This window comes from Capra hircus, chromosome 6 (assembly GCF_001704415.2).
Source record: "Capra hircus breed San Clemente chromosome 6, ASM170441v1, whole genome shotgun sequence".
Classification (NCBI taxonomy): domain Eukaryota; kingdom Metazoa; phylum Chordata; class Mammalia; order Artiodactyla; family Bovidae; genus Capra; species Capra hircus.
Genome location: NC_030813.1, coordinates 59,330,321 through 59,433,302, shown reverse-complemented (window position 1 = coordinate 59,433,302; position 102,982 = coordinate 59,330,321). Strand labels below are relative to the sequence as shown.

Sequence of the window (102,982 nt, the reverse complement as noted above, 5' to 3'; positions counted from 1 at the left end):
TGCTAAACACTAAAGTAGCATGTTTTTTCCATGGTTTTAGCTTAGCTCAAAAGAATTTTTACACTATTAAGTAAGAAAAAAATTAAAGTATTTCCCCTTTTTAAATTTACACAGACGTTTAATTAGCTTTATTTACAGAGCAGGGATTTTTTTCAGTCTCCAATGGTGCCTAGATAACATCATTAGGCAAGAATGCCAGTTTAAAAGAAATCTATGCAGAATCCTAAAAATAACAGATGTTGATGCTCCTCCAAGAAGGGGCAAGCTTGACTATATCAGCATCTCTCTTTATGTTTCAGTTACTCAGAAGCAATTCTGTTGCAGTCTCTACATCCCATGATTTTGAAGACAAGGCCACTATTACCGCATTCTGTAGAAAAGAAAAGGGGACAAAATAAAATCTCAAGGAAATATTGTTAAAATACGGTATCACTCACTGTCTTTATATTAAAGAAACCACACCTTGTTTTTTCATTTTTAAGTTACCCTGCACTTGTAGTGCATTAAAAACTCTAAAACCAATGGCTAGAGCTTTGGTGGCTCAGAAGTAAAGAATCCGCCTGCCAATGCAGAAGACACAGGTTTGATTCCTGGTCGGGGAAGATCCCACATGCAGTGAAGCAACTGAGCCCACGTGCCACCATTACTGAACCTGTGCTCTACAACTCAGGAGTCACAACGACATGTGCCACAACAAGAGAAGCCATCACAATAAGCAGCCCGCATGCCACAACTAGGGAGTGGCCCCAGCTCGCCATAACTAGAGCAAAAGCCCAAGCAACAGTGGAGACCCAGCACAGCCAAAAATAAGCAAATAAAATTACTTTTTAAAATAAAAAATTAATGACTGGAACCAGCCAAAGTAAAAAAAAAAATCACTAGTTTTAATAACAAAGTTTGCTTATCAAAATTAGATTTAGAGTACCACTGAACCATTTTTGTCAGCCAAGGATTTGCAACAATAATTTAACAAATAAATAAAAACCAACATGCCTGTATGTACTTACCCTATCAAAGCCCATAGCACATAGGTTTTCTATTTTTTTGGTGTACTCTGGACTAGAAACTGGTGCTCCAGCATACACATGTGCCCAAAGTCGAGCTGTCTGTTTGAACATTTCAGGATTTTGTTTGTACTATATGGAGGAAAAATTGTTTGATATGACAATGCAGTTATAGTATTCAAAATAGGAACTCATCTCTTAACTGCCTAAAAACCTGATTTTTCTAAATAAATATAGATTAGATTTGTTAAATGTGACTGATTCACTTTCCATAGCAAACTATGTCACTGAAGAAAAGACTGTTTAACGTGAACTTGCAATTCACAAGTTGCACTGATGAAAGAAAAACAAAGATATAATATTTATCAACTTTAATCTCCAATTTCAACAAAGGAGTAGAAAACTAACAATAAACGGAGTTATTAGAGATGCCTCTAATCATCGTGCAGTGGGAAACATTACACAGATAAACAGAATTACTAGCTTCTAAAATTAAGTGGACAGTAACTAATAAATGTGACCAATTTTTGTATTAATCACAGCTTGGGCTAGAATACAAACAGAGTTGGCTGTTTTGTTAAGAGTCGTATTACTGTAGTGATTTAAGGAAACCCCTTGTGCAGTCCTAACTTATAGCACATGTTTTAAGGTGATTATGAACTCATGACAGAGCACTTTTTAAAATGTAAGATTCTTCATATGCATTGGAAGAGGTAAATTTATTCTCAAGTATTCTGAGAATACCATTACTTAATAAAGCAAATTATAAATTTAAAATAGTAAATTCACTTTACTATTTCTTAAGATGTTTTATACACACTGCGTATTTCTATACATTAAAATAATAAATCTAGTTTCTACCATTATTAACAAGGAAATAAGTGAGAAGACCCAACAGAGTCAAAAGAAAAACTGAGTCCAATCTCAACCTCTGAGGCTCAGAAGTCAACAGGAAATCAAAGCTGAGGCCCAAGCCATGCTTCTATCAAAACTGAAATCAATAGGACATATATAACATGTTAAACCATAATTCTAAACACTCTACGGCAAATAATAGTAGGACATATTAACAAGAATATACATAAAATAAGGAGTGAACAGTTTTTCAAAGGAAAGGAAGAAGTTTGCAAGAGAAAAAGTTTTCTTAGGCAGGAGGCATGACAGACTAGGTGAAATGACATGTAGGAATGATCATCTTGAATAGCGTGAGTTTGAGGAACAGTAAGAATTTAGAACTGTGGTGTTGGAGAAGACTCTTGAGAGTCCCTTGGACTGCAAGGAGATCCAACCAGTCCATCCTAAAGGAGATCAGTCCTGGGTGTTCATTGGAAGGAATGATGCTAAAGCTAAAACTCCAATACTTTGGTCACCTGATGAGAAGAGCTGACTCTTTGGAAAAGACCCTGATCCTAGGAAAGACTGAGGGCAGGAGAAGGGGACAACAAAGGATGAGATGGTTGGATGGCATCATCAACTCAATGGACATGGGTTTGGGTGGACTCTGGGAGTTACTGATGGACAGGGAGGCCTGGCATGCTGCTGTTCATGGGGTTGCAAAGAGTCGGACATGACTGAGCGACCGAACTGAACTGAAGAATTTAGGAGTTAGTTCAAATCATGGAGGAACTTTTCAAACTAAATAATTTGGATTTACCAAGCAGGTGACAGCAGAGGTATTAATAGGTTTTTAATAGTAAAACGAAATAGGATTTGAACTTTATAAAGCTAACTGCTATCAGTGTAGAAGGTAAAGAGAAGAGGCTGAGGTAGGAAATTCCATCAGAGCAGTCAAGTGAGAATTTTTAAATATGTGAACTAAAGCAGTTAGAGAAGTATTATGACAGAGATACTGAGATATGAGAGAAAAAGAGACACAGAGAAGTACTCCGTATCTGTGACTTGGATATATAAACAAGCTGTCTATAGAAGGATGGACAGGTTCACAGGGTTTAAGAGTCTGCCTTCAGTTATGGGAATGTTGTACTAAGGTACCCATGGGATATTCATATAGAGCTCTCTGGTTCCAAACACGTTTTTGGGTTTAGGAGAAAGGTCAAGCCTGACTATTGTTATCAACATACAGGTGACAACATCAGTGTGGATATGATCATCCAAATGAGCGTATAAAACAGAAAGTAAAAGAAAAGATGTAGTAAGAACTGAGGAAGTGTATTTAAAAGGGAGGAGAGGGAATTCCCTGGCAGCTCAATGATTAGGACTCCACACTTCCACTGCAGGGGCGAGGGTTCCATTCCTGGTTGGGGAACTAAAATTTTAGAGGGCGGGCAACATGGCCAAAAAAAAGGGGGCGAGGGAGTAATGGTAGGAACTAAGAGGGAACAACTACAACTACAAAGATAGGAAGAGAAGTCAAGAGATGAAAAAAACTTCTGGGTTAAAAAAAAAAAATCCTACAAGGCTCAATAAATCCTAATGGTTTAGAGAGTAGGAGCTGGCAAACTTTCTTACAATAATTATTCAGGCTTTCAGACCGTGTGGTCCCTGTCATAATTATTCAATTCTGCCACCTTCTGCTGTAAACAAATGGGGGTGTTCCAATAAAACGTTATTTACACACCAGTCTGGTTGTAATTTGCTAACCTCTGCCTTGGAAATCAAAGATCAGAACTGAAAAATATTGATTCCATTTGGCAACTACAAGGTCCTAGATAACTTTCACCATGCCACGTCAGTGCCACAGCTGGAGCTGATTAACAGTATCATCAGGGAAAGATCATCACGGAATTAAAAGACAAATGGACACACATGAAGTAAACTGTTAATCATAGAATCAAGACAGTAGGCAGATAAATGGGTGTTCACTGTGTAATTCTTAAAAACGGCACATTAGGAAAAAGCAACTGACTGTACTGGGTTTATTTAATACACCCAATTAAACTACTATGTTAAAAAAAATCACTAAATTAGGTTTTCACTATTATATGTAATATAATAATCTCACAGCAAGAAAGGAAACCATTTCCAGATTTAGTTTCAATAGACATATGCTTATGTCCTAACATTGCAAACCACGAGGTAAGGAAGTCTTTCAAAAGGAACCATCTTACCTGATTCGCCACCACTGCATCTTGTGGGTCGTCTGGTTCTGCAGCTGCCAGCAGAGCTTGTAATGACAACAATACCGTGCGCAGAGTCATTGCTGCCGCCCTAAAATTCAAAACCGGCAGATACCCCAGTTGAAAACAGTTTGCATGACAAAGTAGATGTTTTCTGAATAAATATGGAAACTACTGGAGCTAAAAAAGACTTTTATCTCAATCATATAATTAAGTCTTAGAAATGTATAATTATATATCTGCCTACCATACATATATATTTTTAAAAACAATATATATAATATACAAATATATATATTTTAAAACAAGTAAATCTTTTCATTTCTTAAGATAACTCAAATTGCCTTAGCTTCCCCCCTGCCCCCATTACTGTTGCCAACATTCTGGTCAGCTTTATCTACTGACTTAACTTTCTATCCATTTCTCTAGACATAAACTTAAAGGGACAAAGTAACATGTGAAACTTCCTTTCTGTGTAACTCTAAAAACAAGATACCATCAAGCAAATATCCTTTACTTTCAAGAAAGTATAAAATTACTTGGAGGGCATTATGCTTAAGTGATATGTCACACACAAAAAATATAGTAACATTTAAATGTGTAATCTAAAAAATAAAACAAACTAGTGCCTATAACAAAAAAGTAAACACTAGTGGTTAGCAGTGGGAGAGAGGAGAAGGGAGGGGCAATATAGGAGTAGGGATGCGTTAGGGTTAGTTATTCAGTTGTGTCTGACTCTTTGTGACCCCATAAACTGCAGCCCAGTAGGCTCCTCTGTCCATGGAATTCTCCAGGCAAGAATACTGGAATTAGTAGTCATACCCTTCTGCAGGGTATCTTCCTGACGCCAGGATTAAACCTGGTCTCCTGCACTGCACAATACTTGATCATCTGAGCCACCAGGGAAGCCCAGGGATGTAAGAAGTACAAATTATTAAGTATAAAATAAGCTGCATGGATAAATAGTACAACAAATTCCACGGACAGAGGAGCCTGGCAGGCTAAAGTCCATGGGGTTGCAAAGCATTGGGCACAACTAAGCACTCAACAGTAACATAGCCAATCTTTTATAACTACAAATGGAATACAACCTTTAAAACTTGAAAATCACTATACTGTACACCAGTAACTTAGCAACTACCATAAAAAATTTTTAATGAAGAATGAAGGAAAATAAATCACTCCATAACATTCTGAAAAAAGAAAACATTTTGCTTAATATTCATGCTTCTAAATGTTTATAAAGCAAATATTTATCTAGAAAATGCTGCCTACCTAACTAGTAAGGATTCTGAGCATTTCTGTTAAAAAATTATTTGACCAGTTACTATAAAAATATTTATGAATACAACAGTGAAATAACATAATAGTGAACTATTTTAAATGTAGATTATTAAACATGTCCATTTTCACACGTTCAGTTCAGTTGCTCAGTTCAGTGTCTGACTCTTTGTGACCCCATGAATCGCAGCACGCCAGGCCTCCCTGTCCATCACCAATTCCCGGAGTCTACCCAAATCCATGTCCATCGAGTCGGTGATGCCATCCAGCCATCTCATCTTCTGTCGTCCCCTTCTCCTCCTGCCCTGAATCCTTCCCAGCATTAGGGTCTTTTCCAATGAGTCAACTCTTTGCATGAGGTGGCCTAAGTATTGGAGTTTCAGCTTCAACATCAGTCCTCCCAAAGAACACCCAGGACTGATCTCCTTTAAGATGGACTGGTTGGATCTCCTTGCAGTACAAGGGACTCTCAAGAGTCTTCTCCAACACCACAGTTCAAAAGCATCAATTCTTTGGCGCTCAGCTTTCTTCATAGTCCAACTCTCACATCCATACATGACTACTGGAAAAACCATTGCCTTGACTAGATGGACTTTGTTGGCAAAGTAATGTCTCTGCTTTTCAATATGCTATTTAGGTTGGTCACAACTTTCCTTCCAAGGAGTAAGCGTCTTTTTTTTTTTGGAGTAAGCATCTTTTAATTTCATGGCTGCAATCACCATCTGCAGTGATTTTGGAGCCCCCAAAAATAAAGTTTGACACAGATAATTCCAAACCAGTCTTTTTCAACTGGGTTCCCCATTTTAATAAGAGAAGAGAGAAAATTAAGTATTGTCTCGATTTCCCTAAGAATGGTTATCTAAATAGTACCGTCTCATGCTTAGGAAAGTTAATTTATAATCAGCAACAAATTTCTTGATGAACTGTGTCTCATACAGTTTCTTCAAACAGTAGCGTCAGTATCACCTGGGAACTTGTAAGAAATGAAAATTCTTAGCCTCATCCCAGATCTACTGAATTAGAACGTCTTGGGTGGTTTAACAGATATTCCAAGTGATTCTGATGTAAGTTAATTTCTGAGAAATACTGCTCCAGTGCATACAACTTAAAGCTAATTGAGAAAGGCTGTTCTAAACTGAAATAAAATCAGTGCCACAAACATAGGACTATATTTTATCTATTAGAGAAAAATTATAATACAAATAGTTTTTTATCTAAATGCTGTTAGAACTGTCATTTATATTAAACTCCATAAAATGCAAATTAATCTGTAGTGATAGCAGATAAGTGGTTGCTGGGAGATGGGGGAGCAGGAAGTCTGGAAGAAGCAATTACAAAGGAACCCACTAGAAAACTCTGGAGTATGTTGATTGTGTTCACTATCTTGATTTGTGAGTTTCATGGATGTATATGTGTCTAAACTTATCAAACTGTATATTTTTAATGTGTGTAATTTAAGGTCAATTAAACTTCAATAAAGTTTTTGAAAGTTGTGTTTTAAAAACCCCTACCTTGCCTTGTATCCCATATAAAAACAGAACTATGCTCAGTATCTTGTAATGATCTACAATGGAAAAGAATCAGAAAAAGAATATGTGTGTACAACTGAATCACTTCACATGTGAAATTAACAACATGTTAACCATTCTTCAATTTTTGAAAAATCAGAAAAAAAAAAGAAAAAAATCAGTTCAAAATGGATCAAAGTCCTAAACCTAAAACTATTTTTGGCTACTGTGCCTGGCTTGTGGGATCTTAATTCCCCAACCGGGGATCAAACCCCACAGCCTGCAGTAAAAACAGTGAGTTCTGACTAGTGGACTGCCAGGGAATTCCCAAGACTAAAACTTCTTATAAAACTCTTAGAAGTTGAAACTAGGGTGAAAGCTCCATGACAGTGCAGCATGCCATGACTTCCAGCATATCAAAGGACAGGCAGAAGCACAGTTAACAGAGTAAAAACTAGAAAAATCGGCCTACAACTGTATCAAAATTAAGAACTCCTATGTAAAGAAAAAAAAGTTTTAATATAAATCTTCCTATGCAGTGAGTATAATCAATAGTGAAAGGCAACTCACACAATGGGGAGAAAATATTTACAAAATCATACATCTGACAAGGGAATTACATACAAGAACTATATATACAACTATGTAAGAATTATATATATGTATATATAAGAACTCCTACAACTTGTTAACAACAAAAAAAATAAACTTCACAGACTACCTTATATCCATTTGGCTGGCTTTATTAAAAAATAGAAAATAACATTTGTTGGCAAGGATGTGGAGCAATTGGAATCCTGTACATTGTTGGTGGGAATGCAAAGGGACAGTTTGTTCTGAAAACTGAAGGAAAATCTAGAGTTGTAACTGGGTTTAATTCATAACAATCTCGATGAGAAAAGTCTTAAGTCTCCTGTATGCTTGAAAACTTTCATAATAAATGTTGGAGAGGTATTCATAAACCATTAAGAATTAATTGGTTTAAAAAGAAATTTAAATGCAAAGTTCTTACAAGTTGAACACAAAATCAATGTAAACAACAATTTTTTCAAAATTAGTTGTAACACAATTAACATTAAAACAAAACTTATTCTTCTGGCCCTAAATACAATAGAAACTATAACATCTTTGATGGTATAAAGATATGTGTACATTTTTTGCCTGCTCTACATGAAATTTTGAATCTAAACTTGGCAATGTGAAAAAAAAGACAACTAAACATACAATCTTCAGTTTTCATTTATTTTTCTTTTCACAAAGTACTGATTAAATTCATACTACTAAAAATAAATAAATAAATTCATACTACTGATAACTTCGAGATTTTTAGCATACAATGTGTAACATTAGCATAAATCTATTAAAAACAAATCCTAACAGCCAAGAAGGAGTATGAGATTTCGAAATGTGTTAGCTAATTTTAATCAGCGGATATTAGTGAGCTGAAACTCCAATACTTTGGTCACCTGATGCAAAGAACTGATTCACTGCAAAAGACCAGATGCTGGGAAAGACTGAAGGCAGAAGTAGGGGATGACAGAGGATGAGATGGTTGAATGGCATCACTGACTCAATGGACATGAGTTTGAGCAAGCTTTGGGAATTGGTGATGGACAGGGAAGCCTGGTGTGCTGCAGTCCATGGGGTCGAAAAGAGTCAGACACGCTGAGCAAATGAACTGATGACTGATGACTGAGTACTTTATAAACTATCTTCAGTAAATTAACTTTGCTCAGATCTCAAACTTGAATAAGCACAGTTAATATGGCTACTTATATATTCATTCATATGGACTGCCGCCGCTGCTGCTGCTAAGTCGCTTCTGTCCTGTCCAACTCTGTGTGACCCCCATAGATGACAGCCTACCAGGCTCCCCTGTCCCTGGGATTCTCCAGGCAGAACACTGGAGTGGGTTGGTATTTCCTTCTCCTTTGCGTGAAAGTGAAGTCGCTCAGTCGTGGCGACTTGTCGCGATCTCATGGACTACAGCCTACCAGGCTCCTCCATCCATGGGATTTTCCAGGCAAGAGTACTGGAGTGGGTTGCCATTGCCTTCTTCATCATATGGACTAGGTGGGGCCTTTAATATGTACAATAAAAAGCACTGAATTGTTTGTATTATAGACTAACTTGTCTGTCAAGGATCTTTCAGAAGACCATCAATAAATAATCTATTTTCATTCAAACACTGAATGCTACCTAAAGAGCATCTACTTAAAGAGAATGGCAGTTTTTTTGGTTATAATTTTTTGTTAAGGTATACTAAGAGTAAACTGCCGGACAGCTAGATGAATTTTTATATATGTATATATTCATAGCAATCACCATCTAGATAAAAATATAGAGTACTTCCAGCACTCAAAAAGCCTCCCTCTTGAACCTCTTTTTCACGACCCTTACCTATCCCCAATGCTGTCATAGTTTCTATCACCCAAAATTAGTTTTGACTCATCTTGAATTTCATAAAATGAAATCATAGAGTATGTACTTCTTTGTGTCTAGCTTTTGTCACTGAACATGTCTATGAGAATTATTCATGTTATTGTATCAACATGAACATGACTTTTTTTCTTACTGCCATGTAGTGTTTCGGTGTACAATTAATCCATTATATAGCCATTCTCTTGCTTATAGACATAGGGTTACTTGCAGTTTGAATAAATCTGCTATGAATATTCTTGAACAAGTCTTCTGGTGGCCATATGCACTCATTTCTCTCAGATTTCTCTGACATATAATACTGAGGAGTAGAACTGTTGTGCCACATTGAAGGTATATGCTTTGGCAGAACAGCTGGTTGAGTGTCTGAAACACATTATTACCAGCAACGCCTGAGGACCATTTACAAGTGTGTAGTGGCATCATGGGCTTCTTTGGTGGCTCAGTCCATCAAGAATCCACCTGCAATGCAGGAGATCGTCTGCAGCACAGGAGACCTGGGTTTGATCCCTGGGTCTGGAAGTTCCTCTGGAGGAAATGGTAATTCACTCCAGTATTCTTGCCTGGAAAATCCCGTGGACAGAGAAGCCAGGTGGACTATAGAGTCCACGGGCTTGCAAAGAGTTAGATGCAACTTAGTGACTAAACCGCCACCACTACAGTGGTATTTATGATTTTAATTTGCAATTCCCTGATGACTAATGGTGCTGAGCACAACTTATCAACCATCCAAATGTTCTCTGCCTGTTCATGTCTTTTGAAAGAGCAGTATCAATGAGTGCTATTTTTACGTGTTGTCATTTTCTTCCCCAGTAAACAGACACCTTTAGTCATAAGAGGTGTCAGGGGAAAAACACTAGAAAATAGTTTGCATGTAGGGTTATGCTATGAAGTAAAGAAATAAACCATACTAACATATAAGCCATCAAATATTAAAGGTAAATCACCATCCACATGTACTAATAAAAGATTTAGATTAACAAACTGTTTTCCAACATAATGATTCCAAATTAGCCTAAAAATTGACGTTTACAAATACACTGAATTTCTATTACCTCAACAAAGCTGGTGGGCCAGGGGGAGGGCCAGTAAACCCATGGATATCCAATCTCAACTATTTTATCTGATGTCTCTGATACCTTTTATTATTTGAACGACAGAGATATGAAAAAAAAAATTCAGCTATATGATCCGCCTTTGAAAATAGCTGACAATAGTGATCTGATACAAAAATTCAAGTTTTCTGTCTCTATATACACCATAATCTTTAAACTATTTATAGGAAGGTAATCAGAAGTGGTAGTACTGCTGGCTAACTCAGCAAAAAGAGAAGACAGTGAAAAATTTTAGTGTGGAGTTTTGTTTTCAGAGAGGCAGAGGTTTTATTCTGTCTGCTAAGAATAGCCTGACTGAAGTTAAAAGCAGAGGGACAGGCTACTGCAATCATCCAGGCAAGAGGCAATGCAACTTGGACCAGGGTAGTAGTAACAGACTACCAACAAAACACTGTTGGTTTCAATAACAGGATTTGCCGATGGAGTATAACGGTACCAAAGAAAGAAAGAAGCATCACAGTGAGGTCTGGCCTCAGCAACTCTAAGGATGTTGCTGCCAAAACTTAAGATGGAGCAGAAATAAGTTTGGGGTTGGGGAAATATTACCAACAGTTTAGTTTCAACATGTTTTAAGTTTGAGATGTCTATTACATAGTCAACTATAGGTGCTGTGCCTGGAGTTCAGAAAAGATAAATCTGTGAGTTGCTAGTATATAAAAGCTGAAGTTATGAAATAGATGAGCTCACCAAGAAAGTGAGTATAGATGGAAAGAAGCAGAGGTCATGACTTAGCCCTGAGGTATTATCATGTGCAAAAGCTCAGGAGATCAGGGAGGAAAGTCTGAGAGTGAGAAAAGGAAGGGGAAAAAAGAAGAAATGATGTCCTGGCAACCAACTAAAAAAAATGACAATGTCTCTAACACTGCAAATTTTCATTAATATCACTGAACAATAAGAGCTACAAGGGACTTTTGAGATGACTTTAAAGATAAAAACATGGAGGCATAGAAATTCAACAAATTATAAAGTCACAAATCAAAAGAATCACAGAAAATAGTTAGGTCTGTTCCATAATGTTCAACGTTTAAGAGTATGGAAACACAGATCAAGGAACTGGATCTCAAGAGATGATCTACTGAGGAAGAGGCTTTACTCAATGTGCTATCAGAATGGAAAAACAAAACCAGGAACTCTTGTCTGTTCATCCAGTTTCTAAATATACCAACTGACCCATATGCTAAATGTTGTCATTCCTGTTCTATCTTATTCAGCTTCCATTCTTTCCCTTTCTTGACAAATCAAACACATAACTTGTTTTCTTCCACTCCAATGACTTTTTATCTCTTGTCTGAATTTTTCAATCTGTATTTCCAGGCTTTACTCAAAGAGAAACACATAAAACAACTCATTTAAGCTTCTCAATAGCCCTATGGAACAGATAGTAACCTCATTTTTTTTTTTCAGATAAGGAAATAAAGGCATAAAGACCAGGTTTACTTAAGACCACACAAGTAAGTAAATGGCAGAGCCACAATTTTAACCTAATGGTTAAACACAATGCTGCTAGGAAATCAAGACAAAATATGTGAAAGCACTGTACAAATGAAGACACCACCTATAGAGGCGGTGCTTCATAGAATCTTAGAACCTTAATCGTGTTCAATTAGCACAACTTCTAACATTTTGGTGCCTACACTCCACCCAAGTCAGAGGTGATTACTTCAATACTTCAGTTTTGTCTCTCATAAAAATCTTCCAAAGATAGCAAAAAATTAAAATTACCAAAACAACAAACAAAATCCAAGACTTTTCAAGATGTCAAGTTAGCATCTGACATTTCCTAATAAATCACTATTTAAATACAGATTCCAATTTCAATTATAACATATTTTCTCTAATGTACTTGAGAGATTTCATCAAGTTTTAAAATTACTTCCCAAATAAGAGAAAGTATAATATGCTTATGCTTTGAGGGCAAGTACATATTTAACACTCTAACAGACTTAGAATCATATGAGGCTTGAACATGAATTCAAAATCTCTTACCATTGATCTTTCAGGATATCCAAACAAATAGCCCCTGTGACGGAACTAATATTAGGATGCCATATTTTAGTGATAAACCGGACCTAGAATATAAAGCACATTTGAGTTTTTAAGTAACAGGAAAAAAAAACAACCATATAATTTAAGTAAAACTTCAAAAAAAAGAAATCCTCAAGTTTGTTTTTTTTTAAAAAGCCCATACTTAACATTACATCATTTTGCCTAGGTCAAGGGATGGGTGTAGAAGACAAAGCATTCGGTAAGTTGAATGCTGTCAATGACGTACGTTAATAAATGCTCAAAAAAACCCACCAATTAACTATAACTAAAGGTGTTTATAATTTACCTAGCATAGTGTTAGATGTTATAAGAAATTTAACATGAATTAAGATCTATTTCGGTAGTACATAAAGTCAATATAGATAGCAAATGATGATTTTTTTTAGTGTGACAAAGGGTGTAGACTAGGTTTGAAGGAAAAAGCAAAATCAATACATGAAAACAGATGTAGTAAGTGATGGCAAGATTGCTTCTGATTTTTCTGTAGTATTTTTTCCTCAAATACTTTAGAAAAATGTAATACTTAAAGGTCTACTATTATTTGCCAGGCATTGAGGCTTCTAAGAAATTTATTCAGTATCAAATAACTAGCTAGCAATAGAAAATACAAACTCACACAATCTAATCTCAGATTCTAAATGTACCTGTTTGTCTTAGCATGAAAGAGCAAGAAATTAACAAGTGAAAATGCTAACTCTGAAATGAAATTAGGTTCATCAGCTCTTACTTATAAGCTTCTGGAGGAGGAATAGGAGAAGATGAAGGAGGGTTTTATCTGACATGTATATGATAGTCACCTAAGTCAAAATTCTTTAACACTTAACAGATTACTACAAGCCAAACTAAAAGTACCTTGCAACAATTAATTCATCAATGTATGCTCCAATCTAAGCTATAAATAGAAAGTAGCTAAAATATTTACGTTTCTGCTTCTCGTGATTTGTCTATGCTGCTGCTGCTAAATCACTTCAGTTGTGTCCGAATCTGTGCGACCCCACAGACAGCAGCCCACCAGGCTCCTCTGTCCACAGGATTCTCCAGGCAAGAATACTGGAGTGGGTTGCCATTTCCTTCTCCAATGCATATATGCATGCTAACTAGCTTCAATCGTGTCCGACTCTGTGCGACCCCATGGACAGCAGCCCACCAGGTTCCTCTGTCCACAGGATTCTCCAGGCAAGAGTACTGGTGGGTTGCCATTTCCTTCTCCAATGCATATATGCATGCTAACTCGCTTCAATCATGTCCAACTCTGTGCGACCCCATGGACAGCAGCCCACCAGGCTCCTCTGTCCACAGGATCCTCCAGGCAAGAGTACTGGTGGGTTGCCATTTCCTTCTCCTTGTCTATGCTATCTGTCCCTAATTCCCCACAAACTCACTAACATATTTACCATCTGAAAAAGCACTTTAAGTCACCAATGACTTCAAAATACCTAAAACTAATGGAGACTTTCCACTCCTAGTTCTTTCATAATTCTTAAAAAATTACACTTACTGCTTTCACTGATACCTACTTCTTTCCATCCACAGAACACCATTTCCTTAAAGGAGACTATCATTATGCTCCTGGCTTACTCAACAGTTTACTGACTTTACTGTTTTCAGTTTTGTTCCCTCTAATCCATTTTCTACAGTGAAACCAGAGAGCTCTTTAAAACAAACCAGATTCATGACACCACTCACTTAAGGCCCCTTAAGGACTTCTCATTTCCTTTATGTAAGCCCACACTCTTAAACTGGCTCTAGCCTACCTTTCAAACCTCACTATCACCCCACATTCAAAGCAAGTACTCAATAAATCCTATTTGCCTCAGGGCCTTCATACATTTCTTCCAATAACACACCTTAATATCCTCTTCTGGCTAACTCACACTGATTCTCCAAGTTTCAACTTCCACAACCACTCTCCCCGACCTGATCCCATAGCATCCTGCACTTTTCTTTTTCACAGTACTGATCACACTTCTATAATCTCTTCCACATTTGCCTAGTCTTCCCTAAAATGCATGGTGTCTATTTGCTTAGTAGAGCACTCCAAGCATCTGAAGTGCCTCACACTGAATAAATATACAATTAAAATTAACATTATGACAAACTTGTTATTAAAAGGCTAAACATTATCCTTTCAAATATAGTGAAGATCAAATAAGACAGGCATATAGGGCTCATGTACGAAAAACATTTCTGGTAACAGATATAACCATGATATTCACATCGTAATTTTTACCATTTGAGTTCCAAGCTTTACAATGATATAATAGTAAGCCACAATTTCAGTGACACAAGGATAGCAAAGCATTTTGACTTTCAATATTTTCAACAAGATTAGAAAAAAAAGAAAATTTCTTCTCCTTTTTGGCCACACCCACAAGGCATGCAGGATCTTACTTCCCCTAACCAGGGAACAAACCTGTGCCCCAGGCAGTGGGAGCTCAGAGTCTTAAGCACTGGGCCACCAGGGAAGTCCCAAGGAAAACAATTTTAAACACTGACTACTGAAGATGTCAAAAGGTTTATGATTTAGGCTGATGATCTAAGGATATGTGGATTGTGTACTGCTGTTTAAAGAAGCTGCAGTACACGATTCTCAGTAGACTCTACATGAAAACTAATATGCATATTATTATTATTAATATGTGAAATTATTAAACTTTGTTTCTTTGTACTACAATCTACAATTAGGAACAAGTAACTCTGAATTTGGAGATAATAATAAAGAGAATAATTTTAAAAGTCGCTCCATTATCTACTAGTACAGATATAACTGTCCTGTAAGTAGTTCTTTGTGTGGTCTTCCACACATTTTTTTTTTAATTGGAGGATAATTGCTTTACAATGTTGTGTTGATTTCTGCTATACAACAACGTGAATCAGCCATAAGTATACACATATCCTTTCCCTCTTGACTCACCCTCCCTCCCACCCCACCCATCCTTCTAGGTCTTTACAGAGCACCAGGCAGAGCTCCCTGTGTCTGCAGCCACAAAATTAAAAGACTCTTGTTCCTTGGAAGAAAAGCTATGACAAACCTAGACATCGTATTAAAAAGCAACGACGTTATTTTTCTGACAAAGGTCCATATAATCAAAGCTATGGAGTAGCTTTGTAGTCATGTAGGAACGTTAGAGCTGGACCATGTGCTGAAGGCTAAGCGCTGAAGAACTGATTGATGGCTTTGAATTGTGGTGCTAGAGAAGACTTTCAAGAGTGCCATGGACAGCAAGGAGATCAAACCAGTCAATCCTAAAGGAAATTAATCCTGAATATTCATTGAAAGAACTGATGCTGAAGCTCCAATACTTTGGCCATCTGATGCAAAGAGCCTGATGCTGGGAAAGATTGAGGGCAGGAGGAGAAGAGGGCAAGAGAAGATGGTTGGATGGTATCACCAACTCAATGGGCATGAGTCTGAGCAAACTCCAGGAGATAGTGAAGGACAGGGAAGTGTGACATGGTATAGTCCATGGGGCTGCCAAGTCTGACATGAATGAACAACTGAACAACAACAAAAACAAATAGTACTAAAATACTTATACAAATAACAAGCCAAGCTTCCTTATTTTCACAAATGAAACCAATAATAGCACCATCTGGGTAACTTGACAACAATCATTAATTCTGAGGAGCTCTTAAAGAATTTAGAAACAAAAATCTTAATACCATGTACATAATGTGACCAGACTGAAGTGAAGGAAGGGGACTATTTTTCATTCTCTATATTAGTGCACCATCATCAGTAATCTTATCTCCTCCTACAGGATGTATCCTATTATTTTTACACTCTTTAATTCAATAAAAATTTCACCTTCTACCTAATGGCAGATATGAACTCTCAGGAATTTCCAGTTTCAAGCTTGGAACTCATGGAAGTTACAATATTAAACTTGCTTTAACTAACTTGTACAAAAGAAAGTGCTATTTTAAATATGCATATGCAGAAGAGAAGACTCACTAAAGGTTATTATCATTGGTATTTAAACTCATTTCACATATAAGAATATATTTGTAACACCAAGGATAAAGAAGAAAATTCACAATCTAATCTCCAACAATCAGCTGGACAAATCACTGAGCTAGTTTTCCTAATTTAACGAGTTTTTCATTAATAGAGTGTATATTACAATTTACTTTTAAGTATGCATTGAATCAAATTCCTTCTACACTATATTCAGCTGACTCAAAGATTTATCTTCTCTGTCCAGAAGTAACCCTTCTGCTCTTGAGGTCAATAGTTTATTGCAAAAAAAAAACGAGCAGAAAATTCTCTGTGACCATGTTAAAATAAATCAATGTAAGCTTTCAATCTGGTGCAACTTCAGCTGCATAGCATTGAGAATTTAACAGTTAAACTTCAATACTTTAATCTCATAAAGTTTAAAATTAAATCTGAGGGGCTTGCTTGGTGGTGCAGAGGATAAGAATCTACCTACTAATGTAGTGGACACGGGTTCAATCCCTGGTCCAGGGAGATTCCACATGCCTGGAGCAAATAAGCCCACAAGCAGCAGCTACCAAGCACCACATGCTAAACCTACTGAGCTTGCGTGCCACAACTACTGAAGCCTGAGCTCCACAAGAGACGCCACCACAGTGAGAAGCCCCCTGTCACCAACTAGAGAAAGGCCTTGCAAAGCAACAAAGACCCAGCACAACCAAAAATCAATTATTTTAAAAAAAGACTTCTGGAGAACAGTTTGGCAAGAATCCAAGACATATAAGATGATTATTTGAAAAAAAAATGAAACCTGAGGCTACATATTAAACATGTGTGAACATAATTATGCAAGAAATTTACACAATTATTCCCCACTCTTTCCATTACATTTACCAAGCAGTAAAAATTCAAGTTTAATATAGGAAATATCCAAAACGTATTTATCATACATTAATTAGCATTTACTGCAAAAGCTTAGTACCATAAATTAGAGGAGGACCATCTTTAAAATGATACTAAATTCCAACTACAACTAACTGGTTGAAGTCAAAGGAAAGCAAATTTGGGCTGACTGAAGGAAGACTTTTCTAAATCTTGACGCTACCTCAATATGGAATGACTGGAATTAAGACAGTAGTGGCCTGAAAAGCAACATGAGCTATCAACAGTAGCAAAAACATCAGACAGACCTCAGTTCTTATGTTTTTAGTCTATTTTTCTAAAACCGGTGGAAAGAGGAAGGGTTAAAATAGTGATTTCAAAGATTAAATGAAATAATGTATCAAGTGCCTAAAACAGAGCTAGGACTATGACATCACTCTGGATTTATATTTATACACTATACATGGACATCACCAGATGGTCAATACCGAAACCAGATTGATTATATTCTTTGCAGTCAAAGATGGAGAAGCTCTACACAGTTAGCAAAAACAATCCCTGGAGCTGAATGTGGCTCAGATCACGAGCTTCTTATTGCAAAATTCAGATTTAAATTGAAGAACATAGGGAAGCCACTAGGCCATTCAGGTATGATCTAAATCGAATCTCTTATGGTTACACACTGGAAGTGACAAATAGATTCAAGGAATAAGATCTGTAGACAGAAGGCCTGAAGAACTATGGACAGAAGTTTGTAATACTGCTCAGGAGGCAGTGACTAAAACCATCCCAAAGAAAAAGAAAGGCAAAAACCCAAAATAGTTGTCTGAGGAGGCCTTACAAATAGCTGAGAAAAGAGAAGTGAAAGGCAAAGGAGAAAGAAAAAGATATATTCAACTGAATGCAGAGTTTCAGAGAATGGCAAAAAGAGATTCTTAACTGAACAATGCAAAGAAATATATGAAACAGAATGGGAAAGACTAGAGATCCCTTCAAGAAACTTAGAGATACCAAGGGAACATTTCATGCAAATATAGGCACAATAATAAAGGACAAAAATGACAAGGACCTAACAAGCAGAAGAGATTAAAAAAAAGGTGGCAAGAATCACAGAACTACACAAAAAAGGTCTTAATGACCTAGATAAACACTATGATCACTCACCTATAGCCAGACATCCTGGAGTGTGAAGTCAATTGGGCCTTAGGAAGCGTTACTACGAACAAAGCTAGTGGAGGTAATGAAATTCCAGCTGAACTATTTCAAATGTGAAGAGATGATGCTATTAAAGTGCTGCACTCAATATACCAGCAAATTTGGAAAACTCAGCAATGGCCACAGGACTGGAAAAAATCAATTTTCATTTCAATCCCAAAGAAAGGCAATGCCAAAGAATGTTCAAACTACTGTACAACTAGACTCCTTTCACATGCTAGCAAGGTAATTCTCAAAATCCTTCAAGCTAAGCTTCAACAATACATGAACTGAGAACTTCCAGATGCACAAGGTGGATGTAGAAAAGGCAGAGTAACTGGAGATCAAACTGCCAGCATTTGTTGGATCACAGAGAAAGGGAATTCCAGAAAAACACCTATCTCTGCTTAACTGACTATGCTAAAGCCTTTGACTTTTACTGTGGAAAATTCTTAAAGACATGGGAATATCAGACCACATTACCTGCCTCCCGAGAAACCTGCATGCAGCTCAAGCAGCAGCAGAACCGCACATGGAATAATGGACTGGTTCAAAATTGGGAAAGGAGTTTGTCAAGGCTTTAGATTGCCACCCTGCTTATTTAACTTTCATGCAAAGCACATCATGCAAAATGCCGGACTTGATGAATCAAGCTGGAATCAAGACTGCCAGAAGAAATATCAACAACCTCAGATACGCAGATAATTCGACTCTACTGGCAGATAGCAAAAAGGAACTAGAGAGCGTCTTAATGAGGGTGAAAGAGGAGAGTGAGAAAGCTGGCTTAAAACTCACCATTCAGAGAACTAAGATCATGGCATCTGGTCCCATCACTTGATGTAAACATATGTGGAAAGAGGGGAAAGAGTGGCAGATTTTATCTTTGTGAGCTCCAAAATCACTGCACATGTTGACTGCAGCCATGAAATTGAAAGATTCTTGCTCGTTGGAAGAAAAGCTAGGACAAGCCTAGACAGAGTATCAAAAAGCAGACAGAATACTTTGCCAATAAAGGTCCATATCCATATAGTCAAAGCTATGGTTTTTCCAGTAATCATGCACGGATGTGAGAGTTGGACCATAAAGAAGGCTGAGTGCTTAAGAATCAATGTTTTTGAATTGTGGTGCTGGAGAAGACTCTTCAGAGTCCCCTGGACAGCACGGAGAACAAACCCGTTAATCCTAAAGGAAACCCAACACTGAATATGCATCAGAAGGACTGATGCTGAAGCTGAAGCTCCAATATTTGGCCACCTGATGCAAAGAACTGACTCATGGAAAAGACCCTGACACTCAGAAAGATTGAGGGCAGGAGAAGAGGACAGCAGAGGATGAGATGGTTGGAGGGTATCATCAGCTCAATTGACCTGAGTTTGAGCAAACTCCAAACTCTAGGAGATAGTGAAGGACAGGGAAGCCTGGCACGCTGCAGTCCACGGGGTTGCAAAGAGTCAGACACGACTTAGCAACTGAATGAAAACAGAGGGAAATAAACACTTTTATTGAGACAATAATCCATCCTCATTTAAAACACACAACTTCTTGGTGGTAAGTATATTCAGAGTTGTACAACCGCCACCAAAATATAATTTTTGACCATTTCAACACCTCAAAAAGAATTATGTAACCACCAGGAGTCACTCCCCATTCCTTCATACTCCTCCAGCCATAAGCAACCAACAAATTACCTTTTTTTCTCTATGATTTTCCTCTTCTAATGTTCATGTAAACGACATTATACAATGTGTGGCTTTTTATGCCTGGCTTTTTCATTTAGGATGATGTTTTCAAAGTTCATCTATTTTATAGAACATATCAGCACGTTCATCATCATAAACAGAAGTGGTAAATACACCACATTTAATTTTTCCATTAAGTTGACAGACATTTAGAGAGCTTCCACTTTTTGGCAGTTATGAACTAGTGCTGGTATGAACACTTGTGTACAAGTTGTTGTATGGACACATTTTCATTTCTCTTGAGTAGATATCTAGAATTGCTATGTGTTATATGAAAGGAAAGGTTAGCACTCCCCTTGATAAAGACAGAAGAGACTCTAGAGCCTGACAACATGCATATGGTTAAGGCACCGCCATCTACCTCACTGCATCTAACCATCATGTTTTTCGGTAAAAAATAATGCTCGCTAATATTTACAGCATGCTGTTCTAAGTACTGTATTTTACTGAACCACAGGTACCATCAACTACTCAATACACCATTATTTTATATACCATGAGAAAGAAAAAAACTGGGCCAATTAAATTATCTCATCCACTAAAAGATATACCCTGATTTGAGAAATATTAAAAATGTGAAAAAAAAGTTTCATAGCATAATTGAGATACAATTTTTTTAATGGACTTACTCCTTCAAAAGGATTTTACAAATGAAGAAACACCTTAGACAACTTGCCTAAGATCAAAGTTTGTCAAATGCTGTAAGATCTGAACTGTGGGTGATTATTCTTGTTCTTGGCAGGTCCACATTCACTGTTTCAGAGATTCGGCCCTTACCCCTTCCTCATTAGGGTCAAGGAAGTAGAGCACGGTAGGCCTTACAAATCAAGTTTCTATTGGACCTCTAACCCTCAGTTCCCTCACTCATTAAGACTATCTTAGGAAGGCATATAAAATTCTCAGCACAATGCAAGTGACATCTTAATAGTAAAAATATAGTGGGTGTTTTTTTTTTAACTTAATAGTAAAAATACAGTGTTTGAAAGCAGTCTCTCTTGAGATCTTTTCTTTCTTCCCTCGTTTCCATTAGAAAAATTATTGTTTAGGCTTAGAGGTCATCCTTATCTCAAAACATTTAAAAATCTTTTCTTAAATTTACAGTATTCTACAATTAATATAAACTAAAGAGAATACTACTTATTTTAATGATAATATTGACAATCAAGATTACCTAGTAGAGGGTAACTAAGATGAGGATGAATATTATGTCACAGATATAAAATGAAAGTTTTATAGTGGTCACCTCTAAGTGGTCATACTGAAAAGATGTTCTTTTTAAAGAAATACATCACCATTCAAATTTCTACAACAAATACAAACTACTTTATAACAGCAGGGGGGGAAAAAAAAAATCAACCAGGCTTGAAAGGTAGGAATAACCAAAATGCCCACCAATGGATAAATAAAATGCAGTGTTTATGGAATACTATTAAGACTTAAAAAAGAAAGAAGTTCCAATACAAACTATTACATAGATGAGCCTTAAAGACATTAAGTTAAGTGAAATAAACCAGGTATAAAAGAATACAAACTGAGTGATTCCACTCAAATGAGGTACCTAGAGTAGACCAAAATTCATAAAGTATACCTGGTTACCAGCATGGGGAAACAGGGAGTTGTTATTTAGTAGATGAAAAAAGGTTCTGAAGATGGATGGCAGTGACAGATGCAAAGCAAACGGAATCTGCTCTAACGCCACTGCGCTGTGCATGTACAGCTGGTGAAGGTAGCAAGTTTTATGTTTGCTTACCACAATTTAGAAAATCAACCAGGTTTATCAGAAAATAGATGAACACAAATAACAGAGCATCAGGCACTTCACAATGGTAGGTGACACTTTACCCTGGAACTTCCATTACCCTGTCTATTCTTAAACAGGGGACAACCAGCAGGTTGAGTGAATGAATTCTGGAAAGACTAATATATGCTCAAGGGACACTGTACTTTTAGGAATCAGAGAAAATACAAAGGTGTATTAAGACATGGTCTTTGACCTCAGGAACACAAAAGCTAGTAAAAGATACATATCCCCAAATAATACATACATTAATTCATACTATAACTGTGTTAGCCCTATATAAGTTATATAAAATGCTATTGAGAGTAAAGGGAGAAACATTTTGACAGGCACAGCTTAATGGAGAAAGTAATACTTTACCCAGACCTCAAAAGAAAACCAGCATTGTCAATGACAGGGATAATGATTCAAGTGAAAATGACAGGAAAGTGTGAAAGAATAAGCATTATACAAACAGCAAATAATCTAGGTCGGAAAATGAAACCGATTTTGTAGGTGAAAGTGGGAAAGACCACAGAGGCACGTTATAGGAGATTTTAAATGCCCATCGCTATAAGGAGTTTAGACTATTAACAAGGAAAGAGAAGAAACGAAACATGATCAAAAACTCACTTTAGGAAGATTTACAGTACAGCACTACAAAGAATGAACAGTAGTGGCAAATATGAAATGGGGATTAAGTAACAGGCAAAACAGGGGAAGTAACAAGGCTGAAAGCCTAAACTAAAATGGTGAGGACAGTAAAAGGAAAGACGGAAAGTAAGCAGTTCAGTCAAAATGTAAGTTTAGGCTAGTTCCACTTGTTATACACAATCCTAGGTTATTCTGTTTCCTCTTTAACATTTATCACTATTGCAGTGATTTGTTCATTTTTTTCACCCCACTAGAACATGAGCTCTATGACAGCAAGGACAGTAAAAGCTTTATTTACTGCTATACTGCTATATATTTATTCAAAGAAATGCTGAATAAATCCAGAATACACTATTCCCTTAAAAAAATACACACACACACACACACACATATATATATATATTTCTTTGAGGCAAATAAAAATGTTTACGATTCTCTAAATGTGGGACACTGCAAGTTTTTCCAGACCTAGAATTTAAGCCACTGTCAGATACAGATCTTATTCCTGTCTAAATACATTACTAGCTGCCTCTAAGTAAGCTTGCTTTTCATTCTAATTCCAGAAGCAAACTGTTTGCCATTACCTGAAACCTTGTCCACACCAAACTTACAAAGCAAACACACACACACACAAAATCTGTAATTTTAATAAATACTAAAGTATGTATTAATTAAATGAACCAAGAAATATAGTTCATGCATAAAAATGGGCTTACAATACCTTAGGGGGATTAAATGGATATGTTTCTGGGATTTTAATCTCTAGTTGATATCTTCCTCCTAAAAAATGGGGAAAACAGAAAGTTAAGAATGTTGCTTGCCTCAAATATGTGAAGCCAAATACAGTGATAGAACTTTTCAAAACATATACTATTTTATATTCAATTACAACAGATTCATTTTAAAGTTGAAACCCAAAAAGGAAACAGACAAAATATTACTAGTTTTTAATTTAAAAGTCACTTAAAGCATACAGAATACCCATTTTATACAACTGATATTAGCTTATCAGTGAATAATCAGACTAGAGATGGATGAATATATTAAATCTATAGACAATCCAACGCCAAAGACTTCACTGGAACAATTACGGAGTACAGGTTCTATCTGCTTTTGCTTCCTTTAGTCCACACTGATAAAAGCTGCTAAATAAGACAAAAAAAAGGAAAGAAAAAAGGAAAGAAGGTAGGGAAGTATAAAGGCGCAGAAGGTACAGAGAATAAAGATACACAGATTATGCCATAAACTGAAAAAATCTATATAGAGCTGGTTCTCTCAAATGTGAAACTGTCCCAAACTTTTATTTGGGACATAAAATGCCAATACTTCTTGTTAAAATTTAAAAATCAAAATTCAACAATAAGACAAGAGGTAGGCACAAAGACAAAAACCTACTCTCTTTCTCTAAATAGGTATATAAAATGCAAAACTTTACAAAAAGATTGTTCTAACCAGTAATATATACACAGTAGGCAACATACTGGTATGAAGTTATCTTGAGCAACTAGCAGCTAACAGGGTATTTTTTTAAAAAAGTTTATCTAGCTTTCCATACTAAGATATTAAAAGGGAGGTAACTGCCCCTCAGGAAACTCTGAAGTGGGGGAGTCTTGCACTGGACTTCAGACTGGATTTTAGTCCTAACTCTAAAGAAACTTCTAATTCTAAAATTTTATGTTCTATTAACATAGAGTATTTACCATTCCAAAATACAACAAACAAAACTGTGCCAGTGAAATAGTTATATATAAAACTACGTCTTGAATTTGCTTCAAAATAATCAAGCAAATTAGATCAAAGACTGGCCATGAATTGATAGTTATTAACGCTGGCTGATGAGTACATGGAAGTTTCATTATACTATTTGCCTTCTGTATGTATCTGAAATTTTCCATAATAAAAAGTAACAGAATACAAATAGTAACTGTGCACTAGGAACACTATCGATTTCAAAATTCTATACACTCAATCCTCAGTATATCCTTCACTTCTTTCACTGTTAGGAATAAATGAATGCGGATCTGAGAATGAAAAAAGTAATTCACTTGGTACCACTTTCTTCGCCCCTTTTTGGTTCCAATTCTTCTTTTCTTGCTTATTCTTTTTAATAGACTCTCAGACTGACTGGTATACAAGTAGAACTAGATGCCTGAAGCACAGAGCACGTGACAGCAGTGAAACAGGAAGTCAAGAAGCCAAAAAGAAACAAAAGAAAAAGAGCCAAGAGAAGAGGATCTCAGGAAATTTTTGTGTATACAGAGATAACTTTATGTTCAGAGTTATAAATGTTAGCTTCAAATGTAGGTATAATAAATTTGGCCTGAGTAATATGTACAGTCTTCTTTTTCCCTCCTATGAACTTTACTTTTTTCCATTAAATTTCAAATTACTGTCTCTATAACCTTTCATATAAGGTTCTTCCTTCTTGAATGTCCAAAACAATCTCTTAGGAGCAGTATGAGAGCCCTGAAATACTATAGAAATAATGCTGGACCCTGCTGCTGCTGCTAAGCCGCTTCAGTCGTGTCCGACTCTGTGCGACCCCATAGACGGCAGCCCACCAGGCTCCCCCGTCCCTGGGATTCTCCAGGCAAGAACACTGGAGTGGGTTGCCATTTCCTTCTCCAATGCCATGAAAGTGAGAAGTAAAAGTGAAGTCGCTCAGTCGCGTCCGACTCTTAGCGACCCCATGGACTGCAGCCCACCAGGCTCCTCCATCCATGGGACTTTCCGGACCCGAGAGTCCCCCAAATCCTATTTCTACTCCATATGCTGTTAGTATGCTCTGTCTTGCATTATTTGACAACTTCAATATATAATCAATACAGCATTAACCGCAACATTATTTGACATGTATCAGAACAACACAACTAAGAAAGCTTTATAATATTCAATAACTACATTACTATCATAACAGCTTTCACTATAAAATATTTACTTCTTGAAGAACAGCTTTTAATATTAAACATCTATAATCTTTAAATTTAACTTAGTCCAAAGGGAAGCTGGGGTAGCAGTGAGATTTTATTTTTTAAACATCAAGAATGACTCCGTAAATTTAAAACAGCTCTTAGGGAGAAAGGCTCAAGAACTGAATTGTTCCTTTGCCACTGAGCCATTAAGGCAAAAGAAGAAAATTGAGGTAACATATACAATAACATGGTCATTTTAACTCAATCTGATTATTCTACACTATATAAAATAGCTGCCTGATTTCTTAATGATGGCTATTAACAATTTAACATTCCCATGTAAACTTTTGCCTTAGCTATTGAGATTTAAAAAAAAAAAACCCTCAAAATTTATCAAGAGCCCTGAGATACACATTATCAAAATATTTTATTCCATTCATGTCGCAATTGACCTCAAATGATGCTTTTCTTAAACAAAATGAACTTATCTTTAATAGTTTTATGAGAATACAATTTAAATTAATCTACTTCAAATACATATCCAAGAAGCATATTAAAACTATAAAGTTATAAAACATTAATGTCTCAGTGGCAGCAGCAGAAGAAATAAGCACTTAAAAATGATCAAGCTTGTTTCTAACTAGTGAATGTGGTATAGTTATAACTTAATCATCCGGCAAGTAAGTATGTATTGTCCAATTTTTAAAAACTTCATGTACCTTTATTAAGAGTTGCTAAGAAGGTAACAAACTCTCTGTCTAGTTCAGGAGCTCTCTTGTTTATAAATACCAATTTACTGGAAGAGCTGCAGTGTGATAATGCCCTACTATCTTTTAAAAACACATCTAAACAACCTAAAAAAAAGTAACTCAAGAATATTTATAATGTATGCCTTCAGAAGAAGCTAGTATATCATAAGTAACATATGCTACTAAGGAGGAACTTGATTTTTGCAAGATAACTCAAGATCTCTTCTCCAACTAACAACTGTCAAAAGGACTTCATGAATAGTCATTCATGAAAGAATCCAGATGAGGCCTGGCATATAGGAGGTACTATAAAAAATTAAGTAAGTCTAGAAATGGCTCATATGAACTATAGAACAAAAAATAAAATTATATCATTTCAGATTTGGTAGAATGTGCTAAGGATATTTTAGGGCCTTTAAAAATTCAAATGAAAACAGAAAAATAGTCTAGGACACTTAATTCTTCTGAAAAACTTTAAGTTATTGTTCATTACAGAATTATAGAACCACTACATTCAAAAGAGACATCATTGCCACTTCCAACAATCAATCAATCCTGTTTTATTCAAGAGCAGAAAGAGACTAGAAAAAAAGGCTTTAGAGTCAAAGGCTATTAGAGACTCAAATCCCAGCTGTGCAGCTTAGATGACTTAAACAGTTACTTAACTTTCTTGAGCTTAAGTTTCTTCATCTGTGAAACAGTGATAACCGTACTTACCTCATAAGACATGTTTTAAGGACTGAATGAGAAAAGACACATAAACCTCAAAATAAGAACTCAATAAATGCTACTACAAACAATATTACATGACTTCTATCAAATATGTGAATGCCTATTATATGCAAGAATCTTGGCTATACCATATAAACTCAAATATATAATAATATTCACTACTGAAGATCTGCCTAATGAGTGAATAAAAAGCTTACAAAGCTTCTTTCTGTATCTTACCACCCCAATTCCATGGTCTAAAGTATAAAGACTTAGTATGTCAACAGAGTTCAGGAAAGCTGCCTCCTTTCTTTTCTATATGCCTTGAAATGATCACTTAAAGCTTTCCTGAATAAAGAAAATTAAATATTTGGAATACAGCCTGTATAAAGACATATGAGTGAATTACACGCTAAATGACAAACTGGAAAGAGGAACTTTGCTTTAAAAAATAAACATAAGTCAGAAATTTAAGACAAAGTTTGTTACAGATACCATATGAAGGGTAACTGAGAGTTCGTGTAAGTTAAATGTTTAACATGCTAGTTGTAAATTTAATTTTACACTGTTAAATTCTAACATAATATTACCTGTAGCTAAGCTCTACTAAATCTGTTTTGGGAAAAGAAAAAAGTTAGCTAAAATTCAGTAAGAAAAATCAGTCTAGGTAAGTATCTAAATTTATTATTTAAAAACTGCTGTATATATCCTTAAGCCAAATGAAGTTACCTTCCACGTAGTTTATAAATGCTTAAGATTATCCTGATTTAGTGTTTCAGATAAGTTCTAATACGCACAATATTTTGATACAGAAAAAAGTACTTGCCTTCATATGGTGTGTCTGGAGGTCCTGCTATTTCTCCTCTTAATTCTGTAAAATTCTCATCTACAAGATCTACTTTAATTTGATTTTTGCTCGTCTTAAAAATAAACAGAAAATAAATGTTAGTTATATCAGCAAGGAAAAAACCTATTTTTATTAAAGTATTACCTATAAAAAATTTTTGAAACCCATTCTTTCATAAGCTTATCTACTCTAGTAAAAATAATATTCTGTAATTTTCAAGACTGTAATGAGCCAATCTGAAGAATACTTAAAACAAAAACACTAACAAAATTTAACTTCAATGTTTTTAACGACATTACGCCATTGTGAATAATAGTACAATGTCCTGTTGACTTTATTATAGGAATGTTTAGAGAAAACTAGCTAACACCTATTTTATACCTGCCAAATTCATGGGTATTAGATCCAAAGTGAAAATTCTATTCATCTATAGACGAACACTGCCATTTGATACCCTGGGCTACATGGGTTAGAGATAAACAGAAAATTCAGGGTCATTATAACTCATTTAGGCTATACACTCTCGTTTAAATTTCTAGATGCATAGGTTACTGAAAATATTATACCATCAAGCAGGATGATGAAAGCCATGTCTAGTTAATCCCTTTCCAAACAATTTCCTGAAGCCTAAATGCCCACTAGAATCTTTCAATGCCTTCCTCAATCTGTTTTTTTTGCTTAGTTTACTTCAATGGCAATTACTTACTTTTCAAAACAGATTTTTGTATTGTATTTATCTACATCTACTATATTTTGTACATTTCTCAAAGTACTGTCATATCAATCTTATCACTTCAATCTCTCAATGATCTTTAACAATCCATTTTCATAGAGTTATTTTCTGATTGTGATTCAGAAAACCCTCCAGTGGGATTCACTTCAGTGGTCACATGTACTTGCTTGCAAATGGGCTCTCTACTTAGATTTTGTAACCTTCACTAGTATTTGACTGGTCTATTCACCTAACACAACAATCCTCCCCTTTTCTCAATTTTTAAAACCATAATTCCTCAAAATACAGGTTTTGTTTTCATTTTTTGGTTACGATTTAAATATTTACCTACATTTAATTATTCTGTGGGGCTTCCCATATGGTAAAGAATCCACCTGCCAAGCAGGAGACTCGAGTTCAGTCCCTGGGTCGGGAAGAGTCCCTGGAGAAGGAAACAGCAACCCACTCCAGTATTCTTGCCTGGGAAATCTCATGGACAGAGGAGCCTGACGGGCTACAATCCCTGGAGTCGCTAAGAGTCAGGTACAACTTAGCAACTAAACAACAACTTACTTTGTACTTTACACTTTATTACCTAAGTGACACATGTACTCTTACAAAAGAGAGCCCCATAAGATTTCAAAAGAAAATTTTTGCTTTTGAACATACCTCTTAATGTTGCTTACTAGATGGAAAAATGTAAGATTATTTTAAAGTCCTTATCTGCCACCATCCCAAAAGAAGATACCATCATTTTCACTTTTTCTAAACAATTTAGTATCGAATGTTAAGTACAGAAAAAATATAACTTTAAAACCCAAATTTTAAAGATTTTATGTGACTTTTATCTTATTTTTAATAAGAATATAGGATTAAAAATCTTAGTTTATGCATTTTAACTAAAATTAGATTCACAACCATTTCTGCATTTGAGATTAAAGTATTTCATATTTTTCTGACGATAATTTTACCCCCAAATTAGATTTAATTATAAATATGCATAATAGGGAACTTCTTCCTATGCCCTAAAGAAAAAAAAAGTCATTTTCATCTTTAATATCTGCAGAAGAGGATGAAATGTACAGCTGTAGTAATGGTAAAATACTTTGTTGAGTAAGCACAGGAATGAAGAATGTTAAAATGAAAATCAGCGGTATTAGATGTTCACTAACCAATTTAAGAAGCCAAAAGTGTAACTTACAGAATCTATTTTTCTCCCCTAAGACTTCTAAGGAAAACAAAAGAGTAAATGGATCTCGCAAATCATGAATGCTTTCAAAGTTCTCTATAGCACCCCACAATATCTGCTTCCCCCAAAGAAGTAAGTAACCTTAAAACCGCAGGATACTAAAGGACACTATTACACTAAAGTTCAGGGGAGGGTAGAAAGCAGTAACAAATTAGAAAAGTTGCCCTGCAAATTGCCCCAATTGTCTGATCAGTAAAATGCTAAAGAATTATTAATTGTCATAGCTCTGTCCTTATTTCTGTCATTTCCCCCCAAATAATAACTCAGAGAAAAATGGGTCTTTTTTCACTCCAGGGAAAGAAAACTTTGTGTATAAAAATTTACTACAAAAGCTTAAGAAAATACATCACCATGATGAATCCCATTATAAAGAAGTATTCTGTTCTAGAGTCGGTTTTTCTGGAAAGTTAAAGATGAAGATTTTTCACAGCTTAATTTTTATATCATGCCAATTATTCTTTATTACATTCATACTCTAATGCAAACATCCAGTATTTCACAATCCAAAACTCCAAGACCACTGCCCACACAAACTAACTTAAAATCCCACCTTAAGACTCAGAACTATATGGGAGAAAGAAAATAGCAAAATGACAGACAATATTTTTAAAAATCATAGCTTTTGGATTCAGACAGAAAGGAGTTAATTTCCAGTTCTGCCAGTTACTTATGATGCTAATTCAGGTAAGTCACTTACCCTCTAACTCTCAATTTTATTATAAAATGAGAATATACTTCAGAATTAAATGAAAATTTCCTGGATAGAAGTAGCACACATACCCTTCCCCTAAAAATATTAATACCAAAAACCTTTGATTTCAAGCCCTGTATTATAAAATTTATTTCACAGGCCTGTTTTAAAACTAAGAATGGAAACTGTAATTTCTAAAAATAAAATTACGTGTTTCTAAATTTTAATGACCAAAACAACCAGAGAGGCTGAGGCTTTTGGATAAAACCTTAAAGAATGCTGCTATCATTATATATTTTTTCTGAGGACAGCTGGAAGGTGCTTTACTATACTTTCTTCTCCTAACTCATCTAAACATACAGTGGAGCCTCTAGTTGTCTTGATTTTTCTGACATTTCCTTGTGGCTCCAATACATTGCCAACACATAGAAGGAAAAGAGATGAAAAGAAGCCACAGCTCCTAATAAACAATTTTTAAATAAACTATTTTATTGATATAACATGCATGAAGTATGCAAAACAGTACATAATACTGAAGTTAATCTGATATATGAATGAACATTACTGATAATAAGCAACAGTGCAGAATTTAAAGGAATTCTGGTAGATTCTCAAAACCAAGTCTCTTGACGAACTGACATCATCAAAATCACAAAATTCTTTCAAATACTTCCTGGGATCTACTACATATTATATCTTAAATGTCAGTGAAACAACTAAGTAACAAAACCAAGCTCTTGCCCACTTGGAGCTTACATTCTCCTGTGAAAACCTAAAAATCGAAATATTTTATCACAAAAGCACAAAGTATAAAGCTACTTTTGTTTAACCTGTTTAAAACTCATTAGCTACCTGACTCTGAGCCAAGTTAAATAACCACTCTGTACCTCAGTTTCATCCTCAGTCAACTGCAGATCATAATAGGACCTACCATATACAGTCATGGGGGAATTTAATGAATACAGCACTAATAATGCCAGCAAAACAGTAAATGCTTCAATGTACAGTAGTCACTTAACACTGCAATATGTTGACTTTTGATGATGATGCTGGAGCAGAAAACTTTGAAACTGTACTTTAAAGGGATAACTTATCACATTAGCCTCTCTTCTATTTATTCTGAGGAAAGTTTTCTAAAATACAATTTAAATCCAAATTTCAGATAAGCAAATATAATTCTAAATGACCCCTGAAGTTACCGATAATTCTCATATGCTATTTAAAAAAGTTAGTTTGTTCCCTAGACAAATCACAATTACCAAATTCAGGAACACTGCTTATTACTATCATGTAAATAAATGTAAAATTCAATGCTTCCTTATTTGTTGGAAATGAGGCTTAAAAGATTTAACAGTTGCCATTATTTTCTCATAATTTAATATAAATGACTTATGTTTTCCCTACTGTTCCAGGGCTCAAGAAAAAAGATTTCTACCTTCTAAGCAATTAAAAACCTGAAGCTTAGGACATGTCATATTTCCAAAGCAGGGCTGATATGAAAACTGAGAGACTAGAAAAACTAAGAAACTAAGAAAAATGGGAAATTGAGGCCATGGGGATGCATTAGCGGTACTTAAAAAAACAAATTCTAGACTAGGGCTGTCCAACAGAAATAGAACATAAACCACAAATGTGGTTTTTCCAGTTTTTTTAAGTGACTGCATATTTTTAAATTGAGGTATATAGTTGGTTTACAATGTTGTGCTAGCTTCTGGTATACAGCAAAATCATCCAGCTATTCATATATATTCTTTTTCATATTCTGTCCCATTGTGGCTTATTACAGGATATTTAACATAGTTATTACCTGTGTTAAATGGTAGGACTTTGTTTTATCTTTTTATATGCAGCAGCTTGTATCTACTAATCCCAAACTCCCAATTTATCCACCCCCAATTTTGATAATGGTAAGTTTGTATACTATGTCTGTAAGTCTGTTTTTATTTTGTAAATAAGTTCATTTGCTTTTTTTTTCTGGCCACGCCATGCATGTTGTGGGATCTTAAGTTTCCCAATCAGGGACTAAACTTGGGTCTCCTCAATGAAAGCACAGAGTCCTAACCACTTGACCACTAGGGAATTCAGTATTTGTAACTTTTTTTTTTTAGGTCCCACCTGTAAGCGGTATCAAATGATATTTCTCTGACTTCATTTAGTATGATTATCTCTAGGCCTATCCATGTTGCTGCAAATGGCACTGTTTCTTTTAATGGCTGAGTAGTATTCCATCATGTGTGTGTATGTACACATATATGTATCTCACATCTCTTTTATCCATTCATCTGTTGATGGACATCAAGGGCACTTTCAGGTCTTGCCTACTGTAAATACTGGGTTGGCTAAAAAGTTCCTTCAGTTTTCAAGTAAAAATAAAAGACATTTTTCATCTTCACCAAGAACTTTATTGAACAACGCATTCACCATTTTGTTTCACTACCTTCCACCATTTTTCAGGCACCTTCATAATACCATCTTCCCAAAACTTTTTATCTTTTTGAACAAAAACTTCCAGGTGCTTTTTACAGTCTCAGGGAACTGTAACATTTATTAAGAGAATTTTGTAAAGACCAAAATAAATGGAGATCTGAAGGTGAAAGGTCTGGTGAAAATAACAGTTGAATCAGAACTTTCCAGCCAAGCTGTAACAGTCTTTGCCTGGTCAACAAAGAAACGGACAGTCTTGAGTTAGTCTGATAAAAGATTATGCATTTTCTGTTAACTAATTTCAGACACTTCTGCGGGGTGCTGGTTTCAGTTGGTCTCAATGGGATAAGTACATGTTGGAATTAATCATTTGGTTTTCCAGAAGGAGCTCATAATAGAAGACTCCCTTTCCAATCCTACCATATATATCACCTTTGGATGAAGACTGGCCTTTAATGTGGTTGGTGGTGGTTCATTTCACCTTCCCCACAATCTATTTATGCTTCACATTATTGTACTGTATCCCCTTTTCACTACCCATCACAATTTGTTTCAAAAACGGAATGTTTTTCTCACAAGTAGAAAACTGCACGTGGAAATATGGTCAAGAAATTTTTTTTTTGCCTAACTTATGCTATACCCCAAACCAAAGTGATTAATACCATAACCAAGCTGTTGCTAATGATTTTTAATGCTTGATTTGGGTATTTTGAATATACTGGCTATCTCCAGCCTGGCATAATGTTGGTTATTCTCAATTAATACCTTGATTTGATTGCTATCAACTTCAACTGCTCTACCTGACCACTGAGCATTGGCCAGCAAGAAATCTCCGGCCAGAATCTTCACAAGCCACTTTTGACACACTTGATTAGCCACAGCACCTTCTCCATACACTGAACAAATCTTTTTTTCTTTCAGTTGCATTTTTACCTTTCTTGAAATAATAAAGCACAATATATTAAAAATGTTACTTTTTTCTTCCATCTTCAATATTAAAATGGCTACACAAAAATTCACCAATTTTGATTTTTTTAAATGCACACTGATATGACAACTGTCACAATACAATCTAAAATGTTTCAAATTAGTCATATAAGGGAGGGTTCCTTTTTCTCCACACCCTCTCCTACAAATTTATAATTTGTAGATTTTTAAATGATGGCCAGTTCTAACTGGTGTGAGGTTATACTTCAGTGTAGTTTTGGTTCGTATTTCTCTTAATAATTAACAATGCTGACCACTTCATGCGCCCACTGGTAATCTGTATGTTTTCTTTAGAGGAATGGCTACTTTAGGTTTTCTATCCATTTTTCAAAATTGGGTTTTTGTTGTTGTTGTTAGTGAGCTGTTTGTATATTTTGGAAATTAAGCCCTTGTCAGCTCCATCATTTGCAAATATTTCCTCGTAATCCATAGGTGGTTTTTTTGCTTTCTTTATGGTTTTCTTTGCTATGTAACCTTATAAATTTGATCAGTTCCCACTTGTTTATTCTTGCTCTTATTTCTTTTGCCTTTGGGAGACTGACCTAAGAAAACACTGATATGATTTATGTCAGAGAATGTTTTACCAATGTTCTCTTCTAGTTCTATAGTATTGTGTCTTATATTTAAGTCTTTAAGCCATTTTGAGTTTATTTTCATGTATGGTATGAGAGTGTTCCATAAACCATTTTAAAATTTTGTAGTAATCACATTAACAAGAGTAAAAGTAAACAGGAGAAATTAACTTTAATATTTTCTTCCAACATATTAAAAATTATCATTTTTAACATGTCATTAAAATTTCGGAGACATTTCACATTTTATACTACTAAGTCTTCAAGATCCAGCGTCTAATTTACAATTACAAAACATTTTGATTTGGAACGGCCATACTTCAAGTGTTCCAAAGCCACAGGTGACAGGCAGATTGACAGAAACAAGAAGCAAAATATTGGTTTCTGGGGAAGGACAGGGAAATGAGAAGAAACTATTAATGGGTAACGATTCTTTTGGGGGTGATGAGAATGTTCTGGAATTAGATACTGGTAATAGTTGCACAACTCTGTGAATATATTAAAAATCACTGAATTATTCAAAAGAGTAGTTTTTTTTTTAATTTGAAGGAAAAATTGTCACACATAGCTAGTGGGTGCAGTATTGGACAGTGCAGCTCCAGAGAACCAGGAAGTAGTAGCCTCTCCAATTACAACAACAGCGTGCCATTAAAATTTTACTTTCTGGACTGCTGTCATCACACTTGACACAATCTAGATGCAGAATAATTAAGGTTCTGAACCTACTAGTTTCATGAATATTTACTGAGTACCCACTATCTGCAAAGCAAATAGGTACTGGTGGTAAAAGCATCAACAGCAATGTTCTCTAACATAACCTAAAGCCATAAACAAATTTTCATTCTAAGGTATTACACAGCAATTTAATTTTTTTAATATAATCAGAACAATAAAAGATGTTCATCAATTTTCACAATCCACAGTCAAAAAATAAATTATATAATTTTTAAAAGAAGTGTAGGATACCAAGAGAGTCATGAAGAAGATTCCCTGAGGAAACCATCATTAAAGATTAACTTAGGTAAGGCCAATGATACCATTTCAGGCAGAAAGTTCATCCTGTAGAAAGAAAACAGAGGCAAAGAAGGACTTGGCATGTTTAGGAACTGAAAAGCCACCAATGTGACTAAAATACACAGAATAAAAAAGCAAGGGAAAAAAAGAGCAGAAATGAGAAAGGAAAAGTAGGCAATAGCCAGATTATGCAGGGTCATGAAGAACAGTGAGAAACATATGTTTGTGGCATGACAAACAGGTTTGAGTCTTTTAAAACAACTTGTCTGTATTGGGAGGGAAATGCCTGGAGACAGATTAAAGTAGATACACAGAAAAAGGTTAGGAATCCAGTGAGAATTATTAGAAAGTTCACTGAGATGAAGAGAAGTAGCTGAATTAAGAGAGGCAGGAGATAAAATATATAGGATTTAGCTATTACATACTGCAAGTGTATGATCTTAAGGAAGGAAACAAGGATCGCTCTTATGGTTTTGATTTTCCACTGAGTGGATGGTAAAACAACTAAGATGAGGAAACATGAAATTGAGGGGTCAGAGAGAAAATTAAAAAGGGAAAGAGAGAAGAGAAAATAAAAGAAGAGAGGAAAAGAGAAAATAAAAAATTCCATTTTAAACATGTTGAAAAAAGATGTCTACAAAAATCCAAAATGTCAAGTAGACAGCTGAAAATTCAGAGTGATCTGTGCTGATGATATGGTGAGCAAGAGGAAAATTCAGGATCATCTGTTATCACTGGCACCAAAGAAAGAAAAATGTTTCAAAGAATAGTTAACATTGCAGAGAGACTAATAATAATAATAACTACTATACCTTATATACTGTATCCTGATTTATATGTAATAATTCATTTAATCCTCATAATAATTTCATGTGTCTACCAATAAGGAAACTAAGACACAAAGAGATCACACAAAGCTAATAATCAGCAAAGCCTGGTTCCAAAAGTGACGTAGGAGCCACGGCATATACTTTCTATTTCATTATCATCAATTACAGGATGCCCTGCTGTTTGCCAATTAAAAAAAAAAAATTACACTATGACACAGTTTTTATCATTTAGAATTTTTATTTTACACAAATTCAAAGAGACTTTAGATTCTATATACATCACTCTTAAGACTACATAAGGAAAAATAAGCAAACATTATTTTCTTTGCAGTGAAAGCCCTAAACATGTACACACACAATTCTGAAAACACACACAAGAAACTGGCAATGGGGGGTAGGAATCCCTTAGAGTAGGAAAACAAAGAACTATGAATCTGAGATAAATGAGAGGCTATGGTGCTGTTTGAAAACTATTTTAAAGACACATACATACAACTTTTGTTACAGAACACTTTTAAAAGCCTGATGGACAGCAACAGGAAGGTCTTTGCAAAGTGAAAAGATAAAAACACCCATTATACCTGGTCATACATGAAAGGTGAGGGAGTGAAGGGCAATGATTAGAGAGAACTCTTCCAAACACTGACCATAAAGAGGGGAATGAGAAACAAAGTAGTTTGGACAGAGAAAGAGGGCAGAAGGTTGATTTTCTTCACAACACAGCCATTAGGCAGTATGTTTAAATGCTCATGGGATAGCTACGGTAGAGGGCTGAGAAATTAAAAATAAGGATGACAGGTAATGTAACGAAGAAGGTGGAATTGGCTAGAATGGGTGAAATCCTGAATGAGAATAATAAATATCCAAACTGAAAATCAACTACTCTTAAATCCAGAGACTGGAAGTTACAGGCTCAACCACTGGCCCCAAAACAGAGACAAATGGGCAAAAAAAGAGAATCAAACCAGAACAAAAGATCACAAGCATCTCTGCTTGAACCATTACCAAAGAATGAAAACCTAAATTATAGTTGACATTGCTGGCGGCACAGTGGGGCTAAGTTTGAGAGTGAAAAACTTCTAGAAGACACTTTTTTGAAGTTTTTACCTCCAGGATTCCTATAAGGTTTTCTGAGAGAAGATCAGAGAAAACTCCTTTCAAGATTCTGGCAAGGGAAGGGAGAAAGAAGCCATTTTTCTCATTTAGAAATAAACCCAGAGTATTCGGTTCTTCCTAACAAGGCCTGCCCTCCTCAAGAGAAACTATTTTGCCAGCGTGTAACATCAACTGGGGTTTTAACAGATCCAACCCATCTGAGAGAGGGGCAATATCCTCCAGCCCCCTCTAGCCTGACACCTATAGCTACTACAGATAGTAAATACAGCCTAATTGCTAGCCAGATAAACATAAAAGCTCAGACTAAAGGCCTGCTTACATAGTTCCTTTTATCAGATACACGTGCCTCACTTTCAAGAAGAAAATTACAAGGTATACTAAAACACAAAAAAGAGTTTAAAAAGGCTGAGCAAGCATCAGAATCAGACTCAGATATGGCAGAAGTGTGGGAATTAGACTTGAAATTTAAAACTATGATTAACATGCTAAGTGCTCTAAGAGAAAGAGCTGCTGCCGCTAAGTTACTTCAGTCGTGTCTGACTCTGTGTGACCCCATAGACGGCAGCCCATCAGGCGCCCCCGTCCCTGGGATTCTCCAGGCAAGAACACTGGAATGGGTTGCCATTTCCTTCTCCAATGCATTAAAGTGAAAAGTGAAAGTGAAATCGTTCAGTCATGTCCGACCCTTAGTGACCCCATGGACTGCAGCCTAGCAGGCTCCTCTGTCCATGGTATTTTCCAGGCAAGAGTACTGGAGTGGGTTGCCATTGCCTTCTCTGAGAAAGATCTGACAACATCCAAAACAGATAGATAATGTAAAGAGACAGATGGAAACTCTAAGGATCAAAAGTAAATGCTAGAAATCAAAAACATTGTCTAACCAATAAAAAAATGCTTTTGATAAACTCGTTAGTACCTAAACATGGAGAAAGAATCAGTGAGCTAGAAGAAATGTCAATAAATCTCCAAAACCGAAATAAGAATTTTGGGAATACCAGATGGAGAAAAAAAGGAGAAATATTTGAAGCAATAATAACTGAGAATTCCCCTAAATTAATGACAGATACCAAATCACAGATTCAAACCAAGCTAAATCTCCCCAAAATCGATACCGAAGTGTATTGTTGTTGTTGTTCAGTCGCTAAGTCGTGTCCAACTCTTTGAGACCCCATGGACTGTAGCCCACCAGGCTCCTCTGTCCATGGGATTTCCAAGGCAAGAATAACATTCAAACTGAAGAAAATCAAAACAAAGAAAACATCTTGAAAGAATCAAAAGGAAAAAAGGCACCTTGCCTACAGAGGACTGCTCTACATTAGACTTCTCTTTAGAATTCATGAAAACTACATGAAAACACTGATATATTTCAAATGTTAAAAAAAAGCCCCCTAAAATTCAGCACCCATTTATGATAAAAACTCTTCAAAAAATGGGCATAGAAGAAACCTGCCTCAACATAATAAAGGCCCTATACAACATACCCACAGCAAGCAAACATTATTCTCAACAGTGAAAAACTAAAAGCATTCCCTCTAAGATCAGGAACAAGACAAGGGTGTTGACTCTCACCACTATTATTCAACACAGGTTTGGAAGTCCTAGCTATGGCAATCAGAGAAGAAAAAGAATTAAAAAGAATCCAGATTGGAAAAGAACAAGTAAAATTCTCACTGTACACAGATGACATGATACTATACACAGAACACCCTAAAGATACTATCACAAATTTATTAGAGAGCTAATCAGTGACTTCAGTAAAGTCACAGGTTACAAAATCAATACACAGAAAGCACTTGCATTTCTATACATTAACAATAAAAAAATCAGAAAGAGAAATTAAGGAATAAATCCCATTTACCATCACAACAAAATGAACAAAATACCTAGGAATAAACCTACCTAATGAGACAAAAAAGTGCTGTATACAGAAAACTATAAGACACTGATGAAAGAAATCAAAGATAACTTTAACAGGTGGAGATATTCCATGTTCCTGGGTAGGAAGAATCAATACTGTAAACATGACTATACTACCAAATGTAACCTACAGTTTAATGCAATCCCTATCAAACTACCAATAGCATTTTTCACAGAACCAGAACGAAAAATTTCACAATTTGTATGGAAACACAAAAGACCCTAAATAGCCAAGGAAATCTTGAGAAAGAAGAATGGAACTGGAGGAATCAACTTTCCTAACTTCAGACTATACTACAAAGCTATAGTCATCCAAGCAGTATGGTGCTGGCACAAAAACAGAAATACAGACCAATGGAACAAGAGAGAAAGCCCTGAGATAAACCCATTCACTTATGGGCACCGTATCTTTGATAAAGGAGGCAAGAATATACGATGGCGAAAAGATGGGCTCTTCAGTAAGTGGTGCTGGGAGAACTGGACAGTTACATGTAAAAGAATGAAACTAGACACTTCCTAACACCATACACAAAGATAAACTCAAAATGGACTAAAGACCTAAATGTAAGACCAGAAACTATAGACCTCTTAGAGAAAACATAGACACAACACTCAATGACATAAACCACAGCAAGATCCTCTATGACCCACCTAACAGAGTACTGGAAATAAAAACAAAAATAAACAAGTGGGACAGAATTAAACATAAAAGCTTTTGCATAGCAAAGCAAGCTATAAACAAGGTGAAAAGACAACCCTCAGACTGGGAGAAAATAATAGCAAATGAAACAACTGACAAAGGATTAATTTCCAAAGTATACAAGCAGCTCATACAACTCAATACCAGATAAACAAACAACCCAATCAAAAATCAGACAAAAGGCCTAAACAGATATTTCTCCAAAGACATACACATGGCTAATAGACACATGAAAAGATACTCAACATCGCTCATCACTCAGAGAAATGCAAATCAAAACTACAATGAGATATTATTACCTCACCCTGGTCAGAATGTCCGTCACCAAAAAATTCACCAACAATAAAGGCTGCAAAGAGTGTGGAAAAAAGGGAACCCTCTTACACTGTTGGTGGGCATGTAAATTGATGCAGCCACCATGGAAGACAGCATGTAGATTCCTCATAAACTGGGAGCAGAACTACCGTATGCCCCAGCAAGCCCACCACCAGGCATATACCTTGAGGAAGCCAAAATCCAAAAAGGCACATGTACCCCAGTGTTCACTGTAGTACTAGGGTAACAGCTGGGACATGGAAGCAGCCTAGATGTCCGTCAACAGATGAATGGATAAAGAAACTGTTGTACATATGTACAATGGAATATTAGTCATAAAAAAGAACACATTTGAGTCAGTTCTAATGAGGTGGATGAACCTAGAGCCTATTACACAGACTGAAGTAAGACAGAGGGAAAAACCACACAAATATCATATACAGGGAATCTAGAAAGATGGCCCCAATGAACCTATGTATGGGGCAGCGGTGGAGACGCAGCACAGAAAGCAGAGTTAGGGATACAGGAGGGGTGGGGAGGAAGAGAGGGCGGGAGGAATGAAGACAACAACGTGGAGGCATACACACTTCCATATGCAAAACAGACAACTCATGAGCATTTGCTATATGACTCAGGGAAGTCAAACTAGGGCTCTGTAACAACCTAGAGGTGGGAAGGGGTGGAAGGTGGGAGGCCAGTTCAAGGGCAGGGGACGTATGTATACTTATGACTGGCTCAAGTTGATGTATGGGGAAGCCAACACAATATTGTGAAGCAATTATCCTTCAATTAAAAATAAATTTTAAGAAGGAAGAAGTCCCACAAACCTAGATTTTAATATACAATAAAATTATCCCTCAGAAATCAAGAATAAAGACATTTTAGACAAACAAAAAATTGAGGGAATCTGTTGCCAGCAGACCTGCTTTGCAAGAAACATTACAAGAAATTTTTCAGAAAGAAGGGTAATGATATAGATCAGAAACTTTAAATGTATATGAAGAAAGGAACGGCATTATAAGTGAAGATAAAACATGTACTACCTATGAAGTAATGTAATGTTATTTGGAAGAGCACTTTTTTTTGGCTATGCCACACAGCTTCTGGGATCTTAAGTCCCCCACCAGGGATGGAACCCAGGACCCTGGCAGTGGAAGCATGGAGTCCTAATCACTGACCACCAGGGATTTTCCAGGAGAGCACTTTTAAGTAAGTGTATATGGCACGTTCAAGGGTAACTACTAGAAAAGCTTTTTAAGAAAAGCATAGTTGCTATGCTAAGAAGAAAAAAGCCAGAATCATATAAAATAATCAATTAAAGCAAGATAAGGCAGAAAAGAATAAAAGGTGAAAGAAAAAGGCAAGGAACAGAAAACCATTTTAAAAATACGGTAGGCACTAATCGAACTGAATCAATGATAACCTTAAATGTCAATGGTATAAATATAATAATACAATATACTACTGAAGTGGATAAAAAAAGATTCAACTTTATGTTGTCCGTAAAAATCGCACTTTAAATACAAAGACACAGATACAACAGCAATAAAGGGAAGAAAAAAACTGAAAGTCAAAAAACAAAACACAAAAGAAAAGCTTTGTGACACAGAATTGTCAATGACCTCTTGAATATGACACCAAAACACAGACAACAAAAGTAAAAATAAAATGGATTACATCAAGATGAAAAAATTCTGTGTATCAAAGGATAAAATCAAGAGTAAAAAAGGCAAACTATGGAATGGGAGAAAATATTTGCAAATCATATAAATGACAAGTCGTTAGTATCCAAAATACATAAAGAGCTCTTGAACTCAACAACCAAAAACAAACCACCTATTTTAAAAATGGGCAAAGAACTCAAACAGATTACTTCTCCACACAATATACAAATGGTCATCAAGCAAACAAAAAGAGGCTCAACATCACTACGTACTACCATTAGGAAAATGCAAATCAAAACCGCAAGATACCACTTCACATCCACTGAGATGGCTACTATGAAAAAAAATGGAAATAACAAGAGTTGGCAAGGATGTGGAGAAATTGGAACCCTGAGCACTGCTGGTAGGAATATAAAATGGTGCAGCCACAATGGAAAACAGTATGGTTCATCAAAAAATTGAAAACAAAATTACCATGTGATCCAGCAATTCCACTTTTGGGTATATACTCATGAGAAATGAGACAGGGTCTCAAATAAGAAAATCTGCACACTCTTGTTCATGACAGCATTATTCAAAAAACCAAAAGGGAGAAGCTACCTGTCCATTGGCAGATGAATAGATAAACAAAATGTGCTCTGTACATACAATGGAATATTGTCCAGCTCTAAAACAGGAAGGAAATCTGACATGTGCTGCAGCGTGGATGCACCTTGAGGACATCATGCTGAGTGAACTCCATCAAAGAAAGATAAATATTGTATGATTTAGAGTCAGAAAGTAAAATCCACTGGGTGCAGAGTTTCAGTTTTACTAGATGAAAATATTCTGAAGACTGGATACACAGCAATGTGAATGGTTAAGATAGTAACTTTTGTGCGTATTTTATCACAATTTTGGGAAAAAAAACAAAAGGATGGAGAAAAGTATACTATGTTAACACTAATCAAAGAAAGCTGTAGTCATTTTAATTTCAGATAAATTCAAAGCAAGGAAAATTACCAGAGGAACATCATATAATGATAAACAGGTCAATTATCCAAGATAATGTTAAAAATACTTAAACTGGGAAATTCTCTGGTAGCACACTGGTTAGGACTTGGTGTATTCACTGCCAGACCCCAGGTCTGAAATCTGGTCAGGGAACTAAGATTCTGTAAAACTCAAGGTGTGGCAAAAAAAATAAAAATAAAAAAACTGTATGAGCACAAGAAAATTTCAAAATACCTGAGGCAAAAGCAATAGAACTACAGGGAAAAACAGATGAGTCCAGTGTTATAGCCAGAGACTTCAACATTCCAACATCAGTATTTGACAGATTCAGCAGGCAAAAAAACAAAAACAGAGTTGAACTAATCAACACCAACAATCAAACTGATATGTTATAATTGATATCTATAGACTGTTTCATCCAACAAAGAGCAAGATTCACACTCTTCTCAAGGTCACATAAGATTATTTACCATGTAGACATATCTGGTGCCATAAAACAAACTTTACAAATTCAAAAGAACAGAAACTATACAAAAATTGCTTTCAGAACACAATAGGAATAAACTAGAAATCAATGACAGAAAGACAGCAAGAAAACCTCAAAATACTAAACAGAGTTCTAAATAATACATGTGTGAAATAAGACAAACTAAGAGAAACTTTAAAATATTTTGAAATTTGAAAACAAAAATACAACAAAACTTGTGGGATTTGGTGAAGTAGTGCTTAGAGCAAACTTTACACTGCATGCATATATTAGAAAAGAAGAAAAATAAAAATCAATAATCTAAGATTCTACCTTATGGAACTAAAAAAAGAAAAAATTAAATATAAAGTATGCAAAAGAAAAAACAATTTAAAAATTAGAGCAGAAATCAATGAAACTGAGAACACAAAATAAACAAACGAAAACCAACCAAATCAAAAGCAGGTCCTTTGAAAAACCAAGTAAACTGATAAGTCTCTGCTGCTGCTGCTGCTGCTACTAAGTTGCTGCAATCGTGTCTGACTCTGTGCGACCCCATAGACGGCAGCTCGCCAGGCTCCCTCGTCCCTGGGATTCTCCAGGCAAGAACACTGGAGTGGGTTGCCACTGCCTTCTCCAATGCAGGAAAGGGAAAAGTGAAAGTGAAGTTGCTCACTTGTGTCCGACTCTCAGCGACCCCATGGACTGTAGCCTACCAGGCTCCTCCATCCATGGGATTTTCCAGGCAAGAGTACTGGAGATAGGTCTCTACACAGGTTAAAAAACAGCAAACGACAAGACACAAATTATTAAATATCAGAAATGAAAGAAGCCATCTCTACTAATCCCATGGACATCAAAGGAATGAAGAGTATTACAAATGACTATGCTCACAAATTTGATAACCCAGATGTAGTGGACTGATTCCCTAAAAGACAATCTGTTAAAACTCGCAAAGACAAGTAGACACTCTGAATGGGACTATATAGATTAAGAAGGCTGAATTAATAATAATTTTTCAAAACAAACAATGCCAGCCCCAGATGTGTCAATGATGAATTCTACCAAACATTTAAGGAAGAGATTTTCTACAATCTCTTTCACAGACTAGTGGTAAAAGGACCATTCCTAATTCATTCTGTGAGGCCAGCATTACCTTAGACTTCATTAAAGTAAAAAACTAAAACTTTTCTGCATAAGAAAAGATCAAGGGAGTGAAGACTAGACTGGGAGAGAATATCTGCATAAAAAAGTATCTGGAAAAAAGGACTGTTTGAGCAAGCTCTGGGAGTTGGTGATGGACAGGGAAGCCTGGAGAGCTGCAGTTCATGGGGTCGCAGAGGCGGACACAACTGAGCGACTGAACTGACTGAAAGGACTGTTATCCCAAATACACAAAGAATGCCTATACCTCAATGAAAAAAAAATTTTTAATGGACCAAAGACCCGAACAGACACCTCAGCAAAGACGACACACAGATGACAAGCATATGAAAAGACATGCCAGTCAAGTCACAGGGAAATGCAAACTAAAATGGGATATCACTATGCACTTATTAAAATGGCCCACATCCAACACACTGACAAGAGCAAATGCTAACAAGGCTTGCAGAGCAACAGGTACTCTCATCCACTGCTAGTAGGAATACAAAATTATGCAGATACTTTGAAAAGAGTTTGGCTGTTTGTCAAAAAACTAAACATAGTCTTAACATATGATCTGGCAATAAGACTACTTGGTATTTACCAAAAGGATCTGAAAACTTATGTCCACACAAAAACCTGTAAGCAGATGTTTATAGCAGGTTTATTCACAATTGCCAAAATGTGGAAGCCAACGAGATGTCCTTTAGCAACTGAATGAGTAAGTATTACAACCAGACAATAAGACGTTATACAGCACTAAAAATCATTATCAAGACATAAGGAGATATGGAGAAAACTTAACCATGTAAATGGAGAAAACTTAAAACACGCAAAAACTTAAAAACTGAAACAAACCAATCTGAAAAGGCTATATATTGTAAAATCCCAACGCTTTAACATTTTGGAAAATCAAACATATGGAGACAGTTGAAAAATCAGTGGCTGGTAGGATTCTGGGGAGAGGGAGGAATGAATAGGCAGAGCACAGAGGATTTTTAGGGCAGTGAAAATATACTGTATGATGCTACAATGATAAACACATGTCATTATACATTTGTCCAAACAGTAAACACCACTAACAGTGAACCCAAAGGTAAACTATGAACTTTGGGTGATACGATGTATCGATGTAGATTCATCCATTATAACAAATGTACGTACATGTTGGTGGGGGATGTTGATAATAAGGGAGGCTATGCATATGTGGAGGCAGGAGGTTTATGCGAAATCTCTGTATGTTTCTTTCTACTTTGTGTGAACCTAAGACTGCTATTTTTTTAAAGTCTTTAAATTAAGAAAATGAATACTAAATAAACATCCAAAAGTGTTCGTGATATGTAAAGAAAAAAAAAACAGAAGCAGAACTGTGATTACCAACTACAAAAATCTGCAGAATAAAAACTAAAAAGATGGCAAAAATGAAAAACAGTCTTTGCATGTTTTTGAGACAACTGGAGAAATTGAATATGGACTTTATTACATGATATCAAGATGTTTTGGTTAATTTGTTAGAAGTAATACCAGTACTTCTGTGTAAGAAAATGTTTTTAAATATATTAAAACAAAAAAGATATTAACATAAGCTGAAAATATGGAAGACATTTATACACGAGGCTAAAAAGATCACCTACATATGCTTTAAAATTCCTGAATAAAGAAAATGCAAGGTGAAAATTATCCTTGGGTCACTAACGTTATTTCCAAGACCTGAAGGACCTGAAACTATCAAACAATTACCATATCTGCAGACACAATAGGCTTCAAATACAAAGTCTGAGAGACAAGAATACTAGAATATTAAATGATAAAATAAGATATTAACATATCTAAACAACTGGCAATTTCAAATGTGTCACTATATATATTTATAACAAAACCCAGTAGTCATTACCTATTATCTAAAAAGCACTGAGAAACAACAAGCACATCAAAAATACTGTAATATTTATTTGGCTAGCATCAGAAAAACAAGCAGAAATACAAAAAGTAAATAAATATAATTTTAGTCATAGACCTCAACATTTCCTTGCAGGTAAACTACTTTTATTTTTTTAATTTTTTTTATTTTTAGACATTTTCTTTCTTTTTTTTTTTTTTTTAAATTTTAAAATCTTTAATTCTTACATGCATTCCCAAACAAACTCATCAAATATATTGCTGCTGTTGTTTAGTCACTAAGTTGTTCTCCAGCTCTTTTGCTACCCTACCCACATGGACTGTAACCTGCCAGGTTCCTCTGTCCATGGTGTTTCCCAAGCAAGAGCACTGGAGTGGGTTGCCATTTCCTTCTCCAGGGAATCTTCTCGCCCTAGGTATGGAACCTGAGTCTCCTGCATTGGCAGGCAGATTCTTTACCACTAAGCCACCAGCGAAGCCCTAAAATACTTGTAATGTTGTCTGTACTCTTGTCTGTATTTATAAAAGTTCAGGAACTTTCCTAAATAATAAACACAGGATGGAAAAAGCAGACACAGGCCCTAGATAGTTAAAAGTGAAAGTGTCAGCCGCTCAGTCGTGTCGGACTCTCTGCAACTTCATGGTCTGTAGCCCGCCAAGCTCCACCATCCACGGGATTTTTCTAGGCAAGAACACTAGAGTGGGTTGCCGGTTCCTTCTCCAGGGGATCTTCCTGACCCAGGAATCGAACCCGGGTCTCCTGCAGTGCAGGCACTCTTTCCTGTCTGAGCCACCAAGGAAGCCCCTAGATAGTTAAGGTACATAACAAACGAATGATTTCATTTAGTCCAGACTCACATCTTCCCATACATAGAAAAGTGCTTGAGATGTCTAGTTTTCTTTAACTGATAGTAACCGTTTCATGTTCCAACTATCTGCAAAACTCCTATAAGCCCTGGATCCTCCCTTACTTCGAGTCAGTTTCTTAGACCAATCTGAGAGTCTTCCATGCTTAAATCCTCAGAAAACCCACCAAATAAAACAGAATTCTCAACTTTTAGGCTGTGCTTTTTCTTTCAGCTGACAAACTAGAAGTTCCTATGTTTTCCGAATATGTAAACACATAGAAAAAGTTGTTAAAGATTCCCTCTGAAAGAGAGGGAAGGAAGGAAAGAATGGATGGGTAACAAGAACTTTTACTCTATATTTCCATAATTGAAAATTTTTAATAATGAAATCCTGTAGCCATAAAAAACAACTTTTTTTAACCTTCCAAACTTCTGTATCATTTAAAAAGAAAGTTTAAAGGGTTCAAACTACTGACCGTAAAAAAATTTAAAAAGAGAACTGAACCAAACAAAAATGAAGAAAAACAATGAAACCGTGACTCAATAAAATAAAACCAAAAGTCATAGGCTCAACTGATAAAATAGAGAATATGTGAACTAAAGGCAGGAGAAAGAAAGGAAACAAAAAAAAGAGATAAAGCAAAAAAAAAAAAAAAAAAAGATAAACCATATCCTGTGTTTACCACATATTAAAAACAGACCATAATTAATAAATGAAATCTAGTACATTTTAAATAAGAGACTTTTTAAAGCCTCAACTGACAAAAATTTAGCAGCCACATTCTAAAAAAGCCACTTGGTCCTCAAACATACATCCCACTTTACAAAAATAAAAAAAAAACAACCAAAGATCTCACAGTTTCAAAAAAAAAAAAATGAGAGATAGAATGATTACAAATACATTTTATAGGACAAATAATAGTTTTGATCCCCCAAACTTAGCCAGCACAATTCTGAACAAATATTCGCTAGTCTCACTTGTGTGTTAGTCACTTGGTCATGTCTGACTCGTTGTAACCCCACGGACTATACAGCCCACCAGGCTCCTCTGTCCAGGGAATTCTCCAGGCAAGAATACTGGAGTGTACTGCCATGCCCTTCTCCAGGGAATCTTCCTGACTCAAGGATCAAACCTGTATCTCCGCACTGCAGGCAGATTCTTTACCATCTGAGCCACCAGGGAAGCCATAAAAAGATACACAATTCTCCACAAACTCTTGGTTAACATACCATAACAAATTTAAAGTACTATTCACTATGCTGCAGTCCATGGGGCCGCAAAGAGTTGGATACAACTGAGCAACTGAACAACAATATTTACTATGACCAAGAGGGTTTTTACTCCAAGAATTCAAGAATATAGTTCCATGAAAATTTTCATCAGAAAGGTATCTGGAAATGCCTTAACTTGACAAATACAACTCTTAATCTGAAAAAGAACATATATCTAAAGTTGAGGTAAAATTACATTTTCTTTAAAAAAGGGAAAAGATAAGAATATCTGCCATTACTGCTACCACTTACAGCAATCCTTCCACTTAAACACAAACTCTTTAATAAAATTAAACACAAATTTATTCTGCATAAAATTTATTTTAACCACAAGAATTTTCAAACAGACACCAAGCTCAAATTACTTTCAAAGCTGTAACTTTAAGTACCTATCCTCTAGAACTGTGAGAAAATTAACTTCTGTTGTTTATGCCACCCAGTCTACGGTATTTTCCTGGGGCAGCATCGGCTAACACATCCACACCCTGATTAAAAAGAGAAGAAAATCCTCTGTTGCCACTGGAGGTGACTATTATATCATATCTTGACTCATTTCAGTTTACTTGCTAACTGTAAAAGGAATAAAACATATCTCTTCACAAAAAGATCTTGTGGCTCCCACCTTAATCAAGTTATTACCCAAGTGACCTAACATCACTAACAATGAGAAAGCCCAGTATTACACATATATATTAACATGATTCAACGTGAATTACACATTAAAATTGGAGTCCTGACAAAAATGTTTAATGTGATAATCTAGTCAAACCTTTATACCTTAACTCCCAGTTTATAAGAAATACAAGTTAAAACACCACCATGAGGAAATCTCCAGGATTAAAAATGGAGGGATTTGCAGAACTATCATAAAGTTTAAAAGACTAAAAACTACACTCAGGGAATTCCCTGGCTAGAACTCAGCACTTTCACTGCCATTCAGTTCAGTTCAGTTGCATGCGACTCTCTGCGACCCCATGAATCGCAGCATGCCAGGCCTACTTGTCCATCATCAACTCCCGGAGTCCACCCAAACTCATGTGCATCAAGTCAGTGATGTCATCCAGCCATCTCATCCTCTGTTGTCCCCTTCTCCTCCTGCCCCCAATCCCTCCCAGCATCAGGGTCTTTTCCAAATGAGTCAACTCTTCCCATGAGGTGGCCAAAGTATTGGAGTTGCAGCGTTAGCATCAGTCCTTCCAAAGAACACCCACGACTGATCTACTTTAGGATGGACTGGTCGGATCTCCTTGCAGTCCAAGGGACTCTCAAGAGTCTTCTCCAACACCACAGTTCAAAAGCATCAATTCTCTGGCACTCAGCTTTCTTCACAGTCCAACTCTCACATCCATACATGACTACTGGAAAAACCATAGCCTTGACTAGATGGACCTTTGATGGCAAAGTAATATCTCTGCATTTAAATATGCTATCTAGGTTGGTTATAACTTTCCTTCCAAGGAGTAAGCATCTTTTAATTTCATGGCTGCAATCACCATCTGCAGTGATTCTGGAGCCCAAAAAAATAAAGTCTGACATTGTTTCCACTGTTCCCCCATCTATTTCCCATGAAGTGATGGGACCAGATGCCATGATCTTCGTTTTCTGAATGTTGAGCTTTAAACCAACTTTTTCACTCTCCTCTTTCACTTTCATCAAGAGGCCATTACCAGGGTTCAATATGCAACGTGTAAACCTTAAGTGGATCCTACTAAAAGCAGGGAAAAAAAAAAAAAAAAGACTACAGAAGACATTTTTTAAGTAACTGGGGAGATATGGGAAAATATGAATATTAGATACTAAGGAATTAACAATTTTCCTAGGTAGAATACTACTACTGTGGTTATGTAAAAGAATGTCATTCAGAGAAGCTACATGCTCAGCTTTCAGTAGTCTTTCAGTAGTAAATTATCTTCATGACAGCACCTTTAACAGTTGTTGAATCTAGGCAGTGATGACAGAAGCATACTGAAAATTTTAATAAAAAGTCAAATAAAAATTTAAAAAAAATTTTTTTCCCACCACTTGTCCATAGAATGTCTAGAACACAGAACTTGCTCAAGTTGACTAGATAAACGAGGGCTTGGTCAAATGTTTATACAAGTAAACTCAATGTTTTTCCAAGGGGAAAAAAGTTAAACAGATAAAACTGGACAGTTAACTTTTCTGACTTATAAAAAAAGGTCACATTAAATGTTGAGAATATGATGAAATGGGCTGCCTCATGCACTGCCAGTGCCGGAGAAATTTACAACAACTTTTCTAGAAAGCACCTTGGTTATAAGTTCAGATTCTATGATCTAGTAATTTCTTTCCAGGAATCTATCTTAGGGAAATAAACTCAGAAGTATTATGTAAAGATATTCCTTTCAGTGGGAAAAAATAGAAACAACATATAAATGCTCAAAAAAAGATGGTTCACTAGGTAGTACTAAATATTAAATATATAAATACTATTTAATTCTAATGCTCAAGTTAAACACTAAATACTTAAAAAGAATACTTCATGTCCCGAAGAAAAAACACAAATGTATTAACAGGAAAAAAATATACTAAGATTCTGATTTGATTAAAAAACAGACGGATGTTAGTATCAACAGCTATCTATAGTTGAAAGAGGCTGCTGCCTGCTTTGTCATCTTTGTACATTTCTTCTCAATTCTCACAGAAGAGCAAGGAGACAGGATTAGGACTGAGTGGGTTCCAAATACTGATAGACTGTAAGCTCCTATCTCCACATAATCATAGTCTTCATTTTGTTGTTGTTCAGCCATCCAATTATCTCATCCTCTGCCATCCTGTTTACCTTCAATCTTTCCCAGCATCAGAGTCTTTAAGTCGGTTCTTTGCATAACGTGGCCAAAGTATTGTAGTTTCAGCTTCAGCATCAGTCCTTCCAATGAATATTCAGGATTGATTTAGGACCGACCAGTTTGATCTTGTAGTCACAGGGACTCTCAAGAATCTTCTCCAACACCATAGTTCAAAAGCGCAAATTCTTTATGTTCAGCCTTCTTTATGGTCCAACTCTCACATCCATACATGACTACAGGAAAAACCATAGCTTTGACTAGACAGACCTTTGTCGGCAATGTCTCTGCTTTTTAACACTGCCTAGGTTTGTCATAGCTTTTCTTTCAAGGAGCAAGCGTCTTAATTTTGTAGCTGCAGTCACCATCTGCAGTGATTTTGGAACCCAAGAAAACAAAGTCTGTCACTGTTTCCATTGTTTCCCCATCTATTTGCCATGAAGTGACAGGACCAGATGTCATGATCTTCATTTTTTGAATGTTGAGTTTTAAGCCAACTTTTTCACTCTCCTCTTTCACCTTCATCAACAGGCTATTTATTTAGTTCCTCTTCACTTTCTGTCATAAGGGTGGTGTCATCTGCATATGCGAAGTTATTGGTATCTCCCCCAGCAATCCTGATTCCAGCTTCTGCTTCATCCAGCACAGGATTTCTCACGATGTACTCTGCACAGAAGTTAAATAAGCAGGGTGACAAATAATACAGCCTTGATGTACTCCTTTGCCAATTTTGAACCAGTCCATTGTTCCATGTCTGGTTCTAACTGTTGTTTCTTGAGCCGCATACAGGTTTCTCAGGAGGCAAGTAAGGTGGTCTGGTATTCCCATCTCTTTAAGAATTTCCCACAGTTTGTTGTGATCCACACAGTCAAAGGCTTTAGCATAGTCAATGAAGCAGTAGTAGTTGTTTTTCTGCAATTCTCTTGCTTTTTCTATGATTCAACAGATGTTGCCAATTTCATCTCTGGTTCCTCTGCCTTTTCTAAATCCAGCTTGAACATCTAGATATTCTTGGTTCACATACTGTTGAAGCCTGGCTTGGAGAATTTTGAGCACTACTTTGAAGTCGGACACTACTTTGAAGTCGGACACGACTGAGCAACTAAACTTGCTAGCATGTTAAATGAGTGCAATTGTGCGGTAGTTTGAGCATTCTTTGGCATTGCCTTTCTTTGGGAGTGGAATGAAAACTGACCTTTTCCAGTTCTGTGGCCACTGCTGAGTTGTCCAAATTTCCTAGCATATTGAGTGCAGCATTTTAACAGCATCCATCTTTTAGGATTTGAAACAGCTCAGCTGGAATTCCATCACCTCTACTAGCTCTGTTCATAGCGATGCTTCCTAAGGCCCACTTGACTTCACACTGGCTCTAGCTGAGTGATCACACTATCATGGTTATCTGGGTCATTAGTATCTTTTTTGTATAGTTCTTCTGTGTCTTTTTGCCACCTCTTCTTAATATCCTCTGCTTCAGTTAGGTCCATACTGTTTCTGTCCTTCGTTGTGCCCATCTTTGCATGAAGTGTTCCCTTGGTATCTCTAATTTTCTTGAAGAGATCTCTAGTCTTTCCCATTCTATTGTTTTCCTCTATTTCTTTGCACTGATCACTGAAGAAGGCTCTCATCTCTCCTTCCTTTTCTTTGGAACTCCACATTCAGATGGGTATATCTTTCCTTTTCTCTTTTTCCTTTTCTTTTTGCCTTTCACTTCTCTTCTTTTTTTCCTTAGCTCTCTGTAAGGCCTCCTCAGACAGCCATTTGGCCGTTTTGCATTTCAGTTCAGTTCCTCAGTCGTGTCCGACTCTTTGCGACCCCATGAACCACAGCACACCAGGCCTCCCCGTCCACCACCAACTCCTGGAGCCTACCCAAACTCATGTCCATTGAGTTGGTGATGCCATCCAGCCATCTCATCCTCTGTCGTCCCCTTCTCCTCCTGCCCTCAATCTTTCCCAGCATCAGCGTCTTTTCCAATGAGTCAGCTCTTCGCATCAGGTGACCAAAGTATTGGGAGTTTCAGGTTCAACAGTATTCCTTCCAATGAACACCCAGGACTGATCTCCTTTAGGATGGACTGGTTGGATCTCCTTGCAGTCCAAGGGACTCTCCAACACCACAGTTCAAAAGCATCAATTCTTTGGCACTCAGCTTTCTTCACAGTCCAACTCTCACATCCATACATGACTACTAGAAAAATCATAGCCTTGACTAGACAGACCTTTGTTGACAAAGTAATGTCTCTGCTTTTTAATGTGCTGTCTAGGTTGGTCATAACTTTCCTTCCAAGGAGTAAGCGTCTTTTAATTTCATGGCTGCAATCACCATCTGCAGTGATTTTGGAGCCCCCCAAAATAAAGTCTGACACTGTTTCCCCATCTATTTGCATTTGCCATCACCTAAACCTGCACCTTCTCCAAAACTCATTTTAAGTTCCTCAGATTCCCAACTTCTGTGGATTCAATAAATTCACTTTGATACTCCCAACCCAGCTATTAGCTCACTTCATCAAAACAGAACCACTCTCCCTCATTATCAATCATCTTTACTGTCCTCACTTCCCTCCTTAACCAGTTTTGATTTCTTGGACATTCATCATAATCAATCCTTTGCAAATACTCTTGACAAACGATACTTTCCTTCCTTTAGTGTACTCATATGGCAAAGCCCCGATGCTAATTAAACTCATTCCCCCAATTAACTAAAAAACAAACAAAAAAAACTCCTTGCATCTACCCCTAGCACCTTTGTTGGGGGAGGGGCAAGGGACAACCACCATTAATAAGTCTCCTGTTCAAGCGAAAACCACAAATCCCAAGTGGAAACTTAACATTGCCCTAAGTATCTCTGCTCATATTAAAGATTAATCCTTCCACTTATATTTGGAACATTGCACCCTGTTCTTCTCCAGGACTTTGCACCTTCAATTACTCCTCCTCTCTCTAGCATAATCAATTTTTCCCATTCATTAATATACAAACATACTCTGATAAGCTAATAGAAAATTGTTTTAAAGATCTCTGAAGTCATGGTCTTCTCCAGCTCCCTATCTTCTCTCCTTTCCTATCAAAGCAAAACTCCTTTAAAAAGCTGACCATCCATAGTTGCCAATTAGTTCATCTCACTCCTCTCACAATCCACTTTGATAAGACACACACACCGTTCCAATTAAAATACTCCACTCAACGTCACCAACAATCACACTGCAAACTCAACGGTCATTTCCCCTATTCAGCAGCATTACAAAGTTGATCACTCTCTTCTTGGAATTCCGTCTTCTCTTAGCCTCAATGACATCACACTCTCCTTTGTAGGTGCTCATCAATTCAACATATGCCAGGGACCCAAGACAAAGTCCAGACTTTGTCCTAGACCCCTCCCTTTCTAATCAAATTCTCCTACTAGAGTTAAGTCATCCAGCCTAAGTTTTAAACTATACCATCTCTATACCTATGATGCCCTGATCTCTCTCCAGCTCTAACCTCCAGATTCACATCATCAACTGCTTGTTACTTTCTAGCCTTGAAACCTAACAAGAATAAGACAAAGTTCTCATCTTCCTCAACCTCCAGTGTGCCTTCTCCACTCCTATTTATTTAAATCACTACTACTGTTTCTTTTGTTATATCCAGCAAAACTCAACCTTTAAATACTAAATCTTTCCTCACATCTTCAGTGTCAATTCATTTTCCACAGCAGCCAAAATGATCTTTAAAAAGACACAAATTCTGTCTGTTGCTTTAAATCCTCAAATGGCTTTCAGAGTCACTTAAAATCCAAACTCCTTACTCTGGGCTTATAAAGTTGTATGTGATCTGGCTCCTGCTGCTGCTGCTAAGTCCTGTGTACATCTCCAAATTCATCTTACACCATTCTCCACCCTTACCCACAATACTCCAGTCTCAACCTTTTTGGCTGCTGAGACATTGCAAATTCATTCCCAACTTTAAAGACTTTAACAGTTTCCTCTGATTTGGACTGTTCTTTCCCTAGAGACACGCTTTTATCATTCAGATCTCAATTTAAGTTTACAATTCTAGGAGAGGCCTTTTCTGAACACCCTATCAAAACCAACTAATTAGTTTCATCAGTATTATTTTATCAATTTTATTTTCATCAATATTATTATTATAGCTGTACAATATTACTATACTACTCTGCACTGCATTTATTACTTACTTGTCTGTCTTCCCTTGCCCCATTCATTGCTATATCCCCAACACATATCATGGTGCCTAGCATAGAGGGAGCCCTCAAGTATCTTTTAAAGAGCTCTTGGTACTAATAATACAAAGATGGATGAGACATGATGCCTACCTGTGAGAAGCTTGCAGTCTCATAGGGAAAACAGCTTCAAATGATTTTAAAAATTACAGATTGGGTTAAAGTCCCGTGGGAACTGTATTCGAAGCTTTCCCAAATACCAAATTAAAAATACTCATACATATGTACATACACAGATAAAAATGAAAGGAATATCAAAATTAAGATGTATTTCTATATATATGAAATATTTCATAAACAAAACAAACTTTGCTTTAAAATAAAGAATTATCTCTTAGGAGTGAAATTACAGATAATTTTTACTTGACTATGGTTCCCCATATTTATCAAAGTTTAATGTTTGTTACTTTTACATTCACAAGAATTTGACTATTTATGTAAAAGAGAAAAGCAATTATATTGTTTACATTCTTCACTATATAATGACTATTAGCTTTCTATGTGCATGTAAGAGTTGATCATCCTAATGTATGACTAAGTTAATTTTAATTTATCTTCCGAAGTATTAGTTTAAGGGTTATCTCCAAGGAACTCTTCCCCTGAGTTTAGGTTACCTCACCCTCACAGTTCTCCTTAAACTCAGCAAGCACACACAACTACCTGTTCAATGTTTTACTGTCTTACTGGACCATAATGTACTCCATAAGGGCATGGACCATGTCTATCTTATTAACAAACATTAAGTGACTTTTAATAAATATTTGTTGAATAAATGAAGAAAATGTAGAATTACTAAAGAGTTTAAACCATCAGACTTCCCCAGTGGTCCAATGGTTAAGATGCTCTGCTTCCATTGCAGGGGACACAGGTTTGATCCCTGGTCAGGGAAGTTCTGTGTGCCGTGAAGCGCACCAAAAAATGCTTAAACAGTAAGTACAGACGATGTCATAAATAATACTAAATAGATGCCCCCTGAGATCATCAAAGGAGAACTACCAAAAAAAAAGCAGAAAAGATTCGCTTCCCTCCATCTTATTTTCAAGTTTTGGACTTAGACCTGATATCACCCCAACTCAGAACCTAACTACATTATCAAAAGAAACTCAACTTCAGTGGAGGCCATCTTTATCAGCATATTCAACTCTTCCTAGTACCAGAAGTAGGATGAAAGATTACTTTCATAGGGCTTGAGGATTAGCTTCTGGACCTTAAGAAATCCTTAAACTCATTCACGAATACAAATGTCTCTTGCTTATCAGGCAATGTGTTAAGCAATGGAGAAAAGAAAAATCAGGAAGATAGGTCTCTGTCCTCAATGACTCACACTCAGTTTCATTGGGCAGATGGAGACAAAGCACCTAAGAAAACACCTAAGGATATAATCAAAATATGACCAAGCCAAGAGATATTTTTTAAAAAGTCTGACATACCCACTTGAAATTTCATCCAAATATCCATATACCCTAAATTCTTGCACACATGCATCAGCAAGAAACTGGAAATAAACCAAATATCCAATGCTTAAACTGTAGTATACTATACACACACACATTTTAAAAATAAAGGAACTAAATCCAAAATCACTGCAGATGGTGACTGCAGCCATGAAATTAAAAGATGCTTACTCCTTGGAAGAAAAGTTATGACCAACCTAGATAGCATATTCAAAAGCAAAGACATTACTTTGCCATCAAAGGTCCGTCTAGTCAAGGCTATGGTTTTTCCAGTGGTCATGTATGGATGTGAGAGTTGGACTGTGAAGAAAGCTGAGCGCCGAAGAATTGCTGCTTTTGAACTGTGGTGTTGGAGAAGACTCTTGAGAGTCCCTTGGACTGCAAGGAGATCCAACCAGTCCATCCTAAAGGAGACCAGTCCTGGGTGTTCATTGGAAGGACTGATTCTAAAGCTGAAACTCCAATACTTTGGCCACCTCATGCGAAGAGTTGACTCATTGGAAAAGACTCTGATGCTGGAAGGGATTGGGGGCAGGAGGAGAAGGGGATGACAGAGGATGAGATGGCTGGATGCCATCACCGACTTGATGGACATGAGTTTGAGAGAACTCCAGGAGTTGGTGATGGACAGGGAGGCCTGGCGTGCTGCAATTTATGGGGTCACAAAGAGTCGGACACGACTGAACAACTGAACTGAACTACAGAAAAATTTAAGAAAAATGAAGCACAAAATATTTTGTATCACTTTTGAAAATCAACAGTCTCAGACAATCCACAATTAAGTACACTAATCCCAAACAGGATGGTTCACATAAAACAACGAAACCTGAAAGTAAAGCATCCCACAGTCACTTGAGAAAAAAGACTACACGCGCTAGCTAGCCCTGCATTTGTAATTACTAGAAAAATTCATAATCACACAAAGGCTAAAAATAATGAACAGAGTCAACAGATCCGTTCTAAACCTAGGTAAAGAGCACTTTAAGCAATGGCTCTAAAAGATTAGACACCTTTTAAAAGACTTGGAGCATACTTTAAATGTTACTAAGCTTACTACAATTCAGGCACCATGCTGGTTGCTGAAGAGAAAAATATGAGACCCCTCAAAGAGCTCAATGATCTAGCAGGAGCGGAAAGACATATATACAATCATTAACAATACAGTAACTGCTCTAAAAAGATCCTGACAAAGTGATACTAGGAAAAAGAGGTAATCTGCGTTCAAGAAAAGCTTATTAGGAATGGCATTTTAGAATGAGTTTTTCGAAAGAAAGAAGATACGGGCTTATTCCATGCAGACAAAACAACTCAATAGCAAGCAATTAATTTAGTTAGCTAAAGGTTGGAGGGAGAGTGAGGGTCTGAGGTATGTTTAGGCATGAAGCTGAGTTGAGACTTGACAGGAAGCAGGTCAGGAAAGGTAGGCTAGAAAAGAAAAGGTTGTGACTTCACGCAATAAGGGGTAGACAATCTAAAAGAAAATGACAAGATCATGTTTTAAAAATTAAATCCAGGGACCTTCCCAGTGGTCCAGAGGTTTATCCTCCATGTTTCCAATGCAAAGGGGCACAGGTTTGATCTGTGGTTAGGGAACTAAGATTCCACGTGCCTTAAGGTGAGGACTAAAAAATATTTTAAAAAAGTAAATAAATAACCCAGTAGCACGGCACCAGGGGGGTTGAATTAAAAGTTGGGACAGACTAAAGGCAGAGAACTAAATGTAAATTAGCAAACTATTTTAATACAAAGAGTTTATCTAAGAAAGCCTGAGCTAAGACAATTGACAAAAAGAACACAAAAGAGGAAACAAAGATTCAGGAGATATACGGAGGATGAGAGATGAAATCAGACTTATAAAGGGTATTAACAGAAGTTAAAGAAAAACCAAAATTTAGTATCAGAGCAACTGAAAGAGGAAAGCTGTAAGACAGAACTGGAAATGCTGAAGAAAGATATCTGCATTTAACAACTTAGAAGATGTTAGTAATGCCTGAAAAAGTAATTTCAGTATGACAAGAAACTGAAGAAGCCGGAGTACAGAAGCTAAAGAATTAGGACTTCGCTAATGGTACAGAGCATAAGAATCCACCTGCCAAGGCAGAGACTCGGGTTCAATCCCTGGTCCGAAAGATTCCACATGCCGCAGGCAACTAAAGCCTGCGCACAATGCACAGGCTCTAGGGCCCACAAGCCACAAGTAACGAACCTGCATGCAGCAACCACTAAAACCCACATGCCCTGGAACCTGTGCTCTGCAACGAGAAGCCACCACAACGAGAACCCCGAGCACCATAGGCAAGAGCAGCCCCTGTTCATCACAACTAGAGAAAGCCCGTGCCCACGAAGGAAGATCCAGCACAACCAAAACCAAAAAAGAATGAATTAACTTTTAAGAACCAAATACATGAGAGTATCTTTATGATAACCAGAGTAGGAAAATATTCCTTAAACAAGATATTGGGTTGGCCAAAATGTTCCTTCAAATTTTTCCAAAAGATGCTATGGGAAAACCCAAAAGAACTTTTTAGCCAATCCAATACAAAAAAAAAAAAAAAAAAAGCACACCACATAGGAAAAAACAGACAAATTTAACCACTTTAAAGGTAAACTCAGTAAGATCAAAGATGTGATAACATTAAGTGAAATAAGCCAGTAAAACAAATAATGTATAATACAGTAGTCAAATTCACAGAGACAAAAAGTAGAGCGCTGACCACAGGAGATGGGCATGGGAGAAATAAGGAGTTAAGTGTTTAATGGGTACAGTTTTAATTTTACAAAATGCAGAGTCTTGGAGCTAGATGGTGGTATTGATTGTGCAACAATGTGAATGTACTTAACACCACTGAAATTGCCCACTTAAAAATACACAAAGTGGAAAGTTTTACATGAGTGTTTACCACAATTTTTAAAAAGAGCATTAAAAAAAGTAAGACAAAAGTTAGAAATTAAGCCACATAATAGAATTAGACAAAATTATAGATAATTCTTACAAACCAGTAAGAAAAATACAAACGACAGAAATTCTTAAAAATGGGTAAATAATGAAAACACTAAATTTACAAAAGAAAGCCTCACAGCCAATAGACACAGAAATATGTTTAATATCTCTACTGACAAAGGAAATGAAAATTAAAATAAGCTACCATTTCATATCCATCAGACTAACAAAAATCTAAATTTTGTAGATGTCAGGTCACTAGAATTCCTACACATTTCTAGAGGGAGTGTAAACTGATATAATCATTGGGGGAACAATAATGCAATATCCAATCATGCAGAAGATGCAAATACACTCAGATCCTGCAAATCTACTTCCTAAAAAATACCCAAGCAAACATTTATAATAATGTTCAATGTGTCTTTTTTATAACTATATGCCATCAACAGGAAAATGAATCTATACAGTTGACCTTAAACAACAAGGGGGATAGGGATGCCAAACCTCTGTTCAGACAAAAATCAAAGTATAACTTATAGTTGGCCCTCCATATACAGTTTCTCCACATCTACACATTCAACCAACAGCGAATCATTGTGGACTGCAGTATTTACTATTGAAAAAAATCCACATATAAGTAGATTCATGCAGTTCAAACTCATATCGGTCAACTGCATTTTAAAATTGAAGAACTAGAGCAATTTATGCATTGTCACAGATAAACCTTAAAAAATAACGCTGAGAAGAAAAGTTGCAGGAGATGCAGAATATTATAACCATCTACCAAAGCCTTTGACTGTGTGGATCACAATAAACTGTGGAAAATTCTGAAAGAGATGGAATACCAGAGCACCTGACCTGCCTCTTGAAAAACTTATATGCAGGTCAGGAAACAACAGTTAGAACTGGACATGGAACAACAGACTGGTTCCAAATAGGAAAAGGAGTACGTCAAGGCTGTATATTGTCACCCTGCTTATTTAACTTCTATGCAGAGTACATCATGAGAAACGCTGGGCTGGAAGAAGCACAAGCTGGAATCAAGATTGCCAGGAGAAATAGCAATAACCTCAGATATGCAGATGACACCACCCTTATGGTAGAAAGTGAAGAGGAACTAAAAAGCCTCTTGATGAAAGTGAAAGAGAGTGAAAAGGTTGGCTTAAAGCTCAACATTCAGAAAACAAAGATCATGGCATCCGGTCCCATCATTTCATGGGAAATGGATGGGGAACAGTGGAAACAGTGTCAGACTATTTTTGGGGGGCTCCAAAATCACTGCAGATGGTGACTACAGCCATGAAATTAAAAGATGCTTACTCCTTGGAAGAAAAGTTATGACCAACCTAGACAGCATATTCAAAAGCAGAAACATTACTTTGCCAACAAAGATCCGTCTAGTCAAGGCTATGGTTTTTCCTGTGGTTATGTATGGATGTGAGAGTTGGACTGTGAAGAAAGCTGAGTGCCAAAGAATTGATGTGTTTGAATTGTGGTGTTGGAGAAGACTCTTGAGAGTCCCTCGGACTGCAACGAGATCCAACCAGTCCATTCTGAAGATCAGCTCTAGGATTTCTTTGGAGGGAATGATTCTAAAGCTGAAACTCCAGTACTTTGGCCACCTCATGCAAAGAGTTGACTCATTGGAAAAGACTCTGATGCTGGGAGGGATTGGGGGCAGGAGGAGAAGAGGACGACAGAGGATGGGATGGCTGGATGGCATCACGGACTCGATGGATGTAAGTCTGAGTGAACTCCGGGAGTTGGTGATGGACAGGGAGGCCTGGCGTGCTGCGATTCATGGGGTCGCAAAGAGTCAGACACGACTGAGCAACTGAACTGATGAAATTTTTCCAAAGAATTTTAAAACACTAAAAACTGACCTTACACTCAAAAATACTATGTTTATCAGTAGTAAAAAAGTATGCATGGGAAGGATATACTCAACTTTAGCATAATGGTTACTTCCAAGAAGGAGAGTACAGAATAGAGAAAACGTTAGAAAGTGAGCTTCCTCTGTAGGTTTTATTTCTTGGGGGGTTGAGGAGGGGCTAAAGCTAGTATGAGAATTAAGATCTATTAAATCTGGACCATGGATATAAAGGTTCATATATTATTTCTAAACTTCTAAGTCTAAAATGTAATTTTTAAAAGCATCTTTAGAAATAATGGATTGGAAGCAAGCAGCCTATGATTATTCTTTCCACCATAATAAGTTAAATGGAGTCAAGAGACCTGGTTTTAAACCTCTGCTTGGACTAAAAAGCCTGGCACGCTGCAGTCCATGGGGTCAGAAAGAATTAGACACCTCTTAGCAACTGAACCACCACCACCAGCACCAAGCTACTTGACAATGTGGAAAATTAATTTCTTCAGAGCTACAACTTTCTTACCTGAAATAGAAGCAACCTATCTCATAAGGCTGTCATAGATATAAAATACCCAATAGTAGGCATTCAACTATAGGTAGTTACCATTTTAAATTTGCAGTAAAAGAAAAGAACTAAATGGAGGGAAATGGCAAGGGTTTTGAACGCAATGAACTTGCCTCACCTTTTCAGAATTACATAGCAGAACGTACCATTGATGTCAGATGTATGCGACTACCACTTTCCAGCTTCCAAGACCCAGTTTTAAAATAGGGATTTTACAAAGGAATTCAAAATTACACACCACAGGATTACAATCTGGATTCCATGGTCCAGTTAAAGGAGACCAGAGTCATGTGAAGAAATCCAAAATAATCCCACTGTCTCCTTAAGAAAGACTAACCAACATTTTCAGAACTAAGTCCAAATATACTTTTGCATTCCCCTCGGCCACCAGTCCCCATAGGTTATTTACACACAAGGAAACATTATCAGAAGTATCAGTACTAAAGTCCCTCATCACCTTCAGCCTTTTCTCGAGCCACATTCACATAGAGCTATCACTGAACCATTGAAGGAAATTTTTATGATCCAAGGACAACAATAAGCAGAATATGAAAGTATAATTAATTCAGACATCTTCACAACTATCCACTTACTGAATATTCCTAGCACTGCTCTAAGCACTGAAAAGACTCTCTTGATCTCCTATTTTGAGAGAAGAAAACTGAAATAGTGCTGTAGGTATTAAGCTGAAAAACCAGGACTGAAATTCCAAAGCCCACACTCTTAATCACTAAGCTAAACTTACTACATTATGCTTGGGAAACTAAGTATCTCTGCCTCCTGGCAAACTTAAGTTCTCACACCAAGATAGAAAAGCAGAATATATTTAAAGATTAATGCAATTCTCAATATTGAATGACATGTCATCTACTGTTGTAATGATACAGTTATACTAGCATTCAACTTTTATAGTATTGTTTATGAAAAATATCATCTCATTAAGCAATCATATATAACAGCTGGAGTAAACTGGTATGCAAAAAACCTGGACGAGGGGGCTTCCCTGGTGGCACAGTGGTTAAGTATCTGCCCGCCAATGCAGGGTACACAGGTTCGATCTCTAGTCGGGGAAGATCCCACATGCTGCAGGGCAATGTGCCCATGTGCCGCAACTACTGAAGCCTGTGTGCATACAGTCTGTGCTCCTCAACAAGACAAGCCGCTGCAATGAGAAGCCTGAGCCCCACAAGGAAGAGTCGCCCCAAATGGCTACAACTAGAGAAAGCCCACATTGAGTAACGGAGACTCACAACCAAAAAAACAAAAATCTTATTAAAAAAAAAACACAGCCCAGGGGAAGCTCACCATTAACCAGATCTAGGTGTCACTGAGCAACAATCAATCTATCTAGGCTTCAGTTTCCTGAACTTACAGGTGAGGTTTTTCACCTAGATCTAAGGCCTCTTTCAACTAAAACATTCAATGCATTTTAACACATTCTCTAGACACTGTTAATGTATTTTCTGAACAAAGGCTTTAAAAGGCAGCTTTTGAAAAATCTTTAAAATTAAATCATATAGTATATGCTCTTATGTCTATCCTTTTACTCAAACATATCCAAAGCTAACCTGTGTTATTAAAAATCAGGAAACTGACTGAAAAGGGGTGGGTGTGGGGATTCTGATGATGCTGGTAATATTAACATTGTTTGTTTTGGGTGTTGGTCACACTTTTATCATATGTGCTTTGTACATTACCATTTATTATTTTGACCTGAAAAAGGTGGCTTTCCTCCAAAGATAACTTGTGTGTTCTAACTCCACAACGATGTTTGTGTATAATAGAGCTGTGCAACCTTTGTTATTAATATATAAATGTTTCCAGCTTAATTTTGTCCACAACTCCTGCTCCCTAACTCCAATTCAGGAGTCTACAGAAGAGATCATTTACTTATGAATTATACAGCATTCCTGTAATTCTTTTAAGACTGTCTCCTGAAATTCAGTCTTAACTTTCCTTTGGAACCGAGCTCAACAACCTCTCTTCCTACATACACACACCCTCAGAATTCCCACAGCACTGATTCTCTCCATCATTTTTATCTGTCTCCAACCAAGTAAGTCTTTCAGGGTTGTTTGCAAATATCCTCAATAAATGCTGATAACATATTTACTGAGAAATAAGAAAACATATTCTTTACAAAGGGATGATCTGCAAAGGAATCCCAGATGATTGATAGATAGATCAAAGCCTTTAAAAAATTAAAAAAAGAAATGCACTCCAAGAGCATTAATTGGACAGGCTTTTAATTTTTTTACCTCAGTCAATAACAAATCCAGAACCTCATAAGATTAAGCTACACTGAACTAAAAACTTACATAGCTGTAAAAAATCGCTTTTCTACTCGTAAAAAATTGTTCAAATTCTAGTTACATTAGTTTATAGCAGAAAATTTCACCTTTGTCTTTAAACTAGAAAGGAAAAAGTTTAAAAGAAAAAGATAATAATTAATTGATAAACCAGGGGCAAAGTCTTAAAAACAGAACACTCAAAGCTAGTAGTGAAAGTGAAAGTGAAGTCGCTCAGTCGTTTCCGACTCTGCGATCCCATGGACTGTAGTCTACCAGGCTTTTCTGTCCATGGGATTTTCCAGCCAAGAGTACTGGAGTGGGCAGTAGTCATGCTATATTAATTTTTTTGTACCGTTACTGTCCGTTCATCTTTTAGATAAATTATACTACAAACTCTAGTTAACTGTCTTAAATGTTCTTCTAAAGAGTTCTGTCTACAGCAGTGCTTCTCAACATTTGACAAAGTATGGAGACATTTTTAGTTGACACAATGGCAGGGAAATGGTAGGGAGGTGGGAGGAAGATTGCCTGTGCTATTGGCATCTAGTGCTCTTAGTCAGCGATTGTGCTAAACATCCTACAATGCACAGGAGAACCACCCACAACAAAGAAGTCATTACCTGCCCCACATGTCAACAGTGCCAAGGTTGAGAAACCATGGTCAACAGAAATTAAAAGACTTCCCTTTAAAGATTCATAACTACTTCTATACAGAATAGTCAAGTATGTAAAATTTAAAATGACAACAAAAATCCATTTAAATACTTAAGGGAAATTTATACAGTAGTAGTTTTCATGAAACCAATTTGTTAATGCCACATATTTAAATATTCCCTATGAGACTCCTAGAAAATGTTAGCAAAGTGCAGCTACAATATGAAAAAAACTACAGGGACAATACAGGACGAGAACAAACAAGCGTATGTGGACTGATTTATGGGCATTTTACTTCAGTGAACTTCAAAGTTTAAAATATTTTGCATACTGAAATGCAAGCAAACCTTTAATTACAGGTAAAGCTTAACGTTTAAACAATTAAATTAGGCTGCATTTAAATCTTTTAATCAGTAATACAAACCAAGTTCAATTATTTTTAAATAATTAAAAGTATGCCTACATTTGACAAGTCAGGATAGCATGGTATAATATAAACACAAGCAAACTTAGATCTAAATCCCAGAGGTGTATGTTCGCAGACAAATAATTTAACTTCTCTGAATCTCAATTTTCTCATGTAAGAAATAAAAAATCTAATTCAAGGACCTGTTCTTGAGAATTAGCAGTAACGTATATAAACAAATGGAGCTGCTAGTTCCTTTACAAATGGTGGTTGTTAATACCAGTAACAATTTATAATAAATAATAACATAACCTATGAGTACAGATTATAGCTTTACTCCGTCCTCATAAGCTACAATTCACTTATGTAATTCAACTAAAAATACACCTATTAAGTGTACTGTAAATCAATTTTCTATTCCTTGCAACTTTGAAATATTACTTCTACAGATTTAAATAAATTAATATCTCAGACAAGTGACAGATTTTCGAACACAGTCTCATGGAAAAAAGGCCTACATGGTTTATTTATTTTTAGTAAATAACGTATTAGCATGACTCAAAATTCAAAAGGATTCTTTTGATCCCTGTTGCCCCAGACACCCAATTCTCCTACAGGGAAACAATGTTACCAATTTCTCGTTAATCCTTTCACCTATACAAATACACATACTTCCCTACTTCTGACACTAATGGTGGCCTCTTCTCACTGATTCTATCCTGTACTTTCCACATTTAATTTATCTTGAGGCTGTATTTTAATTAACAACACACTCCAACAGTGGCCATTTACAACTTCTTACCGCCAGATGTAAGCTATCTTTACAAAGACACTTAAAAGGGGGAGGGGAAATCCTTAAAATCAATCAAGATTGTTAGTAAACACAAAAATATGAAATAAACTTTGGTAAAATGAAGATTTACATAGATGGCATGAGGAAATACTTATTATACCAGCCACTCAAATACTGCATTTACATACATAAAAAGGAAACATGTGGACTGTACTTCAACGTACTGAAAATAATCAACATAATACACCTATAGAATTGGACTTAAGTATCAATGAAATAAAATATATTGGTGAAAATAAAGCTATTTATTGGTTATAAATTCCAATATTAAATTATCTGTAATTAGTTGAATTACATTTCCTAAATGTTCTTTCTGGAAGAAGTTTCATTCCAGATTTATAAAGACATTGTTCTTAAAAAAATAATTTTCCTGTTTGGATTTTGTTTTCTTCCTCTGAAACACTACGTCACTTACTTGAAACAAGGTTTCATCATTGCTTATATATAAAAAGCTGTATTATTTTAACAATATGCATTACTAGAGCAATACAAGATTTCTTTTAAACTTCAAGTAGTAAGAATATCATGGTGAAAAGTCACTTCACATAATACAGAGACTATACGAATTACAAGAGCAGTGACTACTTTTAAGTAATAGAAAATAAAGCATTAAAGTCTTATACTAAGTTTCAGGCTTGTACAACTGTACTACAGAAGAAATGTTCTAGGCTACTGGCAATAATACTAGCTGCAAACTTTCATTAGGAAGATATATGTCAAGTATCCTGGAAAATCTTTTCTTACTAAAGAAAAATTTAGAATCACTGTCTCACTATATATCACAGTGCAGGTATTTATGATTCTTTTTCTGCACTGTACCACAAAAACACAAAGTCATCCTTCCATTCAGAGTTTTGGCACTTGAACAAATACAGAGGTCAGAGTTCATACACATGCTCTGTAAAACCAGTCATTACGTATATACTATTATATTCAATAAATCTGCTAGGATTTGGCATTTTTAAATAATTTTAAAGAATCTTCTCTACGTCTAACTGTAAAGACACAAAATCACTTCAGATTCAGTGGCACAAATAAAGTTCAAGTGCTTGCTATCAGACTTGTCAATAACTCATCACACACTTAGAATGCTGAATTTCACAAGAGAAAAGCACAAATAGCAATAATATATTCGATAATGATATTTGACATCTTGAAAATAACCATTCAGTATTTTTAATCTTTGTTGAGTCCAAGGAGGAAAAACAAACTAGCATTCCTGTTGATTATGGGTGTGAAAAATGTACTATACTTTCATAATTTTGAGTCAAATTACCGAAACATTTAAAATATATTAACAAATGTGGCCAATATCAGCGTACCTAAAATTTCTACAGGACTGAAGAGTAGTAGCTTGAGACAAAAATTTTTCATCATTTCAGATATATGTTGGAATAAACCTACTTAATAAAGAAACATAACAATGTATTAATCTGAAATCTCATGTTTTTAAGTAGGACACTTTTCAAAAGTAAGAAATAACTATGGGGACATCATAATGAAGTTTCATGGCACAAATGGCACACCACAACAGTGTCACAGAGGCATTGTCTTAGGACAGACTCTCTCATCTATAACTTGTAAACAGTATTTTGAAATAAGCTACTCATACACTCCACTATTTTTTCCTAATCTTAGCTAAAAATATTTAAACGTATTTAATATACCGAACGTGCCTTTACCTAGTCAAAAAGCTTCACATGTCAATCGAAAAAGAGGCCTAGAATGTCGGAGTAAGTGGAAATGAGAAAATAGTCTAATACGGAATTAATTTTCTATCTCAGGTGAAAATTCCCTTATCGCCCACTCAAATAAGCTAGTACCCCATTATGTCTTCTCTTTTCTCCCAACACCCAACCGAGAGGGAGTTAACTCCGAACATCCTTCTCTCATCAATCACTCCTTCGGTAAGGAAAGGAGGGTGGCAGCCAGACCGGCTATAACCCAGAATACCCTGAAAAGTGTGGGCCTTTGAGCGACGCGGCTCTCCGGATCCAGTTACCACCTTTCCCCTTCCCCCAACCCACTTCCCGGGTTTTCTCAGGCTCGGCCTGCTACCTCCCCACCCTACAGCCACACTTCCAGCTGTTGCCACTGCCGTGGGGCGCTCTCTAGAGCTCACACCCGACGATAAGCGCCCTTTCTCCATCTGCCCCTTAAACCTTATTCCTCCCCAGACCCCCCGCCCGCGAGACCGTCCATCCCAGGGCCCGGGGAGGGGAGGGGAAGGCGGCGGAAGGAGGGGGAGACTGCTGCTTCCCCACAGGCAGAAGGGCGGCCGCAAAGAAGGCCAACCGGGGGTTACCAGGGATATTGGGATTGCCACCGGAAGGGCCCTCCCGCCCTGGGCTGATGTGGGGGACGTCCGGGAGTTCATTTCTGACCTCCTCGCTCTTCAGCACCTCCTTGAACTCCCGCTTGATTCGCTGCACCGCGATGTTGGCCATGTCTCCGCCCGCAGCTGATTCGTACCCGCCTCCTCCGCCACCGCTACGACCACCGCCACCGCCGCCACCTCTTCCTCCACCGCCTCCTCCCCCGGCGATTCACACCCGAGCACACGAACGCTGCCACTGCCACCCCGGCCGCCGCACTATCTTCAGTGTGGAATCACCTCCGCGCCCGGCCACCAAAATGGCGCCGGGTCCGCGCATGCGCACGACGCTGACCCGGCCCGGCGGCGCAGCCGCTCCCGTCGTAGCCCCATACGCCTTAGCCGCGAACCTGCGCCGCGCTGTGCGGCGCGTCTCTGCCTGAGCTGCGGCCGCGTGGCTCCGCCCTGTCGGCGTCTGGAGCCAGGAGGGTGCGGCTTCCGCGCGGGCCGGGGCTTCCCGGGCCTCACGGGTCGTCTCCGGCGCCTCCGCCCCTGTACGAACGTAGGTGGTACGGTGGAGGCTTCCAGACCTTCGCCTCTAGCCGAAGGTTCGAGTCCAACGTGACGGGTTCACGCGGCCCCTCTAAGCTTGGAGCGCCGCCCTGACTCAGCCAGACCACGGGCTTAATGTATCCGGCTGTGTCTAGTGTCGGAAAACACTGTCCGGGAACTCGGTCTGGCCTATTTTCTGTTGGTTCTGAAAAGCCACTGCGGTTCGTTTTTGTCCTGCAGCCGTTACAGTTCTGTTACTGCAGTCATCCCAGGATCTTTCCAGGTACAACAAATCATTAAATTAAGTATGGTCATTGTTGTATCTCAGTTGTAATTGAGACCGAGTCTCAGTGGAGATGCCTGAGATGGGTTTAGAAGCCAGATGTTGATCTTTGGCCTACTTAGATAATTAATAACAAGCCGTGGAACTAAAACCATAGCTTTAAAACTTGAATGTACATCAGGATCCCTGGAGAGCTTAAGAAAAAACAAAAGAGTGTAAGGTGGGCCTAATTTGCATTTTTAGCAAGTTCCCAGGTGCTGCTGGTTCAGAGACCACAGTATGAAAACCACTGAACTAAGATATGTTCAGTAACTGAATATATAGGGAAAACTGGAGAAACCTGTCCCTCTTGGGGAGGAAGGGCAGCTTTACTTCTGTAAGCCTAGAGTCTACAACAGTGGCTTGTGCTAGTAGGCACTCAATGAATATTGAATGAATAAATGAGTAAAGAGTAAATGTTTTAAGTGGGAAGTAAATTTGAAAGGCAATTGAAAAGTGGTTTTTAGGGCTTCCAGTAATATGGTTTTGATACTAAGGGATGCTTTGAGTAGAAAACATTTTGTAATAAATAATATTTATTTAGAAGTTTATATTTCATGCATTTCTTTCACCTAACTAATCAGTAAAGCATCCTGTTAGGAAAATATCACAAATACACCGTCTTAGCAAAAATTACCAAAATTGTGGCAGTAAAAAAAAATAAGCCCCTGGGTATGAGTCATTCAGTGGAGGCACATGGCAAGAAAAGAATTTCTTGAACTGCCGCAGGAAGCAAGAGGGGATTTTAAATTCCAGCCCCCTTCCATACCAGCTCTCTCTCTTCAGCCTTGGTTTCCTCTTTCTGCAAGATAAGGAAGCTGGATGAGATGATCTCCTCCAAGTTTTAAGAGTTTAGAATTCTAAAGCATCTGGAAACATTCCCCTAAACGGAAGAACTATAAAAACCCTTCCAGCAGAGCCCCCTAGTGGTCCTAAGGCGAACCAACTGTACATGTGGGTCATGGCACAATAAAATATGGTATAATGTATAAGTGTTGAAATGCTATGTGTATTTGTGCCAGTACATTAAAAATAATTACTTCAATGTGTGAAAAAACTTTTTGAATACTTCACCTTTATCACTTTAATTCAGTCCCCAATATTAATCTTGGCGCTTCAAAGAAATTTAAAACACTCAAATCACAGGGGAACTAATTAGAAGGGTATGCTAATTTCTTTGGGGAAGAGAAGTTTGGTCATTTTTAAATGCACATAATCACTGGCCCTGAAATTCCACTTTCACTCCATTTTTACAGTCCTTCCTATTAACAATATGAGGCAACTGCCAATTAACTGACATGAGGCAATCCTCAAAATACGTTTTAGGGAGAAAAAGAACACTATGCTGAAAGTGATGTGGTATCCTGGATTGGACCCTGGAACCAAAAGGACATAACTAGTGAGATCTGAAAAAATTTTGTAATTTAGTTAATAGTGTAACTTAATTTCTTAATTTTGACATGGTACTATGATTATGTAAGATGCTAACATTAATAGAAGTTAGTATAGGGTATACAAGATTCTCTGAAACATTTCTGTAAATCCAAAATTATTCCGAAAGAAAAAGTTTACTTTAAAAACCATTATTAGGACTTTCCTGGTGGTCTAGTGGCTAAGGCTGCATGCTCCCAATACAGGGGGCCCAGGTTCGATCCCTGGTTAGGGAGCTAGATCACACATGCCTCAACTAAGAGTTCATATGCCACAACTGAACATCTTGCATGCTGCAACTAAGTCCCAGTGCAGCCAAATAAATAAATAATTGCTGTTTTTAAAAAATTACGATTCTGTCCAGATTGTGTATAATATACCACCGTTTATGTGAGGGAAGAAAGGAGTATGTTTGTGTATATGCTTGTGAATCCATAAAGTATCACTGGAAAAATACATCAGAAACTGACTGCAGTGGTAATCTCTGAGATAGTTTAAGTTCCTTGAGGAAGGCAAAGTGGGAGACTTTTCATCATGTATCCTATTGTATGTTTTACCTATTCATATCTAAATTTTTAAAAATGAATTTCCAGAAAGCATGTTATAATCTCTTTGCTGATATGTTAGTGCTGATTACTTCATTAAATAATTAATTGAATAATTATTGAATGCCTACTGTGTGCCAAGCATGATCTAATCCCTGGAGGCATACCAGTGAACAAGATCAAAAAAACCCTCAAATGGTAGGATTTACATTCTAGCAAGGATAAGGAAATACTCATCTCAGAGTATAGTCTGCAGTCACCTGGGGAGAGGGATCCCTGAGATGTCTGCAATGCCTAAACTATTATCAAAATAAACCTAGGACATTATTTTCCTTTTTACCGTGTTGATGTAAAAGCAGTGTTTGTGTGTTAGTCGCGTCCAACTCTTTGCAGCCCCCAAAGGATCTTCCCAACTCAGGAATCGAGCCCTCGTCTGCTGCATTGCAGGCAGACTCTTCACCGTTTGAGCTACAGGGAAGTCTTTTTTTAAAAATGGTATAATGGTGCTGTAAAAGCAGTAGTGAGCAAAAAAATTACTGTGCTAGTATGTTACTAAACTCATCCACTCACTATTTAAAAATCTTTCACTTTAGAATGTCTTCACTGAAGCAGTCGGGATTATTAATTATTATTAAACCTCAACTTTCAAGTAAAGTCTCAATGTTTTGTATGATACATGAAAAGTGAGTTTCCCTGGTGGCTAAGATAGTGAAAAATCTGCCTGCAATGCAAGAGACCTGGGTTTGATCCTTGGATTGGGAAGATCCCCTGGAGAAGGGAACGGGCGACCCACTCCAGTATTCTTGCCTGGAGAATTCCATGGACAGAGGAGTCTGGTGTGCTGCAGTCCATGGGGTGGCAAGGAGTCGGATACGACTGAGCGACTCACACACACACAGGAAAAGGATACATAAAGGACTTCTGTATACCAAAGCTCATGGTAAAGCACTTGTACAAAATGGTTGAGCTGCAAGCTGAACTTAATCATTTTTTTCATGGAACACGATTTTCCCTTAATGATTGAGACAAACAACTTCTCTTAAGAGTTGGCTATTTGGCAGATGATTTATCAAAAATGAACAATGTAAGCTATCACATCAAGGAAAAATAACTGACAGAATTTGTTAAACATGATAAATTCAAGCTTTCAACTGAAAAAGTTTTACAAAACATGTCTGCCATTGTGACTTGACAGCTTACCAATATGCTTAAAGACCCTTCTGATTAAATTGGGTGATATTGACAAATATGATTACTAGAAATTATACAATGGAGTATGTCAACATTTGGAAGATCTGCATAAATTAGTCAGGTAATAATTGGTCCAAATACCAATGCATAGTGTTACAAAATCATCATGGGGAAAACATCCATTCAAGGATCAAGACAAAAAAAAACGAAAAAAGGATCAAGACAGACTGATGGATTTTAATGTAACAGTACAAAAAGTTCATAACATTTCAGCTAACCTTTGAGAAATTACCACTTGTCTAGATTTAGTGTAGAGTTAATAATATCCACAGTTATCTGAAAAGGTTATTAAAATATTCCTTCCCTTTCCAATCTGCATAAGGCTAGATTTTCTTTATGTACTTCAATCAGAGCAACATGTGCAACATATTGAATGCAAAGGCATATATTAAAATTCAGCTGTGTTCCATTAAGCCAGCATTAAAGAGATTTTGTTTTAGAAAACAGTTATTTTTCACTGAAGTTATACTATTTATAAAGCATATAATGGATTTTATTATAGTTATTTATTAGTAAATATTTCAGTAATTTCTTAGTTTTAATTTCTAACACAATGCCCTTTAACTGATGTAAACAAATGCTTTTTGGAATCCTCAGTATATTCTTTAAGAGTATAATGAAGTACATTTGAGCATACTGTACTATTTCCCAGGTGTCACAGTTGGTAAAGAATCCACCTGCCAATGTAGGAGACTCAAGAGACACTGGTTTGATCCCTGGGTCAGGAAGATCCCCTGAAGTAGGAAATGGCAAGCCACTCCAGTGTTCTCGCCTGGAAAATTCAGTGGTCAGAGAAGCCTGGTGGGCTACAGTCCATGGGGTCACAAAGAGTTGGACACAACTGAGCATACACCATCGCTTGGTCCCTGGTGCCTGTGACTGTTTAAATGTACTGCTGAAGCATGAGATTTAGATCTAGAAAGTTCTCCACTTTCAGAATATATAGTGTATATAAACATTATTTAATAATTACTTATTTATTGAAGTGTGTGAAATTGGTTTTAGATGTATGGAGGAAAGTTCATCTGCCAGCTCTCTGCTGTCTCTAACAGAACAATGTGTTTTGATATGTTGATTCGCATAAAAAGAATTGTGGCAAGGCATAATCGTGCTTTGCTGACCATTGATAATACTCCCCTACATTGGAAACAAGTAAGTCTTCCTTTTTGTAGCTCCTGCTGGTTACTATGACTGCTCTACAGATTCAAATATCCTGTTCTATATGTAGAGGAACTTTTTTTTCCTACAGCCCTCTCCTGACCTTGTGTTTTGCTAGTTTTTTTGAGACTTTTTTCCTTTGTCCCTCACCACTGCCTATTCTATCCAAGCCCCTCACTTAACTCTCCTTTTGAAACACCCAGTCATAATTCTAAGGTCAGTTTGCATTTTTTTCCCCCTCTTTCACTGAGTCCTACCCTTCCCATCTTGTTAGCTCCTCTCCCCTACCACCCCAGCTGGGATGACGAACTCTAGCAGCAAGAGTGGAAACCAGCATTCAGATCCACAGTTGAACTGTTGAACTTAGCTCCAGGCCAGTGGGCACCACAGTATTGATTGTAATGCACACTGTATTATTTCAAATATAGAGAATAGATCAGAACCCCCACCACTGTGGCTTTCAGAATATCTGTAGCATGGCAGGGAAAGCTGTTTCAATAGCACAGAATAATGTTCCCTTGCCTTAAATTACCTTTTCTTCCTGTCAGACACAGAGGCTGTTTAGGTGGGAGCTTTTTAGGAAAGGACCTCATAATTCCACTCCGTCCAAGGAATATGCAACTACAGCTGGGACATAGTTATAGGACCTTCATACTTCATAGTCAAGATACCAACCACCTTTCCGATAGACTGCCCTCTGCTGATCATCCCAGTTATTTTTGCTGAGTTCCTGAATTCCTTTCTGTCCTCTAAACCAGAGTGCTCTCTTTTAGACCCTAGAATCACTGGGTCTCCAGTGAAAGATCCCAATCCTCCAGAGGCCACTCTTCAAATTCCTCTTCTTTTAGTTGTCTCAAAGACCATGAACTAGTCAACATGGGACTTCCTGCTAACTAAAATCCACAACTAACTTCTACCTACCTAGTCCCTTGATTGTCAATTACCTATCATTCATTCAGAATACAGATTTTGACAAATCATATAAGCTGCATTAAATTGGCCAGATATTCTTTGTTTGCTCCTCCAAATTCGCTCTCCACTGTTCTCTACTCTGTGCCTCTGGATGCTGGAAGTATGGGCTGCCAAGGAGTTCACTACATATACAAAGCTTTCTTACTTTCTGGATTCCAGTTGAACACAGCCAGTGGAATGCTCTGGCAGGAGATGAGGCCAAGGGTTAACATGCTACCTTTCCCTCCCAAAGGCCACAATTTCAATAGCTCTTTCCTTCAGCTGCAGGCTTCCCTGGTGGCTCAGACGGTAAAGCATCTGCCTGCAGTGCAGGAGACCCGGGTTCGATCCCTGGGTTGGGAAAATCCCCTGGAGAAGGAAATGGCAACCCACTCCAGGACTCTTGTCTGGAAAATTACATGGGCTGAGGAGCCTGGTAGGCTACAGTCCATGGGATCACAAAGAGTCGGACACGACTGAGCAACTTCAGTTTCAGTTTCCTTCAGCTGCAGCTACAGCTACTGCTATAGTTCTTTCAAGATTCCAGGAATTATGGGCTCCTATCCTTTCAAGCCTGGAGGCACCAAGAGCTCCCTGCTTTTGTTAGCCTTTGCTAGCTTCCTTTAACATTTTGTAAACAGTCTCTTGAACAAATTCTTCTCATTAACCACCGACTTCCTGTCGGGACCCTGTCTGATAGACCAAGGTACAACCATAATTCCCTACTCTCCTGAATGTGGTTGCTCTTTAGAAAAACTACTAATCAATCAATCCTGCTCTACAGTCTCTAAATCAGGATTATTTTGAGGAACTCAAAGTTACAGTTCTCCCCACTAAGGTGAAACTCTGAAGGGCCAGCTGAGGCATTGCCTTATGAACAGTAGATCAGTATCTTTCCCTTAATTGGTGCTCCCTGGAGTGGAGATTCACACCCGCTTTCCCCTCTCTACAGCTGAGCATTCAGCTGTACTGTCCTAAGAAATTACTCCTTTCCAGGGTTAACAATTCAGCCTCTATCCAGAGGCTTGGGGAAACATATGCAAAAGAATTCCCCCATAGGTCCTGAAGTTAGCAAGGCCCACGACTTAGACACACTAAAGAAACATAAGGAAAATCATAATTTAAAGTAGCAGAAGACATGTTTATTATATAAACATCTCAGCAAAAGCACTGTGCTCAGTAAAAACTACATTTTACTCTTTTTAAAGTGATTTTGATGTGTTGGCCAGTAGTATGAATTCTTATCCACTTTGGCCCAGCCGCTTCATTCATTCTGGGGCTATTGGTAATTCTCCTCTGCTCTTCCCCAGTAATGTATCGGGCACTTTCAGAGATGGGGGACTCATCTTTTAGTGTCATATCTTTTTGACCTTTTATACAATTCATGAGGGTCTTATGGCAAGTATACTGAGGTGGTTTGCTTTTCCTCCTCCAGTGGATCACGCTTTGTCAGAGCTCTGCCATGACCCATCAGTATTGGGTGGCCCTGCATGGCATGGCTCACAGCTTCACTGAATTACGCAAGCCCCTTCACAACAAGAAGGCAGTGATCTATGAAGGGGTTTTGCAGTCAGTAGGTCAGCAAATCTGGAAGGCCTAGTAGTAGCCACAGGGCTGGAAAAGGTCAATCCTCATCCCAGTCCCCAAGAAGGGTAGTACTAAACAATGTGCTAACCATCAGAAAAGTACACTCATCTCCCGTACTAGTAAGGCCATGCTTAAAATCTTGCATGCTAGGCTTCAGCATTATGCAAACCAAAAACTTCCAGATACCCAAACTGGGTTTGGAAAAGGAAGAGGAGCTAGAGATCAAATTGCCACATTCGCTGGATTATAGAGAAAACAAGGGAGTTTCAGAAAAACGTCTATCTCTGTTTTCATCAACTACACTAAAGCCTTTGTGTGGATCATGACAAACTGTGAAAGCTCTTAGAGAGATAAGAATACCAGGCCATCTTTACTGTCTTCTGAGAAACCTATATATGGGTCAAGAAGCTACAGTTAGAACCCTGTATGGAACAACTGATTGGTTCAAGATCAAGAAAGGAGTATGGCAGGGCTGTCTGCTGTCACCCTGTTTATATAACCTATATCTGAGCACATTGTGAGAAATGCCGGACTGGATGAGTTACAAGCTGGAATCAAGATATGCAGATGATACCACTCTAATGGCAGAAAGTGAAGAGGAACTAAAGAGCCTCTTGATGAAAGTGAAAGAGGAGAGTGAAGCTTAAAACTCAACATTCAAAAAACAAAGATCACTTCATGGCAAATAGATGGAGAAACAATGGAAATAGTGAGAGACTTTATTTTCTTGGTCTCCAAAATCACTGCAGATGGTGACTGCAGCCATGAAATTAAAAGACGTTTACTCCGTGGAAGAAAAGCTATGACCAACCTAGACAGTATATTAAAAAACAGAGACATTACTTTGCTGACAAAGGTCCACCTAGTTAAAGCTATGTTTTTTTCTGTAGTCATGTATGGATGTAAGAGAGCTGGACCATAAAGAAAACTGGGCACAGAAGAATTGATGCTTTTGAACTGTGGTGTTGGAGAAGACTCTTGGAGAGTCCTTTGGACTGCAGGGAGATCAAACCAGTCCATCCTAAAGGAAATAAATCCTGAATATTCATTGGAAGGACTGATGCTGAAGCTGAAATCCCAATACTTTGGCCACCTGATGCGAAGAACTGACTCATTGGAAAAACCCTGATACTAGGAAAGATTGAAGGCTGCAGGAGAAGGGAACAACAGAAGATGAAATGGTTAGATGGCGTCACTGACTCTATGGACATGAGTTTGAGCAAGCTCCGGAAGTTGGTGATAGACAGGGAAGCATGGCGTGCTGCAGTCCGTGGGGTCACAAAGAGTTAGACAAGACTGAGTGAATATAAACTGAACTGACTCCACCGATTAGAGTTTCAGATATGTCTAGATTAGTGTGTAGATGAAGCACATTCGCTGCTGAATGGAATTATTTTTAAAAAACATAAAGGCTTGTTCGATATTTTAATATGTATTTGGCTGCTCTAGTTGCAGCGTGTTGGATCTTCCATCTTCATTGAGGCATGTGAACTCCTAGTTGCAACATGTAGGATCTGGTTCCCTGACCAAGGATCCAACCTGAGCCAGGAGCACCGAATCTTAGCCACTGGACCACCACAGGAGTCCACACAATGCCTTATTCTTGACACTGGATAATTAGATTTTTAGATTTCTGCCATTATATAAAACTAAGTACCAAGGGTTTCTATATAGGCTCTCATTAGACTTCTTTGCAACACTTCATTACAGCTTTTTTTTTGTTTTGAAATTTTGGTAAAAAAAATTAAAATTTTGGTTAAAAAAATTTACTATTACTCATTTTTAAGTGTACTTTTCAGCGGCATTAAATACACTCACGTTGTTGTTGTGTAACTATCACCACCATCCATCTCTGAAACTTTTTCATCATCCCAAGTTGAAACTCATGTCCATTAAAAAATAACTCTCCATTCCTCCCTCTTTTCAGCCTCCAGTAACAGTATTATACTTTTTGTATCTATGAATTTGACTATTCTAGTTACCTCATGTAAGTAGCATCAGACGGTATTTGTCCTTTTGTGTCTGTCTCATTTCACTTAACAATATTTTCAGAGTTCATCTACATTGTAGCGTGTTACCAGACTTTCCTTTCTTTTCAAAAGAGAGTAATTTAAGATTCCGTTGCACATATATGCCACATTTAGTTTATTTGTTCATCATCAAAGGACAACTGGATTTTTTTTTTCGTCTTTTAGCTACTATGAATAATGCTGCTATGAACATGGGTCTACAAATTCTCTTTGAGACTCTGCTTCAGTTCTTTTGAATATATACCCAGAAGTGAAATTGGTGGATCATTTGGTAATTCTGTTTAATTTTTTGAGGAACCATCATACCATTATCCACAGTGGTTGCACCATCTTAGACTTCCACCAGCCATGCAGCAGGGTTCCAGCTTCTCTACATCTTTGTCAACACTTTATTACTTTTTTTTTTTTTTTAACAATAGCTATCCTAATGGGTGTGAGGTGATATCTCATTGTGGTTTTGATATGCATTTCCCTAGTGATTAATGATGTCAAGCATCTTTTCACGTGCTTGTTAACATTTGTATATCTTATTTAGAGAAGTAAGTATCTAGTCATGTCCTTTGCTCATTTTTTAATCAAGTTGTTTGTTTTGTTGTTGAGTTGTTGGAGATTTAAAATATATATATTCTCAATATTAATCCCTTATTCAGATAGATGATTTGCAAATATTTTCTCCTATTTTGTGCATTAACTTTTCTCTAACTTGATAGTGTCCTTTGATGCAAAAAAAAGTATTACATTTTGATGAAGTCCAATTATTTTGTCACCCAGGCTTTTGGTGTCGTATCTAAAAAATCATTGTCAAACCCATTGTCATAAGATTTTCCTCTATATTTTCTTCCAAGGCTTTTACAGTTTTTGATGTTTTATAGTTTTAGTTGTTTAGCTGTCTTTGATCCACTTTTAGTTAATTTTGCATTTGGTATAAGAGTCCTACTACATTCTTTTGCATGTGGATATCTAGTTTTCCCAGCATTATTTGTTGAAGAGACTATCCTTTCTGTCTTGAAGGGTCTTAGCCTTGTCAGATACAAATACACTTGACACTATATTTGAGGAATCATCTCAAGCTTTTAACCACAGAAGGTTAGTCTTATCTTTCTTTCCAGGCAGAATTTTAAATTTGAATAAATGCCACTATAATTATCAACATTATGGATGTTCAAGTAACTATAATGCAAGAGATCAAGTTAGATGAATGGGATACATGGAGAAAAAAGATATGGCCTCTGGTTATGAAACTACCTATTTATTGGGGGAGATAGAATATCTCATTTAAAAATGACTACAAATACAGGATAGCACATGCTAATTTTAAAATAAATAGCACAGAAATTACATGTCTTGAGAGTTCAGAGCTTGTGGTTTTAGAAATGGATTTTAAGCATTAAAATACCACTGTGTGCACAAATATTCACAGCAGTATTATTCATATTGGGCTTTCCAAGTGGCACAGTGGTGAAGAACCTTCCTGCCAACGCAGGAGATGCAAGATACGCAGGTTGGATCAATCCCTGGGGTTGAGAGGATCCCCTCGAGTAGGAAATGGAAACCCAGTCCAGTATTCTTGCCTGGAAAATTCCATGGACAGAGGAGCCTGGTGGGCTTCAGTCCGTGGGGTCACAAAGAGTCAGACAGAACTGAGCAACTAAGCACATTATCTATATCAGCAAAAAAATGGAAGTTATGCAAATGTCCATCAGCTGATGAATGGATAAACCATATGTGATCATATTGAATAATGAAATATTATTCAGCAGTTAAAAGAAAGTGGTGACTGCCACATGGATGAACCTTAAAAACATTATGCTAAGTGGAAGAAACCAGTCATAAAGGACCACATATTGTGTTACTCCATTTTTATAAACTGCCAAGAATAAGGAAATCCATACAAAACGGGAAGTAAATTACTGGTTGCCTAGGTCTGGATGGAAGGGGAGGAAGAGAGGAGGGAGGAATGGAGAGTGACTGCTAATGGGCATAGAATTTGTTTTGGGGCTGATGAGAGTATTTTGAAACTGATTATGATGGTAATTATGCAACTCTGTAAATGGTTGAATTGTATAGTATGCAAATTATATTCCAATAAAGATGTTATTTTAAAAATAGCCTCACCAATCCCATCTGTCCAGGTAAAAATGTGAATTTTATATGTGAACTACATCTCAACAAAGCAGTTATTACAAATGGAAGAAAAGAGGACTTGCCTGGCAGTCCAATGGTTAAGACTCTGGTCTTCCAATACAGGGGACACAGGTTCAATCCCTGGTTGGAGAACTAAGATCCTGCACAGCGAGGCAAAAAAAAAAAAAAAAGAAAACATACCAAAGATTCGAATCAGTAATCCAGAAAGAACTATAGTCTGGGCCAGATGACCTGTTTCTCTTAGGTTTGTAAAATCCTATCTGAAGCAATGCAAGAGTATGAATTTTTAATATCTGAGACAGTGGGCAATTATTGAATGTTTTTGTTTAAGGTAATGATATACTTATATGTTTTAGGAACATTGATACTGATGCCTCTCATTAGGCTGGACTGGAATGGAGAGGGACTGGAAGAATAAAACTTGTTTAGGTAACTGTTAAATTATTCTAGAATAGTAGTTTCCAAATGCTGACCAACAGTGTCAACATCACCTAGGAATTTGTTAGAAAGGCAAATTCTTGGTTCCCACCTCAGAGCTAGAATCAGAAACTACCTTAGGGTCCAACAGTCTGTTTTAATACATCCTCTTGGAGATTCTGATACAGGAAAATATTTGAGAATATTTCTGCTCTAGGAGAAAAGTAATGGGTATCTGAGAGACAGTGGTAATGATGTGCATGGAGAAACACTTATAGTTAATGTATTTCCAGTCAACTATTTGAAAATAAAGGCAAGAAGAAGGAAGCACAGAAGATTCACAGATTTTCTTTGGTATCATTAACAGATATAGGGAGGAGAGGTGGAGGTGCTCGTATAGGAAGAAGACAGTGAGTTCGAACATTTACATTCTGAGCTGATTTATGAAGTGGACACTGTTAATTGCCTGTCCAAATTTGATTCCCTCACCTGCCCCATTTCCTTCTTAGCTAAGTCCCTTTTTGTTCAAGTGTTCATCCTCCATGTGGCCATGTACTTCAGGGAGTCTGGGCACCTCCCTAAGACCCAAAAGGTGACTGTTGATTGATAGTAGTTACAGTTGCATGTTCTATAATTCTAATTCTGGTCAGTGAGCAATGAGGGGAGATCTGCTGGAGTTCTGAGACGGGAGAAGGAGATTTCTTTAAAGGGACATAAATCCAAGTCATTCCTCTTTTCCCTACCTCTAGGTTAGCTGACCCACACAGTCAAAGGTTTTGGCATAGTCAGTGAAGCAGAAATAGATGTTTTTCTGGAACTGTCTTGCTTTTTCGATGATCTAGCAGATGTTGGCAGTTTGATCTCTGGTTCCTCTGCCTTTTCTAAAACCAGCTTGAACATGTGGAAGTTCATGGTTCATGTATTGCTAATGCCTGGCTTGCAGAATTTGGAGCTTTACTTTACTAGCGTCTGAGATGAGTGCGGTAGTTTGAGCATTCTTTGGTATTGCCTTTCTTTGGGATTGGAATGAAAACTGACCTTTTCCAGTCCTGTGGCCACTGCTGAGTTTTCCAAATTTGCTGTCATATTGAGTGCAGCACTTTCACAGCATCTTCTTTCAGGATTTGAAATAGCTCAACTGGAATTCCATCACCTCCACTAGCTTTGTTTGTAGTGATGCTTCCTAAGGCCCACTTGACTTCACATTCCAGGATGTCTGGCTCTAGGTGAGTGATCACACCATCATGATTTTCTGGGTTGTGAAGATCTTTTTTGTACATTTCTGTGTATTCTTGCCACCTCTTCTTAATATCTTCTGCTTCTGTTAGGGTGTGGAAAATTCTGAAAGAGATGGGAATACCAGACCACCTGACCTGCCTCTTGAGAAACCTATATGCAGGTCAGGAAGCAACAGTTAGAACCGGACATGGAACAACAGACTGGTTCCAAATAGGAAAAGGAATACATGAAGGCTGTATATTGTCACCCTGCTTATTTAACTTATATGCAGAGTACGTCATGAGAAACACTGGGCTGAAAGAAGCACAAGCTGGAATCAAGATTGCTGGGAGAAATATCAATCACCTCAGATATGCAGATGTCACCACCCTTATGGCAGAAAGAGAAGAAGAGCTAAGGAGCCTCTTGATGAAAATGAAAAGTTGGCTTAAAGCTCAACATTCAGAAAACTAAGATCATGGCATCCGGTCCTATCACTTCACGGCAAATAGATGGAGAAACAGTGGAAACAGTGGCTGACTTTATTTTGGGGGGCTCCAAAATCACTGCAGATGGTGACTACAGCCATGAAATTAAAAGACACTTACTCCTTGGAAGAAAATTTATGACCAGCTAGATAGCATATTAAAAAGCAGAGACATTACTTTGTCAACAAAGGTCCATCTAGTCAAGCCTGTGGTTTTTCCAGTAGTCATGTGTGGATGTGAGAGTTGGACTATAAAGAAAGCTGCTGCTGCTAAGTCACTTCAGTCGTGTCCAACTCTGTGTGACCCCATAGATGGCAGCGCGCCAGGCTCCTCTGTCCTTGGGGTTCTCCAGGCAAGAATACTGGAGTGGGTTGCCATTTCCTTCTCCAATGCATGCATGCATGCTAAGTCACTTCAGTCATGTCTGACTCTGTACGACCCTGTTGATAGCAGCCCTCCAGGCTCCTCTGTCCACAGGATTCTCCATGCTAGAATACTGGAGTGGGTTGCCATTTCCTTCTCCCTAAAGAAAGCTGAGTACCGAAGAATTGATGCTTTTGAACTGTGGTGTTGGAGAAGACTCTTGAGAGTCCCTTGGACTGCAAGGAGATCCAACCAGTCCATCCTAAAGGACATCAGTCCTGGGTGTTCATTGGAAGGACTGATGTTGAAGCTGAAACTCCAATACTTTGGCCACCTGATGCGAAGAGCTGACTCATTTGAAAAGACCTTGATGCTGGGAAAGATTGAGGGGGCAAGGAGGAGAAGGGGACGACAGAGGATGAGATAGTTGGATGGCATCACCAACTCAATGGACATGGGTTTGGGTAGACTCTGGCAGTTGGTGATGGACAGGGAGGCCTGGCATGCTGTGGTACATGGGGTTGCAAAGAATTGGACGTGACTGAGTGACTGAACTGAGGTTAGCTGAACTGGAACTGCTACAGCCATCTCATTACTGTAAGGGTACTATTTAACAGTGTTCTGATAGTTCTAGACAGTTCAAAGTTCCAGGGAATAGAAGGAACATTTTGAGAATTTACTTAGTGTCAGACATGCTCAGGTACTTTACACATGTGATTATGTTATTAGAATGTAAGTTAACTTTTACCCTTATAATAACCTCATTTTGCAGATAAGGAAACTGAAAGATGGCAAATTAATGTGCCCCACACAAAGTTAAATACTAGGAAATGAAAAAGGATTCCCACAGGTCTTTGACTCCAGAACTTACACCCTTAACGTCAGTGCTCAACTTACAATGATCAGAAAACGGGACAAGATTGTAATTATTTGTAGATACTATGACTGTTAACAAAAGGAAAATATTAATGAAAGTTATTTAGAAATATTGAATTCAGTATGTATAAAAAATTAACTAGTATAAATCTCAACTAAGTAGAGCTGGAAGATCAGAATGGGGAACTCTCATGCCCTGTAGTGATAGCAGAGCCCAATAGGAAGAAGAAAGACTTTTTTTCCGTGAAGGACTCAGCCAATGAAAAGCTGAGAACTCTTTGTTTATTATAGCCCTTCCAACTCCTTTTTCAACCTACAAACTTGTTCTCCTTCCGTTGCCATGAGGAGGACTGTTTGTGGTTGCAGACCCCAAATTGCAATAATATTCTAATCCCAGATAAACCCATCATTGCTGAAGAGATATCTGGCAGTCTGTTTTAGGTCAACATTTTGGTGGCCCATACAGGGACCAGAGAAGACCCTGGAAGACCCTGGAGCTGATGAGCAAACAAGTGCAGAACCTACAAACGGAGCCCATTGTCACTCACTACTTTTCTCACTGATCCTGAAGTTTGGCAGTGCATCTTTCTCCTGGATCCAATCTCACATCCTGTTTACATTCTGAAGATCTTCAGGTTTCTAAGGTTTTTTTCTTCCAGGGTAAGTCTTGGTTCTGTATTCCAGTACTTGTTTGGCCCTTCATTCTGATTTTTTGATCAAACTGTTTGAATTAAAACTAGCTGAAATCTCATTGGCTCATTCCTTTGGAAATAGAAGCTGCCTCATGGAAATTGTACCAGGTTTTTCAGCTGGAAACTGACTTTAAAAAGCATTTCACCTGGCTCCTCCAGGACCAAGCTCTTTCCTTAGAATTGATTGTGATTAATTTGGAAGCAGTTTGAATTAGCTGTTTGAACAGTAAAATCTTTGAGTGTTTAAAATCATTTTTTTAAACTCCAGAGAAAAACCTCTAAGAATTGAGAACCCAGTTATCTAAATATTTTGAGGGTGCTTCCCCCAACAGGGTTCCAGCTGATTTTGTTTAAAAGCAATGGTCTTTGCTCATGTGTCTTCTAACTAAATGGGCTGTCTTGCCCAAAGGCAGTTTGGAATACCAGTGGCCATTATGGGGAGCTTTTGAAATTCTCAAACTTAATTTCCATAAAGCCAGATTTAATTACAATAGCTCAAAAATTTCCAGACCTAAGTGGAATGCTTATTTGGTATTTTGGGGCTTCCCAGCATTATCAGGAGTCTCCATAAAATTTCCGCTTTAAATAAAACTTTAAAATGAACTGAGGCAAACAGTTAAAATGGCTCCCAAAGCTTCAGGCTCTTCCTTAACCTTTTTGGTCTCAGGCTCTGCCTCCAGTGCCATCTCGTCTCTCTCCCTCTGCCCCTTTCGTCTGGACTCTACCCCTGGCACCATCTTCCTACTTCCTTTCTGTTACCGAAAGCACACTGACTGAAACCGCCCACCCTGGCCAGACACCATAGTAACTATTTACATGGGGTTGTTTTACAACAGGAGGTCCTGGTAAGGAACATGGAACTAATAAGCTACGACCAAGGTCAAAAGGTGACACCATGTGTCCAACCACCTCTCAGAATCCTCGCTGGCATCCATCTTGGCTGAACAATGCATGCACCACCAGGAAGGACTCTGAGTCAGAATGATTCGCCAAAGACAACCCAGTGACTAATCTCATCACCATAAAACCCAAGACTGTGAGCCATGTGGCAGAGCAGTTCTCCTGGGTTCCCTTACTCTCCTGCTCTCTGCCCAGACACCCCTTCCCAATAAAACCTCTAGCTTTGTCAGCACATGTGTCTCCTTGAACAATTCATTTCCGAGTATGAGACAAGAGCCCACTTTTGGGTCCTGGAAGGGGTCCCCCTTCCTGCAACAAGTGGTGACTTTGGTGGGACTCTTCTTCGCTGTGACTGATATCCTGACCACTTAGGGTACTTAGGAACCAGCTTGCCCACCGATGGACCAGACCCAGCAGCTGCAACTGGGACCCTTTTGTCTGTGGTCTCCTCTTGATGCGGACAATTGGCCAGAGTGCCCCAACAGGGTAAGGAATAAGAGACTTTATTGACCTCTCTTCCCCATCCCTCTCTCTTTCCTCTCCTTCAGTTCAGTTCAGCTCAGTCGCTCAGTTGTGTCCGACTCTTTGCAACCCCATGAATCATAGCACGCCAGGCCTCCCTGTCCATCACCAACTCCCGGAGTCTACCTAAGCTCATATCCAACAAGTCAGTGATGCCATCCAACCATCTCATCCTCTGTCATCCCCTTCTCCTCCTGCCCCCAATCCTTCCCAGCATTAGAGTCTTTTCAAATGAGTCAGCTCTCCATATGAGGTGGCCAAAGTATTGGAGTTTCAACTTCAACATCAGTCCTTCCAATGAACACCCAGGTCTGATCTCCTTTAGGATGGACTGGTTAGATCTTCTTGCAGTCCAAGGGACTCTCAAGAGTCTTCTCCAACACCGCAGTTCAAAAGCATCAATTCTTCAGCGCTCAGCGTTCTTCACAGTTCAATTCTCACATCTATACATGACTACTGGAAAAACCATAACCTTGATTAGACGGACCTTTGTTGGCAAAGTAATGTCTCTGCTTTTGAATATGCTATCTAGGTTGGTCATAACTTTCCTTCTGAGGAGTAAGCGTCTTTTAATTTCATGGCTGCAATCACCATCTGCAGTGATATTGGAGCCCATGTACTTTGCATATAATTTAAATAAGCAGGATGACAATATACAGCCTTAATGTACTCCTTTTCCTATTTGAAACCAGTCTGTTCCATGTCCAATTCTAACTGTTGCTTCCTGACCTGCATACAGATTTCTCAAGAGGCAGGTCAGGTAGTCTGATATTCCCATCTCTCAGAATTTTCCACAGTTTATTGTGATCCACAGTCAAAGGCTTTGGCATAGTCAATACAGCAAAACAGATGTTTTTCTGGAACTCTCTTGCTTTTTTGATGATCCAGCAGATCCTCTCCTTAACCTTTCCTATCCTACCCTTTTCTTCTAGTCCCCCAGTCCTGCACACAGAAATCTGGTCAAAGCGCCTCAGCCTGAGTTGAGGCTTGTAGGCTGATCACCTCCTCTTGGCAGAGAACTCAAATTCTGCTTCTGTTCTGGTCTGGTTTCTGGTTTGAATTCTGGTTCCGTTGCAGTCTCATCTGGTTTCTGGTAGGGCCAAGTTCCTCCCTTCTCTGGAGGTTCAGTGTAAAGTTCCATAACACCTGGTTGTCTGCAGGTGGCAGGAGACGTCTGTAAGGCCACCCCTTTTGCCCCCCTCTCCTGCCTCCACCTCCCTTTTCTTTCAACCTGGTTTCCTTTCCTCTCTTTGAAATCTTTGAGGACCTGAGATACTTTCTTTTATTCTGTTAGTGCTTGCATCTGAAGTTCTATGTCTCTATAGCAGGCTTTCTGAGAGAATAATCTTGCATTTAAGGGAGTGTCCGATTGGGGCTGCCAGGTCTGTGTGTTCTGTGTCGTGATTTGTAATGGCCATTTTGCTTTGTGTGGTCACCATTTGGTTTAGACCTGCAGCCATTTTGTTAGAACTTGATTTTCTTTCCCTGTGCTTTGAGACCACTGCTCTCAGGCTCACTTATCTAGACCGTCTCTAACTCCTGAGACGGAGGAAAAATGGGAAGAAGCCTTTAACAATTTTATTTATTCCAACTGTTATTTATAAACTAGTGAATTTTATATTTTAATATAAAATTACAATATAATTTCTAAACTTAGAATTGTTTAGAAAATGAAGCTAGACCTTGCATTTTGTCTGTCTGAAAATGCGTATGTCTTGGTACGTCTTTGTCTCTGGATAATATTTTTAAGATTTATTTGTAATGAGCTCTATTTAATTGGCTTAAAGAAAAGTAAGTGTTTACAAATCAAATACTTCTAAATTAAACTAAATGAATTCCAGGTTCATGTGAACTGGGAAATATTCAATATTAAATTGATACCGGGTAACATAGACATGTCTTCAGAACTATCAGTAAGTATAATACTTCTGTTGTACCTAGGTTTACTAGAGGTCAAATAAGACTGTATTCTGTTACAAATTTGTCAACAAGAAATGTACGTCATTGTGGAAAACAGGGAAACTAAGATGTGTTTTCAGTAGAAGACATATATAAAAAAATACTAAAAAAGAGTTACCCATGATCAGGATTGGATTACAATTAGTTAGATAAATAGATTTTGTTAGGAATGACATGACCATAGGAAAACTGGTTAGAGCCAACTAGGTCCAATGTGGCGGAGTTGACTTTCATTAGACCTTGAGCCTCCGGTATATATACCCATTGAGACATATCAACAAGCTAAATGATCCACCCATCAGCATTGACTAAATCTGATGGAATGTTCTAAACCCTTTTGATTGATTTTTTTTGGACACAACTTCCTAAATCGAATTCTGTTGAAGTTCTTTTGACCTCTAGCTAACTTTGGGATGCTTCAGAGGGCCCCTGAAACATCCCAAAGAAAGTTATTAAACTAATTGTGTTTATTTGGTTGGTTAAATTACATGGGAAATACTATCAAATGAGTAATAAATCCTCTCAGGTTAAAATGTATGGTAAAAAAAATATATATGGTAAATATTACTAATACAGATATCCTAGAAATTATATGGAGTTCCTAATGTTCTAATATGTCCTGGTATTCTAATGGGAAAGCTGATGACTTCACAAAAGTTAACAAAAGGACTGAGTGAACCAGCAAATATACTTGTAACTTTTATGGTTTCTATCTGAAAAAATTAGAGGTTTGAATCTGCGTTTTCCAGAAGCAGGGGAAACCTTCCCCTCAAACTAATTATGACAGTAATTTGGTAAAATTATACATTATAAACAAATTTTAAAAATTATATTTTCTCTCTATTTGACTCCTCCAGAGATTGAAAATTCTTAGGTTTCAAGTAACTTTATCAGATGAGTTAGGGAGGTTATCTCACTAACAGGTACAGAAATCTCATGGAATTTTTGAGACCCTAAAAAGGGAAAAATTCACCTAGGTTTGTTAGGTGAAATCTGTGATAAGCCTTTAGCATGACTTTCCCAGCCCTGTTTTATTTTAAAAGGTCAGTCTGAGACGCTATAAAAGTTTCAACAAAGCAAAAAGTCTATGATCAATTATGATTATATAAATCATCAGGCCAAATTTATTTTACAAACAAACTAGTCTTAATTTGGTGATATTTGATAAAAATAAGGGTAATTTTAGGGAGAAAAAGATGTTTCAAAGATGTTGCTGCTAAGTCACTTCAGTCGTGTCCGACTCTGTGCGACCCCATAGATGGCAGCCCACCAGGCTCCTCCATCCCTGGGACTCTCCAGGCAAGAACACTAGAGTGGGTCTCCATTTCCTTCTCCAATGCATGAAAGTGAAAAGTGAAAGGGAAGTTGCTCGATTGTGTCCGACTCTTCGCAACCCCATGGACTGCAGCCTACCAGGCTTCTCCATCCATGGGGTTTTCAGTTTGTTAATGGAGGTCTGTATCTAGTAAGATTCATTTCCTGGATAGTTCTTTGCTATTGTGTGGTATTAATGTAAAATTTAATTAAATTCTTTAAAACCACACTGTTTGTTTCTGAAGCTTATCTCAGTCATCTATTTTCGGATAAAGATGCCTCATGACCTACAACCAGGACTGAAAAAAGACATAATTTAAGGGACTGTTTCCAACCTAGATGGAAGGACCTTTTATCAAATACTCTTAACTAACTAATGCACAGTGAAATAGAAAGGAAATTGACTCTTAGATTAATTCCCACTTCCAAAGGCCCCTACACTGGACTGATCTATAGAGAGGACAGCTGACCTGATCTCACCTTAAAATGACTCTCAAACAGAAGAGAAACTACACTACACCAGGACAAGAAGACGACAACATCAGAGATAGACAGCTTGCCGAAGATGCTGGACCTGATTCATATAATCATACATAATGTTTTCTTGACTTTTTAGACCTTTGCATATAAATCAAGTGCTTTTCCATCATAGGTCTGATCCTATGCTTGTCTTAGAAATCAATCCAATTGTTGGCTTTGTGACCAGTTACCTGTGTCTAGTTCTGGGTTACCTTGGGGAATTTCTCTACTCCAAGGCTCTAACTAGTTGGCCCTGAAAAATTTTACTTGAAAGATTATAGTCATATTCAGATCACTATTGATATTACTAAATGAGATCCCCTCACCTGGCCAATTAATAATGCCTGCTCCTGACCTTGGCCATAAATTTGAGTTTTCTCCTACTACTCAAGCTCAATCAGAACAACCAGCAAAGTTTCAACAAAGGGAAAAAAATCTCCCTCAATTATGGGATAGATTTATATAGATAACACCAGGCTATGGTAATTTAGGTTGAAAGTCTCCTCTATATTGGAAACAATTAAATCATGCTAAGGATAATCAGTTTAGTAACACTAGGAAACTGGGTTATATGCCTTATAGACAGTGCCAGTATATAATTTCCCTGGAAGATAAAAATTCTTAGTACAGAATAGATTAAGTCGGGTGACCTGGGATATACTGGGCTACATCTAATGGAAGTTCTTAAGTCTTACTTATGACTTTACTAATACTGCTGGGCTATGTTATTTGGACAGGGAAGCCTGGCATACTGCACTACATGGGATCACAAAGAGTTGGACACGACAGAGCAACTGAACTGAACTGAGCTGATATTATTCGTATTTTGCCTGTTTTACAAAATTGCTATTTCTTAAACTGCCAAATGTGTGACTGAGGCCTCTGACAAAACAATATGTAGTTCCATATGAGATCAATGATAACAGTATAACTCTAGATATGGGAAGAAACAACAAGAGGAAATGTTTTCTTGGACCAAGAGGCTAGTAAGACAAGTGGTCCAGAGAACTTTGGATACTGTTTTATGGCCCCGTCCAGTAATAACACATTGAGTGGCCTGTCAACAGAATCTTTGCCAGACCTGAGAGTGAACGTTCTCAGCACCATGGGATGACATGGTCATGAAATGCCCCCCACTCAAAATCATGGTCAAGTTTACGACCAAGAAAGGGCCCTGCCAACTGAAAAGGGACACTTGCCATCTACCTCCAGAAAGGTTAAATCATGGCCACTGCAGCTGTTGACCTTCAAGACCCCTGAAAAGAGTTCAGGGTGAAAATCAGGAATAAGGCACTCTGTGTTCTGGGAAAAACTGCAGAACAGGCCTTTAGATAATTAGATCTTTTCAGGAGAAGATTTTATGAGTCCCAGTTCTTGCATCTTCTCATACCTAGAAAAACAATGACATCGTTAATAGTGATATCTGCTTTGGCTATTAAGGAAAATTTTACAATTAAAAGTCAAAATAGAGTAGCTATGGTTCAGACATCCTAGGAAATAACTAGGTGATACTATGGGTGTAATTTCAGATTAGACCTTGTATTGCTAAATACTTGAGTTTTCTGAGTTGTGTCAGGCTTGGATACCACCAGACATTCTCAGAAACGTGTTTGCTGGCAGCTAGTAACTACAACCTTACTTTTTATAAAACTAGGCAGCTGGCTACCTGGCTCCAAGTCTCCCTGAAGTGCCACGTCCAGACTGGGTTTCAGGTCTATTCTTGAAAAGAAATGAGATTTGTTTTGTCTATTTAAATTCTTGTTGTCACTCCTCCAATTATTTCTAATTGGGTCTGTTACACCAAAATGTCCGACCAAGGGATTGAGATTTTAATCATACAAGACTCAGATCTAGGACTCAGAACTCAAGAATACTTCTAATTCAGTGTCTATCTGCCAAATTGAAACAGTCCTATGCCCCATTTTGACAGGAAGTTATCAAAGTCATAGTTGCCCAGTTCCCTGCGTTAAAACTGAGCAGGATTCTGTGGGGCTCTGGAGTATGGATCTCCAGAGTATGTTCTGGAGAGTATGTTCTCCGTTTCTTATTTGTAGGATGTAGGCTTCATTCAGCCTCCTTGACCTTTCCTGAGTCCCAAAGGGCAGATTCAAACAATTGCTGATCAGGGAAGGAAGGGAATATGGAAACAGAGGAGAAACAATCAAATAATGGTACAGCCTTGAGGCAGGGTCCTGATTTCTACTCAAGAAATACGCTTAACAGTGTCTTTGAGTTTTTTTGCAGAACTGGGGCCCCCACCCAGGTGGAGGATGGTAACTTCAGGCTGAGCACAAGATTCCTGGAGCACCACTCTGTTGCCTCACCACCAACAACCAGTCAGAAGAAAGTCACACACCCTGCAGCCCTTGCCCTAAATGTTGCCTTCTCTTTCTAGGGCCCAGTGATGGCCATGGGCTACAGAAGATGAGATGGTTGGACGGCATCCCTGACTCAATAGGCATGGTGTGAGCAGGATCCAGGAATTGGTGATGGACAGGAAAGCCTGGTGTGCTGCAGTCCATGGGATCACAAAGGGTCGAACATGACTGAACGACTGAACTGAACTGATGACCATCCTTTTAGGCCTCCTGTTTGGCCCTGTCTGTTTAATCTCTGTGAGGGGATTAAACCTAAATTGCTGTTTTTACAAGGGTAAATGCTGGTTTCAGACACAGAATACCTTGAGTTAGATCAGGTAGAGAGAGACTTCTGCTCTGGTAGGCAGGCCTCTACCCATACACAGCAGAAAGAAGTTACAGAAGAAAGAGAACACCCCAATTCCCAAAAAGTATCTTGAGTATAAAGTCTCTCAAGGGGCAGTTGTTAGGGGAAGCACACTGACTGAAACCGCCCACCCTGGCCAGACACCATAGTAACCATTTGCATGAGTTATTTTACATCAGGAGGGCCTGGTAAGGAACAGGGAACTAATAAGCCACCACCAACTGGAAGAATTCAGGAAAGGTCAAAAGGTGACACCACGTGTCCAACCACCTCCCAGAATCCTCAGTGGCATCCATCTTGGCTGAACAATGCATGCGCCACCAGGAGTCAGTCATTCTGACTCAGAGTCACCATCATAAAATCTGAGACTTCTCCTGGGTTCTCTTACCCTCCTGCTCTCTGCCCAGGTGCCCTTTCCCAGTAAAATCTCTTGCTTTGTCAGCACGTGTGTCTCCTTGGACAATTTATTTCTGAGTGTTAGACGAGCCCACTTTTGGGCCCTGGAAGGGGATTCCCTTTCCTGCAATATTTGTATGTCACTGCTGCTGCTGCTGCATTACTTCAGTCATGTCCGACTCTGTGCGACCCCGTGGACGGCAGCCCACCAGGCTCCCCTATCCCTGGGATTCTCCAGGCGAGAACACTGGAGTGGGTTGCCAGTTCCTTCTCCAGTGCATGAAAGTGAAAAGTGAAAGTGAAGTCGCTCAGTGTGTCTGACTCGTAGCAACCCCATGGACTGCAGCCTACCAGGCTCCTCCACCCATGGGATTTTCCAGGCAAGAGCACTGGAGTGGGGTGCCATCGCCTTCTCCGCTATGCCACCTATACCTTGTCTATTCCCTCAAATACCCCAACACAGATTCTTTCACCAAACTTTCACTTTTCTCTGAAACTCTTCCTACTCCCCTTTCCTTTGAAATTGTCCCTTTAAAATTAAGTCTTCTGAGGATCCAAATGTCAAATCCTTAATTTCTTGTATTCCCTAAACAAAACTGAACTGCAACCCACAAATATTCTGGCAAAGTAACTGAAGATTCTCACATATTTGTTAAGAAATTTAACATAGACATTCAAACTTATTGACCTGATTTCTATGACTTATAGGAGCTAGTTCATATGCTTACGTGCGAAAGCCAGGCCCAGCAGTTAGATACAAACTGCTAATTAGGAAAATCCTGGAAGCTCTCTAGAATTACAGAAAGGAGACCCGTCTGCGAACTTATTATATAATCAGGTTTGGGCAATTTCTAGGCAACTTCACCAAGCAAGTCCTAGAACTTTTCCAAAGCCCGTTGACTGGACCAAAATTCAGGCTCGTATGCAAAAATCTGATGAGTCTGTTCATGACTATTATAATTGATTTCAGATTATTTTTAAGGAAAAGTCTGGTCTTCCGTCAGATGTTGATTCCACGTGGGTGGCTTTTAACTCTATCGGTTGGCTAAAGGTGGCTCAGTCAGTAAAGAATTTGCCTGCAAAGTGGGAGACCTGGGTTCGATCCCTGGGTTGGGAAGATCCCCTGGAGTAGGAAATGGCAACCCACTCAAGTATTCGTGCCTGGAGAATTCCATGGACAGAGGAGCCTGGTGGGTTTCAGTCCCTGGGGTCGAAAAGAGTTGGACATGACTGAGCTACTTAGCACAGCATAGCACAGGACCTTTACTTTTAGTAAAAAATGATCAGGATGGAATGGGAAACTATATCCACTCCATATTTTGTTAATCTGTTAAAGCAGCTCTCTCACACTCTAGATGAGTCATCTGAAAGAAAGACCACCAAACTTCATTATCTTCAACTCCAGCAAATGACGGCTTGCTTCTAAATGAAACCAGAACCCTTCTAGTTTCCGTTGCTGCAAAGTGCGAGGACATTGGAAAAGAGAGTACTACAAATATAAGCACTCTAAGGGCCTTCAGTCCTCTAACCAGACTTTCTGACATCCTCCCAGTTCTCCATGATGAGGTTCTGAGGAACAGCAGGGGCTCTTCTCAATCCTCACTTTTAATTAGCTTGGAGAAACATTTCTCCAGACTGGGGATTAATCTCTTCCAGTCCTAACTGACCCTGGAGCCGCACTTTCGATGCTTGACCCCACCGCTATGAAACAGCCCTTGCCTCAGAGTATTAAAACAGTTCAAATAGTGGGGCTCTCTTCTCAAGGGTTTTCTGCCCTTGAACCTGTTCCAATTTATTTAGCCCCTTTGCGAGATACACACCATTTTCTCCTACCTTCTCCACCCTTACCCATTTATTAGGCTGAGACTTCTTAGAGAAATATTGTGCCAGAATTTTCTCTCTCCTGAAAGGGTGAACTAACTCTAGAATTCGACAGTAGTTGTCAAAATAACCCACTAGGTGAATCAAACCATACTTTGACATTTTTTATTTGCTCCATCTCTGATGACACTAGAACAGATTCTGGAAACCCATTCCTAATGGGCAAAATTTCTAGCTGCTGTTGGCAAAATTTACATAGCTCACCTCTCATCAAGATTCAAATAGATCCCTCAAAACCTCTTCCCAGAATTAATACTTTATGTGTAAATGAGCCCTTCAAGGCACAAGACCCATAATAGAATATTTGAAGGCTCAAGGCCTCATAATTCCTTGTACTAGGCTCTCCAACACTTTCAGTTTACCAGTGAGAAAACCTAAGGGCTGAGGGTAGAGGTTTGTCCAGGACCTCCAAGCGACAAACAGCATCATTACTGACACCCTATTGTTTACAAGCCTGTTAAGTTACTAACTTCCATTCCCATGGGAAGTAAATTCTCTACTGTAATTGATTTATGCAGTAGATTCTTTAGTGTTTCAGTTGATGAAGCTAGCCAATACCCTTTTGCTTTTGCGTGGAAAGAAAAACAATTCACCTGAAGAGGATTCCTCAGGGTTTTACTGAGAGTCGTTATGTCCCAAAAATCATGAAGGCTGATTTGAATGATATAAAATTCTCAAGAGGCCTTGCTTTGTTGTAGTATGTGGGTAATTCGTTCGTCTTCTCAAGTCTTCTCACAGGAAGGCAGCATTCATGTACTAACATTTTTAGCCTTAAAAAAATAAAATGCAATTTTTAAAGGGACATAAGATCGCCAAAAACTACATTTTGCCCAAACACAATTTGAAAGTGAGGGTATCTGATCAAAACAAGGACTATACCTAGATCCAGATAGACTTCATAGTGTCCTAAAATTCTAAATGCCAACTGCAAGGTTTTCTTGAGCTAGTTGGTTATTGCTGAAATTGCATTTCAAATTTCTCCCTTATGGTGAACCCTCTGTATATTTTACTAAACAATAACAACCTGGACTCCATTTTATAGAAAGAATGGGACAACGTTACCTTCAAGACCTTAAAGGAGAGCTTGAATCCACATGCTCTGGGTAGCCTAAATATCAGAGTTCTCTTTTCCTCTTTGTATACTTGAGTACTTGCCCAAAAATACAGGGACCATCATCAACCCATAGGGTATTTTAAAAAATTTTTTTAAAATATTTTTTATCATCACAACTAATTTATTTTTAAAATATTTATTTATTGGCTGTGCTGAGTCTTAGTTGGTATGCACGGACTTTCTCTAGTTGTGGCGTCTTTGTGTGGCCAATGGGCTTAGTTGATTCAGGGCATGTGGAATCTTCCCAGACCAGGGATCAAACCCCCATCCCCTGCTTTGGCAGACATATTCTTACTGTACCACCAGGGAAGTCTCAACCCATAGGGTTTTATAGGTAGCCAGGAACACACAGATACCTCCTCCGTTACCTTGGAATGATTACAGCCACTGCTCTTTTGATTTAAGACCTAGAAAAACATTGTGGGATTCCCTTTAACCAGTTTTGTACCAAATGCTATAGAAGTTCTACTGAACTGTCATCACTCAACAATTTGAGGTCAACCACATTACCTCCTATGAAGTCCTTTTGTTTACCACTCCTCACATAGATCTTTTAGCAGCCTTAACCTTGCTACTACTTCCCCTTTGTCCTGATGAAGCAGTTGTGAAGAATTGCTTAATGCTGATGAAGCACCTCCTGATTCCTCATAATGATCTATAAGAAACTCTTGTAGTTAAAGCTGACTTCTCATTGTTCACTGATGGTTCTTGTTTAAACTATCCTGATAGCAAATATTATGCTGGGTTTGCTGTTGCAACTCTTTTGATGTTTCTGAGGCAGCATTTTTACCTATGGCTACTTCAACCCATACTTCAACTTCAATAGGCCTAGAGGAGCTATTCCACGTTCAAGGTCAGGAGGGGTGGCGGTGAGGAGATACCCCTCATCCAAGGTAAGGAACAGCAGCTGCGCTTTGCTGGAGCAGCCACGAAGAGATACCCCATGTCCAAGGTAAGAGAAACCCAAGTAAGACAGTAGGTGTTGCAAGAGGGCATCAGAGGGCAGACACACTGAAACCATACTCACAGAAAACTAGTCAATCTAATCACACTAGGACCACAGCCTTGTCTAACTCAATGAAACTAAGCCATGACCTGTGGGGCCACCCAAGACAGGCGGGTCATGGTGGAGAGGTCTGACAGAATGTGATCCACTGGAGGAGGGAATGGCAAACCACTTTAGTATTCTTGCCTTGAGAACCCCATGAACAGTATGAAAAGGAAAAATGATAGGATACTGAAAGAGGAACTCCCCAGGTCAGTAGGTGCCCAATATGCTACTGGAGATCAGTGGAGAAATAATTCCAGAAACAATGAAGGGATGGAGCCAAAGCAAAAACAATACCCAGTTGCGGATGTGACTGGTGATAGAAGCAAGGTCTGATGCTGTAAAGAGCAATGTTCCATAGGAACCTGGAATGTTAGGTCCATGAATCAAGGCAAATTGGAAGTGGTCAAACAGGAGATGGCAAGAGTGAATGTCAACATTCTAGGAATCAGCGAACTACAGTGGACTGGAATGGGTGAATTTAACTCAGATGACCATTATATCTACTACTGTGGGCAGGAATCCCTCAGAAGAAATGGAGTAGCCATCATGGTCAACAAAAGAGTCTGAAATGCAGTACTTGGATGCAATCTCAAAAATGACAGAATGATCTCTGTTCATTTCCAAGGCAAACCATTCAATATCACAGTAACCCAAGTCTATGCCCCAACCAGTAACACTGAAGAAGCTGAAGTTTAATGGTTCTATGCAGACCTACAAGACCTTTCAGAACTAACACCCAAAAAAGATGTCCTTTTCATTATAGGGGACTGGAATGCAAAGGTAGCAAGTCAAGAAACACGGAGTGACAGGCAAATTTGGCCTTGGAATACAGAATGAAACAGGGCAAAGACTAATAGAGTTTTGCCAAGAGAATGCACTGGTCATAGCAAACACCCTCTTCCAACAACACAAGAGAAGACTCTACACATGGACATCACCAGATGGTCAACACCAAAAGCAGATTGATTATATTCTTTGCAGCCAAAGATGCAGAAGCTCTATACAGTCAACAAAAACAAGACCAGGAGCTGACTGTGGCTCAGATCATGAACTCTTTATTACCAAATTCAGACTTAAATTGAAGAATGTAGGGAAAACCACAGGACCATTCAGGTATGACCTAAATCAAATCCCTTATGTTTATACAGTGGAAGTGAGAAATCGATTTAAGGAACTAGATCTGATAGATAGAATGCCTGTTGAACTATGGACAGAAGTTCGTAACATTGTACAGGAAACAGGGATCAAGACCATCCCCATGGAAAAGAAATGCAAAAAAGCAAAATGGCTGTCTGGGGAGGCCTTACAAATAGCTGTGAAAAGAAGAGAAGTGAAAAGCAGAGGAGAAAAGGAAAGATACAAGCATCTGAATGCAGAGTTCCAAAGAACAGCAAGAAGAGATAAGAAAGCCTTCCTCAGCAATCAATGCAAAGAAATAGAGGAAAACAACAGAATGGGAAAGACTGGAGATCTCTTCAAGAAAATGGGAACATTTCATGCAAAGATGGGCTTGATAAAGGACAGAAATGGTATGGACCTAACAGAAGCAGAAGATATTAAAAAGAGGTGGCAAGAATACACAGAAGAACTGTACAAAAAAGAACTTCATGACCAAGATAGTCACGATGGTATGATTGCTCATCTAGAGCCAGACATCCTGGAATGTGAAGTCAAGTGGGCCTTAGGAAGCATCACTACAAACAAAGCTAGTGGAGGCGATGGAATTCCAGTTGAGCTATTTCAAATCCTGAAAGATGATGCTGTGAAAGTGCTGCACTCAGTATGCCAGCAAATTTGGAAAACTCAGCAGTGGCCACAGGACTGGAAAAGGTCAGTTTTCATTCCAATCCCAAAGAAAGCTAATGCCAAAGAATGCTCAGACTACTGCACAATTGCACTCATCTCACACACTAGTAAAGTAAAGCTCCAAATTCTCCAAGCCAGGCTTCAGTAATATGTGAACCGTGAAATTCCAGATGTACAAGCTGGTTTTAGGAAAGGCAGAGGAACCAGAGATCAAATTGCCAACATCCGCTGGATCATGGAAAAAGCAAGAGAGTTCCAGAAAAACATCTATTTCTGCTTTATTGACTATGCCAAAGCCTTTGACTGTGTGGATCACAATAAACTGTGGAAAATTCTGAAAGAGATGGGAATACCAGACCACCTGACCTGCCTCTTGAGAAACCTATATGCAGGTCAGGAAGCAACAGTTCGAATTGGACATGGAACAACAGACCGGTTCCAAATAAGAAAAGGAGTACATCAAGGCTGTATATTGTCACCCTGCTTATTTAACGTCTATGCAGAGTACATCATGAGAAACGCTGGACTGGAAGAAACACAAGCTGGAATCAAGATTGCCGGGAGAAATCTCAATAACCTCAGATATGCAGATGACATCACCCTTATGGCAGAAAGTGAAGAGGAACTAAAAAGCCTCTTGATGAAAGTGAAAGAGGAGAGTGAAAAAGTTGGCTTAAAGCTCAACACTCAGAAAACGAAGATCATGGCATCTGGTCCCATCAATTCATGGGAAATAGATTGGGAAACAGTAGAAACAGTGTCAGACTTTATTTTCTTGGGCTCCAAAATCACTGCAGATGGTGACTGCAGCCATGAAATTAAAAGATGGTTACTCCTTGGAAAGAAAGTTATGACCAACCTAGATAGCATATTGAAAAGCAGAGATATTACTTTGCCATCAAAGTCCATCTAGTCAAGGCTATGCTTTTTCCAGTAGTCATGTATGGATGTGAGAGTTGGACTATGAGGAAAGCTGAGTGCCAAAGAATTGATGCTTTTGAACTGTGGTGTTGGAGAAGACTCTTGAGAGTCCCTTGGACTGCAAGGAGATCCAACCTGTCCATTCTAAAGGAGATTAGCCCTGGGATTTCTTTGGAAGGAATGATGCTAAAGCTGAAGCTCCAGTACTTTGGTCACCTCATGCGAAGAGTTGACTCATTGGAAAAGACTCTGATGCTGGGAGGGATTGGGGGCAGGAGGAGAAGGGGACAACAGAGGATGAGATGGCTGTGTGGATGTGAGTTTGAGTGAACTCTGGGAGTGGGTGATGGACAGGGAGGCCTGGCGTGCTGCAATTCATGGGGTCACAAAGAGTCGGACATGACTGAGCGGCTGAACTGAGCTGAATTCAACCCAACATAATGAACTGTAGGCTCTTACATGGACTTGAACTTTAGCAAGGGATAAAACTGCCAGTATATATATTGATATGTTTTCAGAGCTCATGATTTTGGAATGAGCTGGAAGCAATGTGGCTTCCTTACTTTCAAAATACTTACTCACAAAAATTACCATGACCTCTATGTTCAGGAATTATCAGATGTGATACTTTTACCTGCCTCTTTAACTTACAGTTACTTAATAGGATTGTAAATACTAATTACTAACGTTTCAGAAAATTCTAACCTTCACTCTCTGGAAGCTAAGGAAAATCACCTTGCTGTTATTTCCTCAAGGAATGCTGCCCTTAAAGGGACCAGCAGCAGCCAGATCCCTGTCATTGTCCACAAGGATATTTCCTCAAATGAAAACTTAGAAAAATTAGCTAGAGAAGGTCCAAACAATTGACCTCAGAAAAGGAAAAACTCCATTGGAAATTCAAAAATTGTTGGTTTGATAAAAAGAAAAAGCTCAGGTTTGGACCCAATAGCAACCCAGACCTATCTGAATAAAATTCCCACTTCTCAGCACTGCGCATGAGTTAAATCATTGGTCTACTTACAGAATAATAATCTTCTTGAATCAGCATTGATGGGAAAACATTAACAAGGCCACAAAATGTGCCTAACTCACTTGTCCCATTTAGTGCAACAAGGGAAATCTAATTAAAGTGCACAGACATTTTAAGCTGCCCAATTGGCATTCATGTTCCAGCAAATGGATATCACACAACTCCTGCTTTCTCATGGATATAAACATGTTTGTAGCTATGGTCTATATGTTTTCACACTGCACTGAAACCACCGTTACATTGGCATACTGTGAACAGTCTGTGAATGAAGTGATGAATAAATATATGGCTAGTCATGGGCTCTGAAACAAGATTACTACAGTTTGAGCCTCATCTCCCCACTTACTATCTGTGTGATCTTGGACAAATGACTTAACCTCTCTGTATTTCAGCTCCCTCATCTGAAATGGCTATAACTGTAGTTACCTTATAGGATTGTTTTGAAAATATAAAATCTAGCACAAACTTCTGCTTCCAAGGAGAATGGAACAGATGTACTTATTCCTTCCACTAAATGCAACTAAAATCTCTGGATATTATATAAAACAAAATATAAGGAGACTCTAAGAAGTATAGAGGGGTGTGTGTGTGTGTGTGTGTGTGTGAAGTCACTCAGTCATGTCCAACCCTTTGTGACCCCATGGACTGTAGCCTATCAGGTTCCTCTATCCATGGGATTTTCCAGGCAAGAATACCAGAGTGGGTTGCCATTTCCTTCTCCAGGAAATCTTCCTGACCCAGGGATTGAACCTGGGTCTCCCAGCATTGTAGGCAGGTGCTTTACCATCTGAGCCACCAGGGAAGCTCAGCAAACCAACTAAAGATGTTAGGACCCAAGGAGGAATATAATGGTAAGCTCCTTGGTTTCATTTTCACCAAATGTATTCCAGACTGAATACTGGAGAAGCTAGCAGCTTGGACACACCAATGATTACAGACAGAAAAAAAAGGCCCCAGGAAAAACTTGCTCTCTCTAGCCAAAGGACCAGGAAAGGGGCAGTCTAGCGAGACAAAAACCTTTAAACAATTACTTCTCTACTTTAGGCAAATATCACAGAAAAAAAACCGTGGCTCCACCCACACAATCTCCCACAAAGGCCTGGTGGGGAGCCAAGACTTCCACTGTTTCCAGGCTGTGATGAGTCATCCCAAAGTCCTAGTCAGGGTAGTAACAGAGAAAACCAAACGGAGAGCCATGACTTGAATCTCTGCTTAGTGGGGAAGAGCACTGGATCCTCCAACTCCAGGTGTCAACGGAGACCATATGGGGAACCGGGACATTCATCCACACCCAAGGCACGCCGCCTCCTCCTTGCCCAGTGATGTCAGAGTAAGCCTAGTAGAGAGTCAGGACTTTCACCACTTCTTGATGGTAACAGTGCACTCCTCCACAGAGCTGGCAGAGGCCATGGAGGGAGCCAGAACTTCCACCCTCATTCAACAGTAACAAAATGCCCCTTCATCCAGGGAAGAAGAGAGGAGAACCCAGACTTCCACCCGCACCTGGCAGTGATGAGGTAGCAATCCCTGCCCCCTTTACCCACCAGAGCAGTGTCAGAGGAGGCTTGCTAAAACACAAGACCTAAATAAGATCTCGGCTTCCCAGGTGGCTCAGTGGTAAAGAATCTACCTGCCAATGCAGGAGACAGATTCGATCCCTGGGTCAGGAAGATCCCTTGGGGAAGGAAATGGCAACCCACTCCAATATTCTTGCCTGGGGAATCCCATGGAAAGAGCAGCCTGGCAGGCTACAGTCTAT

General features: G+C 38.0%; 1 protein-coding gene and 2 long non-coding RNA genes across 4 annotated transcripts; 2 read left to right on the top strand and 1 right to left on the bottom strand.

Annotated features, from left to right (window-relative positions):
* On the bottom strand, positions 296 to 69,193 carry UBE2K (ubiquitin conjugating enzyme E2 K). Its single transcript, NM_001285657.1, has 7 exons — positions 69,131 to 69,193; positions 27,852 to 27,945; positions 23,375 to 23,433; positions 12,411 to 12,493; positions 4,073 to 4,172; positions 1,008 to 1,136; positions 296 to 370 (listed from the first exon to the last, which is right to left on the bottom strand). Exons 1-7 carry the CDS (start codon positions 69,191 to 69,193, stop codon positions 296 to 298), a joined length of 603 nt encoding a protein of 200 aa, NP_001272586.1.
* LOC102172700 lies at positions 69,503 to 86,190 on the top strand. 2 transcript variants are annotated; one of them, XR_310075.3, is made up of 3 exons: positions 69,503 to 69,895; positions 84,861 to 85,054; positions 85,923 to 86,190. It is a non-coding gene; the product is annotated as an uncharacterized LOC102172700 (long non-coding RNA). The 2 variants fall into 2 exon arrangements; XR_001295792.2 differs by having other exon boundaries at positions 84,826 to 85,054.
* On the top strand, positions 86,297 to 92,945 carry LOC108636219. Its single transcript, XR_001918187.1, has 2 exons — positions 86,297 to 86,472; positions 92,696 to 92,945. It is a non-coding gene; the product is annotated as an uncharacterized LOC108636219 (long non-coding RNA).

Coding starts and splice junctions, on each gene's coding strand:
- UBE2K (NM_001285657.1), bottom strand. CDS start 69,193: ATGGCCAACATCGCGGTGCAGCGAATCAAGCGGGAGTTCAAGGAGGTG. Junction 12,494..23,374: donor ATCCATTTAATCCCCCTAAG/GTATTGTAAGCC, acceptor TTTATATTCTAG/GTCCGGTTTATCACTAAAAT. Junction 371..1,007: donor GTGCTATGGGCTTTGATAGG/GTAAGTACATAC, acceptor TCTTTTCTACAG/AATGCGGTAATAGTGGCCTT.